Raw genomic sequence first — 144,179 nt, 5'->3', positions numbered from 1 at the left:
GAAAATTTCAAAAGTTTCATGAATACAAATAAGTAAGTCATTAAATCAAGAGAATGTATTAATTATTCACTGTAGCACAATTTTTTGTAGAGTTGTATTGTAATTTTGCTAACTAGTAGTGTAAAATGATTTTTTACATGCTCTAATCTTCATTTTTGAGTATTAGTGATAAAAAAAAGAAGAATTTCTAATACAAAATTACAAAATAATACAATGAGTACCAACTAATAAGTTTCCAAAATGAGAAAGAAATAAGGTTTTGTTCATTTGAATACTTTTCTCACATAAATGCTGCAAAATTTTCTAATTTGATATTGCAAAATTATTTCTTGATAGTATATTTATATTTAGTGTGATGCCCCCATTTCTCCCTAGGGCGAACGAAAGGGTATCGGCGGAACGCCTGCCTAACTCTCGTCAGGACTTGATACGAATCTAATTCAAACTTAAGGATAATTAACCAAAATAAAAGAAGATACAAAGGAAGTTTGCTTCCAAAAAAACATTCAAATCTTACATCACAAGTTACCAAATGTACATCAACTTTTCCCAAAATACAATCACCATAAGTCAACTAGTCGATTACATCCAAATTTCTACTTAAAAGGTAATCAAGTCGGCTTCTCCAAAAATCTTTTCATTCCGGGCTCCTATTAAGGAAAACAAACTAATAGGGTGAGTTAACACTCAGTGAGGCCAAGAAAAGGATGCAAACACATAATAGAGTAAGTATAAGAGAGCATGAAAGAGAAATTGAGACAATAGTAAAGCTAGAAGTTTCAAGTAATTAACATTTCAAGTAAAAAAAGTAAATAGAAACAATTAGGGATACTGGAGCTCTCAGGAGCTAAATCCACTCAGTTGGGTCAAGGTCTTGATCCAAATCCATGTTGACTCTTCGTCAACTGAGTAAGTACCAAATCCATAGACTCCATTTTCACCAAATTTCGTCCACCGTTACACCCCCTAATCGGGCCTGAACGTCAAAAATTTTGATATTACTCAAGTATATCGTGGCCATACTACGCGAGTATGCCAAGCAAGATCTCTCCAATAAATCAAACTTTATGATTTCTCACGGTTCACTAAACTTCTCGACCTAACCCATGCCGGCTCGAGTCGCAAGGTTAGCCGATGAGTTTTGGGCGTTCCCCACGATTACACGTATAATAGTCGACGGGATTCACTCCAATTGAAAACCAAGTTCAAATTTAAAACAAACCAAGTTCAAGTAAGTTAAGTAATAAGTCAAATAAATGAGAGCGAGTGCGATGAAGTACACACTTGCCTCATCAAGTTATGTTCATGTATACAAGTAAGATTAATCAATTAAGCACAACAATTCATGCACTTGACACTCACCAAATCAAAAGTAAGTGAGAAAATAAAGGCTTTAGTTGTCCGCTCCGAGATTTCCTTCAAAATCCTCCTGAGCGCCTGAAGAAATAGTGATCAACCATCACTCACATATGCTCACAACCACTTAGCATTCAAGGAAGAAAGTATACTCGCTTAAAATTTAAGACAACGTCTTAAAAGAGCTTTAATCTCTCAAAAATCGAGATTCAAAAGTGAGGATTTAAAGTCACAAGGGAAAACTTGTATCATCCATGAAATCAAGTTTAAAATGGTCTATCAATATCAAAAGAAAGTGAAAAGTTCTTAAAAGCTCATTTCCTACGAAATCGGACATTTTCAGCATTGCGCGACAAAAGTTGAAAAATTGTATCTTGAGTTTGGTACGTCCAAAATGGAAACATTTGTACCGTTGGAAACTAGATTTGGAGTACTAAGTTCCTAGAAGAACTTTTCCAAGATTCCAACCAAAAAATATTCAAATTTCAGTTCAAAGTTGCAATTTCAAGAAGACAGGACAGAACCAGTCTTGGTTTTCAGCCATGTTTGGAAATTCGACAAAATTCACAGGAAGTGAATCAGCCTTTGAAATTTATAACACAACAAGATTCCAAATCTAGTTTCAAACACAACAAGCGGAACTAAATTTGGAGTTTTGAGCAACAATACATAATAGTTTCAAGTCGGCTGATTTTTGCAACCTGATCAGTGGATTTCCAGATTTGAAGAGCAATCTCTGGGGTATTGTTTGGGCCTTGAAATGATATTGAAATTACACCAAATTTTGGTACACTTAAACTTCCATATGTGGACTATCTCTCTATTAAAATTTAGGCTAAAAATTGAATGGAAAAGTAGTTAACGAAACGACCAAAATTTATGAAATTCTTCAAAGCTAATCTGCCAACCCTATCTCTCTTTCTTTTTCAAAAGTTTTGTCCAATGAAATCAGTCCCAATTCTCTCCATTTTTGAAACCAAGGTTCCAGAACATTTAATGAGCAATTGATGGGTAAATGACACTAAAATTTTCGAAATAAAATACCCTAAAATAGAATTGACCATTCGGTCAGCAGGGAAGGGAAAATTTTCCAGTTATCAGCTTTGACATAGTTTGGAAATCAGACCAAATTTGACTCTACAAAAGTCCAAATTGAGAATGGTTTATGGCATTAAAAACTAAGTTCAAAATTCTACAATTCATCATAAGGCATCATTTTAAAAATCTTTTCACAAATGGGACAAAATCGAGCCACAAGGTGCAGCTTCCCAGTTTCTCTCGGACAGACAGGCAAAACAGGATAGTCCATTTTGCCGATCCATTATGGTTTGCTCAAAATAAACTAGCAAGGGATTCTTATACCATTTGAAAGCTCTGAATGTCTAGTTTCGAATGCCGCTAACTGCACTCAATTTCAACTTTTGTACAAAGAGTTATGTTCAGACAAAGAACCGCTGGTTGGCTACCAGGCTAGCGAATTTCCAGATTTTGAATTTTTCCAAAACTCAAGTTTTAGGCAACCATTTGAAATGATTTTCGAAAGACACATTATATGCACATAATACAACATATATCACTCAATTTAGGAGCCATATAATCAACAAAAGTTCGAAGTAAAAGCAGGACAACAAGAACAGAATTTCGGACAGCTCACTCTCACGGCTTCCTTCGAATTTCTGTCCACTATCAAACCATAATCAAACTATAATTCACATAAACAACAACAATCAAGCAATAAGACCTCAAGTCAGCTACCTAAAGGCCTCTTCAAGACATCTAACTTAGAAATTAAAGCAAGATAGATGTTTCCTCAAGTTCGCTAGCCTATAAACTTCATTAGGGTTTCAAACCCATGAAATCTAACCGTCAATCTTAGTAAAATTTGAAAGGTTAAGGAGATGAAGTGATTACCCTTTAAACCCTAGATAAAGACCAGATTTTTCCACCAAGCTTTCACCTTTCTTCTAGTTGGAGCAAAAATTCAAGGGATTGTGAGTTGGATGGAGTGAATCAAGCAAACTTGAAACAAGAAGTTGAAGCCCTTCTCTTTCCTTTTCTTTTCCTTTGGTTGGCCGAGAGTGAGGAGAAAGAGAGCGAGGGTTTTGTGGTTTGATTTCTTGGAGGGAAAGAATGAAAAAGGTAGCCATAAAGTGTGCACAAAAGTCAACAATGAAAAAGGTAGCCATAAAGTGTGCACAAAAGTCAACCCTCAATAGTGCGAAATAGTGTCGTGCACTACCACTTCCTCTTTTGTTTGATATACTTATGCACTAATCCTCCAAGGCAATTCCTCTAACATTTTAATTACTCATACTTACGAGTCTAGTATTACATACTCAAATCTCCAATTAATCGTATCGGTGTGACTTACGAGAAACTTTTGACTCTAGCGCGATAAAAGCTTAAATTTTAACTCACTCACATCTAATCCCTGTGAGGACCCCAAAATTTTTTTATTTATCGAATATTACAAGTTTACTTAAATATTTATTTACTCATTTTCTCTGAATTATTTATTTCGACCATTTAAAATCCATTTATATGGAACAATGCCTCTTTTATATTTTTAAAACATTTTGTTGGAAAATTCACTTTATCGCGCACAAATTGGAAGTACGCGTTTTCACGCACGCGATTAATTGAGGGACTTAAGACCTTTATTTTAGACTATTAAGAGTGAATAATAATAGTATGAATGGAAGTGCATTAGAGATTTAGTGCACAAGTGAAACAAACCCGAGAGGAAACGAGCACAAAACGCGCGCGTTCGCGCACTATCCTTAGTTGACTTTTGGGGATTTTTGGCCACACATTTTTAAGTTTCTCATGGATGCATCACACCAGATCAAAACCTTTCTCTTCATTACCTCAAAGTGGCGCTACAACCCTTTCTTTCTCTCTTCAAAACAGCCTGCAACCAAGGAGGAAACGAACCAAGAAATCTCCTTCATTTCACCACCCAAACCTTCACCAAATCACTCCAAAATTTAACTACAACTTGCTAACCACTTGGTGATCATCTTAAGCTACAAAAGAGGGCTGCTTTCCACGGTTTTCTTGGGCTAAGGAGGACCAAAAATTTCTGCCTTAAACATTTAGCAAAGTAAGTGATGATCAAACCTTGAAAACTTGATTTATGGGAGTAGTATTGCACTTATAAGCTTGTATATTCATGTGGGTAACTTTATTTATGATGGAAAGTGTTGTGCTCTATGAACTCCCACTATGGTTGAATGGACTGATTTGTTGTGTTTTAATGGTATCAATGTTGGTTTAGTGCTTAAACTAGTGGAATAATGTTGTATTGTTGGTAGAAACTCAAAGGGGAGTGAAGGTGAAAATTTTTTAATTGTGCCCCTATGTTGTCTGTGACCCTTAGGGTGATTTTTTGTAGTTCTAATGGCTTATTTATGATGTATATATGTTGTGTGGGTTGTGTAAAAAGTTTCATCAAAAAATAACGTGATTTGGTTGGCCAAACATTATAATTTCGGAAGTTCGGTAAATCTGGAAATTTTCCCATCACTGCCCTGGCAGTGTTTTTCAAACGCCCATAACATTTTACTCTGATGTTGAAATCGAGTTCCATTTATGGTACTGGAAATTAGACATTTCCAGCTTTCCAGCGGTATAAAATGCATGTTCTGATTCCACCTGAGTAGTCCATACCAATCATTTAAACATGACTGTCATGTTTCACATCTACACTGGGAGCTCTGTTTTGAGTAGTGAATTGATGCTCAAATGTCAACTACTTGTGGACAGATTTTGAAATGACTTCTTCTAAGAAATTGTAGCCTTGTGAATCTAGTTTTCAACGCCACTGACTATGCTCAATTCCGAGTTGAATTGAGTAACTTATGACCAGATTTCTAAACCAACTTTGTAGGCAAAAACCCTCATTTTGGACAGGTTGTAACCAATATTGATTTGAGACTTGTTATTTTGAAAGCCTTGGTGTAAATCACCTACCAAACACATCTTGGATGGTTATTAGACCTTGTCTACACCAATGAACCATGTTTGAGGAAATTTCCTTGGCAAAGTACTTGAAAACGGAAAAACGGAAGTTCAAGGCAGGTTTACCTTGGAACTTCTTGGCCCTTTGGTGGTTTTGTTAACCGACTTTCCATGTGTATTTTTCTATGAAATTTTACAAAGAAATAGTCCTTATATGGCAGTATTATACTACTAATTTTGGTGCCATTCCGAGTCCGTTTCGCTGCTCAACTAAACTTCCCAAGGTTCATGATTTGAGTTTGGAAAACCATTGTTTAACAAAGAAATTTTAGTAACTTTGAATTACCATATCTTAGTGCTCAAAACTCCGATTCTTGATCCGCTTGCTGTGTCTTAAACCTAGCCTGCAACTCAAATTGAGTTACAAATTTCAGAGGCTGGTTTATACTGTGTGAATTTTGCCGAATTACCAAACTTTGCCAAAAACCAACCCCAAAACAGCAACTTTGAGCCAATTTTTGAATACCTTCCGTTTGGAATCATGAAAAATTGTCTACTAAGAAATTTTAGTACTTTCTAATCGGTTTACAATGGTACCAAGTTTTCTAATTTTGAACTTGTAAAGAGTGAGATACGATTTTTCAAAGATTTCGTATCAAAACTGAAATTTCCGAATCTTAAAAAAATGGAGTTTTTCGAATTCTCCTTATTCCTTCGATATTATTTGAACGTTTTATACTTGATTTCAAAGATGAAAACTCGATTGTTCTTGTGTTTTAAAATGCCATCTTTGAGCCTCGATTTACGAATAATTGGGGTTCATTTTCATGAAATTTTCTTCGATAATTGGGATTTATAAGTGATAAATGTGTAATAGATAACTATTGTTTGCTCAGGAGCTCAAGGAGACCTTCACGAGGATCTCAAGGGGACCACCTAAAGGTTTGTTTACGCACTCATTCTCATATTTTGATTGGTGAGTGTCAAGTGCATGAATTTGTTGCTAAAGTGGTTAACTGTTTCTTATCCGTTATATGAATTTCAAATTTTGAGACAAGTGTGTATTTTACCACACTTGTTCTCTTTCAAATGAAATTATATTCGAATTTTGCTATGTGAATTCATATCCAACTTGTATATGGTAATGTGGATGTGATTCGTATTTGTGATTCGTATATGTGATCCGTATTTGTGATTCCTATTTGGAATCATCGATTTGAGCGTTGCTCACCGACTTGTATTCGTATTCGTATTCGTATTTGGGGGACGTCCAAACTCGTTGGCTAACTTTGCGAATCGAGCCAGCATGGGCTTGGTCGATAAGCTTAGCAAACCATGAGATATTCGTAGAGCATGATCTATTGGAGAGATCTTGCTCGGCATTACTCGTGCAATATTGCCATGATATACTCGAGTATTATCAAAAATTTGATAAGCGGGCCCGGTAAGGGGGTATAATGGTGACGGGATTCGAAGAAAAGTGGTGTATCTATGGATTTGATACTTATGTAGTTAATGGAGTGTCAACGTAAGATGTGATCAAGACTTCGACTCGATTACGTGGAATTTAGCTCTTGAGAGTTACAGTATCCTTGAATTGTTTCTGTTTATTTTTCCTATTCGAAATGTGAATTATTCGAATTTTATAGCTTTACTTACTATGTAATTTGTGGCTATTTGGATTATGTGTTTGCATATGTGTTTCTTGGCCTCACTGAGTATTGGCTCATCCCGTTAATTTGTTTTCCTTAACAGGTTGGATTGGAAGATTTTGGAAAATCCGACTAGATTATGCTTTTGATTGGAATTTCGGTTGTAAATGTTTAGTCGACTTTTAATGGTTGTATTTTGGGACTTGATGTATCTTTTGTGAACATGATGTAAGATTTGAATATTTAGTTAAAGAAGCGATTTTTCTTCGTTTTGACTTGTAATATTTGGTATGTATCGTTAAGTTCGATTTGAATTATCTTGAATCCTGGCGAAAGTTAGGCAGGCGTCCCGCGGATACCCTTGGGTTCGCCCTTGGGAGAAGTGGGGGTGTCACAATCCCTCAAATTACTTTTCTTAGTCTATTATTGATCATTCTTAATTCTCCAAGATTATTGCACTCTCGGATCGAATATTACCTCGAAAAACGTGTATTTGCTATTCCTTACTAAACGAGTCGCAGTAATTAATTTTTGCTAACGGGATGTTTTAAAAATATAAGTGAGACATTGTTTCCTGCAAACGGATTCAAAATGGTTGAAATAAATTATTCGGTAAAAATGGATGAATAAATAATTAAATAATCCAGTAAAATAGTATTAAAGTAAGTAAAGTTCGGGTTCTCATATCCTTCCCTTCTTAAAAGGAATTTCGTTTTCGAAATTCACACATAGAATAACATCATACCTCTTAATAGTTATGCTTATCAAATAGATCAACAATTTACACTCTCTAACCCATATCTTATAATATCTATTCACCCAATTAGCAATCAAACTTTGATCTCCAGAGCATCCTAACTTCCAAATCATAGGGTAACTTAATCGACCTCATATCTACCCTACTCATGAATCTAGGGTTTGCAAAAGAGTGTGTCGTACCAGAGTCACTTAGAACCTTAGCTAAGTGGAAAACAAGAACCATAACTCTAACGATTTTAGTGGAATCGGAAACCTGCCGATAGTCTAATGCATAAATCCTAGCCAGCACCTTAGATCGACTCCCTCCATCACTAGACTTGTGACGACCCCATCTTCCCCTAAGGCGAACCAGAGGGGTGACGGACCGCCTGCCCAGCTCTCGCCAGGACTACGGATCACAAAACAATCAAATACATATTTAATTTTTTCAAAAGAAAACTCAACGAAAGAACAATTTATCCCATTAAGGTGTTCTTGGAACAATAGTATCATCACGCAAGAAAGTATAGCGCTCGAGCACTTCAATCGGACCAGAAAACGAAGAACGAAAATTTGCCGCGGATGAACAGTAACCGCCTACGTCACTATCCGGCCAGAATCTGGCCGGATATCCGACCGGATTCTCGGCCGGACAGGAGGCCGAGGCTAAACCCAAATTTTTTTTCAAAATCCCCTGCCAATCCGGCCAGAAATCCGGCCGGAAGTTGGCCGGATTGCTCTGGCCGGATTGTGGCCAGAAGCAAAATCGAAAATTTTTTTCTTCCCCTGCATATCCGGCCTTGTATCCGGCCAGAAACTGGCCGGATTCTTGGCCGGATTCTGGGCAGTGTTTTTGCCAAAAATTCTTTCTTCCTTCGTACAAAACCGACACACGCGTAAACACATCAAACACATAATGCAGTTTATCCAAGCCTTGAAAAGCTGTTTATACATGCCATATATACATGAGAAAGGTTCAATTTACACTTCAAAAGTTCTTGGAATCAAATACATCAAAGTTCAAGTTTCCGAGGAGCTAATCAAAACTAACTACATATCTAGCTCAACTCATTCAAAACTTGAGGTCCAACGGGGCTCCTGTAAGGAAAACAAAATAACGGGGGTGAACTTACGCTCGTGAGGTACCAAATTTACACACAAGTAATACAAGTCAACAACCACATATACACAAGTGCCTCTAGCCAATCAGCCATATATAAAAGGATACAATCGGCCCTCAAGGGCCGTTTTCCACTTGTCGTACTTGATCATACCCGTTGACACTCCGTCAACCATTGGAGACAACCAAGAACCGTAGGCACCTCTTTACACCATTTCCTTCCACCAATCACCCCCTTACCGAGCCCGCACACCTCACAGTTACAAAAGTCAATACTCGAGTATACCATAAGGTCGAGGAGTGAATACTCCACTCGACTATCAGTGACCCAAAGGCACGTTAACGACTCGCCCAAGCCCTAGCCGGCTCGACTCGAGTAACGGCCTAAGGGAAAGAGCTCAGTTTTCACAGTAATAATAGGGCATAGCCCTAGCAAATATCAAACCACATATGTACTTGAAATTTCACAGTCCAACAGTAACAATAATACCAGTAAGTGGTCAAGAGCGATAAAGTACACCCTTGACCTATTCAAGCCATACAAGTCACATATCAAGTGCAATCAACCATTTAATGATACACTCACCAAGTACTCAAGTAAATCACACGTTCGAGTCAGGAGTAGGTTCCGGTCCACCGGTACGACCTAAAACAAGCAAGAAACATATTTGAGACTCATACACGAGTCAACGTATAGGTTTAACCTACTAATACAAATTACTCGAAAATATAAAATGGAGCAACGAAAGTGTGGAATGTGAACAAACTCCCCAAGTCATCCATTCTATTCAAATCCTTCTCAATTCAAGACCTCCCATTTTTACACCCAATTGGGCGGCATTTCCCCTTAATTTCTTCACATTTCCAACCTAATGAACAACACTCAACTTGTACCATTCCACTTATGGTTCTTAAACTAGTCCATTCACCCCATTTGAATCACAATACAACCATATACACATCAATTGATTGCATGAAAACCATACATGGAAAAGCCCCAATTTCATTAAACCCTAAAACCGAAATTTTCTCACAAATGCTGAAATTTTCCACAATTACCCACCATTAACACATATAAGCTCTAAATCAAGCCATATAAAGCCATCACACCCAACTCAACCATGATATATCATATAAAATAGAAAATTCCTAAATAAATAGAAAATTGCCACATCTCAAGTATAAGTCATGAAATACTCCATAAAATAGCCTCTTGAACTACTATCACCCATAACTTTCATCTTACAACCAACAAGGAAACAATTCCATATTTACTCACCTTACAATTCTTGATACAAGGTAGATGAGAGCCTTTCCTTTCAAACAAAAACCACCAAGCACTTCAAACACTCCTAGCAAGAAGGTTTTATGGAGGATTTTGAGAGATTAGTGGTTGGATTCCATGATTTGGCAAAGAAATGGAGCAAGAGTTGAAGAGCTTTCTTCCTTCTTTTCTCTCTAGTTGGCCGGCCAAGAGGTAAGAAATAATGAGGAATTTTGGTCAAAATTTTAATTTAGTAAAGGTGTAGACAAGTCAAAAGTCCAAGGTCCAATAGGATTGCAACATGTGTTTTTTTTCCAAGCTTATCTCATTCTTGTCTTACAACACTTAATTAAACCAACTAACCTCCAATTAACTCATAACACAAGATAATAAAACTTCCGTATATAAAATTTCCCAAAGCTACATTTAACTGTACCGATCGTCTTAGTGGGTCCCGCAACCGCTGTACACCGTTAACAACACAGAATTTGACCTAAACCCAGAAAATGATGCAAAATTCATATTCTCTCATAAAATTCCCCAGAAAACCTACGGATAGAAGAAAATCCTAAAATTAGGCCCAAACGCCCAAAATAAATGCCTGAAAAATATGAAAATTCTCGGGGTCTCACACTCTCTCCCCCTTAAAGAATTTCGTCCTCGAAATTTCTCACCTGAATCACTAAACAGTTCGGGATATTTGGTTTTCATCTCACTCTCCATCTCCCAGGTTGCTTCCTCGACTCCGTGGTTCTTCCATAGCACTTTCACCAGTGGAATCTGCTTATTCCTTAGCTCCTTAACTTTCCTATCAAGCACTCGCATAGGTTTTTCTTCGTAAGTAAGGGCTTCATCAACGTCAATCTCCCCCGGCTGGACAATGTGCGTTGGATCAGGGTAATACTTTTTGAGCATCGACACATGGAATACATCGTGAATTCGTGACAAGCTCGGCGGCAATTCAAGCCGGTACGCTACTTTTCCAACCCGTTGAAGGATCGGAAACGGTCCTATGAATCTAGGTTGGAGTTTCTTTCCTCGGCCAGCAGTGATGCTTCGCAATGGTGTAATCTTGAGGAATACATGGTCCCCCACTTCAAATTCCAAATCTTTCCTTCGGTTGTCGGCATAGCTCTTCTGGCGACTTTGGGCTGTCTGGAGTCTCTGACGGATTAACTTGATCTTTTCTTGAACATCCTCCATCCAAGGAATGATAGTAGGATCTAGAACCTTCTTCTCTCCCACTTCATCCCAGTATATCGGTGAACGGCACTTTCGTCCATAAAGAGCTTCGTATGGTGCCATTTGGATTGAAGAATGATAGCTGTTATTATAGGCGAACTCTACTAATGTCATGTGTTGTCCCCAATTACCCCCGAAATCTAGAATACTCGTTCGTAACATATCTTCGAGGGTCTGAATCGTTCGCTCCGACTGTCCATCCGTCTGAGGATGATAAGTAGTACTCAGGTTCAGTTTCGTCCCCAAGGTCTCCTGAAACTTTTGCCAAAATCTAGACACAAAACGAGGGTCTCGGTCGGAAACGATGCTCACAGGCACTCCATGCAATCTTACAATCTCTTCTAAATATACTCGAGCTAACTTATCCATGGAGTACTTCATATTCACAGGTAGGAAATGAGCCGACTTGGTCAATCGATCAACGATCACCCAAACGGCATCACATCCTTTTTGAGTTCTAGGTAATCCGGAAACGAAATCCATGGTGATGTGTTCCCACTTCCATTCGGGAATCTCCAAAGGCTGCAGTAGTCCCGAAGGCTTCTGGTGTTCGGCCTTAACTTGCTGGCACACTAAACAGGTCTGGACGTACTGAGCTATCTCTCTCTTCATCCTGTCCCACCAGTACAATCGTCGTAAATCATGATACATCTTGTTACTTCCTGGATGGATTGTATACTTAGATCGATGAGCTTCCTCCAAGATTTCCCTTCTCAAAGTTTCATCATCAGGTACCACTATTCGATTTCGAAATCTTAAAATCCCTTCAGGGCTCAAATTAAAATTGGGTATCTCTCTTTTCTTCACCTTTTCTACCCACCTTTGAACTGTCGGATCCTTAGTTTGAGCTTCCTTGATCTTTTCTAAAAACACGGACGTCACTCGGATATTCCCAAAGGTTATCCTATTATGTTCCAGCTTTGGATTCCATTCTCCAATAGTTCCCAGTAATTCCCACTCTTTCACCATCAATCCAGACATCTGAGCCTTTCGGCTTAGGGCATCGGCTACCACGTTAGCCTTACCAGGATGGTAGTTAATGGTATAATCGTAATCCTCCAAGAATTCCATCCAACGGCGTTGTCTCATGTTCAACTCCTTCTGGGAAAAGAGGTATCTGAGGCTCTTATGGTCAGAATAAACTTCAAAAGTCACTCCGTACAGATAGTGTCTCCACTTTTTCAGAGCGAAGACAACTGCGGCCAGTTCCAAATCATGAATGGGATAGTTTTGCTCATGAATTTTCAATTTTCTAGAAGCATAGGCTATCACGTTTTGATGTTGCATCAATACGCATCCTAACCCTTCTTTGGAGGCGTCAGTGTAAACAGTGAAACCGTCTGGACCGTTAGGTAAAGCCAGAATAGGGGCCATGGTTAATCTCCGTTTCAACTCGTGAAAGCTATTTTCACACTTATCACTCCATAGAAAATTTCCACCCTTCTTGGTTAGATCGGTTAAGGGACTGGCAAGTTTCGAAAAATCTTTAATAAATCGCCGATAATAACCTGCCAACCCTAGAAAACTTCGGATCTCAGTAGGGTCATCGGGTCTCTTCCACTCAGTCACCGCTTCTACCTTGGCCGGATCTACAGCAATTCCTTCCTTTGAAATCACGTGCCCCAGAAAAGAAACCCTTTCTAGCCAAAACTCACATTTACTAAACTTAGCATACAACTGGTGCTCCCTCAAGGTTTGTACGACCTCTTTCAAATGTTGTTCGTGCTCCTCACGGGTTTTTGAATAAACCAATATGTCATCAATAAAAACAACGACAAATCGGTCGAGATAAGGTTTGAAAATTCGATGCATGAGGTCCATGAAAGCAGCAGGGGCATTGGTCAGTCCAAAAGGCATCACAGCAAATTCGTAGTGCCCATACCGAGAATTGAAGGCGGTTTTAGGCACATCTTCCTTTTTAATTAATAGTTGGTAATACCCCTGTCGAAGATCTAACTTTGAAAAGACCACCGCACCCTGTAATTGATCAAATAGCTCATCGATGTGAGGTAGGGGGTACTTGTTCTTAATGGTCACGTTGTTCAACCCTCGGTAATCGATACATAATCTCAAGGTTCCATCCTTCTTCTTAACAAAGAGAATAGGTGCCCCCCAAGGTGATCCACTCTCGTGAATAAATCCTCGCTCTAGAAGGTCTTGCAACTGTAACTTCAGCTCTTTGAGTTCCGCAGGTGCCATTCGGTAAGGAGTTTTGGAAATAGGGGAAGCCCCTGGACAAAGGTTAACTTCAAACTCAATTTCTCTTTCTGGAGGCAGATTTACTAACTCGTCAGGAAAAACATCAGGGTATTCACTCACTACCGGAACATCTTCTATTTTCAGTTTGTCGGTAGGAGTGTTAATAAGAAAAGCTAGGAACCCTTGCGCCCCTCTATTCAATAATTTCCTAGCTCGAATACCTGATATCATAGCAGATGAGGCTAGACTACCCCTCACATCTAACCTCAAAGTTGCCTCTCCAGGAATACGGAATTCTACTATCTTCCTTTTACAATCCAGTTGGGCATCGTATCGGGCCAACCAATCCATGCCTAATATCACATCGTATCCCTTAATGGCTAAACTTATTAAATTCCCCAATAACTTCCGCTCACCTACCCAGATCTCACAATCCGAATACATCTTGCTAGAAATCAAACATTGATCCCCTGTAGGAGTACTAACTTCCAGCTCATAGGGAAGAATAACAGGGTTTATATCAATTCCGCACATAAACTCGGGGTTAACGAAAGAATGGGTGGCTCCAGGGTCTATCAAAATTCTAGCTAGGCGGTGGAAGACAGGAATCGTACCTTCCACTACCTCGGCTGAGTCAGGAACTGGACGTTGTTCGATGGAGTATACACGTGCGGCCACCTTCGGCTTGACACTTTCTACCCGTGATTGACTTGAGGTAGCCTTGAATGTCGGTGTAGTTCCTTTCACGTCTCGGGCTTGGACTGGACAACTGGCTAGCCGGTGCTCTGCACTCCCGCAGCGTAAACACTTGTTCTGTTTCCTCCAGCAGTCGTCCTCCGTGTGGTTTGGTTTCCCACAAAAGCCACACGGCCCGCGCGCAACAGTAGCGGAACTCCCCTGTGAGGCACTCCTTTGCTGGCCTCGTCCGGGCTGGCTTCCTCGAGAGGGAGCCCCTCTGGCCGGACTCGTAAACCGTCCCCCTCCAGATCCCCTCCCAAATTTAGGAGGGGTACTTTTATCCCCTTGAGTTGAGCTACTTCCAGCAGCTCCACGCTTTCTATTCTGGAAGTTCCTCACCTGAAGCCTTGCGTTCTCGAATCGTAATGCTTTCTCAACAGCATCACTAAAAGTGGTGATTTGGGCTACGGCCAAATCCTTTTGGATTTCCACATTAAGCCCCTGAAGGAAACGTCTTGCCCTCCTTTGCTCGGTCAAAATGAGCTCAGGGGCAAACTTGGACAAGCGTGCGAATTGGCTCTCATATTCGGCCACCGATTGCGTGCCTTGGCGTAGACGAATAAATTCGTCTTCCTTTTTCTCCTGAACCAACGGTGGAAAATACTTAGCGTTAAACTCCCGTACAAAATTCGTCCATGTCCTTGGTGTCTGCTCTCGCTCCCATTTTGTCCGAATAATGTTCCACCAAGAGCGAGCGGCCCCTTCGAGTTGGAAGACCGCAAAAGTCACTTGCCTCTCCTCCGAGTAACGTAGGGCGGCAAAAATGTCTATCATCTTCTCCAACCATTGCTCCGCCACGTCCGGATCGGGCCCTCCGAGAAATTTAGGTGGAGAAAATTTTTGGAATCGTTCGAGAGCTCGGTCTTCGCTCTCGACATGATTTCCAGGATTTTCAGGGTTTCCAGGGTTGCCGACAGGTGGATTAGGGTTTCGGCCCTGTTGCTGCACCACCTGGGCCAGGAGATCAGTCATCCGCTGGATAGCAGCGGCTACTTGCACATTAGGATCGATTTGGGGTTCAGGAGTTGGTTCGGGCACTTCAGTTCCCGTACCCCGTTCAGTCGTGGGCTGTCTACCCCCACGTCCTCTACCTCGGCCACTACGCGTGCCCTCCATCGTTCTAGGTCAATCTAGAGTCAAAATATACACATAACATAGCATTAAGATAAAAGTGTACACATCCCTGGGTATAACAATAAACATGAACACCCAGCCAAACAATGACTTCATAAAACACTTAGGCATATAACACATATTCATAGCATTCGCAACAAGATCAAACTTTTGTACAAAACAGTCAGTCAAGTTCAAACAGGGAAAGCCTCTTACGGAATGGCAATACAAAAGTAATATATACAAAACTAGTCCAATATACAACGCGACTAGCTAAGGGTCCTTCCCGGCCTACCACTCCGTATCCCTTATATATACAAGAGTCAAAATTCCCAAAATAGCCTAAAAGCCAAGCCCTAGCCTACCGTGGGACTAGAGGACCTACTCACTTGGGCGGGTTCACTTCCAACCCCGCCTCCTACACTAGAGCCCTCGTCACTCTCGTCCCCTAATAAGTCATCACATAGGTTCAGAATCGATCCGGCTCTCTCCTCCAATTGCCTCGCCCTCTTGACCATTCGTTCCCGTGTCTCTCCCAATTGTGTACACAGGTCGTCCACCCTATCTTGACCTTCACCCAGGTCATATTCCAAGTCCTTAATTCGCTCGGCTTGCCTCTTGTTGGCCTCTCTCAGTTGCTTCACCTCGGCCTCTAGCCTTGCACAATCTTTGGCCAACTCCTTCCTTTCTTTGTCCACGGCCCATACTAGTGTATTGGGGTAGGCAAACCTGTGACGGCACTCACAACGTCGAAGGCGACTAGCCGGACTCCAGCGTACCGCTGTCCCTCTCGGCCGGACCTGGTACTTGATCATAGGAAGTACTCTCCGGCCCTGTTCCACAGTCGGTCTCTCACTAGGCCCACTACGCGCGTCCATCCTACATATAAACATAATTAAGCTCAACCACGCTTAAGAAAACAATCAAATACAAGTCCCTAGTCAAGAAATTTCTAGCATGCCCAGGTTAATCTAAACCTAGGCTCTGATACCACTTGTGACGACCCCATCTTCCCCTAAGGCGAACCAGAGGGGTGACGGACCGCCTGCCCAACTCTCGCCAGGACTACGGATCACAAAACAATCAAATACATATTTAATTTTTTCAAAAGAAAACTCAACGAAAGAACAATGTATCCCATTAAGGTGTTCTTGGAACAATAGTATCATCACGCAAGAAAGTATAGCGCTCGAGCACTTCAATCGGACCAGAAAACGAAGAACGAAAATTTGCCGCGGATGAACAGTAACCGCCTGCGTCACTCTCCGGCCGGATTCTCGGCCGGACAGGAGGCCGAGGCTAAACCCAAATTTTTTATCAAAATCCCCTGCCAATCCGGCCAGAAATCCGGCCGGAAGTTGGCCGGATTGCTCTGGCCGGATTGTGGCCAGAAGCAAAATCGAAAATTTTTTTCTTCCCCTGCATATCCGGCCTTGTATCCGGCCAGAAACTGGCCGGATTCTTGGCCGGATTCTTGGCAATGTTTTTACCAAAAATTCTTTCTTTCTTCGTACAAAACCGACACACGCGTAAACACATCAAACACATAATGCAGTTTATCCAAGCCTTGAAAAGCTGTTTATACATGCCATATATACATGAGAAAGGTTCAATTTACACTTCAAAAGTTCTTGGAATCAAATACATCAAAGTTCAAGTTTCCGAGGAGCTAATCAAAACTAACTACATATCTAGCTCAACTCATTCAAAACTTGAGGTCCAACGGGGCTCCTGTAAGGAAAACAAAATAACGGGGGTGAGCTTACGCTCGTGAGGTACCAAATTTACACACAAGTAATACAAGTCAACAACCACATATACACAAGTGCCTCTAGCCAATCAGCCATATATAAAAGGATACAATCGGCCCTCAAGGGCCGTTTTCCACTTGCCGTACTTGATCATACCCGTTGACACTCCGTCAACCATTGGAGACAACCAAGAACCGTAGGCACCTCTTTACACCATTTCCTTCCACCAATCACCCCCTTACCGAGCCCGCACACCTCACAGTTACAAAAGTCAATACTCGAGTATACCATAAGGTCGAGGAGTGAATACTCCACTCGACTATCAGTGACCCAAAGGCACGTTAACGACTCGCCCAAGCCCTAGCCGGCTCGACTCGAGTAACGGCCTAAGGGAAAGAGCTCAGTTTTCACAGTAATAATAGGGCATAGCCCTAGCAAATATCAAACCACATATGTACTTGAAATTTCACAGTCCAACAGTAACAATAATACCAGTAAGTGGTCAAGAGCGATAAAGTACACCCTTGACCTATTCAAGCCATACAAGTCACATATCAAGTGCAATCAACCATTTAATGATACACTCACCAAGTACTCAAGTAAATCACACGTTCGAGTCAGGAGTAGGTCCCGGTCCACCGGTACGACCTAAAACAAGCAAGAAACATATTTGAGACTCATACACGAGTCAACGTATAGGTTTAACCTACTAATACAAATTACTCGAAAATACAAAATGGAGCAACGAAAGTGTGGAATGTGAACAAACTCCCCAAGTCATCCATTCTATTCAAATCCTTCTCAATTCAAGACCTCCCATTTTTACACCCAATTGGGCGGCATTTCCCCTTAATTTCTTCACATTTCCAACCTAATGAACAACACTCAACTTGTACCATTCCACTTATGGTTCTTAAACTAGTCCATTCACCCCATTTGAATCACAATACAACCATATACACATCAATTGATTGCATGAAAACCATACATGGAAAAGCCCCAATTTCATTAAACCCTAAAACCGAAATTTTCTCACAAATGCTGAAATTTTCCACAATTACCCACCATTAACACATATAAGCTCTAAATCAAGCCATATAAAGCAATCACACCCAACTCAACCATGATATATCATATAAAACAGAAAATTCCTAAATAAATAGAAAATTGCCACATCTCAAGTATAAGTCATGAAATACTCCATAAAATAGCCTCTTGAACTACTATCACCCATAACTTTCATCTTACAACCAACAAGGAAACAATTCCATATTTACTCACCTTACAATTCTTGATACAAGGTAGATGAGAGCCTTTCCTTTCAAACAAAAACCACCAAGCACTTCAAACACTCCTAGCAAGAAGGTTTTATGGAGGATTTTGAGAGATTAGTGGTTGGATTCCATGATTTGGCAAAGAAATGGAGCAAGAGTTGAAGAGCTTTCTTCCTTCTTTTCTCTCTAGTTGGCCGGCCAAGAGGTAAGAAATAATGAGGAATTTTGGTCAAAATTTTAATTTAGTAAAGGTGTAGACAAGTCAAAAGTCCAAGGTCCAATAGGATTGCAACATGTGTTTTTTTTCCAAGCTTATCTCATTCTTGTCTTACAACACTTAATTAAACCAACTAACCTCCAATTAACTCATAACACAAGATAATAAAACTTCCGTATATAAAATTTCCCAAAGCTACATTTAACTGTACCGATCGTCTTAGTGGGTCCCGCAACCGCTGTACACCGTTAACAACACAGAATTTGACCTAAACCCAGAAAATGATGCAAAATTCATATTCTCTCATAAAATTCCCCAGAAAACCCACGGATAGAAGAAAACCCTAAAATTAGGCCCAAACGCCCAAAATAAATGCCTGAAAAATATGAAAATTCTCGGGGTCTCACAAGACTGCTTAGATGCCGACTTCTCTCACTTTTGAGTACTACCTCCTCCTTTTGGCACACTTAAGCATCTTGAGAGCTGATACTCGGTACTGCCACAGTACAAACACTTTCCCAATTTTCTCCAGCACTCATTCTCTATATGGTTGGGCTTACTACAATAATCACAAGCAACTTGAGGAGCTATAGCCTGACCACTTGGAGGTGTCCCTCTCGATTGACCTCGTCCATTGTGGCCTCCTCTTGATCGAGTCCCTTTTGATGTACTAGATATTTCCACTCCTCCTCTTCCTTTTTCCCGTTTAGAAGGTGGGGCACCCTTATCCGCTTGTCCAAGAGAGTGACTAGGAGTGCCCCTTTTCTTGGCATGAAAATCTTTAACTTGCAACCTTGCACTTTCGACTCTCTGTGCTTTCTCTAGGGTTTCAGTGAACGTAGAGATTTGGGCTACTGCTAACCCCTCTTGAATCTCTACATTAAATCCTTGTACAAAGCGCCTTATCCATCTCCGTTCATTAGTCACCAATTCCGGAGCATACTTAGAAAGTTTAGTAAATTTCCCCTCATAGTCGGCCACGTTAGAAGTTCCCTATTTCAATTTTATGAATTCGTCCTCCCGTTTCTCTTGAATCAGGGGCGGGAGAAATTTCTTATTAAATTCTCTTACAAAGTTTTCCTAGGTCCAAGGGATTTGTGCCCTTTTCCATTTTTCCCTTATCACGTCCCACCAAACACGTGCTACACCTCAAATTGGAAGGCAGTGAAGTTCACTCGTCTCTCATCAGTATAGTCTAGGGCAGCAAAAATATTGGTCATTCTCTCTAGCGAGTTTTTCGTTAACTTGGGATTAGGTCCTCCAATAAATTTAGACGGGGCAAATATAAAAAATCTCTCCAAGGCTCTATCCTCTCCTCTCTCCTGGGCCCTGGGTTGGTTAACAGGTTCTGGACCCTGTCGCTCGGCTAACCGCTCTAAAATATCTGTCATTCGCTTAATGGTAGTAGCCACTTATTATCCCCTCGTTCACTTGCCCTTGGCTCGGTCCAGTTGCCGACTCTTGATCATTCCCTTGAGTTTGAGGTTGCTAGCCCCACGCCCTAGGCCCCTATCACTTCTTCGGCCTTCCATGATCCTAATTATGCTTAGATGTAAGGATAAAAATAATTATGCCAGAGAATACTCAAAATAAAAGCCGACATGAAAAACATTGAAAATAACAATAACTACCATATATTAACACTTCAAAAGTCGTACAATTAGCAAGTCATGGGGTATTTAAAAAAATATAGCACACATGTACCACAAAAATGCAATTAGTCATGCAGTAAGAGTCATGAGCTTTACAAGCATCACCCCAACTCATCCTAGTCACAAAAGTCAAAAGATTCATCAATCCTATCCTAATTCGCATCCGAACCACTAGCCTGAACCTTTTCCTCTGGATCCTCCTCAAAAGGCTCCTCCTCAAGGGTGCCCTTGCAAACCGGACTCTCGACGGTGACCATCACCTCCTCTATCAATATGGTGGTGTCAGTTAAAATCCCAGCGGCCCGACCCCGGACCTCCTCGACTACCCTAACGAGTTGAGCCATAGTCCTCTGAAACTCGTCACGAGCGGCATCGGCTCTAGTCCGCTCAACTACCACTGTTCCTTTGAGCTCGATGATCCTAACACCCTGGGCATTCACCATAGCATTCAATTCCTCAATCTCCTGAAGTAATGTCCCATTAGTAGCCACCAACTGCCGGCGCTCGTCATCAATGGACAGTACAAGGTCATTAGGATAAGCATGCGTCTCCCTACAGGGATAACGGAGAAACCTAGAGGAAGGCGAGAATCGAATGCGAGCTCTTCCACCAAGTGCTCGATAATAGATAGGCCTAAGAGACTCCACGTGGCTGTTAGCTTCTCCGTTACTGTTAACTGCATGACCTCCATTACTGTTCTCCATTCCTACAAAATAACCACAAAACTCATGGTAAGAAACTTAAAGTCACTAATTCACTCAAACATCAACTTAAAGTATAACTAAGTCATCTAATCCCTATTCTCAAGAGTAAAGTCACCACAATATCTCCCAAATAGATCTCTAAACCCAGACTACTTTTCCACCAATGCCTTGTAAGGAATTCTCAAGTAACAATTCTCTTTACCCACTAGGGTACAATAGGTTCCCCAGTTTATGTAATATTGAAGTTAATCCCACAATCCGGTATCCTAAATTTCTAGCCTAAGATATACTACAAAGATCTGAAACCTAAACTCTGATACCAACTGTGACACCCCTACTTCTCCTTAGGGCGAACTCAAGGGTATCTGTGGAACGCCTGCCTAGCTTTCGCCAGGACTCGATACGAATCCAATTCAAACTTAAGGATAATTAACCAAAATAAAAGAAGATACAAAGGAAGTTCGCTTCCAAAAAAAAAATTTAAATCTTACGTCACAAGTTACTAAATGTACATCAACTTTTCCCAAAATACTACCACCATAAGTCGACTAATCAATTACATCCAAATTTCTGCTTAAAAGGTAATCAAGCTGGCTTCTCCAAAAATCTTTCCATTCCGGGCTCCTGTTAAGGAAAACAAATCAATGGGGTGAGCTAACGTCCAATGAGGCCAAGAAAAGCATACAAACACATAATAGAGTAAGTATAAGAGAGCATGAAAGAGAAATTGAGACAATAGTAAAGCTAGAAGTTTTAAGTAATTAACATTTCAAGTAGGAAAAGTTAACAAAAACAATTAAGGATACTGGAGCTCTCAGGAGCTAAATCCACGTAGCTGGGTCAAGGTCTTGATCCAAATCCATGTTGACTCTCCGTCAACTGAGTAAATACCAAATCCGTAGACTCCACTTTTAACAAATTCTGTCCACCGTTACACCCCTAATCGGGCCCGAACGTCAAAAGTTTTGATATTACTCGAGTATATCGTCGCAACACTATGCGAGTATACCAAGCAAAATCTCTCCAATAGATCAAGTTTTATGATTTCTCACGGTTCACTAAACTTCTCGACCAAGCCCATGCCGGCTCGAGTCGCAAGGTTAGCAGATGAGTTTTGGGCGTTCCCCACGATTACACGTATAATAGTCGATGAGATTCACTCCAATTGAAAACCAAGTTCAAATTTAAAACAAACCAAGTTCAAGTAAGTTAAGTAATAAGTCAAATAAATGAGAGCGAGTGCGATGAAGTACACACTTGCCTCATCAAGTTATGTTCATGTCATACAAGTAAGATTAATCAAGTAAACACAACAATTCATGCACTTGACATTTGCCAAATCAAAACTAAGTGAGCAAATAAAGGCTTTAGTTGTCTGCTCTGAGATTTCCTTCAAAATCCTCCTGAGCGCCTGAAAAAATAGTGATCAACCATCACTCACATATACTCACAACCACTTAGCATTCAAGGAAGAAAGTACACTTGCTTAAAATTTAATACAATGTCTTAAAAGAGCTTTAATCCCTCGAAAATCGAGATTAAAAAATGAGGATTAAAGTCACAAGGGAAAACTTGTGTATCCATGAAATCAAGTTTAAAATGGCCTATCAATATCGAAATAAAGTGAAAAGTTCTTAAAAGCTCATTTCCTACGAAATCAGAAATTTTCAGCATTGCATGACAAAAGTTGGAAAATTGGATCTTGAGTTTGGTACGACAAAAAAATGGAAAAATTTATACCGTTGGAAACTGGATTCGGAGTATTAAAAGTTCTCAGAAGACACTTTTCCAAGATTCCAACCAAAAAGTATTCAAATTTCAGTTCAAAGTTGCAATTTCAAGAAGACAGGACAGAACCAGTCTTGGTTTTCAGCAATGTTTGGAAATTCGGCAAAATTCATAGGAAGTGAATCAGCCTTTGAATTTATAACACAGCAAGAGTTCCGAATCAAGTTTCAAACACAAGAAGCAGAACTAAATTTGGAGTTTTGAGCAATAAGGATTTCTCAGTAGTTTGGATTGACTGGTTGATTTGTTGATTACCTGTGCGTGCTCCAGTGGTACTGGTTGTGATAGTTTGCATATAATTTGTTACTCCTATGTGATTGGCTACCTAATTGACCGCTGGGCATCTGTGACTGAGTTGTTCTTGTCCAATTGGAGAATTTGTTGAGATTTTGGGTGGACAAAGTTTTGCATTTGCTGGTTGAATTGAGTTGAGATGTCTCAGAACTTGGCCGCGTACTTCCATCACATCGGTTTCACTCCACTGTTCCTTCCTATCCCTTAGCCATTCAACAGGGAAGTTTTCATTGTTCTCTTCGCTTTAATTACTTTATTATTCCATTGAGGACAATGTAGGATTTAGGTGTGGGGGGAGAGCAGTTATGGTGCTAGTGTCTTTAGTTTTGAGTTTTTAGATGTTTTTTTCTTTATTTTTAGTTTGTTATTTGTCCATCTCTCATTCATTTTCTTTCTTTTCTTTTAGTGATTAGCTCGTAAGTACACGCCAAGACTTGATGTTGGTTTATTGATTCTAATTCTGCTATTGCCAAGTTTTAATAATAAAAGTACATCAAGTTAATGTGGTTGAGTCTAAGAACATCTCTTTGGTGAATATCAGTGATTTTTTTATTCTTATAATTTTTGGTTAACTTTCCTAGGCATAAGGAATGATTGTTGGCATTTTCATGTGAATTGGTCTGGTTATTAACCTTAGTTCTCCATGTTTGAAAATGAGGTTAGTTGATGCAAATTTTCTTTTGGTTTTTGTGTTATATTGAGTTTTTGTGTTATTTAGCCGTGAATAAGAGTTGACTGTACTCTGCTAGTCTTTACTACCGAGTAACCGGGGATCTTCATCAAAAGTGTCGATTCTTACATCAAAAAGTAGTAATTGCTATGAGTACGTGATTGCGTGGCGATAGAATCTGAGTAACCGGGCTCTTTCATCTGACAAATGTTGAAACTCGCGTCAAAAGACTCCAATGGCTAGAGACTAAGTCTTGTGTTACTATTGAAGAAAAAAAACAAAGAGAAAACTAGAAAAACGTGAAAAAAGTGAAGGTTGTGTTAGTGTGTGAAAAAGTCAGCTTGCCAATTTGTGAATTTAATGTTGAGATTTTGATTAATAGTTGGACCATTGGCTGGTAATGTTGAGCGACCATTCCTTTTTATTAGATTAGTTAACCTTAAATTAGAGGAATTTATGGTTTAGAAGCTAACCGGAATGATGTTTCTTGGATTTTGATCACTGATGCTTGATATATATTTTTTTCTTAGTATCTTGGCAATTTGGTAGATGGAGCAATGACCATTATCAAATATTGGTGTTTTTTGGTTGTTCTTATGCTTGAGAACAAGCATGATTTAGGTGTGAGGGGAATTGATAGGATGTTAATTGTTAGTACTTTTATTATTAATTTTCCCCTTTGTTCTTACCAAATATTGTTTTAATTGTTAATATATACTTATATTTGGTATTTGGCCTTAATTACAGGAGGTGGAGCAAAAAAACTCTAAAAAGGGAGACCTTCTTGAGAAATATTCCAAACATGGGGGAGCTTCCAAAAAGATCTACAACCATGGCCCCACAATTGTGCTACAACAGAGCTCTTTTCGTGGCTGACTAGGAGTCTTCCTTTTCCAATTGGGAGAGCCGCGTAGCAGTAGGCCATTAGAGTAGGAGCTAGATACTAGATAGGAGACAATTAGCACTACTTGGAATTGCTTTTCACTTTGACTTCCGTCTTTTTCGTCTTTGGGGGCCGCAAGATAGAAACAAATAAAGCAACAGACTTAGTTTGGGGCGGCCAGGCCTTCACTTTGTGTTATTACCACAAGCCTCTGGCTAGAGGCTACGGAGAAAACATTAGCATTCCCTTTGACTTTGTACTTTTCCTCTCATTCTTAATTATTCGGATTTCTTCATCATATAGAGAAGAATGTCCTCGACAATTACTGTTAAATTTTCGCATAGGATTTTCTCCATAGAGATGAATTAAATCTTTTTTCTAGTCAAGGAACAACAAAGGCTTTGATTCGCCTAAAGATTGTGAGATCGATATAATTTTATATTTTTCTTTTATTTATTGGTATTCGCATATTCCCTGATTGTAGTGCTTATGGTTATTTAATTAATTAGTTGTCTTAGATCTGGATAATGAATTGATTTAATAATTTATTGCCAATTGGGGTATTAAATCCGTAATTGTTTAATTGCCTCAAAATAGTGTCAACTAGCATAATTAGATTTGTGTCAGGGGAATACGCGGGCTAATAAAAAATAACCCTGGTAGTGCATTGGTTAGAATAGAGCTCCTCTAATACGTAAGGCAATTAGGGAATTAAATTTTACGGGCGTACCTAAGATTATTTCTCAATTAGGGCAGTGATTAACAGGCGTACCTTAATCACCGGCACAGTAAGGAGGGGTTGACTGTCATCGCTTGTTTGAAAGTTATAACCTATTTATTAGTAAATAATTGAAATTGCCTTTGTTTCAATGATCAATTAGGTGAACCATTGCTGAAGTTATTTCTTGGTTAGATCATTAGTTATCATTCATTTGACTTTAGTAAATTGTTATTTAATTTTTAGTAGTTTCTTGGATTTTATTTGCATTTATTTGATTGTCACCTTCTACACAAAAATACCCCCTAGTTACTGTGAATTTGAAAAGAAACAGTTATATCCAGTCCTTGTGGATTCGACCCTGCTTACCACTATCTACAAAAATTAACTTTAATTGAGTTGGTTTTTATTATTGCACAGGCCCGACACCTGTCACCGGACCTGCACTCCTGCAAGGAAATCAAACTAAAGAAATGAGTTGAAAGCCTAGTGAGGTTCCCAAACAAGCATTCCAACAATAAATCACAGATATATTATATTTAACACTTCACACACTTTGCACAGTAATAAGCAGTCATTCAAGAAGCAAACATTCAATCACTGAAAAGATATATGCTCATTAGGAGCCATTCATTTAGTCATTCAATCATTTAGTCGCCTTCCATTTCTCCTTCTACCTCCCACATTTGAAAACATTTGAAAGTGAAAACTCCTTCAGTGATCATTTCATTCAGTCATCCATTTCAGTCATTGCATTTCATTCACTGACCAGTGCTTCACCTAACTTTGTGGTCATATTCGAGTATACTAAACACTGTCCTAGGATTACTAGCCTCCTGACCGAGTCCGCTTCTGACTCAAGTCGACTGACAACAAAGGGTAAGGGCCCAATTCAACCAATGCAGTATAGTACAACACTGCATGGCTTATATTCATGCACAAGTAATGTTCAAACAGTTGATCATCGAAAATTCACTTTCACTTAGGTCAAGTGCGATAAAGTATACACTCATCCATTGACAATCCATTTAACAATCATTGGAAAACATTTAACACTCAAACAAATATACACAACATTCCACTTAGTCATTAAAGCCCAAGGAACACTCACCACTTGATCACAATCATTTCCTTTCAACTTTGGTTTGTGCTCTTGGACACTTTCAAGTCCTGTCATCATGTAATCCATCAAGAGTCTAGTCACTTAAAGTCAAGATAATGAGAAAATATGAGGTTCGAAGCTTCACTTAGCAACCACAAAAGCTACAGGTTTAATCCTAATATTAGAAGACCCAAAGGGCCACGGTTTCTTGTTTAAATCAAGTTCTTATGGAGTTCAAATCAAGTGAAATATTCATGCATGCTAAGGTTAACACACCACTAAGTATTTCAAATCAAAATATGTAGAATTTAACCAAAGAAAGTTAGGTTTAAAACCCAAAAAAGTTTTCTAAAGTTTTCCAAGTCCCACTCAATCTATTTGATAAAATTCCCAACTTTGGTGACATTTTGAAAAGGTATAACTTGAGTTTCGTAGGTCAAAAAATCACAGAACTTACACCATTAGAAAATTGACTCGAAGCACTAAGAGGCTTTAGAAGACATCTTCATGAAATTCAACTCATATATTAGTCAAATTTCATTTCAAAACTCACTGCTATCACAAGTGAAGAAACAGAACAGTCATAATTTTCAAGAAATTTTGTACATTTTCTGGTACTTATAGAAATTGAACCAAACCCTGAATTTTATACCATTGGAATCTCTATGAGTCTAGTTTCAAACGCAATAAACATAATTCAATTTTGATTTTTCTATACAAAGTTATAGCAAATTTCCCAAAACTGCGCAGAGCCTCCTGCGAAAATTTTCAGCAAGCAAATATTTTGGAAAACTAGGTTTTTTCCCTCTTAAACCTCTTTGTTTTGACTCAAAATCGACATACATATGAAGAGTAAGGGTTTAACAAATGTCTTGAACAAGATTATGTCAAAATCACCACAAATTTTCTGAAAAGAAAGCTGAAATTCCTTCTCTCCCTCTCAGCTAGCCATAATAGAAATTTTCCAGCAAAATCTCCATAAAAAATTCCAACTTTCTTACTTATTTCCATGGCAAATGCACTACATCTTGTAACTAACATATCATAAGGCTTATGACTTATGTTTTTGGCAAGCAAATCCATTACAACTCCACATACATATAAAGCTTCAGGTAACTACATCAAGGCTGGAATTTTGCCTCTCAAAGTTGAAAATTTGCATACCAAGACTAAAATCACATATCAAAGTTTAAATTTCATATCAAAGCTAGAACATCTCTTATGAAAGCTGAAAATTCATCTCAAAGTTAGAAAATTGAACATTAAAGCTGGAAATTGACCAAACCCTAGCAAAACCATGTAATTACTATAAACATGCTTCCTTTAACTCCAATCATAACATATCTTGCATAAATCTCAAGAGACAAGTAAAAAGAGATGTTTTCTAGAAATTTTACCTCAAAACCCCAAGATGACAAACAACTCAAGAGTTTTCTTCCTCAAATAACTCCACCAAAGGCTCACCTCCAAGTTTAACTCAAGGGTTATCGGAGTGGATTAGGTTGATTTTTGAATTTTTTTTTTTTGACAAATCAAGCAAGGAAATCAAGATGAACGTTGGAAGTTTTTTCTCTCTTCTTTGCTCTCTCAATTTCAGCCTTCTCAAGAGAAAATGAAAGACTTGTTCTGAAATTGCATGATAAAGACTAAAAGAAAGTCTTGGTCAAGGCATGCTTGGATCGGCGACACTTGGCATCACTAAGGTAATACTTATCTCTGTGTCTCTCTTATGTTTCGAATCATATATTATACTTCTCCAATTAATTCTTAACACTTCTAATCACAGAATTCCTCTTGCACTACACTCGTTCTCATCCACCAAATAAAATGTGCACATCTCACTAGTCGGTCAAACTTCCATAATACTCTATAAAACTTAAGATGCATCAAAATTATAAAAGGGAAAAGAGAAAAATCTTGACTTAACCTTTAAAATCACCATGAAATTTAAGGCTAATAAAGCAAACTAAAAGAAAATATAAATAAATTTTTCCAAAAATAAGAGAAAATATAAAATAATTTTCGAGTTCTCACATTTACTATACTGTTGTTCGTTGGCTACATGGAGTTCATATAGGTGTACAATTGGCATTTGATTAGCCATGTCCTATATGTAATTAATAACCCTGTAAAACCTTTTTGCACAACCTATATACTAAACGGGTCATATTGTGGTAACTAACGTATATATAATGATTTTCAGAAATTGGATTTGTGGAAAGAAGCAAGTGGACAAAAGATGGAACTCCACAATTAGGAATGGAGTTTGACACAGAAGATAATGCCTATAAATTTTACAACAAATATAGTTTTGTCACAAGTGCAATATAGCTTTCTTTACAATCATCGAAGGTACTTGTTAAGTCTGATAAGTAGTTGTAAATGAACCATTTTCACTCACAATATTTTTGCTGCATTTTGTGAAAAGCTCAGACCTCTTTGGCAATTCCACCAAACGTACATGAAAAAGCAAGCTATGCAGTCGCCCTATTAGTCCAAATAACCTATAATTGTAACTTGTTGAAAAAGATTTGAGTACCATTCCTATGCTTGTATAGCGCCCTCCTTTGTTGTGTTTAATTGACAGTGATTCGTTTATTGTGTAGGCTAATTTATTACTGCCACTACTACCAGAAGACATAGGAATCACATCCAACTAGCCACAAGAACAATGTTAGCATTGTAACATCGGCCAATAAATTTTCATGCATACATTGTAGTTTACTTCAATAAGTAGCATGTATATAAATACTTAGTGAATGTCTAATCTGGTTGAAATATTATACACCATGTAGCCGACCAAGTACGATGCATAGAATTTGTTGAACATGCAGTTATTTATCCACATGCATATTGCAATTAGTTATCGCAACCACATGCATAGTGCAATGGTATGCATACATTTGGAATGGTTATTGGTAGTTTGACCCACTTGTGCATCTCCTTGTAGGTTGCAATAGGTGTGTAATTTTATTTGTATAGTTAATACTAATTTGCCTATAAGCACCTTACACGGGGTGATCTATGAGGTACAATCAATTTACAAAAATGTACAACATCTTAGATGTTAGTTACTTGATTGTGTATATCTATAAAAGTAATGCAATGTTGCGCATAAACTTTGAAATGGTTATTGACCCTTTAATCAACTTATGCATCTCTCTATAATAGATATGTAATTTTATTTGTATGAATAGTACTAGTTTGTTTGTGAGCACCTTACACAGGATAATCTATAAGGTACAATCAGTTTACAAAAATATACATCATGTTAGGCATTAGTTACTTGACTATGTATATTTGTAAACAGGAGATTAGATATAGCATAGCAAAATGTAGTTACATGAGTTTGAATGTATTCTAGAAACTTTGGTATAGTTGATGTGAGAACTCGTAACTTTTCAAATTTTTAGGTTTTATTATCTTTAATGGCATATTTTCTGCATTTTCTTGCTTAGGAAAAATTTCTAGATAATTTTTATGAGTAAATAGAGTTTTTAGGTGATTTTTCTAGTATCGGTTAGTTTTTGAGAAATTAAGAGTATATATCAGACGTGGGACCCGCTAGTGCGGAAAATTCGGAAAAATTCGGCCAATTAGGTTAAGTTTTGGATACTGGAATTAATTTACCGGGTGTTAAGAGATAATTAGAGGTTGATATGTGGATTGATGTGAGAGGGAACAAAAGGATATGTATGCATTTAATGAGGTGACAAGTGTCACCATTTGGTTGGTGGAACTTTATGAACACTAGTCATGGTCTTACCAATTGACCAAATAAATCAAAAAATTACCCAAATTCACTTCATTTTCCAAGCTATTGAAGCCGGCACTCTCAAGCAAGAAAGAAAGAAAATCTCTCCAAATTCCTAGCTCTAACCTTGCTCAAATTCAACAATCCAACCGTTTAATCTTGCAATTACTCCATAAAACCTCTTCACTTAGTGTTTGTGAGTGGTTTGGTGAAGTTGTTTGGAAAGCTAAGGTGACTAGTAGCTCTCTCTCTTGGGTTGCTAAGGTGAGTTGTTAAGGACATCTCTCCTCCCTCTAATGATGTTAAATTCATGATTGGTGGTAGTATAAGATGCAAATTTATGGATTATATCTTGATTTGTGGTTGAATTGATGAAGTTTTGTAATTATTCGGGATTTTTCTGTTTTCATATGAATATGATTATGTGGTCATGTATGATGATTGGAAATGATATTTGAGGAATCTAGAAGGTGGAAAAAGTGGTTAATTGCAAAAAATTTCTGTTTTGGAAGAAAATTGAAAAACTAGGGTTTCATTGTTCTTCATTCTGCCTGGTACTGTAGCTCATAGTTAGAGGTCGAAATGGCCTTAGGTTAAAACATAAAAGTTGTAGGGAATGATATTTTAGTGATGCCTGCAAAATTTCAAGTCAATCGGAGTAGCGTAGCTTGAGAAAAGATGGAATTACCCTTGCTGCCCTGGTTTTACCCGAATTTGGGAATTGCTTCTGTAATGGGTTATTTTGGTTGGGAATGTTTTGGAATTGGTTGTTGAGGTCTTCTAAGGTATTGTAACCCTGTTTCTTAGCTTTCGTATGGCTTTGGAATTACTAGATTTGGACTTAGGTAGGCTGACTTATGATGTTTGAACCAGAATGCGTTATGTGAATCTGTTTTTCCGGTTCTGGTGTAGTATCTTGCATTTTTGACCTAGTTACACTCAAAACTGGGTTGAGTGACCTTCTGGAATATTGTAACCCTATCTCTTAGCTTCGAAATGGTGGGTCTTTCACCTTCATCCAATAATCGTAGTGCCATTGGTACCAAAACCACATAATGACGTCAAAAACTGTTTTTTCGGGTTAACGCTTAACTACATTTCCGGATTTTTCTGGTTTCCTCTAATGCTTATGTATGCTTATGGAGCCCTATTTTGGTGGTATCTGGAATTGGTTTATGACTTGTAAGCGAGTCTTATTGTGTTTATTTGAATAGTTTTAGGGCTTGACTTTCGTTTCCGGTCATTTTCCTAGCTAAATTTTGTACTTGAATGACTTTAAACTTAGTGAACGGCTTTTGGAAATGAGATTATTTTTGGTATGAGATATTGGGACTGATTTGAGGAAATAATGAAGCCATTAATGGCTGAAAAATAGGTATACACAAGGGACTTGCTGCCGAAATTTTTACTTGAAGGCTAGTTGGATTTACTTGTGACTTGAGCGAAGGGTTTTAGGGTTGTTCATGTTTTTTATACCAACCGCTACCTTTTTCTCCAATTTCATTGTTATTTCTTTGCACTGGTAGCTAAAGTGATCAGGCACACGACTTATAGTTAAGTCTTAGTTATGCATTTCGTTTACTGGATTCGTGAAAGTGGGAACCATAATTGTTTCACCTTGGTTATTTTAGGGTTTCTTGGTGACTAAAGCCCAAACTTTTGAGGTATCTGTACTGACACCGGTGAGTGTACCACTCCCCTCCATTGCTGTTTAACTTGATTACTGCCCTGCAATCTGTGATTTAAATGACTGCACTATCTGTTTAATTTGTTTGAGACGAGGGTGTAGTTTATCACACTCGTTCTCTTGTCTGTTCATATGCCAATTTTGGTGTGAATCTGAATCTGTATCTGTATCTGTATCTGTTCGGACGTCGTTTGGAAACTTGTATCCAACGACTTTTCTGTGACCTCTAAGCTCAACCCCTGTGGCAAGTTACTTGAGTCGGGCCGGCAAGGGCCTGGTCGATTAGATAACGAACCACGGTAGTCTGTTTTGAGATCTTTGAGTATTGAGACCCTTGATTCCGGGTATACTCTAGCATTACCATTTCTGATCTGATTGGATTGCGCGCCCGGTAGGGGTATGTGAGGTGGAAGGAATCGGAGAAAGTGGGGTCTACGGTATTGGTTACTCCTTTAGCGTTGACGGAGTGTCAACTATTATTTTGATCAAGCTTCGGTGACGCGAATGGGAATTTGGCTCTTGAGAGCCACCTGTATCCTTCCTATTTGAATCATTGGTTCTTTTACTTACATCTGGCATGTGTACCTGATTTGTTAAATGTGAAATGCCATGATTTTACAGCTATGTGTCTGGTACCTCATTGAGCGCAAACTCACCCCTTTCTGTTCCTTTTGTTTTCCTTACAGGAAAATAAATTCTTTTGGACTGGATTTGATAGTTGGTTGCCGAATTGAGCTAGATGGACATATCTTTTGTATTGCTCATTGATTGAAACCCTCAATGTACTTTTGGGTCCGTTTCTCTTTTGATTTGGCAAACCGTACCTGTATTCACTTTTGACTAACTTTTGTATGCCCCTTTGGGTTGTATATGCTTAATTTCGAGATGTGAATATTTGCTTGACGTTTGGTTGGGTTTTGACGTGTCGGTTACTATTCATGACCGATTCCGATTTCATTTTTTTTTATTCGACATTTTGACTTGTTTACGCGCGGTTGTAAGCTCCGGAACGTTAGACCGCTTTAAACTGAACCGTTAGTCCTGGCGAGAGTTGGGCAGGCAATCCGCTAACCCCTTTGGTTCGCCTTAGGGGAAGGTGGGGTTGTCACAGTTGATATTAGCATTTTTCTGTGGAGTGTACACGTTGTTTGTGGGCATGGAGTAGTGCTATATGTTATGTATGCTTACATGGTCATAAATTTACAAAAGTTAGTCTATTGTTTGAATTTGTAATTGGTTGTTAGCTATTACACACTGTCACGTGCATACACATAATGTAAGAATGAATTTATTATATACTTGTTCATTGGTTACATAGAGTTCATATAAAAGTACAAAATGGGGGTTTGATTAACTATGCCCTATCTTTAATTGTTAACACATTATATCTTCTTCACCTTATTTTGCAGCATGTCAAGAGCAAAGATAGCTTCCTTTAACGAATCAATGGATATCAATCAATGCTGGTAGAGCAAAGAAATTAGATTAGATAATTAGATAGTTTCATTGTGCTAGACTCGTAACACTCATTAGAATGTACTTAGTTCTTAATGCATTACCATATGTTCAATCTATTTTAAAATGTACTAGAGGGAAAAAAAGTTAAATTGCTAATTTTAGATTATGTTTATCAGTATTGTAAATCTAGTTAGTATTTAAGTACTATTTGTTGTTAATTTTTTTATTGTTAGTTTGATCTGTTTTACAATATATCCAAAATAATAACTTCTATTCTATCAATTGGTAAAAAAAATATTTAATTTCTATTGCTAATTAGTAACATTCCGATATTGTACCCCATGTTGATATTTATTGACTTTTTGTTACTAACTATTTTATGATATGTTTAAAAAAATAAGGATTTTTGTTTCACAAATTGGTAGAAACTAGTTACATTTGATTATTTATAAGTTACATACATGCTGATTGAACAAAAATTTAACTAGTCATCTATCACTATTATGGAAATAATGGCTTTAGGTAAAATTTTAGTTGTCAATATATTATAATCTCAAAAAGTAGTAATTGCCCATTAGCAAATTTGTAACACCGAACTAAAGTGTCACTTGTTTCCATTTTTATCAAACCCCAAACTAAAAACCTTAGAAACATGGTTGGGATGTCAATTTTGGCATACTTCTATCATTTAATTGCTTTTTGAACAAATATCATCGGGTTTAATAGGTGTGATGCATATAAAAATAACATATACATAAAAAGAGATGGTGCATTATTTAAAATGAAGAATGGATTCCTCAAAAAGAATGAAGAATGGAGGATAAACAAACATAACAAAGTGCCTCTTTATTAGATAATTTTATTATTTACAAATATTTCTAAAAATTGAACAAAAAAATTAATCAAATGTATACTCTAGTTATAACAATATATACAACAATTATAATAGATATATATAATGTTTCAAACAAATCAACAAATTGAACAAAAATTCACAATGATTACAATAATATCTACAAGGATTTTTACCTATCACTACATAATTGTTTTATAAATCGAAATTGAAAATTTACAAATGTTGTGATAAAAAAATATATAAAAGGAAGGTAAAAGAATTATACAATGCTGTTATTTGAGTTTTGCTTGCTCCATTTCTTCTTCTCAAGTTGGTTTCTTCTTTTCCTTTCTAGTTATAAATGAAGGGATTGGTTCTGCAAGCTCAGCAGTTTCTCCTATTTATATTTCTTCCTTTTCACATTCTTCTTTGTCCTTTTCTGTGCCATCTTGCCACTGCTCATGCAAATTGTAAAGGCTATTTACTTTGTTTAACGCAACTGTTCTGAACGAAGTAATATTTTTTAAACAAAGCATAACTCTACGTGAATTATTTGTAAAACTTAACAACAGAGACATAATTTTTACATACGGGACCCATATGAATAGTAATAAAATATCACATTTTTGTTGTAAGGATGTAGTAGAAGTTTACATAGAGTTACAAAATATTCAAAAATTATTACATTGTTCAGGGACGATTGATTCCTTTTTTTCCCTGGCATTCATATGACGTTGTAAAATCACAACTAAATATGATATACTAGATTCAAATCTGAGTAAGGCATACTAAACATTGAGTACATTTAGCCTAATACATACATATTATGTGAGAACCCAAAAATTTACTTATTTTTATCTTATTTTATTGGTTTATTTAATATTCATTCACCCGTTTTCTCCAAATAATTTATTTCAACCCTTTTAGAACCATTTACATGGAACTATGACTTGCATATATTTTTAAAATGTCGCGTTAATAAATTTAATTTTTGGAAGCTCGTTTAGTGAGATTTAGTGAATACGTGTTTGGAGGCAATATTCAATTTGAGAGTACAGCGATCTTGGAGATTTGAGGACTCATGCGTTAGTCTTAAAATAGGTACTTTTATGATTAATTACCCTAATATTAGTTAGTTATACTATCGTTACAAGAATTTCTTAGAAATTACGCTTTATCGCGCGCGAGTCGGAAGTTCGCATTTTCACACGCGTGACTAATTGAAGGACTTTAGAAATTTATTTTTAGACTACTAAGAGTGAATAATAATAGTGTTAAAGGAGTTACATTAAAAGTTTAGTACACAAGTGAAACAAACCCGAGAGAAAACGGACACGAAACGCGCGCGTGTGCGTACACTATTCAAAGTTGACTTTGCTTAATTTGAACCACCAACCACCAAGCTTCTCCAAGAAGCCTCTTTGATCAGCCTTTTCTCTCTCCTTTCATCCTCAAGGGCCAGCCATCCAAGCAAAGGAGAAGAAGAGAACTCTTCATCATTCCACTTCATTTCACTTCCAATCTTCCAACCATTTCACTCCAAATTCACCACACAACTTCCACTTCACTTGGAGATTCACTTTGACTAGGAAGGAAGCATCTTTCTCATGGTTTCTTGGAACTTTTAGAAGTGTAAAATTTCTGATTTTTCATCAAAGCAAAGAGGTAATCATCCCAACCATCTAAACTTTCATCTCTAGCTTTAGTGGGTTTGATATTGGCCATGAAGCTTGTAGCTTCATTGTGGGTGTTGTTATTCGGTTGTAAATGATTAGAGTGGCCTCTATGAAATCCCACAATGGATGTATTGGACTGAAATGGTGATTATAATTTTGGTTTGTGTTAATTAAGTGGTAAACAAGGTGAGATTAGTTGGAAAATTGAAAGGAAAGTTGAGGAAAATTTCGGTTGGTAGCTGACCAATTCTGCCCTGTTTCTCTTGAAGCCATAACTCGAATTTTTAGTGATCAAATGACCTTGAATATGATGTAAATATGTTATATAGGATGTGTGAAAAGTTTCCACCAAAAATCACTTGATTTGGTTGAGGAAAAACCGAGTTTTGGTAGGAACAAAACTGGAAAATCGTGTAACAGGAGCTCTCCGGCAGTAAACTTTGAACGATCATAACTTTTTGCTCAAATGTCAAAATCAAGTGTTGTTAGTGGCATTTGAAACTCGATATCCATAGTTTTCTAATGGTATAAAATGCATCCCCTGATTCGAAGTGAGTGAGCCATAGTAGCTCACCAAAGTTACCTATTATATTTTATTGCTTTGCTCGAGGGTCAGTGATGAGCTGAGGCTTGTTGCTTGAATTTGAGCTAGTTATGAAATGAATTTCAAAATGATTTCTTCTGATGAATTGTAGTCTGTTGAATGTAGTTTCCAAGTCCACTAACCATGCTCAATTTCAAGTTGAATTGAGTAAGATGTGGTCAAATTACCGAACTGCACCAGTGATAGAAAACCCTAGTTTTGGCTAACCAAATGGCCTAACTTGACTTGGGACTTGTTGTTTTGCAAATTTTGATGTCAATCACCTATCAAATGTATATTGGATGTTTCTTAGAACTTTGTTTCATAAATGAGCCAGATTCGAGTCATTTTCATTGGGCCAAATGTTTGAAAAGGAAGAAAAAAGCAAAAGACAGATTGGTCTTGGAATTTTCTTGAACTTTGGTAGTTTGGTTCACTACCTTTGTGACAGCCCCACTTTCCCCTAAGGCGAACCAAAGGGGTTAGCGGACTGCCTGCCCAGCTCTCGCCAGGACTACGGATCAGAGTAGAGCTATTAATAGCGATCCGGAACTTACAAACGAGCGTAAACAAGTCAAGATGGTAAAATAACCCAAAACAAAAAAAATGAAATCCGGAGTCGGCCATGAATAGTAACCAACCCGTCAGAACGCAACCGAAAGAGCACGCAAACATTCACATCTGAACTTTAGCGATTACAATCCAAAAGGACATACAAAAGTTTTCAAAAGTTGATACATATACACGGTTTGCCAAATCAGAAGAAAAAACGCCCCAAAAGTACACTTAGGGTTTTAATACATGAGCTATACAAAAGATATGTTCAATTAGCTCAATTTGGCAGCCATTTGTCAAGTCCAGAACAAAAGTGTTTATTTTCCTGTAAGGAAAACAAAAGGGAACAGAAAGGGGTGAGCTTGCGCTCAATGAGGTACCAAACATATAGCAGCAAAATCATGGCATTTCACATTTAACAAATCAGATACACATGCCAGATGTAAAGCAAAGGAACCAATGATTCAAATCAGAAGGATACGGGTGGCTCTCAGGAGCCAAATTTCCAGCGCAGTACTTGATCCAAACCGGTTGACTCTCCGTCAACGTATATAGAACCAAACGTCCGTAGACCCCTCTTTACACCGAATTCCGTCCACCAAACACCCCTTTACCGGGCCCGCTCACCGTAACCGAACAGAAATGGTAATACTCGAGTATACCGGAATCAAGGGTCTCAATACCCAAAATCCCCGAACAGACTACCGTGGTTCGTTATCTAATCGTCCAGGCCCTTGCCGGCCCGACTCGAATAACTTAGCCACAGGATTGAGCTCATAGGTCATTGAAATCCGAACAGATGCAGACACAGATAACAGATTCAGATACAGATACAGGATAGCAGATTCAGATAGCAGATTCAGACGGCAGATTTAGATAGGCACTCAAAATTGGCATATGAGTAGATAGAAGAACGAGTGTGATAAAGTACACCCTCGCCTCCATTTTATCAAAACAGTATTGGCTTCAATAGTCATAAATCAAGTATTCAGATATTCAGATATTTCACATAATGGGTAGCAGGTAGTGGAACACTCACCGATTCAACTTCAAAAAGTTTCACTTCAGATTGGCCTTAATCGCCAAGAAACCCTAAAATAATCAAAATAAACCAATTGAAGGTTTTACTTCTAGAATCGAGTAAACAGAATGCACATGTGAGGCTCGACTACACGTCGTACGCCTTGCCAAATAAATACTAATGCAAGAATGCAAAAACATGATTCCCTTGGAAACGAAAAGGTAGCATGAAGACCTAGGCGCAAACAACCCAAAAGCCTTTCATTCTACCAAAAGGCAAATCCAACTTAAAGGAACCAAACGGCCTAGAAAATCGGGCAGCACTTCCCCTAAATTTCTTACTTTTCCGGCCATTAAGGCTTCATTATATCCTCAAATCAGTCCCAACATTTCACACAAAAGTCATCTCATTTCCCAAAAGCCGTTCGCTAGGCTCAAAGTGGTACAAGTACAAAAGTTAGCTAGGAAACAACCGAAATGAAAGCAAGCCCTAAAAGAGACTCGATAACGAGTCATATAGCCATACCAATTATAACCCTACTAGGGTTTCATATGCATAAATAAGTATCATAGGTAACCAGAAATTAAGAAATGGCTTTAACTTAGGCCTTAACAAAAAAAAAACGTATTTGACCTCATAATGCGGTAATGACACCACTTTCACTACGGTTATCGGATGGGGGTGCAAGACCCACTGTTTCGAAGCTATGAAACAGAGCTACAACAATGTAGAATGCCACTCAATCCAGTTCCTAACACAACTAGGTCAAATATGCCAAATACTAACCCAGAATTCCCAAAACAGGTTTGCAAAACACAGAAAACTGTAATCGGTATATCTCAGTCCATATAAGTCCAAATGCCGAAATTCCAAATGCATATGTTAGCTAAGACATTCAGGTACATTTCATCAGAAGACACCAACTTCAAAATCCAAACCAATTCCAGTCAAAAGGGCCAATTACTATCGCAGTTTTCGCATTCTGATCAAAGCAGAACAGCTACAGTAAAAACGGCATAACCCACTCTACACTCATCCAAATGATCTGAAATTTTACAGACACCTCAAACACATCAATACCTACAACTTTCATGTTTTGAGTAAAGTCTAATTCGGCCTCTAACCACATGATATAAAACCGGACAGAAATTGGGGATGATAGAACCCTAACTTTCACTTTTCCTTCCAAATCCAAAATTGGTTGCAATTATCTATCATTCACACCTACCATAGTCATTACCCCTCATTATCAACCATCATAAACAACCACAACACCATGATCATATTAAACCAGAAAATTCCTCAAAAAAATAAAAACTTCACCAATTCATCACAAACCAAGAAATAAATCACATAATCCATCACTTTAGCTCCCATTAGGCACAAATTAAACATCATTAAGTGTAGGAGGAAGTTCAAGTACCACTTACCTAGTAAACAAGAGAGAGATAGTGGTGGAACACCTTAGCTTCTCCAAAAACTTCACCAAGTCACTTACTGGCACCTAATGGAGTGATTTTATGGAGCAAATCTAAGTTTAATTGGTTGGAATGGAAGATTGAGATAGTTTGAAGCTTGTAAATTGAAGAAGTTTTTCTTCCTTGCCCAAGAGAGAGAATCGGCCAACAAGAGGTAAGAAAGAATGAATTTTTAGTCAATTTTTGAGATATTTAATCCATGATAAGAAAAGTCAAAAATGTCCAACAAGTGGACCAATCACATAGTGCCACTTGGCACTTCATTTAATGCCTTCCTATCACTTGGTTCCTCTCACATCAATGCCATGTCACCCTCTACTTATCTCTTAACACCCGATAAATTTCCACCAGTATCCGAAACTTAACTTTATTGGCCGAATTTTTCCGTACTTTTCGCACTAGTGGGTCCCACGTCCAAAATATATTCTTAATTTTCTAAAAACTCACCAATACTAGAAAAATCATCTAAAAACTATAATTACTCATAAAATCTACCAAAAAAATATTCCTAGGCCCGAAAATGCAGAAAACATGCAATTAAGGGGGAAATAAACCCTAGGAAAAAAATTAGGGCAAAACGGGTTCTCACAACCTTCCCGTGTGAAATTTTAAATGAAATTTGGCATAGGAGTAGTCCTCATATGGAAGTTGAGTTGTACCAATTTTGGTGTCAATCCAAGACCATTTTGATACCTAAATGATGGGCCAAAGTCGTTTTTCAAATCTGGAAAATGTTCAATCTGTCCTTAGTTTTAACCAACTTTGAGCTGCCCTATCTTGACGCTCAAAACTCTGATTCTAGATGTGTTTAAAACTTCATTGGAACACTAATTGTTTGTGAATTTCAGAGGCTAGTTCACTTTCTGTGAATTTTTCCGAATTTCCAAAGTTTGCAAAAAACCAAGATTTGAAACTGTCTTGGGAGTGTAAGTCAGCCCCTTTAAGCTGAAATTTGAGTATCTTTCATTTGGAATCTTAGAAAAGTGTCTTCTAAGAACTTTTAGTACTTTGGAACTAATTTCCAATAGTATCAAGTTTTCCAATTTTGGACCTACGGAGTGTAAGATATGATTTTCCAAAAATTGCTCCTTGAAACTAAAATTTTTGAACTTGAAGGGGATTGAGTTTTTAGAAACTCTCCAATACCCGTCGATATTAAATGACCGTTTTAGACTTGATTTCTTGAGGGAAAAATAGTTTTACCTTGCATGATTAAATCCTACTTTTGAGTTTCGATTTACGAGTAATTTAGGCTCTTTTCACGATATTTTCTTAAGTATTGTACAAGGGTACAATCTTCTTCGATAGTTAGGGGTTTTTAAGTGGTAGCGTGTAATCACCGATTATTTTTGTTCAGGCACTCAAAGGGACCTTCAAGAGGACCTCACAACGGATGCTTAAATACTTGATTGTGCACCACTCTCTTATTTTGACTAGGTGAGTGTCAAGTGCATGTTAAATGCTTATGTGATTGAAATATTAATTGTACAAGTGTTATACATGATACGTAAACTTGTCGAGACGAGGGTGTAATTTATCGCCCCCGTTCTCTCTCTCTTTTAACTACATGGTACTTATTACATAAATACATATGATTGGTAATTATACATGGATATGTTTAACTTGTGACTTCGGAGCGGAAGCATGTACCACACCGATTCGGGTGGGAGGTGCCTCTCATACCGTCTCGGTGCTACAATTGGTTCACTGAACGATAGTAAGTACCACACCAATTTGAGTGGGAGGTACCTCTTATGTCGACTCAGAACCACAAACCATTCTAAGTCGATTGGAGCGATGTCTCATCGACCACTGAGCGATAGTAAGTACCACACCAATTCAGGTGGGAGGTACCCCTCATGTCGACTCAGAACCATAAATAAAGTACAAGTCGATTGGATCGATGTCTCATCGACTACTGAGCGATAGTAAGTACCACACCAATTTGGGTGGGAGGTACCTCTCATGTCGACTCAGAACTATAAACATTTAATCGATTCCCTGGGCTATAGCATGTATCACACCGATTCGGGTGGAAGGTACCTCTTATATCGACTCAGAATCATAAATGGAATAAGTAAAGTTCTACGGATTTAATTACCCACTTGGGTGATGGAGTGTCATCACGAGAAGATACTAGATTAAATTTTGGCAAAGCAAGTAGAAATGATCTGTTTTGTGAATATTCACGAATTACTTAAATGTTATAGTTTTATTTCTCATACAAGTTTTATTGCTACTTGAATTACGTGCTTGCATGATTTTCTAGGCCTCACTGGGTATCAACTCATCCCATTACTTTTGTTTTCCTTAACAGGAGCTGAAATGGAAGGAATTATGGAGAGGTTGACTTGATGGCCCTTTTGATTAGAATTTTAATGTAATTGATTAGATGACTTTTGGGAGACTATATTTCGGGGAAAGTGATGTACTTTTGAGAACTTGAGTTGTAACACTTGAAAGTTTGTTTAAAGAACTAACTTTTCTTACTTTGACTATCATTCCTTAGTTGTTTATCTTAAGTTTGAATTGAAATTGTATCGAGTCTTGGCGAGAGCTAGGTAGGCGTTCCGCGGATACTCTTGGGTTCGCCCTTGGAAGAAGTGGGGGCGTCACATATTACAACCTATGCTTATCCAATCAATTTTAATCCCATAGACTAGGAATATACAAATAGGTACCAAGTTACAAACATGCGATAATAAATTGTCAAATTAATAGCGTGTGCACTTCACCTTGCTTCTCTTCCTTTTATTTCTTTTCCTTTCATTATAAATCCCTTAGATCTTACTTTAACATCATCCTGTTACTTCATTGCTGAATTATAGCCATATAAAAGTATTTGTCGATTGTCACTAATTGTTCACCAATAATAACACTTATCCAGCATGATGTACAGGCATATTAACTAAGACATCTTGTAACCATTTTCTACCGGTAAGGCATATTGAACAATATGTACATTCAACTTAACACATAAAAATTAGAATTTATATTAATACCAATCAACTTTGAAGCAATCCACTTCAATTGCTATACTACTATTGTACAAACAGGGACCACCATTAATATTTGATGCGTGCATTTTCTTTTATTTTTTCCTTTATTGTCAAACCTTCACACTTTTCTTTAACAGGAGCATTATGTTAATTGATTACTAATTTACAATTATATGAAAGTATTTCTCCATAGTCAATGTTTATTCAAAAAAAAATAATAGTTATCTAATATGATGTACAGGCATACTACTAAGACATCTTATAGTTATATTTTTGTACTACGTAAGGCATGCTAAATAGTATGTATATTCAACCTAATATATATAAATTATTTCAAATACTCATACCAAATAAGTTTGAAGTAATTCACTTCAATTACTAGACAGTTGCTATATGAATAAGTACTAATATTCAAACATGAGATACCACTCAATAATGGTTAATAATGTGTGCACTTCCCTATTTTTGTTGGCCTCTATTCCTTCTTTTTTCCTCCATTGTGGCTTATATAAGCAGATTTAACATTTTAGTGCAAGTGGTTATTAATTTACAACTACATGAAAGTGTTTCTCCATTACAAATATTATTTTGCTATTCAACATTGATGTAAAGGCACACTCACTAGAACATCTTATAATTCATCCTAATCATTCACTTTGCTTACTATTATTCTTAATGTACTTCCTATTTTATTTCATTGTAATCACCCATAAACACCCAGTAATTCTATCTACACCATTAAACATCCTTACTAACCAACACAAATGAAAAATATAACTTGAAAATTTTCATTTCTTTTATCTGCTTGAAACCTTGACAATGTTGTTGATATGTTGTTGTTATTGTAGACAAATATCCCTGCATATCCACTAGTAATAGCTCTTTCTACTAATTGGTTTAAAAATTCTTTTTTCTATTTTGCAAACATTTGGCGTGCAAAATTTTTCTTTACCCTTCTCCCTTGTGTAGTCCATCAACTAATTTAACTTCTACTAGTCAAAGGGTTTCCATGGAGACTGCAAAGTAAAATAGATGGATACCATTCACCAAAAAATGGAAATTAAGTCATTGGTTTGCAGCATTGTTACCTGAAGGGTTTATGTGGATGCAATTGGGTGTTTCTCTACCTCAGATCCCACCACCTTCTACTATCAGATCTCCAACACCTTTTCTTTCAGCAAGTAGTTCTTCCTTCTCCTCAATGTAATGATTGATGGGTGATAGTACATTTTCATGGCTCTTCTTTGGCACTCCTCGTCTGCAACTTTCTTGTTCTAGAATGATATTTGCCCGGTTATGGAGTTATATTGACAATTTTTGGATGGAAAGGAAGAGATTGTTTTTTGAAGGGAGAGTATTAGGTTTTGAGTTTTAATGGACAGTCATGCCCAATCAATTTGGGCGGGATTTTTTTTGGAACGGAGTTTTGACGGTAGCGGAATCTATTAGGCTAAGGCAAGTTTTTTTTAAAAAATTTTTGTTTCATGCTCACTAAGTAAAACGGGAGCATTTTATCTCTATCAACGTGGATGCATGAGGGCCTCTTATTAGAGTTTGTGAGGGAACCATTCAGGAATGATCCTTTTGATGACCGTCCCTGCCCCATATCCTCTACAGCGTGTATCAACTTATCTCGCTAGAGCTCTACAAAAGAAGTCCATTCATTGATGAAAAAAAAAAAGATGTCCTTAATTCCATAACCTTTAACGACCAGAACACTGGGCAAAGAGTATTCCTCCTCCGGCTACTATGGAATTAAGAACCCCCAAAACAAAGGACTAAAGCACTGCAAAACTTCTTACTTTTTTTTTTTGTTACCCTGTAAAGATGAATGGTACATTACTTTAGTGCTAAACAAGATTTAATGTTCCTTTGCTTTTTGTTGGTATAAAGTAAATCCGAGCAAACTTTAGTTTGGAGGCTGTGATACAAATAACCATGAAGCACGCAATGTATCTATCATTTGCTAAAGAGCTCACCCAAAAAAAAAAAAAAATCAGCTAGCAATTGACGGCAAAATAGGAAGTGAAATGTTATGAAATAATGAAAATGGAAATGCTTTTTTTTTTTTTTTTTTGGTTCTTGGAGGGTCAAAGGCCCATTACACTAGAAATCAACGGAACAAAGAACATCAATGACAATTTTTTTTAGTAGTAGACAGTAAAATTTTATTCCTGGTGGCAGAAACTCGTTCAAATGCTAGACGATTATTGAGCGAACGCTAACGTTGTAGAGTGAAAAACTATGACAAATATTTACTTTAAACCACCTCTATAACCAATAGGTACCTGGACAAGAAACCATGGACAGAACTGGAGGGGAGGACGGACCACCGCCCCCCAAGTTTTACAAAAATTATGTTTTCCTCTCTTAGAAAAGTGAAAATTTTTAAAAATGTTCTTTACAAGTTGAGTTAATTTCATTTTGTATCATTCAATTATAGCCAATTTCTCACTTTGATTCCTAAACTTCAAATTAGACATTTTAGTCCCTAAATTTATAATATTTGTCCGGCTTAAACAAAATATGTCAAACTTTAGTCCTCAAAGTATAATATCAATTATAATGTGACCGATTTAAACTTTAAAGACTAAAGTGGAACATAAGTTATGTTTTATGGGCTAAAGTGGGTCATAATTTACTTAAATAGAACAAACTTTATATTTTAAGAACTAAAATGTCCTATTTGAAGTTTAAAGATCAAAATCCGAATTTGAATAAAGTTAGAGTGCAAAGTGGAATCTACCCTTATAAGTTTAGACTTTTGTCTCCGCAAAATACAAAAATATTTTGTGTTATACATTTAAGTTTAAATATATTAAAATTCGATCACTCAAAGTGAATTTTCTGGTTCTTTCTTTGCGATAACTTGTTTACGCTCTATAAAATTAAGCATAGGGGTGGCCAGCCTCAGCCTCCTTCCCTTTCCTTAGAACTCTTTTTAACTTAAACATCAGGTGGCCTTGGGCTGCTTCCCATTCCCTCCTTTTTTGGTCTTATGTGCAGGTTTCCAAGGTTTCCGCGATTGATGGACCTTTCAGTATCGACAAGTCATCAATTAACACTTTTTTTTTTTTTTTTGGGTAGTAACATTTAACATTTGACATCAGTATGCATGTGCATAGCTTCTTCCAATTTCTAATAGGAAAGGGACCTTGGATTTGTTTTCTAATTGGTTTGGTAATAGACTATTAATTTTGTACAACTTAAAAAAATAAAAAAATAAAGAAATATTAATTGAACCAAAAGATCCTTAGTCTAGTGTTTGAGGTAGAGAATTTCATAAAGTAAAGATTTTGAGGTCTAATTCACCTTCCCCTACATATTTCTTAAACCCCATTCATTCCTGTTAGAAAAACAAAAATTTTTAAAAAAAGGCCCAACAACCCGTGCTATCTATTTTTACCATTTCATTGATTTGTTCGCTTGTGATTTTCATTTTTCAGCTAGTGAGTTCAAGGATCCAAGTACGAGTTACTGGTTGGACAAATTACCTGGCTGGTCCTGTTTGAGTTCGGTGACTTATATTTATATATTACTTGGTACAAATTGCATTGCAATCGCTATCCATAATTTAAGGATATTTACTACAATCTCTAACGAGAGCCTCCGTATACTTGCCGAGGTGGATCAAGGCCATGGGTAAAGCTTACTACGCTACAACACATATCAGTGGTTCATCATGACAAATGAATAAGTTACTCTAGGCCCCCTAACAAAATTAAAAGAAGTAAAATAAAATAAAATAAATGAAAAACAAAATAAGTTACCTGCCGGCTTAACATTTGGAGGTCAAGGCAATAATTAAAAGTACTCTATGACTTCTGCCTTCAAGAACGCGTGAACAAATACAGGCTCTACGCGGTTGAATTAGCAAGCCGAGCATGAGATTAACGATGCAGATTGGCCAAATAATTTCGATTCAATTTGAACCGTTCATTTAATTTTTAATCGACAATCTATATGGAATCAAGATCATTTGGCCAATGTGGGCCATAGACAGTTGCTCTTGCAATAGTAACACTTAATCCGCAACGGATCTTCTGTCCCACATCCTGTGCCACTCTCTGTCCCACTTTTTATTATATTGCTATTTCTCCTTCACAAATATCAAGTTTTAATTCCTTTTTATTTTCTTATGATCCAATAACTATTAATTGAGTAATACACAAAATTTAACAAACTCAAAAAATCAAAATGCATAAAAAATGAGATTTTTTATGAATTTTCTGCTGTATTTTTTAATTTTCTATTATATATTAGTTTTTTGAAACTGTTGTATTTATTTTTTATTCAATTAATAGTTATTGGATCATAAGGAAATAAAAAGGAATTAAAATATGATGTTTGTGAAGGAGAAATAGCAATATAATAAAAAGTGAGACAGAGAGTGGCACAGGATGTGGGACAGAAGATCCGTTGCGCACTTAATCCCTTGTGAACATAGCATAAAGGAAAGGAAAAAGGAATTAGCTTAAAACTAAAGTAGAATTCCTCGTAAAATTACAGTGTTCTCACAACTAGTAAAAACCGTACATATATAGATATATCTTGAACCTTCAAAACTAGCTCTCAAGACTATCCAGTTAAATTTCCAGATGACTTACTACTTGGGCCAGAAAAAGAGAAGTATAAACGACATACTACTTTCTGTTATGGGTCTGTCATGATTACGAGTACCTCGATCTCTTGTAATCCATGAAATTAATCTAATTATTAATATGTTTCTTTCTAATTATATGTGCATCCCTTAAATTATAACAACATTGACAAGTATTTGTTTATACAATATGCTCCCCTCAAGTTTCTACACGAACGTTCTTTCTATTCTAAAAATGTATAAAAAGCTATTTTTAATTAGAATCATGAAAAGCAAGAGAAGGTGTCCCAAATGTTTCGAAAGCAATGGGCAGCTCAGGGAGATTATTATTATTTTCCATGGATTACTTTTCTTGTACTTAATCTGTACTGCGAAAGTAAGTTCTGCCTGTTTAATCTGGATATATGCATAAAACTTTTGAGTTGTAATCCACACCAGTAGGCGTAAGCGGATCCACATTTAGTCAGCAGGGAGAAGATTATCTTTGTTTTAAAAAACTAAAGCAAGATTTTTGTTGAATTGATGCTAATAGATAGAATATTTTACAACCCTCTTTATACTTTGTGTTCTTTTATAATTGGCAAATGATTGGAAGGTTAACTAATTATTGTAAACTAAACTTTATCAAAATAGTGAGCACCGACAACATTAGAATTGCAATAAAGGTTTCCTTGTACATGAAGCAAAGGCAAAGGCAAAGGCAAATAAAAGTTGCCAAGACATATGCTTTAAGACACTGAAAACGTGTTTCAACATTTTTAATTAGCTGTTCTGTATTTTTTTTAAGATGAGTTGGTGTTAACATTTTTAATTAGGTGCTTTGTATTTTATCTAACTTTAGTGACCATAAGAGAGTTCTTAGAGTTCTTTTTACTATCAGGTTCAGGATTTAAATACTGAATCTAACAGTTGAAAATAAGAAGGGTGGAGAAAGGGATATATATGAGGGTTAAAAAAAACAGCTATTCTACATTTCGTTGCTTGCTAACGGACTTATATGACTTTTATAGCACAATTTCAATAGCAACAAATTTTAAATTAAAAGAGAAACTAATAAAATTACACATTCTGTTGTACTAAAATTCACGCCTTGCGTGATCTACTTAATATCGATTGTGCGTAAATGTATGGATTGTGTAAATTTTAAATACAAGGGTACGAAATCAATCCCTTGCAATGGCGGAACCACATGTAGCTGAGGGGCCGCAATTAATTTTGAGAAAATTATGTTTTAAGTTTACAAAGTTTAGAAGATTTCAAAATTGTTTCTTATTTGTCCCCTCTAAAGTTTTTAGAGTTTTTTTTTCCCTATCTTACATTGTCCCTCTAAATAATTGGAAGTTAATAATCATTGCTCTTTTCAAAGAGTGTTAGACCTACCAAAGGTAAACATAGATTTTAAAATCTAAATCGTGCTTAACATAGATATTAAATCACCTTTGAATTTTAAGAGTTTTAGACCTATTCAAAATTAAATTTTAAGCACGATTTAGATTTAAAAATCTATGTTTACCTTTGAATTTTAACATAGATATTAAATCACCTTTGAATTTTAAGAGTTTTAGACCTATTCAAAATTAAATTTTAAGCATGATTTAGATTTTAAAGCATATTTAGCAGAGAAAAATGAATTTTTAAGATAGACATGTTTATTGATTTTAAATTCTGCTATTACTACAACTCTTGTGACATCGGAGTTCGATTCCCTTAGGTTTAGGATCCCATCTCCGCCATGATCCCTTATACCAAGTTTCGAAAATGTACTCTCTGAACTTACAAGCTGAATTTGCAAAAGGACTTGCCAGCTAATTACCCATTTCAATCATTAACTAATTACCCATATAAAGGTGACTGAGTTGTTAGTATTCTCATTCATTTGAGACTTTGCCTATACTGCTCAGTAGTCAATTTGCACGACTATTGCACAAAAGGCACCATGGCTTCTCTCTTGCAATTCGTCCATATTTTGTCTACAGCTCTTGTCATCTTCACCTTCTCTGCAGCATCAAATCCCAGACCCCAGGTCAGTGTGCATTAACGTATTCTTGACATTTGATGGCTATGTTCCACAACACAAATTCCATTTGCATGGCTTTGATTTAATCATGAATACCAATTTTGTTTGGAAGCTTACTAACTCGTTTCAATTGTAAAATAAATCCGAATTGTTCAAATTCAATGCACATTTTTGTTGGACCTAAGGGCCTCAAACCTCAGCTTTTGAGACTCGTTTCATAAAACTTATTCTTTTGGCAGCCGTACGTGGTCTATATGGGGAGTTCTTCAAATTACAATAAATTGGATTCGGATGCAGCAAAGTTGTCCCATTTGCAATTGTTGTCCTCCATTATTCCAAGGTAATCTTCCAATATTCATCCTTCTTGTTGCTTACTATTCTTGATCTCATACAATGGCGAAAATTAAATCCAATTATGCTTTTATCTCACTCGAAAGTTGTTATCAACTGTACATAATTTTACATACATACTTTTCTATAGAGAAGAGAGGGACAGACTTTCTATACAACACTCATATCAACACTCTTTTAGTGGATTTTCAGCAATGCTTACCGAGGATGAAGCTTCTATATTGTCGGGTATTTTTTGCCCTCTCTCCTTTCCTGCCCCATCCCCGGAAAAGAGGCGTATAAATAATGATATCGCTGAAATAATAGAAGACAAGAAATTACACGATTTTGAGCTTTACAACTTGTCCACCGGCTTTTCCTTTCTTGGTAACCTTTTCTTCAAGCGCCTCAGGAAAGTCGAAAATTTGAACTATTTGTTGGAAATTTTAGATAAAGTATGAGATCAGATTACCCGACTGAGTATAATAATTAACCACAAAAAAGCTTAGTTTGGTAAACCACTAACTGAATTATCTTTAACGGATCAAAGAGTTAAAACTTTCACCATCATTCACCACTTGTCACTCGTAAGTAGTAACTACTAGTACTCTGACAAAGGGTGAGTGGTTATTTCGGGTAATAATTTTCTAATTAAGTAGTTACCGATATTTTTATTCACACCCATAAGTTTCCCACTATCATATTATATCCAAATTTTGTTCTTGAGAGTGCGTGCATAAATATGCCTTACAGTGCTCGTGATAATGAATCCCATGGTGTTTATGGAGTTGCCCGGTAAATGTTATACTAGCATTAAAGGCCAAGAAGATGCTTAGTGCAGTTTATCATGACGTGATGAAGGATATTTAGTCAATTACGAGGAAGGGAATTTAATAAACCAGGAGTTAATTACAGTTTTTCTATTGAAAAGGGATGATTATCAGTTTTGTCATGTTTGTGATATTATTTTGGCAGTTAATCCTTTTTCTATTTTAGGCAATATTTTGCAAAACTAACCTTCTTTTTTTCTAGCAAATCCTGTAGATGAGGAGGACATGCCAGCCTCAATTTTATTAATAAGATATTTTTCATTTACTTATTTATTATTTTATTTATACTTTCTTCTTGTGAAATTTGGTTATAATCTACCATAGTATTATACTTGCATGGTTATTATCTAATGACTAATTGAAAAACAGCTCACTCAAAGGTGGTAAGCGTATTTCCTGATCCCGTTCTAAAACTCCATACGACACGTTCTTGGGATTTCTTGGAACAACAGTCCAAAATCAGATTGAACTATCATCTTGATCAGATATCAAGTGATATTATTGTTGGAGTCATAGACACAGGTATATATATCCATTTCTTCATTCTAAAATCATGCATCTTCATGCCTGATGACAACTTTTTGCCTTGTATTTAGCTCGTCTGAAATCAGAAAGAGAAAATGAAGCTTTTAAAATGGTAAAAACTTGAAAAAAAGGAAGAAAAGAAAAACCTTGATCGAAATTAACCTCTAACTCGTTACTATGAAGCTTTTAATTTTCAAAATTAAAGGAAATGAAGTACAGGATTTGTATGACGATGGCCCCTTGAAAAATTGTACACTAAGACAATTGTGAGGTGTTTACAAAACTGCGAAACAGTTAGAAGGAAAGTTGGTTTAGTTTAGACTCTTTATTAATTAGAAGAGGAAAAGTAGACCACAAGTCTTGGGCTTTGGGTTTATTTTTTAATTTATATGATGCTTTTATGTAGCTCAAATACAGTCCAAATTACAGGGATAGGCTACAAAACATTGCACGATTGCAATCATATTCCCTAGGATGTGAGTCATGTGACATCCTAAATTCTAACTTCCCTACCCCTCACCGCTTCCGAATTCCAACTCCTCCCCTACTAAAAAAAATTTAAAGAAAACGAAAAGATGCAATCAATGGTTAACATAATTTTGTTATAAGTTGAATGACATTCATGTTGATTATCATTTCGGTATTTTTAAGAGTTGCACCACTGGTCCTTTATATTTTTAATTTATGCTTTTACTCGGTCACATTCAAAATGATAAAATCGGCAAATTTTATGTTAAATTTGGATTTTGGCATGAAAGGCATGCACTTAATGAACTGAGGTGTAAGATAGAAATGCACTATTTTTCTTCCAGAAAATGACATATTCCCATCCAAATGCAAGTTTCCAAAATTTGAACAGACAAATAGTAGTATGTGGTACGTATACTCCTTTCTTTTTGTGGAATTTTTTTTTTTTTTTTTGTCTATTTACATGTTTCCCCCAATTTATGGTAACCTTTTGAGGTAGAGAGTGCTCCAACATTATGTTTCGGACCAAAAAAATTTATTTTTGACATGTAACTTATTTTTACTGTTTGTTAGATAAAATTTTGTTTGAAATTGGTAACTCTGTAAAATACACAATCTAGATGTACTTTTGTTTACTTTGTTAAGAAGTAAAAGGAGAAAAATTAGGTCATATATATCCTCAAAACGAAACTACAAAATTTATATCAATTTGTATATTGTCGACATAATTTGTGTAAAATCTTTATCCTGGAAATGAATCTTTCTGTCTGATTGTGTAATTTCAGGTATATGGCCAGAGTTGCCCAGTTTCAGTGACAGGGGTGTTGGCAAGATCCCGTCAAGGTGGAAAGGAGAATGCATGGAAGGACCTAATTTTAAGAAGTCCAACTGTAATAGGTAGTGATCTTCTTTCCCAAAAGTAAGGCTGGTTTTGCATTCAAAATTTTGGTTCATTATTTTATTTTCCCTTTTTGGTCCATGGGTAAATAATTGCAATAGCCCCTAAACTATCAGCAGTGTTGCCAATTAGATCCCCAATTTTAAAATTGTCCACTACATTTTGAACTTTTCACTTTGGTTTTAGGTGGTCAAAAGCACAAAACCTAAGTAGGATAATTTTCATTTTCCCCCAATATGGTTAAGTTTATGCTAGTTAGCCCTCTCCCCAGTTGAAAAATAAGGCAAACTTTTGCACTCAAGTGATTTTGGATGGCTTTTTTCAGGGAAAAGCATGAAGTGTAGCTTTTGCCAATCTTTATTCAAGGTTATATTGTGTTCCAGTATGTTGCAAAGAATATAAATCCCGATATTATGTGTTGATCAAATTAATTAAATTCTACTGACACGTTTTCTGTCAATAAGGAGTAAAGCTATAATCTTTATCTACCTAATAAAATAAACAAATAAAGAAGGAAAGACATAACCGCACACTGGAATGTGTGGCTGAGAATTGAATGCATCTTCTTGTTATTACTTTCCATCAAAAGTATATACCATGATCAACAATCTTGTTGTACACATGTATTAAATTGATAAAAAGAAAAATATTTTTTATTTATTTTTCATAAAAATTCACCTTATTCATTTTTAGTTTAATGTGCACTTTTATCTTCTTTTTCCTTTCTATTAAACTTTAATGAGATTATACAAATAATGACATTGATAGAAAATAAGAAAATATTTTCTTTAACAGAATCCTTAGAAAATTTTCTTGTCCATGTTGGACTTAATTTTTCTCTACTCTTTTTCGTTTCTTCTTCTCATCAGACTTTGATGCGAGTAACAACAATACATAAAGTCAGTAAACTTTTGTAAACACAAAGTGTTATTAAATTTTATTTTATTTTACCCATCCTCCCCTCCCCACACCCTTTCCATCCCCAGTTGCCAAGCTTAGAAAGTATTACTAAACTCTGTATTCGGCAAAGTAATTTCATCATCCTTTTAGTTTATATAACTTGACAAAAGGATTGCATTCTTATTTTCTTCATTCAAATATGTACATACATACATATGTATATATATAGCCAAAACAATTAAAATTAGATAATATGCCTTATATTTAAACGTACAGTATGAGTATAGACTTTAGTCAAATCTTAAGGGGGGAGTGAAAGTTACTGTTCCTGGCTGTAGCATGAGAATTTAGAACCAAATTTACAAGACTAAAGACAAAATAGCACTGTAAATGACTCATTACTCCCTTATTTTTGTATAATACCACATGGCTCTTTGATGTTTTAAAATATTCACATAATCTCGCTATGATTTTATGTAAAATAGAAAATAGATGGAAAGCATCTCTGGTTATGGTGATTGATCGAGACATGCTCCAAAAGTGCGTGTGATGACATTAAAATATCCACTAAATTCATCTTTCATTTTAAATAAATATTCACTTAACACATTTGTAATTTTATATTTATCCACATATTCTCCGATTGAATCCCCCTATGCTTTGAAACAAAGAGGTAATTAAACTTCCATTTAATTAAGTGTATTTTTCTCTTTTTTTTTTTTTAAGTGGGAGGTCTTAAATTAGCGCTTACATCAGGGTAATACGAGCATTTTAATTAATGCTGTTTTGGAGACTATTTCCATCAAATTTTCACTTTATATAGAACTACAAAGGGTTATGTGAATATTTAAAAACTTTGCAAGAATATTGGATAGAGGCTTATAGCAAGTGATAAAACCAATTCTACCTGGCTTTTTTACCCCTGAATTTGGGATCTAATTGGTGTTGAAGGTGCAATTCACTATAGGGTCATATCCTTCTTGTAATCTAACTTCTGGTCATCACACATGTTTTAGGAAAATAATAGGCGCCAGATTCTATGACGATTTTGATCTTTCTACCAAACCTCTTGGTAATAAACCAAATAAGCGTCAAGGCTCACCAAGAGATGCAGTAGGCCACGGGACTCACACTGCATCAATAGTAGCTGGAGCAGCAGTTGCTAATGCCAGTTATTATGGCCTTGCAAGGGGCAAAGCAAAGGGTGGAGTACCCTCGGCTAGAATAGCTGCATACAAGGCCTGCTCAACAGATGGTTGTAGCGGTTCCACCATCCTCAAAGCAATCGAAGATGCCCTCAGTGATGGGGTGGACATCATATCAATTTCGATCGGTCAGAGTTCAGTTTTTCAGCCTGATTTTCTGAGTGATCCAATAGCCATTGGAGCTTTCCATGCTGCAGAGAAAGGAGCAATGGTCATATGCTCAGCTGGAAATGAAGGGCCTGAACCTTATACCGTTGTTAATTCAGCTCCATGGCTGTTCACTGTGGCAGCATCTACTGTCGACCGTGATTTGCAGTCCATTGTGATTCTTGGAAACAAAAGATCCTATCAGGTATATATAAATTAAGAAATTTGTGCTGTCTTTTCTTTTTTCCTAATAGGGAAGGGATGGAATTTAAACTGCGAGAAGGGGGAAGAGGGATTAGGATGTAGGATCTCTAAATCCTGAGACCTCATTCTTAGCTACTCGATTAAGGTTCAAATAAAGACTACCACATCAATTAGGAGTATGATTCACTTCGTGTTTAATGTTATGTTTGTCATACTTACCAGTCTGGAATGGTTTCTTCGTTATTTCATATCCCAAGTCTACAATGTCCAGGAAAATCTGAAATTTTGGTTTATTTACTAGAGCCATAAATCAAGCATCTAATGTCTGGGACATTGTGGCCTATTCAGCAACTTTTGAATATAAATTACAAGTCCAAAATGCTTAAATGAAGTTATTAATTACTTGTTTACTGTGTTTCTTTTTGTTTACATGTTTACTTTGAATATTAACAACTAAGCAATATGGGATGCAATATGCTACAAATTATATTTGAAGGATTTTTCTAGCCAGTGTTGAGGACACTTGTTAGTACACTTAGATTTTGCTAACTTATCAATTTAATGCATCACATATGACATTTATTACAATCCAGCATTTAAACACTTCTCTAAATTAGTTTCAACACTTGAGACCTCTCTTAATGGGTGTCCATCCATATTCGAATATAATGCTGGACTTCCACCGAGTTTAGCGATTTACTCATTTTAAAGGTTTATGTTTTATACTGTTTAATTTCCTGTCTGGAAATACTAAGATGAGATTTGGTTATTTGTCATCGTGTTTAGACTAAAGTATCACATTGGAATTTGACATAATTAAATTATATTGGTTGTGCCTGTGAATGTATTTGGCTGCTGCAACACATGTTGTGTATATATATGACTATATGCTTATAGATTTACAATTGAGCCTGCTTTCACAAAATCTAGAATTTTATCTTTGTTGTTCCAAACAATGTAAAATAGGGGACTGCAATTAATTTCTCGCCTCTGAACTCATCAAAAGCTTATCCTCTTGCATTTGGAGAAAATGTTGCAGCTCGCTTTGTCTCTCCATCAGATGCAAGGTAATCCTTGGTTTTCTAATACAACTTTTCTATTTGTCCATCGCATGACATGTTGACTTTTTTTAAAAAAAAAAAAAAATTTTCCAGTGAGGATGGGTGGAACTTTAGAAGCAGAGACGGGGATCTGAACCTGTATGAATCTTGACTTCTTAAAATGCTTAAACATAAATAAGCCCAAAATTGCGAAGGAACAACTAAAGTTCGAATTAGACCATTGTTGAATTTTTTCTTTTTCCTTTTTTGGAAGAGCAGCGGTTGAAAACTGTGTGAAAAACAAGTACAATTAGTGTGAGTGGGGACTGTTTGATGAGCCTGTACGCTGCGTTAGGAATTGTACAACTAGAATAGAACTTATCCTGACACTCTTTTGCTTTCATTTTTGTTTTAATTAAGCAATTTTTGGTGCATTTAAGCCCTTAACTTTTATGGACAAATTATCCCTACCAATTAAGGTTCCCTCCGTTTGAACTTGTTTATCTTGTCATTTTGTCTTAATGAACTAAAATGGAATTGTTAGTATAATGAATAGAAGAAACATTATACAGTTATTTAACTACTTGTAAAGCCATTCAACTTTTCTTTTAGGGAGAATGTTGTTTTTCTCCCCAATATTTGGCCTGCATGCGAAACTGGTCCCTATTGTTGAATGATCAACTTAATTTGCATATAGTATTATAATTTCATTCTAAAATCCTCAACATCAATATTTGGAATTTAAGGGATTATAATGATTAAAAACTACTAGGGACTAAAAGTGTAAAGTTAAAACTGCTAACTAATGGAAATTCGACTATGAAAGTTATGAATTGTTGAATTTTCATCAATTGTCATAAATCTATCCAAACTTAGAAACTTAGAAACCACATTTGACTTGATTGAAACATTAGGGACTAATATAATACACAGGCAGACCAAATATTAGAATTAAATCTGCATTTCTCCGTTTCTTTTAGCAAAGAAAGAGTTTACGGGTCCGATAATCCATCTCTACATAGCCAAACTTGTGTGAATTCATGCAAAAGTTTGTTTCTCTTCTTCCAACTCATGTAATTGTTTAATATACGAATAATAGTAAAAGTGTATCTCCTGAATTTTTCTGGATTGCAACTATGTCTGCACTTCTCGTACAACACTTTTGTTTCATGTACAGGAATTGTGCTCCAGGGTCGTTAGATAGAATAAAAGTTGCTGGAAAAATAGTGATTTGTTTGAATGATAACCCAACAATATCAAGGATGATCAAGAAGCTGGTAGTAGAAGATGCAAAAGCTAAGGGTTTGATATTAATTGATGAGGAAAAAAGAAGTTCACTACTTGATTCCGGCATATTTCCATTTACAGAAGTTGGGAAGCTGTCAGGATCTCCAATTCTCAACTATCTAAATTCAACCAAGTAAGAGTAACACTTTCCTCTCTAAATCCATGTGAAGTCATTTATTTTAATTCAAGAGTAGCTTTCAATTTTGCCGAGAAGGCTTTGTTTAGTGGCTATTCCTTTCTTACTTCTTAAATTTCACCTCCACCTCTCCCCTGTTAGAAAAAATTATCTAGTATACATTTTTAAATTTAAATCGAATAGAATGACCGGCTGTGGGTTAAATCATCCATCAGTTTGCTTTCTTGTCCTCAAACTTGCTAAAGCTTAGGAAATCGTTCTATTTTGGGGAGATTCAAAAAAGGCTGGGCAATTTATTTATTAAACCGTAGAACCAAATAGATTAAGGTGAACTGGCTGATTCAATTTAAGAGCTCTATTTCAGAAATGCTCCTTTTGTTTAGATAGGAGATTAGACTCCAGATGTGATTTGATTAGTGGTTATGCCTTAGGCATATTTCAAAATGAGGAATGGATCAATTCTCAGTGTGTCTAACACTCTTGTATAGTACTACTTGAGCTTTTGCTCATATAAGTGTATATCCTTTTGTCTATCAATACAAAAACTACCATTGCTGAAAAAAAAAAAAAAAAAAAAAAAACTGGCTGATTCATTACCAGTAATGTAATTGATAAAAAATTTTGAAATTCAGTCAATTTATCTCTTTAAGACCAATATTTGTATTACAGCCGATTGCTAATGCAAGTTGCCAGCAATTAACTAGTCGTTCCCGGTCCTTCTTCTTTACTTCATCATAAGTTGCAATTTCATTTTTTCTCAATAATCTTAACTCTACATAGCTAAGTATATAGGTATACATCAAAACTTACACCTTGTAAACATTTTGACTATTTAACATAATTTATGTAATTTCGTCATGTTTTAGTATCTTCAACTTGTTTATCATTTTTAATTTGATGTGTGGATTCGTTGTTTAATTGAATCTATATTTTTTTAAAATAAAATATGCATTTAACTAAATGCTTTTGGAATAACTTGTCCATCTTTTATGAATAAAATGTTTTTTGGTTAAATTCCAAAAGACTCCATTTATTTTGTGGAATGAAAATTGACACACAAGTTTAATAAGATTAAAATTTATACAAGTATTCCACAATTTATATAAACAATATACTTGTACAATAATTTTAGTTTAACTGTTACATAGTGGGTCAAATCCAAACTAGACCCATCATTATTTCCATGAGTCTTAATCTAATTTTTTTCAAACTAATCACACCTAACCAGACAGAGACCCTTTAAGAGTTCTTTATGGATCAGAGTAGAGTTTTGTTTTCAATAATTCAGACTTAAAATCCAAACCTACATAGACCCATGCACACATATTTTAACTATTAATTAAAAAAGTAGTGCAACTACGTATTGTAATCTCTTATTAATTAGAAAATACTTCTTTCTAAAATAGTATACTACTAACATTTATTTAAGTTCTGTTTGAATGGCATTCTATGAATAGTTTCCATGAGCAAAATTCAAATTATATGATGACGTCAATTGACTTTTATTAGAAGGTGGGAAAAAGTGGAAGAGTATTAAACGAAAGCAAGTTTATTCTTTCAATGTAAATATAATTTTTGAAAGAAAAAATTACTTGATATAGCATTTATGCTTTTAGTTTTCATTGTTACGTGCAACATTTTTTAAGCATTGATTTTATTATTTAAATTGGTAATTACATTAGATTTAACTAATCTTTAAATTTAGTATTTTTTTCTTGTTTTTATCCTATTGTCTCATTATTTTTAATTGCAACTTATGCCCATGGTTACCCAAAGGCATGTAATTAAAACTTTTAGATACTTACTCATAGTAAGTGGCTTGCTTCACAAATCATCATAGCTTATTCACAAGGTAGATAAAGTATATGTATTGCTTATTATCAATGATTATTTTATTGAAGAGGGATGGATTGGATGGTACGTAAGAAGGGAATGAAACCGAGAAGTCCTGGGTTAAGATCTCACATTTACACTAACCTTCTTTTAATATTTGTAAGATGGACCTATATATGATCAACTTTTTAAAATTCCTCTATATATTGTAAAACTCGGAAGTAAACACTGGAAAGGAAAAATACATATATTACAGGAGTTACACGAGCCATTTAACTTCTTTATGTAAAGTATGCATTGTAGTACCTCAAGAATGAATAACATCTCAACGGGCCAATACACCACACATCGCATTGCATTTTATATCAAAGATGTCAATTTGATGAAAAGTTTCGCAATTTAGTACTTACAATAAAAATTAAGAGTGTGGAAAAATATAGAAGAAAAAAGGATTAAAAAGAAGAAGAAGATGTCAAGGTAGAAACAAAATGGAGGAAAAGATCAAGTCTCATTAGCGCTATTCCACTCATAGATCTTGATCAATCTAGGACCTACCCAATCTACATTTGAGAAACATTCAATAGAAGAATGACCATGCTTACCACATAATTAGAACCTAGTCATTCTGCAAGTAATTTGGATGGTCACAAGTAATTTTCTCTAAAACAGGAATCCAACAGCAACGATACTTCCAACATTTGAAGTTCCAAATTTTAAGCCAGCTCCAATTATTGCAGATTTCTCTTCAAGAGGTCCTGGATCACTGACAGAAGACATTCTTAAGGTTATATAACACATAAAAGTACAAATTTAAGTTTGATTCAGGCATTTAATTTCAACATCACTATTGGTTCATTTTTAAACTAACATTAAAATTTGAAAACATATATTTGTAGCCTGATATTGTAGCTCCAGGGGTGGCAATTTTAGCAGCAATGATTCCAAAAAGTAATATCGGTGACCTTCTTCCTGGAATGAAGCCATCGTCGTTTGGCATAAGATCTGGAACATCAATGGCTTGTCCACATGTTACTGGGGCTATGGCATTTGTTAAATCTATTCACCCAAATTGGAGCTATTCAATGATCAAATCTGCTCTGATGACTACAGGTATAATGACTCAAAAAAAAAAAAGTCGTCCATTAATATTATCATGCATTGTTTTGAATACTTGTACCATATTTGGGAGGAACATTGGTCCAGAAGAAAGATAAATAAAATAAGTTGCAAGAGGACAAACATAACACTGACATAGAAAAAAATGATACTTATTAATATTTTTTGTTTCTTATATTCTTCTCATTTTGCGTTGTTGTACATAAAAATTTATATGATGCATTATGCACTCCAAAAAGAGTTTCAAATACAAATAAAATAATACATGGTCTTTATGTATTGTGTCTAAGTTTAGCAAAATAAATTGATCAAAATTTGTCCACACAAAATACACTAGTTTTAATTAGTTTATGCATTCCATCGGTTTGGAATATCGTCTATCACAATATTGGAGTACTTTAAATTGTTTCATGCACTTCTATGAAAAGACATATAAAATACTAATAAACAATTTTGAGGTTCCAACGAAAATTTTAATCGTCCGTCATCTTGTTCATGCGTTTGCATTGTGTCTTGAATATTGACTTAATTATTCAAATAATATCGTCTTAGTTTGGTTAAGTTAATTTATAATGTTAATAAAGCACTAGAATATAAAAGCATTTGAGCATTATGCCTAAAAATAGTGACAAAGGAAAAATGTTATCATGTCATGGTTTTAGGGTGAAAACGGAAGAAACCTTCGAATTTTTTGCTGTCACTTTGGTCTACATGCCGTGAATTGTAACTTTTTCTTTATCAGCTCAACAAAAGTTTTAACTTATTTTTCTTATTGCAGCTACTACATCTAACAACTTGGGAAAACCAATCACAAATACTTCAAATTACAATGGAAATCCTCATGAAATGGGGGTTGGGGAAATCAGCCCTCTTGGAGCTCTTCATCCTGGTTTAGTATTTGAGACCACTACCAAAGATTATTTGCGGTTCCTTTGTTACTATGGCTATAAAGAAAAAGCTATAAGATCAATGTCAAATAGAAATTTTTGCTGCCCAAGAAACTCTGCCAAAGAACTTATCTCCAACGTCAATTATCCTTCCATATCAATTGGCGAACTTGACAGATCCCAAGGTGCAAAAAGAGTCAAAAGAATTGTGACTAATGTTGGTCCACCAAATGCTACATTTTTCTCTTCGTTACGAGCTCCACCTGGTCTGACGGTCAAGGTGATTCCAAAGAAACTTAGTTTTACAACAAGTGTGAAGAAATTACTTCTCAAAGTCTCATTTGACAGCAAATATGCCTCAAAGGGTTACAATTATGGGGCTATACTATTATTTGATGGCTCGCATACAGTTCACATTACATTTGTGGTAAATGTAGTATAAAGCAACATGCAAATTTTGCATGATAATAATTGAAGAACTTTTTTTCATCAAGGCTAACTTCTATATGTCTTCACCCAACCAGATATGTGGAAAAAATAATGCGCCCTATTAGAGCAACTTGTTTGTCTATACCTAATTATCCGTCTTTTCAAACATATGAACTAAAAAATCTTAGTGTTTGCTTCTTGTTTTTCATGTATATATAGAATCATTGAAGAAGAAAATACTCTAATAAGAATAATTTGTTCCCTCAAATTGAAAGCAAAAATATTACCACTTCAAATACTGTAAAACCCATGATTTTTGGGCTCATTTTATTTTGCCCAATTTAATTAAATGGTAATTTATTATGGGTAAAAGCAAAAATAATTGCAAGTTAGCTTAAATGGTTAATTAAGGGGTAAGATGAGATAAAATAGGGTGAAAGTTCACCATAGTTAAAACTCCTATCTAAACTACCTACTAGTGGGTGGTTATTAGGGTTTAGCATACTTATCAAAACAACAAAGAAAATAATAATAATAATAACCTATTTCCTACCTTTCATTGTCTGCCTCCCTAGAGCAAGAGCCGTCAGAGAGGAGAGAAGGAGAAGCAGGCGACACCGTCAATCGATCCGACGACTAGGCACCTAAACCCGTAAGTCTCGAGTTCACGCAAGAAAACTGCTCTTTTAAGTTTAGTAATTGTATTAATTGTTCTAGGAATTTTGTGGACATGTTTTGATAAGATTCGTATCTGGGTTAATAGCAATAGGGGGATTGATTTTAATCTGGAGATTATAGGGTGATTGAATCTGTTAAAAAAAAAAAGAAGGGGAAGGGAGGAGCCGCTGCTCTCTTTTGTTAAGTAGGGCCGCCGCCGCTGATAGCAAAGGAAGGAATTTCAAGGTTGGCCTTTCGGCCAAAAAAAAAAAAAAATCAAGGAGGGACGTCGCCAGCAAGTGCTGGCGACAATGGAACAAAGAGCACGGTTGCCCTCTTGCTGGCGACAATGGAACAAAGAACACGGTTGCCCTCTTGGCCAACCAATTGAGGAATTGGGTCGCCAGAGAGTCTGGCGACCATGGTCATACATGGTTGGCCAAGTCCCACCCGAAAAAAAAATGGTAATAAATAAAAATAAATAAATAACAAGGGAAGCAATTGAAGTTTGGGCCAAACTATAGTATAAAATTTAGTAAGTGTTTAATAAATAAAATTTAAATATTACTAGCCCATTTTTATAGTGTATCGTGAATATTAAAAGTTAGGAGCCAATTTAATATAATTGTTAGAATTGAGGGTTAGTCATGTAAAATTATACTTAGTTAATTACGTGTAAGATACTCAAATGGAAATCCAAAACACCGTAATTTAGCCGTATTAAGCCAAATTAGACAAGGTAAGATAAGTTCTAAATTGTTAAATGAAATGCTTAAAATATTAATAATAATAATAATAATGCTAATAATAGTACGAATAATAACACTAATGATAATAATCATAGCGGTAAATAATAATGTGGATGATAATGCCAATAATAACGATAATAATAATAAGAAATAATTATAAATTATAAATTGATATAGTAAGATAGTAGTCAAGATAATAAGCATGCTTATGAATAATTATTTTCTGTTAAATTAGGAAACTTTCCAAAAATAGAAATCATCCAATTTGAGGGAAATGCTATTAGGGTCCATATAATGGTCTAGATATGAATCTTGTACTTACTCAGAGTTTGTATATTTATGCACCTATAGGAAGTAATAACTAATTAGGGAACTCATGCATTTGATAGGTACGGTACAAGGACCTAAGGTAGTTCCACTCGAACAGCTAAACAAAGGTAGGTGGTAATTACACTTCTGAGATTTCAAATGTGCAAAAAATGAAATTCTTGTTTTCAATCCTATATTGTGGTGTTGACTCGAAAAGTGTTTGATTAAATGCTTTACTTGTGTATTTATGAAAGTTATAATTTACTATACAAAATGGACCATGTGACTTATTTGAAATGTTTTGATATGTTCTTATATACAAATGAGCTGAATCTTTTATGAAAACAAAGATTTATGTATATGATACATGAAATAAATTTTAACAAGTAAAGCTCAGAGCAGTCATGGAATAGACGGTAGGGGCTATAGTCCTGTCTAATCGCTATGGTAGCCTGGTATAAAGTCCGGTCGATTGGTAAGGTCATGGTAGCCTGGTATAAAGTCCGGCCGATAGACCCAAGAATGAAATGAAATCAATCGATAGTTATGAAATCTATTGGTCGCCCACCTAGAAGGGGTCTAATCAGGCTGAGTACTCAGTAGTCGGTCATTGCATGTACTTGTTATGAGCTGATTTGACGGAATGATTTATGAACTGATTTGAAATGAGACTTATGAACTGATATGAGTTGATTTACGAATGGATATGAAGAGATTTGTGACTTGAGACGAAATGATTTATGACTTTACGATTTCTCATGTACAACTATCAATAAGATGCTTTTAAATTACTTGCCACTTGTTACTACTGATCATTTTATAAACGATGTTACTTTCAAAATTATGGATGTGATCGACATGCAAAGGATTTAATTTCTATCTATATATATGTATTTGTAAAAATTAAGAGTGCATGGTCCAACAGAGGGGTAAATATTACCTACTGAGCGATGTGTCGCTCAACCCACTTCTTACCATTTTTGCAGATTCTGAAGAGTATGAATTGATTTACGTAGAAGACCCTGAGGATGACTTTTATTAGTCTTAGATGAATAGAAGTTGGCAGGCTGGCTACGTCCAGTTGTTGGTCTTATTTACCTTTGTTTCCGTTGTTTCTATTGGAGAATAAATGTACGAACGTCTTGATTATTCGTAGACTTCCTTTTATATGTAATTCGTACCGCACTTTATTTAGTTAAATTATTTAGTACTATCAAAGTTAATTAGTTAATGTAGCCTTGTATTCCTGAGTGGGGACTTAGGAGTACGGCGGATGTCATGTGACGGGCACGTGCGGGCTCAGGGCGTGACATTTTTAGTGGTATCAGAGCTTAGATTATATGCTTTGGAGGTATGTGAAATGTTGCTTGTGATATTAGGGATTTTGAGGATTGAAATGAGAAAAAAAAAAGATTAAGGCAATAGAGATTCTTGTGATTTTTAATGTTATCGAAATTTAGGTTATGTGATCTAGAAGTATGTTAAATAATGTTTGTAATATTAGTGTTTTTAGGAATTGGAATGAAGTTGGATAGAAGGCTATGAAATAAGGGATTTCCACAATATTTAGTGATAATAGAGTCTGGGTTACGATTTACTCTTTAGAGGAAATACACACTAGGAAATGATCAATTGTGACTGAATAAATAGGCTTGAAAATTTGCATATGTGATTTAAGTTGAAATGGTACTATAGTTGTTTATGATGTTCTTTTATTGGATATGATTTTGATTGTACATTTTAAGTTTAAGATGTCGGATGTGTAGGAAATATTATATATATTTGAAGTATTGTTTGCAGGAAATTGAAAGTACCAAGGAATTAAAGTACATATGCAATACATGTTGGATCTTGAAATTTTGTTGACTTATTTGAGGTTTATGATAATTAGATCTAATGCTTAAGACATTTATTAAACTAGTTGATATTATTAGTTCAAGTATTATTACATCATGATCAGGCAAACAAATTCATAAATTCCTTACAATATATAATTTTACATACTTTTTACCTAAAAATGAGTAAATGGTGAAACCAAAATTTTATTTGCACAAATAGTTTTTAATCAGAATTTTTAAATATGTACCTTTACCTTGCAGTTGCTTGGTAAGTATAGTTTCTAAATATATATGTATATATCTATAAGAAAAAAAAGAATAAATACATTAAATAATTATATTCTATAATCCTGTGCAAAATATTTTTTTATATACTCATCCAATCTCAAAAAGAGCTTTAGAAAAATTCTTATCGTATAAAAAAATTTAACAATAATTCTTGACAAATTCTCTTTGTACTCTAAATTCTAATGCTGAAAGAAGTATAGTTAGTTGACTTATGTATTTCAAAACACTTTCAGTTTTCTAAACTTGTGTGAGTTTGAAATTCTATGCACAGATAATACTTTACCAAGGTTATGATAAAGTTATTAATTTCCTATATGAGAATTTGGTATTTTTTGTATAAAATTTTCTATATTTTTGTATCATCAAAAAGTTTGTGAAATGATATTTGAGATATTAATATTTTTGAAAATTGAATTGAGCTAGGAAAAAAAAATGACCAAAGGAAATAAGATTCCCATGGCATTTAGTGGTATAATAACTTAGGTTATAAGATCTGAAAATAGGAGTGATGCTATTTGAGGTATTATTGATCTCTTTGGAATTTGAAATGAGATAGATATGAAATTTGAGGGAAATAAGGGATTTCCATCACCAATTACAAATACAGTGGACAGGAACCCATATATCGAGATAAGGATTATTTTGTGATAGTGGATAAGTAAGTTGTGATAAAATGTGTGACAAAAGAAGAAATGGTACTGTTAGTGTCTCTGGTATCTTTTTTATAGGTTGATATTTATAGAGCATTATAAGCTGATATTTAGAACGCCGGATTTGTGAGAGATATTATGTTCATTTAAGCTATATAAATATGAAGATGGAATGTATTGAGAAAAATAAGAGTGCGCAGCAGAAGGTTGATGGAATTAAATAAGGAAATCCAATTTAGACATTATAAGAATAATCCCAAGATGTTTTGCAAGAACATTGAAAATTTTGTTAACTTATTTTAATGTTTATGTCTTTTAGGTTTCGAGGACGAAACCTTTAAAGGGGGAGAGAATGTGATATCTAGTCTAAAAATGAATTGCGAAAGTAGTGTCGAATTGGGATCGTAAATTTACGTCTAGATTTTGATCGACCTACGTACCAAGATATTATGGGGACTGATCTGAAATTAAGTATCGCCTTCCACCCCCAAAAGGATAGATAGTTGGAAAGGACCCTACAGACACTGGAGGACATGCTAAGAGCTTGTGTTCTAGACTTCTCGGATAATTGGGATAGGTTAGTAAAACTAATGGAATTCTCATATAACAATAGCTATCATAGCGAGATCGGCATGGGACCATTCGAGGCATTATATGGACGAAAGTGTGAATTTCCCTTATATTGCGATGAAATAGGTGAGAAGCTGATCACTGGCCTCGATTTGGTGGAACGAACTTTGGAGAAAATTAAGGTTATTCGAGAAAGACTAAAAGTAGCTCAGGTCCAAAATAAGAGTTGGGCGGATTTAAAGAGAAGACCTTTAGAATTTCAAACGGGAGAAAAAGTATATTTGAAAGTATCCCCCCACCAAGGGAGTGATGAGATTTGGAAGAAGTAGCAAGTTAAATCCAAGGTATGTACGACCTTACGAAATACTGGAGAGAGTGGGACCTTTAGCATATCAACTGATCCTTTCATCTGCTCTATCGAGGATGCATAATGTTTTTCATGTCTCCCGATAGAGGAAGTATGTATCTGACCCTGAACCATATTTTGGAGGACAACCCATCGAGGTGAGAGAGAACTTGTCAGTGGAGGAAGTTCCTTTGAGAATCATGGATCATAAGAATTAAGTTCCAAGGAAAAGGACCATACCCTACGTGAAGGTGCAATGGACGAACTGTACACCATGAGAGGCAATGTAGGAGTTAGAAGAAGACATGCGAAATAGACATCCCTATCTTTTTTATCAAGGTACATAAGTTTTGAGCACGAAACTTTTTGTAAGGGGGCTAGAATGTAAAACCCACGATTTTTGGGCTCATCTTATCTTGCCCAATTTAATTAAATGGTAATTTATTATGGGTAAAAGCAAAAATAATTGCAAGTTAGCTTAAATGGTTAATTAAGGGGTAAGATGAGATAAAATAGGGTGAAAGTTCACCATAGTTAAAACTCCTATCTAAACTACCTACTAGTGGGTGGTTATTAGGGTTTAGCATACTTATCAAAACAACAAAGAAAAAAATAATAATAATAACCTATTCCCTACCTTTCATTGTCTGCCTCCCTAGAGCAAGAGCCGTCAGAGAGGAGAGAAGGAGAAACAAGCGACACCGTCAATCGATCCGACGACTAGGCACCTAAACCTGTAAGTCTCGAGTTCACGCAAGAAAACTGCTCTTTTAATTTTAGTAGTTGTATTAATTGTTCTAGGAATTTTGTGGACATGTTTTGATAAGGTTCGTATCTGGGTTAATAGCAATAGGGGTATTGATTTTAATCTGGAGATTATAGGTGATTGAATCTGTTAAAAAAAAAAGAAGGGGAAGGGAGGAGCAGCGGCACTCTTCTGTTGCCGCTGCTCTCTTCTGTTAAGTAGGGCCGCCGCCGCTGACGACAAAGGAAGGAATTTCAAGGTTGGCCTTTCGGCACCAAAAAAAAGAAATCAAGGAGGGACGTCACCAGCAAGTGCTGGTGACAATGGAACAAAGAGCACGGTTGGCCTCTTGGCCAACCAATTGAGGAATTGGGTCACCAGAGAGTCTGGCAACCATGGTCAGACATGGTTGGCCAAGTCCCACCGAAAAAAATGGTAATAAATAAAAATAAATAAATAACAAGGGAAGCAATTGAAGTTTGGGCCAAACTATAGTATAAAATTTAGTAAGTGTTTAATAAATAAATTTAAAATATAACTAGCCCATTTTTATAGTGTATCGTGAATATTAAAATTCAGGAGCCAATTTAATATAATTATTAGAATTGAGGGTTAGTCATATAAAATTATACTTAGTTAATTACGTAAATGGAAATCCAAAACACCGTAATTTAGCCGTATTAAGCCAAATTAGACAAGGTAAGATAAGTTCTAAATTGTTAAACGAAATGCTTAAAATAATAATAATAATAATAACAATAATAATAATAATAATAATAATAATAATAATAATAATAATAATGATAATGATAATAATGCTAATAATAGTACGAATAATAACACTAATGATAATAATCATTGCGGTAAATAATAATGTGGATGATAACGCTGATAATAATAAGGAATAATTATAAATTATAAATTGATATAGTAAGATAGTAGTCAAGATAATAAGCATGCTTATGAATAATTATTTTCTGTTAAATTAGGAAACTTTACAAAATAAACACTTTCCAAATTAGGAAACTTTCCAAAAATAGAAATCGTCCAATATGAGGGAAATGCTATTAGGGTCCATATAATGGTTTAGATATGAATCTTGTACCTACTCAGAGTTTGTATATTTATGCATCTATAGGAAGTAACAACTAATTAGGGAACTCATGCATTTGATAGGTACGGTATAAGGACCTAAGGTAGTTCCACTCGAGCAGCTAAACAAAGGTAGGTAGTAATTACACTTCTGAGATTTCAAATGTGCAAAAAATGAAATTCTTGTTTTCAATCCTATTTTGTGGTGTTGACTCGAAAGGTGTGTGATTAAATGCTTTACTTGTGTATTTATGAAAGTTATAATTTACTATACAAAATGGACCATATGACTTATTTAAAATGTTTTGATATGTTCTTATATACAGATGAGCTGAATCTTTTATGAAAGCAAAGATTTATGTATATGATATATGAAATGAATTTGACAAGTAAATCTCAGAGCAGTCATGGAATAGACGGTAGGGGCTATAGTCCTATCTAATCGCCATGGTAGCCTGGTATAAAGTCCAGCCGATTGGTAAGATCATGGTAGCCTGGTATAGAGTCTGGCCGATTGACAAAGCCATGGTAGCCTGGTATAAAGTCCGGCCGATTCGCAAGGTTATGGTAGCCTGGTATAAAGTCCTGCCGATAGACCCAAGAATGAAATGAGATCAATCGATAGTCATGAAATCTATTGGTCACCCACCTAGAAGGTGTCTAATCTCTAGGCTGAGTACTCAATAGTCGGTCATTGCATGTACTTGTTATGAACTGATATGAGTTGATTTGCGAATGGATATGAAGAGATTTACGACTTGAGACGAAATGATTTATGACTTTATGATTTCTCATGTATAACTATCAATAAGATGCTTTTAAATTGCTTGCCACTTGTTACTACTGATCATTTTATAAACAATGTTACTTTCAAAATTATGGATGTGATCGACACGATACGCAAAGGATTTGATTTCTATCTATATATATGTATCTATAAAAATTAAGAGTGCATGGTCCAACAGAGGGGTAAATATTACCTATTGAGCGATGTGTCGTTCAACCCACTTCTTACCATTTTTTGCAAATCCTGAAGAGTATGAATTGGTTTACGTAGAAGACCTTGAGGATGACTTTTATTAGTCTTAGATGAATAGAAGTTGGCAGGCTGGCTACGTCCAGTTGTTGGTTTTATTTACCTTTGTTTCCGCTATTTCTATTGGAGAATAAATGAACGAACGTCTTGATTATTCGTAGACTTCCTTTTATATGTAATTCGTACCGCACTTTGTTTAATTAAATTATTTAGTACTGTCAAAGTTAATTAGTTAATGTAGCCTTGTATTCCTGAGTGGGACTTGGAAGTACGGCGGATGTCATGTGACGGGCATATGCGGGCTCGGGGCGTGACAAATACTCAAAACAAACTTATTCAACTAATAGGTAACAAAATTTTGTTATTATTTAATAGGTCAATATCAACTCGATTAAATTAATATTAATTAAACTAAATTAAATGTAAATCCATGACAAGTCTATTAACAATCGAGCTTATAAATTGGCCACCGCTATGTTGAATAATTCATAATGACCCACTTGGGCGACTTATATATTAGAGCGTGGCAACCTAACCAATCCCTAGTTGAAAATAGATAAGTCGTTTGCCTATCACTCGTTGGGGCTTTAAGCTTGACAAATTGAATGTATATCCATGACAAGTCCATTAACATTTGAACTTACAAATTGGACGCTACTACATAAGTATGAAGACAATTAAAGATGGAAGCTCCACTAAAATTTAATTAGATTAGTTGACCAATTTACATGTACTTGAGCAACTAACGTATTAAGGCGAGATGACCCAACCCATCCCAAGTTTTTTTTCCTTAATTTCTACCTATCCCAAGTTGAAAATAGATAAGCCTTTAGCCCCTATCACTCATCAGGGCTCTAAACTTGACAAATTTAACTAGATCTAAAAGATATCTGCACAAGAGAATTATTTTATAGGAAAACGTAATCATATTATTATTCTCAAATGTTCAATGACTAATTTAAAGTCCAATAAACTATTACAATTACATCAACCATAAAAGTAATCTGATGTGGCCAATTGAGTACGTTATCAATCGGCTTTGCAGTTTGTTCATTTATTGGCAGACTCCGAGTTCGTCTTTTTTGATTTTATATTTTTTTGATTGAAGAAACACACAGATGATGAAAATGAAAAATACAAGAAAATTAACAAATGACATGGCCATACAAGATTTTGAATTTTTTTATGGAACCGTTTTTTTTTTACTTGTTTTAAGGTTTAAGACAATTAGATCTTATCCTGGAAACATTTATTGAACTAGCTAATATTATTACTCTTGGTATTATTACAGCAAGACTAGTGAGTAATTATTTTAGAAATTTCTTACAGTACACAATTTTACATAATTTTTGGAAAAAAAAGAATAGAATGTGCAACTAAAATTTAATAATTTTATTTCCCAGACAACTTATGACCAGAACTTTTGACTAAGTACATATATCAAATAGTCATTCACTAAGTATAATTTCTAAAAATATATAAGTACCAATACATATAAAATAACAATAAAAATGCAAAAATAAATTAAATAAGTATATTTTCATTTTATATAATGCTTTACAAAATATATTTATGATACAAATCTAATCTAGCAAATGGTTTTGTATTCAATTTGTCCTACATTTTAAGGAACAAAAATTTTTTTGCGTATCATGTAGAAAAGAATCTTACCATAATTACTGATTAGATTCTCTTCATATTTTAAATTCTGATAGTGTAAGAGGCATAGTTACTTGACTTTTAAATTTTCAAACACGTTTAGTTTTCTAAACTTGTGCAGTTTCAAAATTTTAGACATGGCTAAATATTTTGCCAATGTTCCGACAAAATCATTAGATTTTAATAAGAGAATCTGCCAGTAATTTGTGCATAAAAATTTTTTAGTATCTCGGTGTGTTTTATAATAAAATGAATATTAATATAATTTTTACTACCACTACCAAAATATCAAATTGACTTTGCAAATTTTATAAACTTTTTTCATAATTGTGACTCAACTTAGATCGCATTTATACATTTGATCTTTCCTTATTGACATGAAGTTTCGAGGACGAAACTATATTTAAGGAGGGCAGAATGTGAAACCCCGAATTTTCTGTCTCTCTTGTTTAAAACTAGTTAATTAACTAATATTATTGATTATTTTACTAGTAATTTATTTAGTAAATTATTTCTTTTAGAGGGTCATGATAATGCCCTATCTCATCTCAATCACTAGGAGATAGTGAGAGTTGGATAACTAACTCCCATTCTATAACCTAAGTAACGGATGCAATGTGTTTTTGCTCTTTCCATCAAACCGACACCAAATATGCAAATTTAATAGATAGATCATGGGAGAATAAATAGGGAAAGACATGAACTAGTAGATATTGTAGGAGATAAAGTGGGAGAAGAAGTTAGTTTGAGTGGCAAAGTTACGTCAAGAAGAATGGCTATACGTGGACTAACTCCAACTATAATTTGTCTAGTGGCAGTTAAATTTCTACAACATTAAGAAGAAAACCATAAAAGTGGAGAGTAAGAATTTCAGTAGAAGAAAAGTTGACCTCAAGAGACCTAGCAAAAGAAGAGAATACAAGAATTCGACTCCTCTGATAAGGCTTTGAACTCAACTTCCAATTTTCCTTAGTTTTCTCTTTTAATAATCAAAGATTTTCATCCCCAGGAGCCCCAAAACTTGTCTGAAATATGAGGTACAAGTGCTATGAGTTTTGATCAATTTTATTGTTTAAATCACGGAACTCACAAGTCAAAGGATCCTTGATTATTAATACTACTAAATTGAATTTAGAAAACTTGAAGACTACCAAAACCAATGAACTAGTAAGAGTGCCCGGATCATGCATTATGGAAGGTTTGAGAAGAATTTATGATTTTATTTATTGACTTAGCTCTATAGTTCCACCTGTTAGTGGGCTTTAGAAAAGGAAATTAGTTAGAGAATAAAAGGAAATAGAGGGAAGGAAACTGAAAGATAAAAGGGGCAAAAGGAACACAAACATTCGACTGGTTCTAACAGTGGACATGTAAGGCTATGTTCATTTCTTCTAAATTTCTTTGTTTTCTATTTACTATACAAAGATTTTCATGCTTAGGCAAAAACATTTGCGAAATTAGAGTAAAAGTTTAGTCAATTTTGATAGATTTAGCTGTTGAATCTTGGAATTCGCAAATCACTGGTTCTCCTTGTTGAATATTACTGCTAGTACGGATGAATGCATTGAGATTTAACATTACCACAACTACTATCAATACATAAATGGAACATGGATGTCATCGGAAACTATGAAATTATGAAGATGAGTTTCGTGCCTCTTCCCATGTTGCCACTTATGCAACTATTATTTACTCTTCGGAAAGGGGTACTGGTGTTGGCATACAATATCAAAATTAATCTAAGACAAATTACTCTTTTTCCAAGTATCAGTTAAAATAGGAATAAATCAAATCACTAAGCAACAATACCAGTAGTAATAATAAAATGTAGAAAAGTAAAAGGCACAGGACACCAAAGTTTTTTAATATGAAAAATCCAAATTGGGAAAAATCACGGGACCTAGTCCAATAAAAAATCTCTAATATTATAGTAATGAAAATACACAGTTCTACCCAAAATATTCGGATGACAATAATATCACCAATATCAACCAAGTAAAATAGCTACAAATTCATCTTCCAAACTATAACTGTCAAAGAAATGAGTTTGGAAAGATGTTATCAAATGAACAGGAAATTCAAAATCCAAACCAGTAGATGGGTAGAGTTCGACGAGAGGATGGTGTGGTTAAAATTTCGTCTTAATCGGGCTTCAAATCACCCTTCAATCAAGACCTTGAAGTTTTTCTGTTTCTAACTTCTTTCTCCCAATTCACTCTTTTCTCTCTTCGTTTTTCTCTCTTTCAAAGGAAAAGTGGCGATTGAAGCTTTTTATTCCTCAGTTGTTGATTTCTCAAGTCACAAGACTTGGTTTCCCTACTTTATTTGGTCCAAATTGACCAAACTCATCAATATATGGACATGTTATGAATGGTCCACCAAATGGGCTGGATCCGAAAGCCCAACAATCTCCCCCTCCAACTTATTTGAGGGCCTCCACCAAACCTGCTTCTTGTCTGCAAGGCAAGAGTTTTTCCTAAGCAAACGCCTTGGTCAGCATGTCAGCACCATTATCATCAGTGTGAACTTTCTCAAGTGTCAACAACTTAGAATCCAATACATCTCGAATCCAATGATATCTCATATCAATGTGCTTGAATCGAGAGTGAAATGTAGAATTCTTACACAAATGAATGGTACTCTAGCTATCATAGCGAAGACTATACTTCTCTTGCTTCATACCCAACTCCTAAAAGAATTTTTGCAACCAAAGAGTCTCTTTGCCTGCTTCGGTGGCTGCAATATACTCTGCCTCCGTATTGGAAAGGGCGATATACTTCTATAACTTACTTTGTCATGATACTGCTCCCCCTGCAAAATCATTAAGTACCTAGATGTGGACTTCTTGTTATCGAGATCACCTGTCATATCTGCATCGGTGTACCCATCCAGCGTAGTCTTACCACTGCCAAAACACAAACACAATTTGAATGTTCCCTTGAGATACCTGAAGATCCATTTAACAGCATTCCAATATTCCTTACCAAGATTGGAAAGATACCGGCTGACTACCCTAACTGTATGGGCTATATCTGGTCTGGTGCAAATCATAGCATACATCAAACTACCAATAGCAGACGCATAAGGAATCTTTCTCATATTTTCTTTATTTTTCTCACTTGTAAGACATTGCTTAATGCTTAGTTTGAAGTGACCCACAAGTGAAGTAGAGACTTCTTTAGTTTTAAATCTGTCAAGTACCTTTTCAATGTACTTTTCTTAAGACAACAAAAGTTTTTCATTTTGCCTATCCCGAGAGATTTTCATCCCAAGAATCTATCTAGCCGAATCCAAATCCTTTATTGCAAAGGATTTACTTAGTTCCATTTTCAACTTATCTATTTTCAAAACATTACGGCCAACAATCAATATGTCATCAATATACATCAAGAGAATAATAAAATCACCACTAGAAAAATTCTTCACATAGATACAATGATCAGATGTAGTCCTATGGTACTCGTGGTCCATCATGAAGGAGTCAAACTTCTTATACCACTGCCTTGGAGTCTATTTCAATCCATACAAGCTTTTTCTTAGATGGCATATAAGGTTCTCTTTACCACTTTCTTTGAACCCCTCCGGTTGCTCCATACAAATTTCTTCTTTCAAATCACCATGTAGGAAGGCTGTTTTCACATGAGGTTGCTTGCTCAATCCCCAAATTTAAACTAGCTGCAATTTAAAGAACAACCCGAATTGGCTATGAACTGTGTTCTTGAGTTTTCAATGTATAGACCGATTTATTTTTGAATGCTCTCTTGCCCTTAGATAGTTTTATCAAGTCATAAGTGTGATTCTCATGTAAAGACATCATCTCCTCTTACATAGCTTGCAACTAATTTTCTTTCCTCTCATGCTCTAGAGCGTCATTGTAGAACTTCGGTTCCCCTCCATCTGTCAACAACACATACTTATTAGGATTATATCTGCTAGAAGGTCTCATCTCTTTGATAGATCTCCTAGACTTATCTTGTGGTGGAGGTGGTAGAGTTGGTGGTGTCTCTTGCTTAAGTTCATCAGTAGCAGTATCATTAGCATTGATATCCTCTCTTTGCTCTATTTCAGCTCCCCATGATCAAAATCAACTAGTACTGGATCTGAACTAGCAGGAATATCATCTGAGAATCTTGGTCTGTCATCTTTGTAACGACCCCACCTCCCCCTAAGGCGTACCATAGGGTTCGGCGGGCCGCCTGCCCAGTTCTCGCCGGGACTCAGTCGTTCGCTACAGTCCTCAATTAAAAATTGAAATAAATCACAAGAATAAATAGGGCATTGATAGAAACTTAAAGCGGAACTTATATACATTGCCAACCCAAAAGAGAATATAAACATCAAATATACAAGGGTTCTCAATCCTTCATACGTCCAGCCCGTGCCAAGCACTAGGCGAGAACCGCTACAAAAGAAACAAAACTAGATTGGCTAGTCTAACTCAAGCTCACGTCCTCGCTCGCCTTCCCCTGTAAGGAAAACAAAACTAAAGGAATGAGCTAAAAGCCCAGTGAGGTTCCGAACACATAATCAGATAATCAATCCAATACATTAAACATGGAGTATCAATAATTCAAGAAACATTTACAATGGAAAGCGATAGTAACACATTCATTAAAAGGATACGGCTCACAAGGAGCAATTCGTTATTTCGTTCATTCGTTCTCCTGACATTTCCCCTTATTCCTCCAATCATTAGAAAATGCATTTTTCGTTTATGAATAAACCCTCGTTCGTTCGTTCATTCGTTCATTCATTCATTCACCCCCGTCCTGGCCGTTGGCCAGTCTCCACCAACCTACACGGTAATACTCGAGTATACCAAACGTTCACCCAAGTCCCTAATCGCCCGACCGAGTCCGCTTCTGGCTCGAGACGACCGGTAACAAGGGGCAATGGCCAGTTCAGCCCAAAAGGCTTACATTCATGCGCAAGTAACATTTCAATCATTAAATCCTTGAAAATTACACAGTTATTTAGGTCGAGTGCGATAAAGTACACACTCGCCTAGAAAGCTCATTTTGGAAATTATTAAAAGCAATTAACACATTAGCAAATGATAACAACAAGCCATAAAGTCAAATAAGGAACACTCACCTAGATATGCAAAATAACATGCAAAATTCTTCCGGATATTACCCTTAGTCACCAATGCAACCTAAGGTTGAATAAGAGAACATATTACAGTTTATCGAGCAAAACATTTAAGGGAAACGAAGATACCCGACTAATTAAGAGTAAAACGTGTAAAGATGACTTTCAAGTAAGAAGAGGGTTGTTTGAACCCAAGGATGAAAAATCATGTTTTAAAATGGAAAACCGGTCATGGTATTGGCCTAACAAAAGTATACAAGTTCAAATAGAAACCTAGACCTCGGGCGAAAATTTGGGCAGCACGCCCTTTGTGTTTACCTAATTTTTCAGCCATTTTGGCTTCATTATTTTTCCTCAACCACAACCCAACATCACACATAAGCAATTCAAGTCAAGAGCCGTTCCATAGGCTCACAATATCATAAGAATAAGAAATACAGTAATAACAAGTGCAGAAATTCAATTTAGCAAAAGACAGATTTGACGTATGAAAGCGGAAATAACGTATCCGAGGCTGCGCTTATCGGATTAAGACGTAACCTATGCCGTTTCGAAGCTAAGACTCAGGGTTACAATGTTCATGAAGGTCACTTAGTCCAGTTTCTAATGTAACTTGGTCAAATTCTCGAATTACTAAACCAGAAACCAATTCGTCGGCTGTTTAAACGCAGAACACTGTAATGGACATAACTCAGAGTACACAAGTCCGAATCAGGTGTTCTTAGAGGTATTTGAAAGCTAATTCAGAATAATACAACTTTCATGTTTTGACAAAAAGCTAAATCAGAATGGATCCTAGTCGAAAAACGTGATAAACTGGACTTAACTGATCACACGGACTGCTTGGGAAATACTTAAAACAGTAAGGGTATTTCGGACTTTTCATGACCTACGTTGCTCCGATTGAGCTGAAATTTTACAGGCACCTACAAAATACCATTCTCTACAACTTTCCTTCTTTGACCCAAGGCTAATTCGGCCTCTAACATGCAGTTACCAAACCGGACAGAATGGAAGCTAGAATTTCCAGAAATCTGAAATTTGTAGTTTCTAGTGCAACTTTCCCCAATTTCTCACTTCTCACACTACCAAAACATCTTTACAATATTAATTGTAACATACAAGCATCATACAATAAGTTGGGCAGAATTTCTCAAACCCTAGTTCATCATATAAAGAGGGGAAAAACTTCCAAACATGCTAGCATCCATGATTCCACTACTACTCAAGTTACTAGACTTAATTTAACCAAGATTGAAAGAAAAATTTAGAGAGATATCATCTTCCTTACCTTAATATGAGTTCTCCAAGTGCAGCCCAAGCCTTCTCTTTCCAAAATTTCACCACCAAACACTAGCTAATCACTCAAGGAGAAGTTTAATCGGTTTAGTTCTTTTGATTTCTCACTTTGTAGCTTGAATCAAGAAGAAATGAAGAAAGTTCACTCTTGTTCTTCTCCTCTCTCTCTCTCAGCTCCCTTGGCAGAAATATGAAGAGGTATGAAGCTAAGTTGTCTTATATTAAAGCCAAAAGGATTAGAACTAATGGTATCCACAAATTGCCCAACACTTGGCCTAATCTTGGCCACTAATTTTTCTCTTTCTTTCCCTTGCTTATGAGCCACAAATTTCGGTCAAGCTTGCTGCCAAGAGAGAAGATATTTTGCTCAAGTTCAATAAATTTGTTTGGTAAGCAAAAATGGTGGTCAAGTGGTGCGTTCAAACGGTAGTGCGCGGGACCCGCCGGTTCGCGCCGTTTTTCTTAAAAACTCACGTACTAGGGTTTTTACTTCCCATTCACTAACCTTATATCATTGCTACCAATCACATATTATTTCTCACTTAAAAGTCACTTTTAATCCTCAAATTTAATCCTTACTCTGTACCGAAAATTCATCCGGCGAAAAATCGCGAAAACCCTAATTTTGCTCTAAACTTGAAACCGAAGCGTAAAACCCTATTTTCTACGTTTATCTACACTTAATGTGAAATATTTGGGTAGTGACCTTTGGTAAATACTAATTTTCAAATAAAAGGGTATTTTTGAGGAAAAATACAAGGAATTTGCGAGTCCTCACAATCTTTATCAATGTCCTCAATAGTTTGATCTTCAAGAAAGACAACATCTTTGCTTCTAATAACCCTTTTTCAATAGGATCATACAGTCTATAACCAAAATTTCAATCCCATAATCCAAGAAAATACACTGCTTTGATATCACATCAAGTTTTGACCTCTCATGTTTGAGAATATGAACAAATGTCCGGTAACCAAAAACTTTCAAGTGTTTAAAAAACACATCTTTCCTTGTACATACTCTCTCTGCGATATCACCATCCAAAGGTATTGACCGAGAAAGATTACTCAAATCAACTGTAGTACTCATTGCCTCACCCCAAAAGGATTTTGGTAGTTTAGTATTGGAAAGCATGCATCTGACCTGCTCAGTGATGGATCTATTCATCCTTTCTGCTATTCCATTTTCTTCAGAAGTTTTTGGTACTATCTTTTCTAATCTGATATGGGACTTGCAGTAGCTTTTAGATGGTCCCTATACTCACCACCATAGTTAGCATGAACACACTTTAACTGCTTTCCAGTCTCCTTCTCAACTTTGTTATGAAAATCTTTAAACACATCCAAAACCTAATCTTTCGATTTCAAAACAAAACACCAAATTTTTCTAGCAAAATCATCAATAAAAGTTACAAATTAAATAGCACCACCAAGAGCCCTATTTTTCATATAGCAAACATCAGTGTGCACCAATTTTAATGAATTCAATTTTCTAGATTGAAAAAAATTTTGAAATGCAACTCTATGTTATTTCCTATAAATGCAGTCAACACAAATTTTAAGTGCATTACCTCTAACTTTAGGTAGGAACTGCTTGCGAACAAGTATCTGAATCCCCTTTTCACTCATGCGTCCAAGTCGCCTATGCGAAAGGTCAATAAAGGAATCATGAATTGCATTCATTTCTCCCTTCCCTAACTTGGCTTGCATCAAGTAGATGGTACCCTGCTTCTTTTCTCTAGCAACAACGAGATTTTCTTTGTTGAGTTTTCATTTGCCTCTATCTTGCGAACTGTGGTAGCCCTCATCATCAAACTTTACTGTAAAAACAAGATTAAAGCAAGTATTAGGAACATGTCGAGCATTTCTCAAGACCAACCAGCACCCGATATCTATGTTTAAATATATGTTTCCCATGCCAACAACTTTGTACAAGACTTCATGTGACGACCCCACTTCCCCTTAGGATGTATCCCAGGGTTTAGCGGATTGCCTATCCAATTCTTGACATGACTCGCTCACTCACTTGAATAAAATGGGTTACAACTTCAAAAGTAAATGAAACAACAGTTCCCAAATTTAGAATATATATTTATATTCAGTTATATCTCAAACATTCATATATTTTCCAATATAACAAAAGATTCAAATTCTAGATAACTTCAACTCTAATTGAGCACTAGCGCAAGTACAATCACAAAAGTCAAAACTAGATGACACCAGCTTGTACCAGCCTCATGCCAATACTCGTCTCACCTATAAGGAAAGCAAAACTAATAGGATAAGCCAAAGCTCAACGAGGTTCTAAAACATCATGCAAACCCAAGTAGTCAGTTGACCATTGTATAAAACTTGAAATATCAAAGTAGTGAGCATAAGAGTTTATAAAAATGAGCAATAACACTTCAAATAGCAAGTTATTAGATATCCAACATTTTCAGGTAAAAAGATACAGTCTACTCTCAGGAGTAGGTTCTATGGCCAGTTGTTCAAAATCAGTTGACACTCCGTCAACCATGGAATTATAACAATTCCAGTATAGTATCACTTAACTCCAATTTCCATCCACCAGTCAAACTCCTTATTGGCCCGAACTCCAAGATAAACACTGGTGGTGATACTCGAGTATACCAATTAGTCGAGAAGGAAACACGCCACTCGACAAAGCAGGAGACCTCTGGTTCGTTGTGTAATCGACCAGGCCCCTACCGGCTCGACTTAGTTAACTAGCCAGTGGGGTTTGGGTTCCCAAGCAGTCATTATAGTCGATGAGATAACATCTCCAATCGACTTAATCAAAATAAAAGTACGGAGACAAAATGAGAGGCACCTCCCACTCGAATTGAGTATGGTACATGTTGCCGCTCAACACTTATAAGTCAAGCACAAGTATAAACACAAATACATGTCAATCAAGTTCAAGTAAATACAAGATCATTCAAGAAGGGGAGGACGAGTGCGAATAAGGGCACACTCTCCTAGCCCTGACCAAGTCACAAATAATGCCTAGCATGTCACATTCCCACGCATTTCAAGTATTTCAAATCAATATACAAGTAACATGAAAATCAAGTTACTTGTACATGCATGAATAAAATATCAAGTGTTTAGTTGAGTTAGGTCATATGCGATAAAGTATACACTCGCCTATGAATGTCAAATTAGGTGTTTAGTAAATTTCTAGCAACAATAAGCAGCGAACATGCAGTTGGAACACACACCAATGATTTACTGCTTTTCAAAACCAAGTTCAGGTTCAACTCCCTGGTTAGAGTCAAAATCTGCGATAAAATATCGTATAGCAACTTGAAATTAATTAGGGTTTCAAAATATAAGAGTTTCGCTTAAAGAAAACCAAGTAAATAGAACTCATTTAAGTAGTACTCATTTTACTTATCAAACCCTAGAAAATTCATGTTCGCTCTTTTAGTTTCGATAAAGAAGCGTTTAAAACTTTTAAGTTCGCAACTTGGTATAAAAAATGAGAAAATCTTGTTTAAAGCGGTCGCTACATTCTCTTTATAAAATATATAAGTTTTGGCAAAAATTTCTGCTTATACGTCCCAACTAAGGAGAACTCAAATACCCTAAACAATCCAGGTTCAATTCAGCCAAGAATTACCACTCAAGTTTCAATTTCACTTGCTTGAACTTCACGAAATAAAACGGAAGGCATTTCCTTTGTATTTTCCTAATTTTTCAGCCATTACAAGGCATTATTTTCTTCTCAAATCTGCCACAAATCAACTCACAAGTAACAAGATAAAATAGCTCTTAATCTAAGCCATAAAACCATCTAATTGTAGCTCATTTCTAGCATATATTATCACAATATCAAAGCTGAAAATCTCTCTATTAAAGCTGAAATTGTGGAACTAAAGCTGGAAATTCCTAGTTGAAAGCTAAAAATGATAATAAAGCTATAAATCTTCACACAAGTCCATAACAAAGCTGAATACCATCGTCTCATAGCTGAAAAACACAAATCAAGGCTGGAAAATGAAACCTTAAGCTGGAAAATTCCACCAATTTCACAAATCCATGATATCTTCCATATTCAAGTCATCCATCCAATAAAATGCAAGATAAGAGAGATAAGTAGAGTTTCTTAGCTTAATACCTTCAAACCTCAAGGAAAAACACAAAACCAAGGCTGCCTCTCCAAGATCACTCCACCCCAAGCTTCCTTGTCACCTTGTTGCAAGTTTGTTCAGTTTATTTTTGTGATTTCAACTCAAACAAGGCAAGAATCAAGGTGGAAATTGACAATCTCTCCTCCCTATTTTCTCTCCAAACTCACAGCAAAACCAAGCAAGAAATGAAGAAAAACTTGTCCAAGAGAAAGATAAGAAGAAAGGAAATGGTCTTGGTCAAACATCTCTTGGATTGCCAACACTTCTCACTACCAATTTTCCTCTTGTTTTTTTTTCTTTTCCTCTTGTTTCTAGGTCAAGAATTTCGGTTGGTCTAAGGGTCAAATTAGGGAGAATTAAATGAAATAAAATCAAGGAGATTAAGGTAAGAAAATATTGTTCAAGTGGTGTACTCGACCGGTAACAAACGGCGCACGTCGGCTCAAGCCTATTTTCCTTAACTCTCTCGTACTGTTGTTTTAACTTATGATTCACTAACTTATTATTAGCACTTCTAATCACATATTTTCTCTTAATTAATACCCGCTCTTATCTACCAAATTTAGTACACACACCTCACGAAGTGATCACACTACCAAAATGCACCAAAAACACACCAAAAACCCTAGTATGCACCATTCCTTTAGAAAATTCATAACTTAAGTTATAATTATAAAAAATTCATACAACTTGTCCTATTAAACGTAGAATTCAAATACTAATAATCTTTAGAAGACACCTAAAAGAGATTCTGTTCATAAGTTTGTCCAAATTGGGCTGTAAGCTACTATAACATTCCTATTTTTACTTGTGCAGTGCAGAATTTTCAGTCAACTTGGCCAATTTTCTTGAATCATAGAGATTGAATCAAACTTTGAATTTACACCGTAGGAAACCCTTTGACTCTAGTTTCAAACGTAACAAACAAAACTCAATTCCGACTTTCCTATACGAAGTTATAACCAATTTCCCAAAATTGCGCAGAGGCTCTGTGAGAGCCCGTAAAACCCTAAAATTTTTTCTAGGGTTATTTCCCCTTTAATCGCATAATTTTGCATTTTCTGGTTTAGAAATATTTTCTGAGAGGATTTTGTGAGCAATTATAGTTTTAAGATGATTTTTCTAGCATTGGAGAATTTTTAGAAAATTAAGAGTAAATAGTGGACGTGGGACCCACTAGTGCGAAAAGTTCAGAAAAATTCGGCCAATAAGGTTAAGTTTCGGATACTGTGTATAATTTATCGGGTGTTAAGAGATAAGTGGAGTGTGTGAATGATTGATGTGAGAGAGAAAAGAAAGATAAGAATGCATTTATGGAGGTGACAAGTGTCACCTCCTCATTGGATGGACCTTAAGAGACACTATTCACAATTTTGACTTTTTTGACCAAAGATTAAATATCCAAAAATTCACCAAAATCACCATTTTTCTCCTTGTGTTGGCCGGCCCTCTCTCTCTCAAAGAAGAAGAAAATTCCTCAACTCTCAAGCTTCCATAAGCTTCAATCTTCCATAAACAAAGGCTTAGACTAGATTCTACTCCATAAAAACTTTGCTTCTAGTGATAGTAAGTGTGTTGGTGAACTTTGTTTGAAGAGCAAAGGTGTTCAACCTCCCTCTCTCTCTTGATTTCTTGGTAAGTGTTGCTTGAACCCCTTACTACCTCTAATAATGGTTATATGATGCTTAGAAGTGGCTTGAGTGTTGAATATGTGATTTACCCCTTGATTTGGCTTGTTTTGGTGAAGTTTTTAATTTATTGAGAATTTTTCTGGTTTAATATGAAATGAATGTTGTGGCCTTGTATGATGAATGGTAATGGTTGATAATGACTCTATGAGGTGTATTGGATAGGCAAATGCAATCAATTTTGGATTTGGTTGGAAATTTGAAAAGTTAGGGTTCTTAAATCCCCAATTCTGTCCGGTTCTAGATCACTGGGTTAGAGGCTGAATTTGACTTTGCTCAAAACATGAAAGTTGTAGGTATTGATGAGGTTGATGTGCCTACAAAATTTCAGGTCATTTGGATTAATGTAGAATGAGTTATGACGAAATTACTGTAGCTGTTCTGCTTTGAGCAGAATGCGAAAACTGCGATAGTAATTGGCCATTTTGACTGGAATTGGTTTGGATTTTGGAGTTGGTGTCTTCTGATGAAATGTAGCTGAGTGTCTTAGCTAACATATGCCTTTGGAATTTCGGCATTTGGACTTGTAAGGACTGAGATATACCGATTACAGTTCTTTGTGTTTTGCGAACCTGTTTTAGGAATTCTGGGTTAGTATTTGGCATATTTGACCTAGTTGTGTTACGAACTGGATTGAGTGACCTTCTACATTGTTGTAGCCCTGTTTCATAGCTTCGAAACGGTGGGTCTTACACCCCCAACCGATAATTGTAGTGAGAGTTGTGCCATTACCGCATAATGCGTGTAAAACAGTTTTCTATAGGGGGGCCATGGCTAAGGCCATTTTCTAATTTCTGGTTTGCTATTATGCTCATTTATGTATATGAAACCCTACTGGGGTTGTGTTTAGCATTGCTATATGACTCGTTATCGAGTCTCATTGCATTTGTTGCTTGATTCTAGGGCGTGACGGTAGCTCACGACGCCTTGGTGACCGCGGTGTATGAAACACCATTTTCTTACTTGGTGAGTATACTACTCACTTACTTGTTATAATGTGGCTTTGTGCTATGTGTATTTGATGCCTTGAAGGCTTACTTGGTTATTGGAAATGATTGAGGTGAGGGTGTACTTGATCGCCCTCCCCCCTTGTGATTTTAGTTATGGCTACTGATTGTTTTACTGAAATACTGCACTGGATATATGAGATACTGCATTCCATTCGTGGAAACTGATTTGGTGTCGTTGGACGAGTATCCAACGGCTTTACTGCATTTATGAGCTCAACCCCGTATGGTAGTTAATTGGATCGAGCCGGCGAGGGCTTGGTCGTGAAAATTATCATGCCACGGGGACTGTACTGGGGAACCTTGTGGTAAAGAGACCCTTGGTTCCGGTAAACTCGAGTATTACCAAAATATTACTGAATGGAGTGCGGGCCCGGTTGGGGTATGTTGGGTGGAAGGAATGGAAGTAAAGTGTGGTCTACGGTTTGGTACTTTAACATTGACGGAGGGTCAATGAGGTTGGATCAAGATTGCAAGCGTTGAAATGGGCTCTTGAGAGCCGACCGTATCCTTTTACCGTTCTGCTTCATTGCTTATTTGTGCACTTTAAATGAAAGTTCATTCTTATATGCCTTTGATTGCTTATTGGGTGGTATACCACTGGGCTTTAGCTCATTCCGTGTTATTTGTTTTCCTTACAGGCAAATGAACACTTTTGGAAAGGTTATGATAGTTGAATGCAAGTTGAGCTCTTGTACATGTATTTTGATTAGCTCCTTGAGGGTGAAAACCCTAAGTACTTTGATTCCACCAATGTTTGGTGTGTAGTTGGCTACTTGGATATGTAAGAACTAAATGGATACTTTGGTAGGCCGTTTGGCTTGTAAATGTTGTTTTTCAATGTATATATGTGTTTGGTTGATGTTTGGACGGATTTCGGATCGATACGACTTCAAACGGAAAAGGGAAAAATCTTGCCGGAGATGAACAGTGGCAAATCCGGCCAGGAATCCGGCCAGAAACTGGCCGGATTGAAGGCCGGATTGCCTGAGGAAAATGGAACCCGGCTAGTTGCTCTCGGCCGGGTATCCGGCCAGACAATCCGGCCGGATCTTGGCCGGATTGCCGGCCGGATTGTGATGGAAGGAAAAAAAAAAAAAAGTTTGAGGTTTTGCTCTCGGCCCAGTATCCGGCCGAGAATCCGGCCGGAAATCCGGCCAGGTTCTGGCCGGATTCTGGCGGGCATTTCACTATTCATTTCGGCTTCGAGTTCGTTTTTTTTTATTTTGTGATTTTGGCTCGTTTGCGCGCATTGTTATGTTCCAGAACGTTATAGACCGACGTAAACGGTACCGTTAGTCCTGGCGAGAGCTGGGCAGGCAGTCCGCTGACCCCTTTGGTTCGCCTTAGGGGAAGGTGGGGCTGTCACAGGTGGTATCAGAGCCTAGGTTTGAACTAGCCTGGGTGTAATAGAAGTGCTCGACTTGAGGGTTTTATTGATTATGGTTTTTAAGGTTATTCATGCTATTTATTCCTTTGCTATAGGATGGATGCCAGTGGTGACCCGAGTGACCGTCCGGCGGGAGATCGTCCTCGTAGCACGTTGCCGCCGATTAAGTACCATCTTAGGCAGAAGGGAGCCGTGGTCCGTTGGAGCCCGGCCAGCCGCGTTCGACAGTGTGAGTGTCGTAGCGACTTTGCCTACCCGAATACACTAGTTTTGTCAGTGGCAAAGGAACGCGAGGAGTTTGCTAAGGAAAATACTAAGCTTGAAGCTGCGGTTGCTACCTTGGAGGTTGAGGTGGCTCAGGCGAAGGCGACCAATGACAAGCAAGCCGCCCGTATCATGGAGCTTGAGTATGATGTGAATGAGGCGGAGGACCGAGTTAATGACTTATGTGATCAACTGAGGGATGGTCGCGAGCGTGAGGTCAAGCGAGCTCGCAAAGTGAGGGGTCGTGCTGAAGCGATCCTTAACCTATGCGACGATGGACTCGAGGAGTCTAGCGATGAGGCCTCGTATGCTGGGGCCGAGGCTGGGGAGGAATCTACCCCATCGCCTGGGTCTCAGACCCCGGCAACCGACTAAGCTATGATATCTAGGCACCTTATGGGCTAGTGGTGGTTTTTGGAATGTACATAGGGATAGGGATAGAGCCTTAGCTAACCGTTTTGGATGTAGAGTTAGCTACGTATAAATCTCTTTTGATAGGCCTATCCTCGGGAGGATCTTTTGTGTACGTACGTGCTTTGGCCGTACTTGACTGACTGCTTGTATATATGTTTGGCTTGTATATATGTGTGTTTGTGATCTTGTTTGAAATGCATCGCTATGTGTTAAGTGAAAGTTTAATTGTTACTTACATGCTTTGTTACTGCTTTGGTTTAGTAATTTTGCCTAGACCAAGTATACCGTATGGAAGGAACACGGAGTGGTCGGGGACGTGGGCGCGGTATTAGGCAACCCACACTAGTTAGAGAAACGGGGGAAGCTTCTACTGAACCGAATCCTGAACCCCAAATAGACCCTAATGTGCAAATAGCTGCTGCTATGCAGCAAATGACCAACCTACTCGCACAAGTTGTGCAACAACAGGGCCAGAACCCAAACCCTAACCCTGGAAACCCTGGCCATCATGTCGAGAGTGAAGATAGAGCGCTTGAGCGTTTTCAAAAGTTTTCCCCACCAAAGTTTATTGGGGGACCCGACCCTGACGTCGCCGAGAAATGGCTGGAGAAAATGATTGATATATTCGCGGCCCTACACTACCCGGACGAACGGCAGGTCACTTTTGCCGTGTTTCAACTTGAAGGGGCTGGCCGTTCCTGGTGGAACGTGATTAGACAAAAATGGGAGCGAGAGCAGACTCCGAGAACGTGGGTGAACTTCATCCGGGAATTTAATGCCAAGTTTTTCCCTCCTCTAGTTCAGGAGAGGAAGGAGGACGAGTTTATCCGGCTCCGGCAAGGGGCTCAGACGGTGGCGGAGTATGAGAGCCAGTTTACCCGCCTGTCCAAATTCGCGCCAGAGTTAATCATGACCGAGCAACGACGAGTGAGGCGCTTCATTCAGGGCTTGAACGTTGAGATCCAGAAGGACCTCGCGGCGGCTCAAATTACCACGTTTAGTGAGGCTATGGAAAAAGCCCAACGGGTCGAGAGTGCACGGCTTCAGGTCCGAAACTTCTAGGCTAAAAAGCGTGGTTTTCCTGGGAGTACATCTGGACAGGGTGAGAAGAGCACTCCCTCTAAGTTTGGACGAGGCACGGGAGGTGGTCGCCATTCTGGATCAGGCAGAGGGACTCCGTTTAGGGGTGGTCAAGCTGGGCGAGGACCGAGGGGAAATGTTCAGGGTGGCTCGGCTTCTGCACCTCGCGGTCCCTGTGGGCACTGTGGGAAGACAAACCACACCGAGGACAATTGTTGGAGGAAACTGGGTAAATGCCTGCGGTGTGGAAGTGCGGACCATCAACTGGCTACATGTCCGGTCCTGAAACAAGACGGAAAGGGGAGCCAACTACCGTCGAGGACCAGTACTGGACCGGCTAAGGGAGACGGATCCAAACCAAAAGTTCCGGCTAGGGTATATTCCTTAGAGCCTCACCAGATCCCAGAGTCTTCCGAGGTGGTGGAAGGTACGATCCCTATTTTCCACCGCTTTGCCAAAGTTTTAATTGATCCTGGTGCCACTCATTCGTTTGTTAACCCTGATTTCATGTGTGGCATCGATATAAAACCTGCTAGCTTACCATATGACTTAGAGGTTAGTACACCTACGGGGAATCAACGTTTGGTGACTAGTATGGTTTATAAGGATTGTGAGGTATGGGTAGGTGAGCGGAGGTTTTTAGGAGACCTGATTAGCTTGTCCATTAAGGGGTACGACGTGATTCTGGGTATGGACTGGTTAGCCAGATATAACGCCCAACTGGACTGTAAAACGAAAATAGTTGATTTTCGCATTCCTGGCGAGGCAACCTTAAGGTTAGATATAAGGGGTAGGTTAGCCTCATCTGCTCTCATTTCGGGCATTCGAGCTAGGAAACTGATAAGTAGAGGGGCGCAAGGCTATTTGGCCTTTCTAATTAATACCCCTACGGATAAGTTAAAAGTGGAAGACGTGGCTGTAGTGAGGGAATTTCCGGATGTGTTTCCTGATGAGTTAGTGGCCTTACCTCCGGAAAGGGAGATAGAATTCCGAATAGATCTTTTACCTGGAACCGTACCTATCTCCAAAACCCCTTACCGAATGGCACCCGCAGAACTAAAGGAGCTTAAGTTGCAATTGCAAGACCTTTTGGAGCGGGGGTTCATCCACGAGAGTGAGTCTCCTTGGGGAGCTCCGGTTCTATTCGTGAAGAAAAAGGATGGAACGTTGAGGATGTGTATTGACTATAGGGGGCTGAACAACGTGACGATCAAGAACAAGTATCCACTGCCTCACATTGACGAGTTGTTTGACCAGCTGCAAGGAGCAGTGGTCTTCTCGAAGTTGGACCTCCGACAGGGATACTATCAGTTATTGATAAAGAAGGAGGACATTCCGAAAACTGCTTTCAACTCGAGATACGGGCATTACGAGTTCGCCGTTATGCCCTTTGGATTGACTAATGCTCCCGCCGCCTTCATGGACTTAATGCATAGGGTTTTTAAACCCTACCTGGACCGATTTGTCGTGGTGTTTATTGACGACATTTTGGTCTACTCTAAGTCATGCGAGGAGCACGAGGAGCATTTGAGAGTGGTGTTGCAGACATTGAGGGAACATCAGCTATACGCCAAGTTCAGCAAATGCGAGTTTTGGTTGGAGAAAGTGGCGTTTCTAGGGCACGTGATCTCTCATGAAGGTATTTCGGTTGACCCGGCGAAGGTTGAAGCTGTGACCAATTGGAAGAGGCCGGAAACCCCCACGGAGATTCGTAGCTTTCTAGGGCTAGTTGAGTATTACCGAAAGTTTATTAAAGATTTTTCCAAGTTGGCCGGACCATTAACTGATTTGACGAAGAAGCATGGCCAGTTTATCTGGAGCGGTCGATGCGAAACAAGTTTTCAGGAATTAAAGAAAAGATTGACCATGGCTCCAGTACTGGTCTTGCCAAATGGAGTGGACGGGCTTGCAGTATATGCGGACGCGTCGCGAGAAGGATTGGGATGTGTTTTGATGCAGAACCGGAATGTGATTGCTTTTGCCTCTAGGAAATTGAAGCTTCACGAGCAGAACTATCCAACCCATGACCTGGAATTAGCCGCTGTTGTATTTGCTCTGAAAAAGTGGAGGCACTACCTATATGGGGTGACCTTCGAAGTGTTTTCGGATCACAAGAGTCTTAGATATCTTTTCTCCCAGAAAGAATTAAATATGAGACAACGGCGATGGATGGAATTTCTGGAGGACTACGATTGTACAATCAACTACCATCCGGGAAAGGCAAATGTGGTAGCGGATGCCTTGAGTCGTAAAGTGCAAGTGGCAGGGCTAATGATCAAGGAATGGGATTTGCTAGAATCCGTGTGCGAGTGGAAACCCTGTCTTGGGAGCCATAAGGTAATATTTAGCAATGTAAGGGTGACATCCACTCTACTGGAACGTATAAAAGAGGCGCAAGGCGAGGATGTGATGGTTCGGAAGTGGAGAGAGAAATTGGAGAATGGAGAAACTACGGACTTTAATTTGAGTCCCGAGGGTATTTTGAAGTATCGGAACCGAATCGTAGTACCAAAGGATGAATCGTTGAAAGCAGAAATTCTGGAGGAAGCTCATAGGTCTAAGTATACAATCCATCCGGGTAGCAGCAAGATGTATCAAGACCTGAAGGGAACTTACTGGTGGGATAATATGAAGAGGGAAATAGCTCAATACGTGCAGAAATGTCTTATTTGCCAGCAAGTGAAGGCAGAGCATCAAAAACCATCGGGTCTATTACAACCCTTGGAGATACCCGAGTGGAAGTGGGAAAACATCACCATGGACTTTGTTTCCGGTTTACCGAGGACGCAAAGGGGACACGATGCCGTTTGGGTGATCGTTGATCGATTAACCAAGTCGGCCCATTTCTTGCCGGTGAACATGAAGTACTCAATGGATCAGTTGGCCCGACTGTACATGGACGAAGTAGTAAGACTACACGGTGTTCCTGTGAGCATCGTTTCCGATCGGGATCCACGGTTTGTGTCGCGATTTTGGCAGAAGTTCCAAGAAACCCTGGGGACGAAACTCAACTTGAGCACTACTTATCATCCTCAGACGGATGGCCAGTCAGAACGGACAATTCAAACTCTCGAGGACATGCTGCGAACGTGCATCTTGGATTTTGGAGGCAGTTGGGGTCAGCACATGACCTTGGTGGAGTTCGCGTACAACAATAGCTTTCATTCGTCGATTCAAATGGCTCCGTACGAAGCTCTTTACGGACGCAAGTGTCGCTCACCGATTTACTGGGACGAAGTTGGTGAAAAGAAGGCACTGGACCCGACAACTATTCCATGGATGGAAGAGGCTCACGAGAAGGTCAAGTTGATAAGGCAACGGCTTCAAACCGCCCAGAGTCGCCAGAAGAGCTACGCGGATAACCGAAGGAAGGATTTAGAATTTGAAGTTGGAGATCAAGTATTTCTTAAGATCACACCCTTACGAAGTCTTACAATGGGGAAAGGAAAGAAACTCCAACCACGGTACGTCGGACCCTACAAGATCCTTCGGAGGGTTGGAGCGGTCGCGTATCGATTGGAACTGCCATCCAGTCTATCTCGAATCCACGATGTATTTCACGTCTCGATGCTAAAGAAGTACCATCCTGACCCATCTCATGTTTTACAACCGGAGGATATCGAAGTAGATGAATCACTGGCCTACGAAGAGAAACCGGTTCAAGTACTCGATCGAAAAGTCAAAGAGCTCAGAAACAAGAAGATTCCGCTAGTGAAAGTGCTATGGAGAAACCACGGAGTGGAGGAAGCTACTTGGGAGATGGAAGAGGAAATGCGAAAGAAATACCCAAACCTTTTCGGGAATTAAGGTGAGAAATTTCGAGGACGAAATTCTTTTAAGGAGGGGAGAGTGTGAGAGCCCGTAAAACCCTAAAATTTTTCCTAGGGTTATTTCCCCTTTAATCGCATAATTTTGCATTTTCTGGCTTAGAAATATTTTCTGAGAGGATTTTGTGAGCAATTATAGTTTTAAGATGATTTTTCTAGCATTGGAGAATTTTTAGAAAATTAAGAGTAAATAGTGGACGTGGGACCCACTAGTGCGAAAAGTTCGGAAAAATTCGGCCAATAAGGTTAAGTTTCGGATACTGTGTATAATTTATCGGGTGTTAAGAGATAAGTGGAGTGTGTGAATGATTGATGTGAGAGAGAAAAGAAAGATAAGAATGCATTTATGGAGGTGACAAGTGTCACCTCCTCATTGGATGGACCTTAAGAGACACTATTCACAATTTTGACTTTTTTGACCAAAGATTAAATATCCAAAAATTCACCAAAAATCACCATTTTTCTCCTTGTGTTGGCCGGCCCTCTCTCTCTCAAAGAAGAAGAAAATTCCTCAACTCTCAAGCTTCCATAAGCTTCAATCTTCCATAAACAAAGGCTTAGACTAGATTCTACTCCATAAAAACTTTGCTTCTAGTGATAGTAAGTGTGTTGGTGAACTTTGTTTGAAGAGCAAAGGTGTTCAACCTCCCTCTCTCTCTTGATTTCTTGGTAAGTGTTGCTTGAACCCCTTACTACCTCTAATAATGGTTATATGATGCTTAGAAGTGGCTTGAGTGTTGAATATGTGATTTACCCCTTGATTTGGCTTGTTTTGGTGAAGTTTTTAATTTATTGAGAATTTTTCTGGTTTAATATGATCTTGATGTTGGGGGCTTGTATGATGAATTGTAATGGTTGATAATGACTCTATGAGGTGTATTGGATAGGAAAATGCAACTAATTTTAGATTTTGATGGAAAATTGGAAAGTTAGGGTTCTTGAAGCCCCAATTCTGTCCGGTTTTAGATCACTGTGTTAGAGGCCGAATTTGGCTTTGTTCAAAACATGAAAGTTGTAGGTATTGATGAGGTTGATGTGCCTACAAAATTTCAGGTCATTTGGATTAATGTAGAATGAGTTATGACGAAATTACTGTAGCTGTTCTGCTTTGAGCAGAATGCGAAAACTGCGATAGTAATTGGCCATTTTGACTGGAATTGGTTTGGATTTTGGAGTTGGTGTCTTCTGATGAAATGTAGCTGAGTGTCTTAGCTAACATATGCCTTTGGAATTTCGGCATTTGGACTTGTAAGGACTGAGATATACCGATTACAGTTCTTTGTGTTTTGCGAACCTGTTTTAGGAATTCTGGGTTAGTATTTGGCATATTTTACCTAGTTGTGTTACGAACTGGATTGAGTGACCTTCTACATTGTTGTAGCCCTGTTTCATAGCTTCGAAACGGTGGGTCTTACACCCCCAACCGATAATTGTAGTGAGAGTTGTGCCATTACCGCATAATGCGTGTAAAACAGTTTTCTATAGGGGGGCCATGGCTAAGGCCATTTTCTAATTTCTGGTTTGCTATTATGCTCATTTATGTATATGAAACCCTACTGGGGTTGTGTTTAGCATTGCTATATGACTCGTTATCGAGTCTCATTGCATTTGTTGCTTGATTCTAGGGCGTGACGGTAGCTCACGACGCCTTGGTGACCGCGGTGTATGAAACACCATTTTCTTACTTGGTGAGTATACTACTCACTTACTTGTTATAATGTGGCTTTGTGCTATGTGTATTTGATGCCTTGAAGGCTTACTTGGTTATTGGAAATGATTGAGGTGAGGGTGTACTTGATCGCCCTCCCCCCTTGTGATTTTAGTTATGGCTACTGATTGTTTTACTGAAATACTGCACTGGATATATGAGATACTGCATTCCATTCGTGGAAACTGATTTGGTGTCGTTGGACGAGTATCCAACGGCTTTACTGCATTTATGAGCTCAACCTCGTATGGTAGTTAATTGGATCGAGCCGGCGAGGGCTTGGTCGTGAAAATTATCATGCCACGGGGACTGTACTGGGGAACCTTGTGGTAAAGAGACCCTTGGTTCCGGTAAACTCGAGTATTACCAAAATATTACTGAATGGAGTGCGGGCCCGGTTGGGGTATGTTGGGTGGAAGGAATGGAAGTAAAGTGTGGTCTACGGTTTGGTACTTTAACATTGACGGAGGGTCAATGAGGTTGGATCAAGATTGCAAGCGTTGAAATGGGCTCTTGAGAGCCGACCGTATCCTTTTACCGTTCTGCTTCATTGCTTATTTGTGCACTTTAAATGAAAGTTCATTCTTATATGCCTTTGATTGCTTATTGGGTGGTATACCACTGGGCTTTAGCTCATTCCGTGTTATTTGTTTTCCTTACAGGCAAATGAACACTTTTGGAAAGGTTATGATAGTTGAATGCAAGTTGAGCTCTTGTACATGTATTTTGATTAGCTCCTTGAGGGTGAAAACCCTAAGTACTTTGATTCCACCAATGTTTGGTGTGTAGTTGGCTACTTGGATATGTAAGAACTAAATGGATACTTTGGTAGGCCGTTTGGCTTGTAAATGTTGTTTTTCAATGTATATATGTGTTTGGTTGATGTTTGGACGGATTTCGGATCGATACGACTTCAAACGGAAAAGGGAAAAATCTTGCCGGAGATGAACAATGGCAAATCCGGCCAGGAATCCGGCCAGAAACTGGCCGGATTGAAGGCCGGATTGCCTGAGGAAAATGGAACCCGGCCAGTTGCTCTCGGCCGGGTATCCGGCCAGACAATCCGGCCGGATCTTGGCCGGATTGCCGGCCGGATTGTGATGGAAGGAAAAAAAAAAAAAGTTTGAGGTTTTGCTCTCGGCCCAGTATCCGGCCGAGAATCCGGCCGGATTCTGGCGGGCATTTCACTATTCATTTCGGCTTCGAGTTCGTTTTTTTTATTTTGTGATTTTGGCTCGTTTGCGCGCATTGTTATGTTCCAGAACGTTATAGACCGACGTAAACGGTACCGTTAGTCCTGGCGAGAGCTGGGCAGGCAGTCCGCTGACCCCTTTGGTTCGCCTTAGGGGAAGGTGGGGCTGTCACAGGCTCCTACGAAAATTTCAAATTTTCTAACTTGAGATTATGAAACCTTTCTTAACAAAATTCAATCCCTTGGCTCAAATTCAACCATTAAAACAACCAAGAATCTAAGGCAAGTAAGTTCAAATAAGAGCTATAAAGACAAGTAAAATTTCAGAGCCTCACACTCTCTCCCCTTTAAAAGAATTTCGTCCTTGAAATTCTAACCTTTGCTCGCACAAAACTTGATGTTACAGGATTTTCCTCTAATTCCTAATTGGCTTTCTCTTACTCATAGTACTACTACAAACTTACTCATAGTACTGCTACAAACTTACTTGAAGAGAAAATCTTATCACGTAAGGGCTAATATGCTAAAGAAGTTTAACAAAGTTATTAAAATGTGTAGGGTAATATAGGCTTAAGAACCCGATGAAAAGAGAAAGCGATAACTATGAAACTTGGTTACTACTTCTGCTAGATTTTGAAATCAAACACTGTACACTAGCAATATGCTATCTTCTGTAATCGAACTGCCTTCCTTCATTATTAACTAAAAAAAAAAATTCTTGTTCAAATCCAAGAACAAGGTACAGAAATTGAATCACGGATAGGAATTTAACTCTAAACAAATACAGATGTTTAATATCACTAATCAAAACATTAGGCACTATGTCCACTGTTTCTAACGGAGATACAACTTATATATAAATTTTTTACTGTATATAGTCTAATAAATACAGATATTTCAAGTAAAACATCGCTAATTGCTAATATTGACTATTACAATAGCTTCACCCTTATGAAATTCATTTATCTTGGACAGTTGCCACTTGATGTCCAAGTTGGTCGCATTTGAAATACGCACCAGTTTTAAAATAACATAATCCAGTATGAATTTTGTTATAGATTTCACACTTAGCATCCATGCATCTCTTCTTGAAGTGTCCATTTTTTATTTTCTCCTTCTCTTTAAACTTCATAGCGACTTCATCTTCACTAGTCGCTTTACGTTTCTCTCTAGTATTGTGGGAACTTCCTTCACCCCTTTCAACTTGATTATTAGGAAGGTCTTGATATACTGCTTGACTAGGTGAATGTATCAATTCAAATTTATTCCACACCTCTTCTGGGATCCCTTTATATTTCTTTCCAATTCCACGTCCTTATGTAGCAACCCAATTTTCTCCGCATACTCTTGTTTCCAGCACCCTTCCCAGTAGTCAACCAATTTCTTTTGAAATTTCACCTCCATTCAAAGGATGTCTATTTCCTTATGCATACCTTCCAAATTTGTCATATCACCGATTCCCTTAAGGTCAAATGATAGCCTGCCAGGAAAATCAAAAGATTGGAATAAATAACTAATCACAATAGAAAACTCTGGCCATATTACTCTTTCATTCTTTTGCTTGCAAGTCACCTAGTAAATATGAATCTTAACTATACTCTACTGAGGTAGATACGAAATCTAAATATAAGTACTTACTCCTATTCTTGGGTCTTTTCACGAGAATTACTATAATCGCTTATCCATAAATCAAAATGTAGAATTATATTCCTTAAATTAGAAGTTCCGTACCCTAACTCACTCTCTATTATACACTCACTTATAAATTTGCTCAAGAAGAAACTATAACCTCTTACCCCTCAATAGTGCCTTTTCCATCCTTCAAAAGGGTGGTTATCCTAATTTTGCCAAAATTCGTATACAAGAATAGAACTCACATTTTTGTCCCCAAAATCCCATACGTAATCCAAAACTTAAATAGGAATCATCTAGTTCCTATGCGGTACTGTAGAAGGGTAGAAAATGAAAAAAAAATAGTCAAGCAAGAGTTAACACAAGTTCAAAAGAAATACATATATAATAGTAATCAAATCATAACAAAATCATGAAAACACGAAACAAGAATACACAGGTACGGGAGAAATGAAACAAGCTGCAATACTAGCGCCTTAACGTTCATGACAACTACAAAAATAGACATCATCCATGGAAACCCTAGCCAGACATGCACGAAACTAATCCATGACGATACTCATTGATCCACTCTCCTTGATCAGTTCAATCTCAAGTCCAATACTAGAATCTTTTATGCCTTGACTTAAACTATCCAAATTTATCTCAAATTCAATCGAGATATCGATCCTTATTCTAGCGCTCTCCACTTTTGGTACCTGGGTACAAGATTCCGAAACTAGGAGAATTCACATCTCAGGCCGTACGCTCCCAAGTGCAAATCATCCAAGTTTAAGATTCCTACTTGACATACATATCTAGCTTTCTCAAGTATCATGATAAAGGTTTTACGCCTATAACTTTCATGATTCACAACTTACGCTCATGAAGAGTACTTAGTCCTTTATACATATTCATATATTTGGGACCATATCACCACTTGGTCCAAACTCACCCTACGCAGAGACCACACGAAATAGCTCTGATACCACTTGTGATGACCCCACTTCCCTCTAGGGCGTACCCCAGGGTTTAGCGGACCTCCTGCTCAGCTCTCGCCAGGACTCGCTCACTCACTTCAATATAACGGGTTACAACTTTAAAAGTAAATGAAACAGCAGTTCCCAAATTTAAGATGTACATTTATACTCAGTTCTATCTCAAATATTCATATATTTTCTAATATAACAAAAGATTCAAATTCTAGATAACTTCAACCCTAATCGAGCACTAGCGCAAGTATAATCACAAAAGTCAAAACTAGATGACACCAGCTTGTACTAGCCTCATGCCAATGCTCGTCTCGCCTGTAAGGAAAACAAAACTAATAGGATGAGCCAAAGTTCAGCGAGGTTCCAAAACACCATGCAAACCCAAGGCGAGTTGACTATTGTATAAAACTTGAAATATCAAAGTAGCGAGCATAAGAGTTCATAAAATGAGCAATAACACTTCAAATAGAAATTATTAGATATCCAACATTTTTAGGTAAAAAGATATAGTCTGCACTCGGAAGCAGGTTCTGTGGCCACTTGTTCAAAATCTGTTGACACTCCGTCAACCATGGAATTATAACAAGTTCAGTAGAGCACCACTTAACTCCAATTTCCGTCCACCAGTCAAACCCCCTATCAGGCTCGAACTCCAAGATAAACATTGGTGGTAATACTCGAGCAAACAATTAATCGAGAAGATAACACTCTACTCGACAGAACAGGAGACCTATGATTCGTTATCTAATCAACCAGGCTCCTGCCGGCTCGACTTAATTAACTAGCCAGTGGGGTTTGGGTTCCCAAGCAGTCAGTATAGTCGATGAGATAACATCTCCAATCCAATTAATCAAGATAAAAGTACGGAGACGGAATGAGAGGCACCTCTCACTCGGATTGAGTGTGGTACATGCTGCCGCCCAACACTTACAAGTTAAGCACAAGTATAAACACAAATACAGGTCAATCAAGTTCAAGTAAGTTCAAGATCATTCAAGAAGGGGAGGACGAGTACGAATAAGGGCACACTCGCCTAACCCTGACCAAGTCACAAATAATGCCTAACATGCTACATTTTCACGCATTTCAAGTATTTCAAGTCTGTGAGGCCCCAGTCCGTTCGTAAGCTGATATGAGGGTTATTCGTTGATCGGTGGGGTGGAATTAGGGTTTTAAGGCTAAGGAGAAAACCCTAACCTCGATTAGGATTGCAAACCCTAGTTCATTTTAGTAGAAATCTTAAGTGGAGTTTGATTGTTCACCCGTCTTTTTGATATTTTCTTTATTAGAAAATTCCCCAGATTAGTTTATTGAGTAAATATAGGTTTTAGATGATTTTTTTAGTATCGGTTAGTTTTTGAGAAATTAAGAATGTATATCGGACGTGGGACCCACTAGTGCGAAAAGTTCGAAAAAATTCGGCCAACTAGGTTAAGTTTTGGATATTGGGTTTAAATTATCGGGTGTGAAGAGATATTTATAGGTGTGAAGAGATATTTATAGGTATTAAGTGGATAGGTGGAGGAGAGAGAAAAAAAAAGGTAGGCAAGTCATAATGAGGAACAAGTGTCACCAAATGGTTGGAAGAACTCTAAGACCACTATTCCTTGTCTTACCATTGACTAAATAAATCATAAAAATCACCAAAAATTCTCCATTTTTCCTCTAAGCTTGGCCGAACTACTTCCTCCAAGAAAAGAAAGAAAAGCTTCCAAGTTTCTTGCTCCAATCTTGTCTAATCTCACAAACTAAACATTTAATCTTGAATTCCTTCCATAAAACCTCTTAGTTTAGTGCTTGTGAGGTGTTGTGTGGAATTATTTGGGAAGCCAAGAAGACTTATAGCTCTCTCTCTCTTGTGTTGAAGGTAAGTTGTGAAGAACCACCCTCCTCCTCTATTTAGTGCTTAAATCATGCTTAGTGGTAGTATGAGATGCAAGTTTATGGATTATTTCTTGATTTATGGTTGAAGTGATGAACTTTTATTATTTTTGGGGATTTTTCTGTTTTAATATGGACATGATTGTGTGGTTATCTATGATGATTGGAAATGATGTTTAATGACTCTAGGAGGTGGAAAAGATGATTAATTGCAACCAATTTCTAGTTTGGAAGGAATTTTAGAAAATTAGGGTTTTGTGAAGAACATTCTGTCCGAAATTTTAGGGCCTAGTTAGAGGCCGAATTGGATTTTTATTAAAACATGAAAGTTGTAGGTATTGATGTGTTTGAGGTGACTGAAAAATTTCAGGTCATTTGGATTAGTGTAGAGTGAGATATGTCGATTTTACTATGGCTGTTCTGGGTTGATCAGGATGGCAGAACTGCGTTTGTATTTGGCTATTTTGACTAGAATTACTTTGGATTTGGATGTTGGTGTCTTCTGATGAAATATAGAGAAATGTTTTAGATACCATATGCCTTTGGAATCAATGCATTTGGACTTGTATAGACTGAGTTGGACTCATTACAGCATTATGTGATTTGCAAACCTGTTTTGGTAATTCTGGTTTCGTATTTTGCATATTTGACCTAGTTGTGCTAGGTTTTGGACTGAGTGGCCTTCTACATTGTTGTAGCCCTATTTCTTAGCTTCGAAACTGTGGGTCTTACACCCCCATCCGATAACCGTAGTGAATTTGGTACCATTACCGCATATTGAGGTCAAATACGGTTTGTGATCCTGTTTTGCGATTCTGGTATAGTGTCTTGCATTTTTTACCTTGTTACATTCAAAATTGGACACAGTTTCCTTCTTCAACATTGTAGCCCCTTAAGTCCTGGATATTCCTGTAAAATTTCAGGTTAAACGGATTAGTATATCCTGAGTTATAAATGAAATACTCAGACCTGTTTTGACCGTCAAATTCTGTTACGTTTATGGAAAGTTTACGACTGGAACTTTGGCTTCACATTTGACTGGGTTACAAGCTGTTTGGGCTTGCGACCAAAACACCAAACTTATAGCCCTATATCAGAGCTTTCTAACGCCCTTGGAATTTCATGAATCGGATTTATAAAACCTGAGATATAGCCAAGCAAACAAGGCCTGCCCGTGAAAATGACCATTTTCTGGTCAGATCTGTTTTGGTCCTGATGACCAATTTCCGTTCCAAATTTGGATTTCCGACCTTCATGAAAGTTGTTCCATTTGGAATGAACCATCTAACTGCCAATTTTCAGCTCTTTTGACCATGTGTAGCATAGAAAACAGTTTACACCCAAAACTGACCATTTGTGCATTGGCCAGATTTCGTACGTGATTGTGTTTGATTCATTTGGGACTGAAGCCTCCAATTTCAGTTCTGGATGTCTTCATAACAATTGTTGTTCATCCTTTAAGCTTCGATATGGCATCTCATACGCCTTAATCCGATATTCGTAGCTCAACTTATGAGTAAACTAGAAATGAGTGTCAAATATGCCGTTTCCGCTAACGGCCATTTCCGTTTCCGTCCGTCATATTTACGTGCGCGCGTGTCGTTTTGCCGTTTTGCTTGTTTTAGGCACGATAGTAGCCGTTTGCGATATTATGTGACACAATCTTCTATTTCAGACGGTGGTGAGCTGGGCGAAACTGGTGGGGCCCACTACTAGCTGTTCATTTCGATCCGACTTCGTACTTTTGCTATTTCAGTTTCTGGGTAAGTATTCAGGCCAGTTTGGTGTGTTTTCTTTGCTATGTGTTTGAGATATGTGAAAAGGGTACTTAGGCGAGGGTGTACTTTATCGCACTCGACCTAAACTCTAATTTGAATGTATGATTGTACTTGGCATATGTATATGAACCTTTTGGAACCAAAACCCTTGAGCTTGTGGCTCAGGGCGACTTTCGAGTAAAGTTTGTGAAGTTTGCAAAGTTTGTGAGTTCGTGGGCCCGATCTAAGACCTGTATGGACTATTCGAGCCAGTTAGGGCTTGGTCGAAGTCAGTCCAACTTAGTCTGAGGTCACCAAGTTTGTAGGTTCATGTTATGAACCAATTTTGTGAATCCGGTTCACCGAGAAGGTGACCAAGTTTGTGACCCGAGCTTGTGACTCAAGCTCAAGTTTGTGATTTCGTTCGCCCGGGCAAGTTTGTGAGGTGACTGGCCAGTGAGGGTGATAAGGTGTCAGTGGGTGTACAAGTGAAGTTCTACGGACCATTGAGTGTGGTCGACGGAGTGTCGGCAGGAGATCACGCATGGCATATGAATTGGCTTTGGAGCCACCTGTATCCTTATTATGTGATGTTACTTTTCTGCTTTTGCTTTACTCTTACTGTGTAACTGTTGTTACGTGAAATTTATGCTTTCGCCCCTGTTTACTTACTAAGCATATAGCTTACCCCTTTCCTTTTGTTTTCCTTAGCAGGGGCTGGCGCGGGGACTTTTGGCTCGTATGCTAGTATAGTTAGATTGGCTTGTAATAGTTGAACAGTTAGGATGTTTGTTTTTGTTTTGCTGGTTTGTATAAGGACCCTTCTTAGGGTCTATCTTCTGTTGGTTGTGGTTATAGTGTATTAGAGTGGTTTGACTCGAGACTTTTGAAGATGTAAATATAACTTTTGGGATTGTATATTGTATATAGTGTTCTTTCGATCTATCTCGTTTTGTTGCTTTAAGTTTTGAGTCCTGGCGCGAGCTAGGCAGGCGGCCCGCCGATACCCTTGGGTTCGCCCTTGGGAGAAGTGGGGTCGTCACAGTTGGTATCAGAGCCAAGTTAGAGGACTTGGGAGAAGTGGGGTCGTCACAAAGTCAATATACAGGTAACATGCAAATCAAGTTGCTTGTACATGCATGAATGAAATATCAAGTGTTTAGTTGAGTTAGGTAAAGTGCGATAAAGTACACACTCGTTTATGAATGTCAAATCAGGCATTTAGTAAATTTCTAGCAATAATGAGCAGGGAACATGCAGTTGAAACACTCACCAATGATTTACTGCTTTCCAAAACAAAGTTCAGGTTCAACTCCCTGGTTAGAGTCAAAATCTGTGATAATCGTATAGCAACTTGAAATCAATTAGGGTTTCAAAATATAAGAGTTTCGCTTAAAGAAAACTAAATAAATAGAACTCATTTAAGTAGTATCTATTTTACTCATCAAACCCTAGAAAATTCATGTTCGCTCTTTTATTTTCGATAAAGAAGCATTTAAAGCTTTTAAATTCGTAATTTGGTATAAGAAACGAGAAAATCTTGTTTAAAGCGGTCGCTACTTTCTCTTTATAAAATATATAAGTTTTGGCAAAATTTTTTGCTCATACATCCCTACTAAGGGGAACTCAAATACCCTAAATAATCAAGGTTCAATTCAACCAAGAATCACCACTCAAGTTCCAATTTCACTTGCTTGAACTTCACGAAATAAAACGGACAGCATTTCCTTTGTATTTTCCTAATTTTCCAGCCATTACAAGGCTTTATTTTCTTCTCAAATCAGCCCCAAATCAACACACAAGTAACAAGATAAAACAGCTCTTATTCTAGGCCATAAAACCATCTAATTGCAGCTCATTTCTAGCATATATCATCACAATATCAAAGCTGAAAATCTCTCTATTAAAGCTGAAATTGTGGAACTAAAGCTGGAAATTTCTAGTTGAAAGATAAAAAGTCATAATAAAGCTATAAATCTTCACACAAGTTCATAACAAAGCTAAATACCATCATATCATAGCTGAAAAACACAAATTAAGGCTGAAAAATGAAACCCTAAGCTGGAAAATTCCACCAACTTCACAAATCCATGATATCTTCCATACAACTTCTATATTCAAGTCATCTATCCAATAAAATGCAAGATAAGAGAGATAAGAAGAGTTTCTTAACTTAATACCTTCAAACCTCAAGGAAAAACACAAAACCAAGGCTGCCTCTGCAGGATCACTCCACCCCAATCTTCCTTGTCACCTTGTTGCAAGTTTGTTCGGTTTATTTTTGTGATTTCAACTCAAACAAGGCAAGAATCAAGATGGAAATTGAAGCTCTCTCCTCCCTATTTTCTCTCCAAACTCATGGCCAAACCAAGAAAGAAATGAAGAAAAATTAGTCCAAGAGAAAAATAAGAAGAAGGGAAATGGTCTTGGTCTCAAACATCTCTTGGATTGCTAGCACTTCTCACCACCAATTTTCCTCTTATTTTTTTTCTTTTCCTGTTGTTTTTAGGTCAAGAATTTTAGCTGGTCTAAGGGTCAAATTAGGGAGAATTAAATGAAATAAAATCAAGGAGATTAATGTAAGAAAATATTGTTCAAACGGTGTACTCAACCGGTATCAAACGACACACGTCAGTTCAAGCCTCTTTTTCTTAACTTTCTCATATTTTTTGTTTTAACTTCTGATTCACTAACTTATTATTAACACTTCTAATCATTTATTTCCTCTTAATTAATACCCGCTCTTATGCACCAAATTTAGTACACACACCCCACCAAGTGATTACACTACCAAAATGCACCAAAAACACACCAAAAACCCTAGTATGCACCATTCCTTTAGAAAATTCATAATTTAAGTTATAATTATCAAAAATTCATACAACTTGGCCTATTAAACGTAGAATTTAAATACTAATAATCTTTAGAAGACACCTCAAAGAGATTCTGTTCATAAGTTCGTCCAAATTTAGCCGTAAGCTACTATAACATTCCTATTTTTACTTGTGCAAGGCAGAATTTTCAGTCAATTTTGCCAATTTTCTGGAATTATAGGGATTGAATCAAACTTTGAATTTTATACTGTAGGAAGTCCTATGAATCTACTTTCAAACGCAACTAACAGAACTCAATTCCGACTTTCCTATACGAAATTATAGCCAATTTCCTAAAACTGCGCAGAGTCTCCTGCGAAAATTTTCAGATTTTCTAACAACTTGAGATTATGAAACTTTTCTTAACAAAATTCACTCCCTTGGCTCAAATTCAACTATTAAAACAACCAAGAATCTAAGGCAAGTAAGTTCAAAAAATAACTATAAAAACAAGTAAAATTTTGGAGCCTCACACTCTCTCTCCTTTAAAAAAATTTCGTTCTCGAAATTCTAACCTTTGCTTGCACAAAACTTGATGTTACAGGATTTTCCTCCAATTCCTAAGTGGCTTTCTCTTACTCATAGTACTACTACAAACTTACCTAAAGAGAAAATCTTATCACGTAAGGACTAAGCTAATATGCTAAAGAAGTTTAACAAAGATATTAAAATGTGTAGGGTAATATAGGCTTAAGAACCCGATGAAAAGATAAAGCGATAACTACGAAACTTGGTTACTACTTCTGCTATATTTTGAAATCAAACACAATACACTAACAATATGCTATCTTCTTTAATCGAACTGCCTTCCTTCATTATTAATTAAAAAAAGAAATTCTTGGTCAAATCCAAGAACAAGGTGCAAAAATTGAATCACGGATAGGAATTTAACTTCAAACAAACACAGATGTTTAATATCACTAATCAAAACATCAGGCACTATGTTCACTGTTTCTAACGGAGATACAACTTATATATAAAATTTTCACTATACATAGTCTAATAAATATAGCTATTTCAAGTAAAACATCACCAATTGCTAATCTTAACTATTATAACAGCTTCACCCTCATGAAATTCATTTATCTTGGGCAGTTCCTTACTTGATGTCCAAGTTGGCCGCATTTGAAATATTAACCAGTTTTTAAATAACATAATCCAGTATGAATTTTGTTACAGATTTCACACTTAGCATCCATGCATCTCCTCTTGAAGTGTCCATTCTTAGTTTTCTCCTTCTCTTTATACTTCATAGCGAGTTCATCTTCACTAGTCTGTGACGCCCCCACTTCTCCCAAGGGCGAACCCAAGGGTATCGGCGGGACGCCTGCCCAACTCTTGTCAGGACTCGATACAATCCATAATTCAAAAGTTTGGAATACTTCAAATAATTTAAATACATAATTAAAGTACTCCAAAATATCTCACACTTACAATTAGTTAGATTTCAAGTTTAAATACAACCGAACGGAATATGTACTATAACCTTCCGTTATAATACAACTTAAAGTTTTCAAAAGAAAATAATCTAGTACTATTCACGAGCACTCTTGGTCTCGAACCCTGTTAAGGAAAACAAAAACGTGGAATGAACTACACAGCCCAGTGAGGTCTAAGACCCTCTAGTAGTTCTAATAAATCAAGTAATTTGAGCATACTACATGTGGCGACCCCACTTCCCCCTGAGGCGAACCAAAGGGTTGGCGGGCCGTCTGCCCAACTCTCGCCAGGACTCACGCAAGCATTCTAGCCCAAATCCTTTCAAAGGATAACTTAATTTATTACAAAAACAAGTTTTCTCGAATGGAATCATCCTTAAAGCCACATTATCTTCAAAGATAGCGATGATAAAATCGCCAGTCGAGGCCCTTAAACGTCCTACGTGCTACTTACCAAAGTACAAAGTCATCGCAAACCGTATAGATAAAATGCATAAATCCATAATACAGCTTACAAGCTAAGTAATCGAATTAAGGTTACACATTTTCCAGCTTCAAGTGGCAATCCAAAGGAAAAGTGCATTATCTCAAATAACACATTACAGTCCACATAATAAGTTATAATATTCAAATACAATCCAAAAGGAAAACATGAGTAAGCATCCAGCTTTCAGTTTCCAGAACCTGTTAAGGAAAACAATAAACGTGGGGTGAGCTAAAGCTCAGTGGTGCCCCAAAACATGCAATCACATAAATCAAACAGCGGTTAATAATTTAAATCAAATTGAAACAGTTAGGAAAGCGTGTAACAGCACAAGGTAGGATACAAGGGCTCTCAGGAGCCATTTTCCACGCTTGATCAGATACCATCGTAGTTGACCCTCCGTCAACTTTCCCTACTTAATTTTCATGTAGATACACTTATTTTAATCCTAACCCGTCACCATTCATACCTCTGCTTTGGGCCCAAACTTCATCTACCGACGCAGTATACTCGAGATATACCCGTAATAAATTTGTCGAGAGATTCACCCAACGACGTTATGGTAGTTGGATTCAGATGTCGAGAGATTCACCCAACGACGCAACTACAGATTCAGATGTTATGGTAGTTGGATTCAGATGTCGAGGGATTCACCCAACGACGCAACTACAGATTCAGATGTTATGGTAGTTGGATTCAGATGTCGAGGGATTCACCCAACGACGCAACTACATTTAGATTCACAGATTCATTAGAAAATGTTTCACACATGTCACCACTCGAACGGCTAGTGCGATAAAGTACACACTGCTCACTTCGATGGATCAAAATCATTTATTGCATTTTGACAAATATCACATAGCGAATTGATAAAGCGCTTAACCACATAACATAGAACAAGCAGGGACACTCACCAAGAGTGAAGTTCAGATATTGGATTGAGGATCGAGTTCCGCGTCCTCGTAAAATCCTAGAATATCAGAATTTAAGCCATAAGTTTTCTATTGGAACTTTTGGTTTGCACATGTAGAGTTTTCTAGCATGTTACTAGTTTACTTTTTCTCAAAATATTTTACTTGGAATCGAGCTTGGGAGAACCGTACAATAGTTTCTTATAATATTCCTGGAATACTTTTCCTCGAAGAAAATACTATTATTATTTTCTTAAAATAAGTCGGCAAGATAATTAATATCAAGGCTAAAAGTATACCTTGGAAAAAAAAGTTCATTGGAGTGGTTGTGCCTACAAAAATCTTTGCTAAGGCTTTAGGGTAAGGTCTATTGAAAAATGTTGCTAAAATAAGGTTTTTTTTTTCTTCTTGCCAAGCAGGTTTCTACGTTTAAAACTAAAGTGATCGAGTTTCACCTTTTAAATTTTCCTTAGTTCCGACTAGCCTTAAACGATTTATAAAGAAGGAAGGAATTTGGAACAAAACTAAGGTTTTGAGTCTGGGAGAATCATTTTCCCAAATTGATAAGGCTAGTCTAACTTAAGGGATAAAAGTCATGTTGCCCAAGTTTCTAAGGCAAAAATAGTAGACACTATGTTTAGCAATACGATGCTAAATCTGTACCGTTCGAGACTTAAAGCAAAATATTTTTCATTTACTTAGTCAAGCGTTTACTTGGAGTCACAAGGTCGGTACAACTTCTCACATTTTCGATTCCAATCCAAAATCACATTTCCTCAATATTGCACAATTAGAATTTAAACAGTAATAACACTAGGGCTCGTCAATTCTTAGCCCTGTGTTCCAACAAATTCATATCTAAGCATAAGCAGGAAAATTTACCAAGGCTTCGTCAATACTTAGCACTTGGTAATCAGTACTTATATCAACTCACAGTTTCACAAAATAGTAGCACAGATTTCTAAACAATTTCAGCAATTCAGTTATCCATGCAGGGTGGGAATTCATAGAGCCCACCATCAACCAATTTCGACACATTATGCTTCGATGAAAAATAATGCCGACCATTAGCTTTGCGGACATTGGAATACGAGTAGAAATTGTTTCACTAGCCAGGCTTAAGCATACGTTTAGCAAGTACCTTCTTACCCTCTAATTCTTTGAAAATTTCAGGAACACCCTAGGGTCAAACCACAATCTTTAACATCAACATTTTCCATGTGTTTCCAATATTAAGGTTCAAGGAATAACTTCACAATCGAGCTGGAAATTCTTACTCAAACTTTGGCAACCACAAGGAAAATTTCCAGCATTGGTACACCCACATTTTTTTGGTTGAATCTTTCTAGATATCAAAACGTTTCATTGCTAAACAGCTTTCACAGATTAACGTGTACATTTTGTCATGCGTCTCGAGTTCATAATACCCCAAGGAAAAAATTCCAGGAACCACTTAAAAAAATTTCAGTTCAACCTTTCGGTCATTAAAATTTCCAGCACTTTGTTGTTTATAAATTCACAATTTTCGTGGCTAAGACATGCTATTAAGCTCTCAGCTTCATCATACACTTTCTTAGCTAAACAATGAACATTTCCAGTTCAAGAGTTGAATTTAAACAACTGTTATAATCTTCAAAATTTCCAGGTTCAAATTCACGGCAGTTTACAAAGAAATTTCCAGCAATTGTATGTTCTTAACTCCAACTTTTCTTTGGCCAAAACAGGGTATTAGGCCCTCAAATTCAACATGCCACCACTTAGCTAGGTAATTAACATCTCTCGTTCAAAATCAAATCCAGTTAACAACTACAAACATCCCAAAAATCCAGGAATTCATTCGGCTCTTCTTGGATAATCTTGCATGCAGCAGATTTTCTTGTTTATTTTTGTTTCTAGATTAGCCGGACCAAAACACTTCATGCAAGGCTTAATCATTTAGTTTTAATTAGTCAAACACCTAACCATGTGGAAATCAAACACGTTCCAGCAAATTCATGCTAAAATACCCAAGCAATTTCCCAAAACAATTTCAACGGCTAATCTGGAAAATCAGTTCAGCAGTCCAGAAATTTTCTAATAAGTTTTCCAGCCATGCAACCGAAATTCTGAGCCTTAAAGTTCACATGCATCACTAAATAAGGAGGTTATCTATCAGGTTGATCCAAGATTAAGCTCAAATCATCACACCCAGCAATTTTAAAACCAAAATTTCCAGCTCAAGTTCTCGGCAGAAACAGATTCTTACGCAAATCAGATTTTCTTTTTTTCCAATGACTCATCCGATGGTTTAATATTCAACATGCAAAGCTTAATCCTCTAGTCCTGAGATAAGTAATCATATTTCTGGGCTCACATTACCACAAATGGCCGAGATTAAGGCTGCATTTTCCAGTTCAGTTTCTTGGCAGAGTCATTTAATCAAAACAGATTTTTCTGAAACTTTGATTTCCTCATCCGACTACACAACCAAAGCATGCATGCCCCTACGTGACTCTATCTACCTCTGATCAACCCAAAATAGTCCAGAAAATTACCTCAGAATAGCTCAGCTCACGAATAAGAAAGCTACGAAATTTTCTCTCGGCTCACGCACAGGTTTGATGGTTCTGGTTTTCTGGTTGCGACTGGTGGAGGGTGAAGCTGGGTTGCAGTTGGTTGTTGATGCGGAAAGGGATGGGCTTGCTCACGGCTTCTTCCTAGTTCCACTCTGGCTTGCAGACAGAACCTTGGAAGAGTTGCAGCTCGTGCGGCTTCCTTTCTTTTCTCCTCTCTCGAATGGCAGAGTGAAGCTCGGTCTCTCCCTCTCTAACTCAGTCAAGAATAGCGAAGTGAAGGTGGAGTGTAGTCTGATATGTGGAGTGGAGATGAAATGAAGGAGTGCCGTGGTTTTGGAGCTGATTGAGTGTAACAGTTGGTTTACTTGTGGAGTTGGTGATGGATTTGGATTGGTGGTATGGGGCGGCTTGTGTATTGCAGTGGAGAAGTTGCCGATTGGTTAGCTGGAGTGGCGGACAATCATGGTGTCCAAGGAGTCGTTTGGCCGTGAGTGGTGATGGTTGTGGTGCAGTGGGGATTTGGTGAGTTGCGAAGGCCATTTTGGTCCTTTCACTTTGCCTCTAACCTCTCCTTGAATTTAGATTCGAACTTAGTATCAACGATTTTCCTCAAGTATGATTTAGTGGCCTATTATACGTTAGTATACTTAAACCGTTTTATTGAATCTTTATCATTTACTATTTAGTATTAAGGTTCCTACATTCTTACTTTATTAATTCCTTATTAAAATCAAGTTTGACCTTGTAATAAAAATCTAACATTTATCGTTGGCACTGAACAGAATTTATCATTGGAATCTAAATTTATTTTAAGGTAATAAGGTTATCGATTCAAGTGTCCTAAATTTTTGAATCAAGGTTTTTAATTTACTCTAATTCTAAAGATGCAAATTTAATCTAGCAAGACTAAGAAATTTCATGACTTAGGGAAAATTATATTATGCTTCACATGATCCTATTTTTACGTACTTAATTGCAAACAAGTGAAAGTAATGCTCGGAATTATTAAGGAATAAAAGGAATGCCAACAAAATATGCATTGGTTTATATATCTATTTTCAGGGTTCTCACATCCTCCCCTCCTTACAAGAATTTTGCCCTCAAAATTCACACTTTCTGAGAAAATAAATCAGGATACTTTTTCAGCATATCATCTTCTAATTCCCAAGTTGCTTCCTCAAGTCCATGATTTTTCCATAGAACCTTCACCAGAGGAATTCTCTTATTTCTCAACTCCTTTACTTCCCTTTCCAAAATCTTGACTGGTTCTTCTTCATAGGTTAGTGTCTCATCCACTTCAATTCCTTCCAATTGTAACACATGGCTCGGGTCAGGATAATATTTCCTAAGCATGGAAACGTGAAATACATCGTGAATCTTAGCCATGCTTGCAGGCAATTTCAGCTGATATGCTACATTCCCAACTTTCCTCAAAATTTCAAAAGGTCCGATATACCTTGGCTTCAGTTTCTTACCTTTCTTAGATACTACTCCGCTCTTCAAGGGTTTAACTCTTAGGAAAACCTTGTCCCCTATTTCAAACTCCAAATCTTTCCTCCTTGTGTCGGCGTAGCTCTTTTGTCTACTTTGGGCAATTTGAAGCCTTTCTCTAATTAGTTTCACCTTCTCCTGGGCTTCTTCTATCCAAGGTATGGCTGTAGGATCTATAATCTTCTTTTCTCCAACTTCATCCCAATGAATCGGAGATCGACACCTTCTCCCGTACAAAGCTTCATAAGGTGCCATTTGAATCGAAGCCTGATAGCTATTATTATATGCAAATTCTACCAAGGTCAGATATTTATTCCATTTACCTCCAAAATCCAATATACACGATCTCAGCAGGTCCTCCAAAGTTTGGATTGTCCTTTCCGATTGCTCGTCGGTTTGGGGATGGTACGCAGTACTAAATTTCAACTTGGTCCCCAAAGACTCTTGAAATTTCTGCCAAAAACGCGAGACAAACCTTGGATCTCGGTCGGACACGATACTCACTGGAATACCATGTAGCCTTGGGATCTCTTCTGTGTACAACTTGACCAATTTCTCCAATGAAAAACTCATGCTCACAGGTAGGAAATGTGCAGACTTAGTGAGTCGATCGACTATTACCCAAATTGCATCAAATCCTTTTTGACTTTTAGGCAGTCCCGTTACAAAATCCATGGTGATGTGTTCCCATTTCCATTCAGGGATTTCTAACGGTTGCAACAAACCAGAGGGCTTCTGATACTCTGCTTTTACTTGTTGGCAAGTTAAACATTTCTGTACATACTCTGCCACGTCCTTTTTCAAACCTTCCCACCAATATAAACTCTTCACATCATGATACATCTTGGTCACTCCTGGATGTATAGTATACTTTGATCGATGTGATTCTTCCAAAATTTCTTTTCTGATCTCTTCATCTGCCGGAATCACAATACGATCTCGGAACCTCAATACACCTTCAGACCCCAATTTAAAATCTAGGATTTCCCCTTTTTGCACTTTCTCCAAATTCTTCTGAATCACAGGGTCCGATTCCTGAGCCTCCTTAATATGCTCTAGTAATGGTGATTTCAGAGATAGATTCCCAAATAATATCTTCAATTTCTCCAAGCGAGGGTTCCAATTACTTATTTCTTCTAGCATGTCCCATTCTTTAACCATCAACCCCGCTATTTGGGCCTTTCTACTTAAAGCGTCAGCTACCACATTTGCTTTTCCTGGATGGTAGTTGATCGAACAATCATAATCTTCCAAAAATTCTACCCATCGCCTTTGTCTCAAATTCAGTTCCTTTTGGGAGAACAAATACTTGAGGCTCTTATGATCTGTAAAAACCTCAAAAGTCACGCCATACAAGTAGTGTCTCCATTTCTTTAAGGCAAAAATCACTGCTGCTAACTCTAGGTCATGAGTTGGGTAGTTCTGTTCATGAGGCTTCAATCTCCTGGAAGCATAAGCAATTACTTTACCCTTTTGCATTAAAACACATCCGAGACCTTCTCCAGAGGCATCGGAGTACACGGCATAACCTTCGTCTCCGTCAGGTAACACCAAAACAGGAGCGGATGTTAAACGCCTCTTTAACTCCTGAAAACTTGACTCGCATTTTGGAGTCCAGATAAACTTATTTCCTTTCTTGGTTAGCTCGGTCATAGGTCCTGCAATCTTCGAAAAATCCTGGATAAATCGCCTATAATAACCTGCTAAACCCAAGAAACTTCTGATTTCAGTTGGAGTTTCTGGCCGCTTTCAATTCATAACGGCTTCAACTTTTGCCGGATCCACGGCAATTCCATCTTTGGAAACCTTATGCCCTAAAAAGGAAATCTCCTCTAACCAAAACTCGCACTTGTTGAATTTTGCATACAACTTATGCTCTCTTAGTATCTGCAATACTATCTCCAAGTGCTTAACGTGTTCCTCCTGAGTCTTGGAGTATATCAAAATATCATCTATAAAAACTACTACAAATTGGTCCAGGTATTTCTTAAAAATTCTCTGCATTAAATCCATAAATGCAGCTGGTGCATTAGTTAAACCAAAAGGCATGACTGCGAACTCAAAATGTCCATATCTTGTACTAAAAGCAGTCTTGGGTATGTCTTCCTTCTTAATCTTCAGCTGGTAATACCCTTGCCTTAAATCCAACTTAGAGAAGACCACTGATCCTTGCAGTTGGTCGAACAAACTATCAATCAACGGTAGAGGGTATTTATTCTTAATAGTAACCTCATTTAACCCTCGATAATCGATACATAGCCTCAAACTCCCGTCCTTTTTCTTAACAAATAGAACGGGCGCTCCCCATGGTGAGTCACTTTCCTTCACGAAACCTTTCTCCAACAGGTCTTGTAATTGGATTTTCAACTCTTTAAGCTCGGCAGGAGCCATTCGGTACGGAGTCTTAGAAATTGGAGCCGTCCCAGGCACCAAATCGATTTTAAACTCCACTTCTTTCTCCGGCGGTAAAGTCGTTAATTCTTCAGGGAAAACATCCGAAAATTCCCGTACCACTAGCACATCTTCTAATCTTACTTGATCACTGGGAGTATTGATCAAGAAGGCTATGAAACCTTGAGCTCCTTTAGATAACATTTTCCTTGCCCGTATTCCCGAGACCATAGCAGAAGATGCTAACCTACCTTTGACATCTAACCTCAGGGTTGCTTCTCCAGGTATACAAAACTCCACCACTTTCGCTCGGCAATCAAGCTTAGCATGATGGTGACCTAGGAAATCCATTCCTATGATAACATCATAACCTTTTATATCCAAACTGATCAGATCCACTAACATTTTTCGCTCTCCAACCCAGAATTCGCAATTCCTATAAGTCAAGTTAGTGGTCACCTTCTTATTACCCATTGGTGTCCTAACTTCAAGATCATAGGGTAATCTAACGGGTTGCACATCTATTCCAGACATAAAAGATGGATTTACAAATGAATGCGTTGCACCAGGGTCAATTAACACTTTAGCTAATCTATGAAAAATTGGAAGTGTACCTTCCACAACTTCCGAGGAATCAGGTACGGGTTGATCATCTATAGCATACACTCTGGCAGGAACTGTTGGCCGGCTCCCTCCAGAAGTGTTTGGTCTAGCTTTCTGAGGAGTCCCTTCCTGCACCTTTGGACATCCTGAGATTTGGTGCTCACTACTTCCACATCTCAAGCACCTTCCTTGCTTCTTCCAGCAACTATCCATAGAATGACCAGGTTTCTTGCAATAAGCACATGTCACTTGAGGAACTATTGCTCGACCCCCTTGCGGCCGATTCCTAGGTTGTCCTCTTCCAATTGGTCCCCCTCTAGCTCCAATATTTCGTCCTCCTGCATTCCTGGCCCCGTTTCCTCTTGCTTGGGCGCCTCGTGGTGCTCCAGAACTATTCACTCCACTAGTTCCTCGGTCCACTTTGGCCGGTGGAGCATTCCCAAAAGTCGGCTCCCGACTACTGCTAGGAGCAAATCTTTTCTTGGACTGAAAAGACTTCACTTGAGCTCTGGCTACTTCAACTCGCTGCGCTCTTTCAACAACCTCAGCGAAGGTATCTATCCTTACAGCAGCTAAACTTTCCTGTAGTTCCACATTCAAACCCTGCACAAACCTCCGAACACGCCTTTGCTCGGTGGCTATCAACTCAGGTGCAAAGCGTGACAGCTTTGTGAACTGGACTTCATACTCGGCGACACTCATCGCCCCTTGTTTGCATCTAATGAAATCATCCTCTCTCTTCTCCTGAATGAGAGGTGGAAGGAATTTGGCATTGAACTCCCTTGTGAAGTTCGCCCAAGTCCTTGGCGTATGGTTAGTCTCCCATGTAACCCTTACCAGGTTCCACCAGGAGCGGGCAGCTCCCTCAAACTGGAAGGTAGCAAAAGTCACTTTTCGCTCCTCGGTATAGTTCAAGGCGGCGAAAATCTCAGTGATTCTCTCCCACCAGCCTTCGGCCACTTCCGGCTCGGGTCCTCCATAAAATTTGGGAGGTCCAAATTTCAAAAACCTTTCCAGTGCCCGATCATCGGAGTCAACTGGGCCTCCTGGTTGATGCACTGGTTCAGTGGTTTGGCGCTCAGTCAATCGCTTGAGAACTTCAGTAATACGGTCAATTGCGGTGGCCACCCGATCTCCGGCCACACCTTCCTGCCCTTGGTCTTGATCGACCTCGGGTTCCCTATCACCACCCGCTTCCGGGTGTTGTCTAGTGGGTCTTCCCCGGCTCCTTCCTATCACTTGGCGATCCATATTCTAAATATGCCTATTACGGAAGGATAGGTCAATTAGGCAAAAGTATTATTTATTTATGATTATTACCATTCTTTTTGGTAAATAAAATCAATATGGAAATAAAGAAAAGATAAATAAAACACTTAACATATAATTCCACAGAAAAGTCATACAAATAACAAGTTGGGACATTTCCAGAAATAAGGCACCTAAGCTAACATAAATATATACAGCTAATCCCTTATACCAAAAATTAGGGGTATAGTGCCTCGGAGGTAAGTCATCCACCTAGACAAAACATGATGACGTAACTAATGTCCCTTGCCTAGCCTTCTATGTCTAGTGTAACCAGGTGAGTCCTAATCTAACCCTGAGCAGGGCTATCAGGAGCAATGTCCTTCTCCGGATCCTCCTCCGGGTCCTCCTCCGGGTCCTCTTCCGGATCCTCCTCTACACCTGCCTGCTCACCTCCCTGGATAAAGCTAGTGGCCTCATCCATCATCATCGCAGCATCAGCCCTGATGCCTGCGCTCCTATCACGCATCCTCTCTGCTAATCGAGTCGCCCTAGACTTTTGCCGCTCTATCTCCAAGCGGGCAGCCTCCAGTAGATGGTGCTCAGCAGTGAGCCTAACCTCCAGATCAGCTATGCGGTCAAACTGAGTATCCACCATTATACCCAGATCCTCTACGTCCTGGGTCAGGGTGAAGTTAGCGTCCCTCAACTGGCGGCGCTCGTTGTCTAAGGATAACACTAGCTCATTGGGATACGCGTACATGGCTCGGCACTGGCACCTAGGGTTCCTGTCAGCAGGTGAGTAACGTATATGAGCTCCTCCACCTCGAGGCCGGTAGGAGATAGACCTAAGGGGCTCTACGTGACCATTAGCCACGCTACCACCATTAGCATGTCCGTTTCCATTCTCCATATTTGCAAAATAATTAAACTTAGAGGTTAGAACTTAATTAGCTAATTGGATCGGATATCACTTAATGTATAACTAAGGTCTCCATTCTTATTCCTAGAGAGGATTAGGGTTTCTAACACATCTATTAAGTCTCTTGAATAGCTTTTCTAACCTAGGCTCTGATACCACCTGTGGCGACCCCACTTCCCCCTGAGGCGAACCAAAGGGTTGGCGGGCCGTCTGCCCAGATCTCGCCAGGACTCACGCAAGCATTCTAGCCCAAATCCTTTCAAAGGATAACTTAATTTATTACAAAAACAAGTTTTCTCGAATGGAATCATCCTTAAAGCCACATTATCTTCAAAGATAGCGATGATAAAATCGCCAGTCGAGGCCCTTAAACGTCCTACGTGCTACTTACCAAAGTACAAAGTCATCGCAAACCGTATAGATAAAATGCATAAATCCATAATACAGCTTACAAGCTAAGTAATCGAATTAAGGTTACACATTTTCCAGCTTCAAGTGGCAATCCAAAGGAAAAGTGCATTATCTCAAATAACACATTACAGTCCACATAATAAGTTATAATATTCAAATACAATCCAAAAGGAAAACATGAGTAAGCATCCAGCTTTCAGTTTCCAGAACCTGTTAAGGAAAACAATAAACGTGGGGTGAGCTAAAGCTCAGTGGTGCCCCAAAACATGCAATCACATAAATCAAACAGCGGTTAATAATTTAAATCAAATTGAAACAGTTAGGAAAGCGTGTAACAGCACAAGGTAGGATACAAGGGCTCTCAGGAGCCATTTTCCACGCTTGATCAGATACCATCGTAGTTGACCCTCCGTCAACTTTCCCTACTTAATTTCCATGTATATACACTTATTTTAATCCTAACCCGTCACCATTGTAACAGCCCCACTTTCCCCTAAGGCGAACCAAAGGGGTTAGCGGACTGCCTGCCCAGCTCTCGCCAGGACTACGGATCAGTTTACGTCGATCTATTACGTTCCGGAACATCCCATTGCGCGTAAACAAGTCAAAATCACGAAAATAAAAAATGAAAATCGAAGCCGAAGATGAATAGTGCATGACCCGTCGGAATCCGGCCGGATGTCCGGTCGGATTCCTGGCCGGATACCAGGCAGAGAGTTGCCAAATTTTTTTCAAATTCTCCAAGCAATCCGGCCGGCAATCCGGCCAGTTTCTGGCCGGATTCCTGGCCGGATTCTGTCCAGTGCCTTTTGTTCAAAATTTTTCCTTTGGCCGTTTGAAACATGAATCAGTCCGAAGTTCAACCAAACATCAATTTAACATACACACATTGAAATTCAACATTTACAACCACATTGGCATGCCAAAAACCATTCATCATGAATATACATACTCGGTTTGCCAATCAAAGAGAATGAACCCAATACACAATAGGGTTTCATTCAACAAGCTAAACAAAAGCCATTTACACTAGCTCAACTTGGCAATCGACTATCCAAATCAGTCCCAAAAGTAATTATATCCCTGTAAGGAAAACAAATGGAACGGGATGAGCTAATGCCCAGTGAGTTACTACCACATAAGCAGTAAAGATCACATAAGCATAGTCTTTCATTTCAAGTACACACTTAAGAAGTAAACAAGTCGGTAAAAGGATACGGATGGCTCTCAAGAGCCCGTTTCCACGCTTACATTCTTGATCCAATCTCATTGACCCTCCGTCAATGTTTAAGAATACCCGACCGTAGATCTCACTTCACTCCATTCCTTCCACCAAACATACCCCAACCGGGCCCGCACTCCAATTCAGTAGCTTTTGGTAATACTCGAGTATACCGGAACCAAGAGTCTCATTACTACAAGGTTCCTCAGTACAGTCCCCGTGGTATGTCACTTATCACGACCAAACCCTTGCCGGCTCGATCCAAATGACCACCAAACGGGGTTGAGCTCAGTAATACAGTGAGGTCGTTGGACATCGTCCAAACAACACCAAATCAGTTTTCCAAGATTGCAATTCAATAACTCGTATAGCCAGTGCAGTATTTCAGTATAACAGTAAGCAGTCATGAATGAAATCACAAGGGGTGAGGGCGGTCAAGTACACCCTCACCTCAATCACTTCCAATAACCAATTAAGCCTTCAAGGCATCAAATACACATGGAGCAAAGCCATATTATAACAAGTAAGTGAGTAGTATACTCACTAAGCAATTAAGTGCTATGTCATGCACTTCCGTCAGGGGAATGTGGTGAACCACCGTCACGCCCTAGAACACGTAAGCAAGTACTATGAAACTCAATACCGAGCCATAAAACAATGCCAATCACAACCCCAGTAGGGTTTTATAAACATATATAAGCATCATAGGCAACCAGAAATTAGGAAAGGGCTTTAACTTAGGCCTTGATAATAAAACCGGTTTTGACGTCATAATGCGGTAATGGCACAACTCTCACTACAATTATCGGATTGGGGTGTAAGACCCACCGTTTCGAAGCTATGGAACAGGGCTACAACAATGTAGAAGACCACTCAATCCAGTTCCTAACACAACTAGGTCAAATATGCGAAATACTATACCAGAATTCCCAAAACAGGTTTGCAAAACGCAGAAAACTGTAATCGGTATATCTCAGTCCATACAAGTCCAAATGCCGAAATTCCAAAGGCATAAGTTAGCTAAGTCATCCAGCTACATTTCATCAGAAGACACCAACTCCAAAATCCAAACCAAAACCAGTCAAAATGGCCAAATACAAACTCAGTTTTCGCATTCTGATCAAAGCAGAACAGCTACAGTAATTTCGTCATAACTCACTCTACACTAATCCAAATGCCCTGAAATTTTACTCACACATCAATACCTACAACTTTCATGTTTTGAGCAAAGTCCAATTCGGCCTCTAACCCAGTGATCTAAAACCGGACAGAATTGGGGTTCAAGAACCCTAACTTTTCAAATTTCACACCAAATCCAAAATTGATTGCATTTAACCACAATTCACACTCACTAGAGTCATTTCCAACCATTACAATTCATCATACAAGCCCCCAACATCAAGATCATATTAAACCAGAAAAAATCCCAATAAAATAAAAATTTCACCAAAACTCTTCAAATCAAGAAATAAATCACATTTTCACACACTCATGCCACTTCTAAGCATCATATAACCATCATTAAAGGTAGTAGGGTGTTTCAAGCTTCACTTACCAAGAAACAAGAGAGAGGAAGATGTGGAGCACCTTAGTCCTTCAAACAAAGTTCACCAAACAACTTGCTAGCACTAGAAGGAAAGTTTTTATGGAGTGAAATCTTGTTTATGGCCTTGATTGAGATGATTTGCTAGTAGAAACTTGAAGATTGGAGAAGTTTTCCTTCTTGCAAGAGTGAGAGAGAGAGCCGGCCAAACAAGAGAGAAAAATGGTGATTTTTTGGTGAATTTTGGATATTTAATCCCTTGGTCAAATAAGTCAAGACAATGAATAGTAATTCTTAAAAGTTCAACCAATAAGAAAATGACACGTGGCACCTTATTAAATGCATTCCTATCCTTCTTTTCTCTCTCACATCAATCACTTCACACACTCTACTTATCCCTTAACACCCGATAAATTTTACACAGTATCCGAAACTTAACCTTATTGGCCGAATTTTTCCGAACTTTTCGCACTAGTGGGTCCCACGTCCACTATTTATTCTTAATTTTTCAAAAACTCTCCAATACTAGAAAAATCATCTTAAAACTATAATTGCTCATAAAATCCACTAAGAAAATATTTTTAAGCCAGAAAATGCAAAATTACGCAATTAAAGGGGAAATAAACCCTAGGAAAATATTAGGGTTTTTACGGGTTCTCACAACCATTCATACCTCTGCTTTGGGCCCAAACTTCATCTACCGACGCAGTATACTCGAGATATACCCGTAATAAATTTGTCGAGGGATTCACCCAACGACGTTATGGTAGTTGGATTCAGATGTCGAGGGATTCACCCAACGACGCAACTACAGATTCAGATGTTATGGTAGTTGGATTCAGATGTCGAGGGATTCGCTCAACGACGCAACTACAGATTCAGATGTTATGGTAGTTGGATTCAGATGTCGAGGGATTCACCCAACGACGCAACTACATTTAGATTCACAGATTCATTAGAAAATGTTTCACACATGTCACCACTCGAACGGCTAGTGCGATAAAGTACACACTGCTCACTTCGATGGATCAAAATCATTTATTGCATTTTGACAATTATCACATAGCGAATTGATAAAGCGCTTAACCACATTACATAGAACAAGCAGGGACACTCACCAAGAGTGAAGTTCAGATATTGGATTGAGGATCGAGTTCCGCGTCCTCGTAAAATCCTAGAATATCAGAATTTAAGCCATAAGTTTTCTATTGGAACTTTTGGCTTGCACATGTAGAGTTTTCTAGCATGTTGCTAGTTTACTTTTTCTCAAAATATTTTACTTGGAATCGAGCTTGGGAGAACCGTACAATAGTTTCTTATAATATTCCTGGAATACTTTTCCTCGAAGAAAATACTATTATTATTTTCTTAAAATAAGTCGGCAAGATAATTAATATCAAGGCTAAAAGTATACCTTGGAAAAAAAAGTTCATTGGAGTGGTTGTGCCTACAAAAATCTTTGCTAAGGCTTTAGGGTAAGGTCTATTGAAAAATGTTGCTAAAATAAGGTTTTTTTTTCTTCTTGCCAAGCAGGTTTCTACGTTTAAAACTAAAGTGATCGAGTTTCACCTTTTAAATTTTCCTTAGTTCCGACTAGCCTTAAACGATTTATAAAGAAGGAAGGAATTTGGAACAAAACTAAGGTTTTGAGTCTGGGAGAATCATTTTCCCAAATTGATAAGGCTAGTCTAACTTAAGGGATAAAAGTCATGTTGCCCAAGTTTCTAAGGCAAAAATAGTAGACACTATGTTTAGCAATACGATGCTAAATCTGTACCGTTCGAGACTTAAAGCAAAATATTTTTCATTTACTTAGTCAAGCGTTTACTTGGAGTCACAAGGTCGGTACAACTTCTCACATTTTCGATTCCAATCCAAAATCACATTTCCTCAATATTGCACAATTAGAATTTAAACAGTAATAACACTAGGGCTCGTCAATTCTTAGCCCTGTGTTCCAACAAATTTATATCTAAGCATAAGCAAGAAAATTTACCAAGGCTTCGTCAATACTTAGCACTTGGTAATCAGTACTTATATCAACTCACAGTTTCACAAAATAGTAGCACAGATTTCTAAACAATTTCAGCAATTCAGTTATCCATGCAGGGTGGGAATTCATAGAGCCCACCATCAACCAATTTCGACACATTATGCTTCGATGAAAAATAATGCCGACCATTAGCTTTGCGGACATTGGAATACGAGTAGAAATTGTTTCACTAGCCAGGCTTAAGCATACGTTTAGCAAGTACCTTCTTACCCTCTAATTCTTTGAAAATTTCAGGAACACCCTAGGGTCAAACCACAATCTTTAACATCAACATTTTCCATGTGTTTCCAATATTAAGGTTCAAGGAATAACTTCACAATCGAGCTGGAAATTCTTACTCAAACTTTGGCAACCACAAGGAAAATTTCCAGCATTGGTACACCCACATTTTTTTGGTTGAATCTTTCTAGATATCAAAACGTTTCATTGCTAAACAGCTTTCACAGATTAACGTGTACATTTTGTCATGCGTCTCGAGTTCATAATACCCCAAGGAAAAAATTCCAGGAACCACTTAAAAAAATTTCAGTTCAACCTTTCGGTCATTAAAATTTCCAGCACTTTGTTGTTTATAAATTCACAATTTTCGTGGCTAAGACATGCTATTAAGCTCTCAGCTTCATCATACACTTTCTTAGCTAAACAATGAACATTTCCAGTTCAAGAGTTGAATTTAAACAACTGTTATAATCTTCAAAATTTCCAGGTTCAAATTCACGGCAGTTTACAAAGAAATTTCCAGCAATTGTATGTTCTTAACTCCAACTTTTCTTTGGCCAAAACAGGGTATTAGGCCCTCAAATTCAACATGCCACCACTTAGCTAGGTAATTAACATCTCTCGTTCAAAATCAAATCCAGTTAACAACTACAAACATCCCAAAAATCCAGGAATTCATTCGGCTCTTCTTGGATAATCTTGCATGCAGCAGATTTTCTTGTTTATTTTTGTTTCTAGATTAGCCGGACCAAAACACTTCATGCAAGGCTTAATCATTTAGTTTTAATTAGTCAAACACCTAACCATGTGGAAATCAAACACGTTCCAGCAAATTCATGCTAAAATACCCAAGCAATTTCCCAAAACAATTTCAACGGCTAATCTGGAAAATCAGTTCAGCAGTCCAGAAATTTTCTAATAAGTTTTCCAGCCATGCAACCGAAATTCTGAGCCTTAAAGTTCACATGCATCACTAAATAAGGAGGTTATCTATCAGGTTGATCCAAGATTAAGCTCAAATCATCACACCCAGCAATTTTAAAACCAAAATTTCCAGCTCAAGTTCTCGGCAGAAACAGATTCTTACGCAAATCAGATTTTCTTTTTTTCCAATGACTCATCCGATGGTTTAATATTCAACATGCAAAGCTTAATCCTCGAGTCCTGAGATAAGTAATCATATTTCTGGGCTCACATTACCACAAATGGCCGAGATTAAGGCTGCATTTTCCAGTTCAGTTTCTTGGCAGAGTCATTTAATCAAAACAGATTTTTCTGAAACTTTGATTTCCTCATCCGACTACACAACCAAAGCATGCATGCCCCTACGTGACTCTATCTACCTCTGATCAACCCAAAATAGTCCAGAAAATTACCTCAGAATAGCTCAGCTCACGAATAAGAAAGCTACGAAATTTTCTCTTGGCTCACGCACAGGTTTGATGGTTCTGGTTTTCTAGTTGCGACTGGTGGAGGGTGAAGCTGGGTTGCAGCTGGTTGTTGATGCGGAAAGGGATGGGCTTGCTCACGGCTTCTTCCTAGTTCCACTCTGGCTTGCAGACAGAACCTTGGAAGAGTTGCAGCTCGTGCGGCTTCCTTTCTTTTCTCCTCTCTCGAATGGCAGAGTGAAGCTCGGTCTCTCCCTCTCTAACTCAGTCGAGAATAGCGAAGTGAAGGTGGAGTGTAGTCTGATATGTGGAGTGGAGATGAAATGAAGGAGTGCCGTGGTTTTGGAGCTGATTGAGTGTAACAGTTGGTTTACTTGTGGAGTTGGTGATGGATTTGGATTGGTGGTATGGGGCGGCTTGTGTATTGCAGTGGAGAAGTTGCCGATTGGTTAGCTGGAGTGGCGGACAATCATGGTGTCCAAGGAGTCGTTTGGCCGTGAGTGGTGATGGTTGTGGTGCAGTGGGGATTTGGCGAGTTGCGAAGGCCATTTTGGTCCTTTCACTTTGCCTCTAACCTCTCCTTGAATTTAGATTCGAACTTAGTATCAACGATTTTCCTCAAGTATGATTTAGTGGCCTATTATACGTTAGTATACTTAAACCGTTTTATTGAATCTTTATCGTTTACTATTTAGTATTAAGGTTCCTACATTCTTACTTTATTAATTCCTTATTAAAATCAAGTTTGACCTTGTAATAAAAATCTAACATTTATCGTTGGCACTGAACAGAATTTATCATTGGAATCTAAATTTATTTTAAGGTAATAAGGTTATCGATTCAAGTGTCCTAAATTTTTGAATCAAGGTTTTTAATTTACTCTAATTCTAAAGATGCAAATTTAATCTAGCAAGACTAAGAAATTTCATGACTTAGGGAAAATTATATTATGCTTCACATGATCCTATTTTTACGTACTTAATTGCAAACAAGTGAAAGTAATGCTCGGAATTATTAAGGAATAAAAGGAATGCCAACAAAATATGCATTGGTTTATATATCTATTTTCAGGGTTCTCACACTACATGTATGATTCAAGGTTGCACATTGGCACATTAACATGAGACAATTATCATTGTACGAGTAATTTGAGCATATCACAGGTATGGCTTAGGGTTGCACGTTGGCACATTAGCATGAAACAGTTATCATTATACAAAATAAACACACATTGAAGGATACGGTGTTCCAGTGGAACCATTTCGGTCAATTGCACCTTATACATTCAAAACTCCTCGGTTTGTTTGGCCATCACCTTATTCCTCCAGTGGTAATACTCGAGTATACCGAAACGGTGGCCCAGGGTTCCAACCTACCCGACCGAGCCCAATCCTGGCTTGAGTAGGTTAGTAACCAAGGGCAGGGTCTAGTTCAGCTTAGAGCTTACAACATGCACAAGTAATCAAGTAAATCGGTAAACGGTAAAAATTTATCAATTTTGTAGGTCGAGTGAGATAAAGTACACACTCACCGTAAAACTGTAAAAATGTTCATGTGAACACGTAATTTACGATAATCACATAATCAAGTAGTCAAATAATCAGGTAAGCAGGTAATCAAGTAAATAATCAGGTAAACAGTGAATAATCTCGGTTAACGGTAAGATTTATTATTTTAGTAGGTCGCCCATTGGCCGTTTCCCACTTTTACCACTTAAGAGTCGAGGAGATTCACTCCAATTGACTTATGCAGCCATAGCATAATCAATCATTGGAACACTTCACGTGTGAGGCTCCAGTTCGTTCTACGTTGATATATTCATTAATTGGGCGGTAACGTTTGGTTTTGGGAGTATTTCGAAAACCCTAAGTAGGGATTAAGATTTAAACCCTAAGTTCCGGTTAAGATTGAAAACTCGTTTTTTCTACATTTTCTTTATTAGAAAATTTCCCAGGCTTAGATTTAAAACCCTAAGCCCTATATCAGAGCTTTCTAACGCCCTTGAAATTTCATGAATCGGATTTATAAAACCTGAGATATAGCCGAGCAAACAAGGCCTGCCCGTGAAAATGACCAGAAATCTGTTTTGGTCCTGATGACCAATTTCCATTCCGAATTTGGATTGCCGACCTTCATGAAAGTTGTTCCATTTGGAATGAACTATCTAACTGCCAATTTTCAGCTCTTTTGACCATGTGTAGCATAGAAAACAGTTAGCACTCAAAACTGACCATTTGTGCATTGGCCAGATTTCGTAAGTGATTGTGTTTGGTTCATTTGGGACTGAAGCCTCCAGTTTCAGTTCTGGATGTCTTCATAATAGTTGTTGTTCATCCTTTAAGCTTCGATTTGGCATCTCATCCGCCTTAATCCGATATTCGTAGCTCAACTTATGGGTGAACTAGAAATGAGTATCAAATCTACCGTTTCCGTTTCCGTCTGTCATATTTACGTGCGCGCGTGTTGTTTTGCCGTTTTGCTTGTTTTGGGCATGTTAGTGGCCATTTGTGATAAAATCTTCTATTTCAGACAGCGGTGAGCTAGGCGGAGCCGGTGGGGCCCACTACTAGCGAACGCGCGAAGCGATTTTGCTTTCGTACTACTTTTGGTATTTTGAGTAAGTATTCAGGCCGGTTTGGTGTGTTTTCTTTGCTATGTGTTTGAGATATGTGAAAAGGGCACTTAGGCGAGGGTGTACTTTATCGCACTCGACCTAAACCCTAATTTGAATGTATAATTGTACTTGGCATATGTATATGAACCTTTTGGAACCAAAACCCTTGAGCTTGTGGCTCGGGGCGACTTTCGAATAAAGTTTGTGAAGTTTGCAAAGTTTGTGATTTTGAATAATTTTGTGAAGTTTGTGAGTTTGGGGCGAACTCTTGACCTGGTTGGACTATTCGAGCCGGTTAGGGCTTGGTCGAAGGCAGTCTAACTTAGTCTGAGGTCACCAAGTTTGTAGGTTCATGTTATGAACCAATTTTGTGAATCCGGTTCACCGAGAAGGTGACCAAGTTTGTGACCCGAGCTTGTGACTCAAGCTCAAGTTTGTGATTTCGTTCGCCCCGGCAAGTTTGTGAGGTGACTGGCCAGTGAGGGTGATAAGGTGTCGGTGGGTGTACAAGTGAAGTTCTACGGACTATTATTTGCAGTCGACGGAGTGTCGGCAGGAGATCACGCATGGCACATGAGTTGGCTTTGGAGCCACCTGTATCCTTATTATGTGATGTTACTTTTCTGCTTTTGCTTTACTCTTATTGTGTAACTGTTACGTGAAATTTATGCTTTCGCCCCTGTTTACTTACTAAGCATATAGCTTACCCCATTCCTTTTGTTTTCCTTAGCAGGGGCCGACGCGGGGACTTTTGGATCGTATACTAGTATAGTTAGATTGGCTTGTAATAGTTGAACAGTTAGGATGTTTGTTTTTGCTTTGGTGGTTTGACTCGATACTTTTGGAGAATGTAATTATAACTCTTTGGGGGTTGTATATATTGTATTTAGTGCTCTTTCGAACTTTAAGTTTTGAGTCCTGGCGCGAGCTAGGCAGGCGGCCCGCCGATACCCTTGGGTTCGCCCTTGGGAGAAGTGGGGTCGTCACATCACGTAAATATGCATTTCAAGTATTTCATGTCAAATAATTCAAGTACATTTTACTTAAGTGAGAACTAGTGCGGTAAGGTACACACTCGACTCAAAATGGTAGAAAAGTCGATAGAAATAATTATCGATAGCATTTAACAATTAAACACATAATGACCATGGAGTAAACATGTCATAAAACTATTCGAATCACGTATTCCTATATGGAACACTCACCAACCAAAATAAGTGAGTAAAGAAAGTCGTCAATGATCCACTTCGGGATTCTCTTCGAGACCTTCTTGATCGCCTGAAGAAAAGTGACCAATAATCACCCTCACAATTTCACAAATTCCTTATCAAACAAGAAAGAATGTATACTTGCTTTAGAATTCAAGTCAATGTCTTCATAAAGTTTTTATTTTATCGAAAGTTAAGATTCAAAAGTGTGGATTTTAAAGTTACTAAGGAAACTCATATCCTCTATGAAATCGGGTTCAAAACGATAGAGTAATAACAAGATAAGAAGTCAAGTTTCCAAAATTTCATTTTCTAAGAAATCGGCAAATTTCGCCTTTGTACGTCAAACTTAGAAAAATCATATCTTGCACTCAATAGGTCAAAAAATGGAAAATCTTTGTTTCAAAGTACTAAAAGTTTCTAGAAGACACTTTTCTAAGATTCAAATCGGACAACAATCATTTTTTAACTCAAAGAGGCTAATCTGAACAGGCAAGACAGTTTTAGTCATGTTTTTTTGGCAAACTTTGAAAATTCGGCAAAATTCGGCAAAATTCACAAAAAGTGAACTGGCCTCCGAAATTTATACCTCAATTAGAATTCCAATCAAACGGAACTGAAATCAGAGTTTTGAGTGTCAAAATATAGCAGCTCAAAGTTGGTCGCAATTTATAAACTGTTCTGTCATTTTCCAGGTTTGAAAGGCTATCTTTGAAGTATCATTTGGCCATCGATTGGCATTCGAAATACACCAAACTTGATACACTAAGTCTTCCATGTGTGAACAACATTTCTACCAAGTTTCATACAAAAACTCATATGGAAAGGCAGTTAACAACATGACTGAAGTTTGTGAAATTTTCAAAGCAAATCTGCCAACTCAAGCTTCTCTTTCCTTTTCAAACACTTTGTATCATGAAATCAGTCCAATTTGGTTCATTTGTGAAATCAGTGTTCTAGAAACATTTGATAAGTACTTGACAAACAATGGACATCAAGAATTTCGAAAAAAAACCTCCCACATCAAGCTAAACCTATTGGCCAGCATGAAGGAAGGGATTTTTCCAGATTTCCAACTTTATCATATTTTAAAAATCAGGCCATAACTCACTCAATTCAAATTGGAATTGAGCATAGTTGGTGGCGTTAGAAAATAAATTCATAAGGCTAATCTTTTTTAAAAACTATCCAGAACTAGCTCATATTTGAGCATCAAGTTGCAGCTCATGACATGGACTCCAGCAAACCAGTGAAGCAGGACAGGCATATTTAAATGATTGGTGTGGTTCACTCAGGTGGAATCAGGACATGCATTTTATAACATTGGAAAACTGGGAATGTCTAGTTTCTAGTGCCACAAATGGCACTCAATTTCGACATCGGAGCAAAAAGTTATAGCTGTTTGAAAAACACTGCCAGAGCAATATAGGAAAAATTCTAGTTTTGATGAACTTTCGAAATCACAACATTTGGCCAACCAAATCACGTATTTTTTTGTGGAAACCTTCCACACAGCCCACACAACATATATACATTGTAAATAAGTCAATTGGACCTCAAAAAAATGCTCTAAGGGTCACGGCATTGATAGGGGTAGAAATGGAAAAATTCCCCTCTTCACTTCCTTTGAGTTTCCATCCACAATATCGCTTATTTCTACTAAATTAAGCACTAATCCAACATTAATAACATCAAAACTCATAAAATTAGTCCATCAAGCCATAGTGGGAGTTCATAGAATCTACTCACCAATTTATAACCAAACAAAGTTACCCATAAGAAGCTACAAGTTTTTAAGCTCAATCTAACTCATAAATAACAAGTTTCAAGGGTTAGATCATGTGATACCTTCTTAGATGCTAAAGGTCAGATTTTTGGCCACAAGAAAGCTCCAAGAAACCGTGGAATGAAGCTCTTCTCCTTGCCTAAGTTGATCTCCAAGTTATTTGCAAGGTGTAGTGAGAAGATTTGGTCAAGAGATGAAGTAAGAAATTGAAGAGCTTTTGGTTCTTTTTCCTCCTTGTGAAGTTCGGCCAGCAAGAACAAGAGAGAGAGTGTGTTGTGTGCTGATGAGAAAGCTTCTCGAGGAAGCTTAAGTGTGTGGCCAAAAATGTTCCAAAAGTCAACCCTTCAATAGTGCGTGTTCGCATGCGTTTCGTGCCCGATTTCTCTCTCGAACTCGTTTCACTAGTGCACTAAACCTCTAATGGACTTCCTTCCATACTATTATTATTCACTCTTAATAGTCTAAAAATAAAGGTCTAAAGTCTCTCAATTAATCACGCGCGTGAAAATGCGTACTTCCAATTTGTGCGCGATAAAGTGCAATTTCTAAGAAATTCTTATAACTATAGTATTACTTACTAATACTTAAGCACTTAAACATAAAAATACCTATTTCAAGACAAATGTACAAGTTTCCAATTTTCCAAGTTCATTGTATCCTCGATTCGATTATTGTCTCCAAACACGTATCCACTATTCACTCTAAACGAGCTTTCAAAAATAAATTTTCAAATCAAGGCATTTTTAAAATACTCGTAAGTCATAGTCCCATATAATTGAGTATATAGAGGTTGAAATAAAATATTCGAAATAAACGGCCAAATAAATATTTAAATGATCTCGTAATAGGAATTTAAAATAAGAAAATTTGCGAGTCCTCACATAGTCACTTTACGTTTCTCTCTAGTATCGTGGGAACTTCTTTCACCCCTTTCAACTTGATTACAAGGAAGGTCTTGAGATTCTATTTGACTAAGCGAATGTACCAATTCAAACTTATTCCACACCTCTTTTGGGATCCCTTTATATTTCTTTTCCAATTCCACGCCCTTATGTAGCAACCCAATTTTCTCTGTATACTCTTGTTTCCAGCGCCCTTCCCAGTAGTCAGCCAATTTCTTTTGAAATTCCACCTCCACTCAAAGGATGTCTATTTCCTTATGCATACTTTCTAAATTTGTCATATCACCAATTCTCTTAAGGTCAAATGATAGCCTGCTAGGAAAATCAAAAGTTCGGAATAAATAACTAATCACAATTGAAAACTCTGGCCATATTACTCTTTCATTTTTTTGCTTGCAAGTCACCCAGTAAATATGAATCTTAACTATACTCTACTGAGGTAAATACGAAATCTAAATATAAGTACTTACTCCGATTCTTGGGTCTTTTCACGAGAATTACTATCATCGCTTATCCATAAATCAAAATGTGGAATTATGTTCCTTAAAGTAGAAGTTCCGCACCCTAACTCACTCTCTATTATACACTCACTTATAAACTTGCTCAAGAAAAAACTATAACCTTTTACCTCTCAATAGTGCCTTTTTCATCCTCCATCAGGGTGGTTATCCTAATTCTGCCAAAATTCGTATACAAGTATAGAACTCACATTTTTGTCCCCAAAATCCCATACATAATCCAAAACTTAAATAGGAATCAAAGTCAAGTTCCTATGCGGTACCGTAGAAGGGTAGAAAATGAAAAAAAAATAGTCAAGCAAGAGTTAACACAAGTTCAAAAAAAATACGTATATTGTAGACACCAAATTTTTGTTTTAGCTTTGTTTGTTTAATTAATTTGATTTTAACTTTATTTGTTTCGATTTTAGGGTTTTCATTTCATTTTATTTTATTATTATTTATTTTATTTATTGTTCTAGTTTATTTTTGTCTTTATAATTAAAATCAAAAAAAAAAAAAAAAACACAAAGGAAAGAAAAGGTAAAAATGCCAAGTGGAATCTTGCATGTGGGACAAATGTCCTCATTCTAGTTGGACAACAAAGGGGGTTAGGTGTTACACATTCGGGGACCCAAGGGAAAATCAAAGAAAAAAAAAGGAAAGAAAAAAAGACAATGAGGAAAGAGGCCGACAGGGTTTTTTGGGGGGCAGGTTACAGAAGCAAAGTGGGGGGGGGCATTTTTTTGACGGCAGCGGCGGAAGACTAAAAAAAAAAAACAGGGCAAGAAAGGCTGAAGAGAAGGAGAAGATAGGAGGACAGCTTCGGCAGGCAGCAAGGAAAAAATTTTAAAAAAAAAGAGAAAAACGAGAGGGAGAGAGAGATCGAGCGACGGCTGCGCAGGAGAAAGACTGAAAGAGAGGGAGCTAACGGGAAGAAAAATTAAAAGCAAGAGAAAGCAAGGTTGGGCAGTGGACGGCTGGAGAAGAAAACAGAGAAAGGGAGGCAGCAAGGAAAAAAGGAAAGAGCCCGGCTTTGGAAATGCAGAAAAACTGGAAGACTTCATCTGGGAGTGAGGGATAGAGAAATTGAGAGAAGGAGAAACCAAAAATGGGGGAAGACAAGGCTGAAAATAGAGAGAGCTACGGGGGCAGGGTTTGAACAGAAAACTAAAAAAAACAGGGAGAGCTACGGAGGCTGGGAACTGAAAAGAAATCAGAAAAGAAGGAAAAACTGAGGAAATCAGAAGAAAAGTGGAAAAGGTTTCGGCTGAATGCAAAAACGGAGGAGGAAAGGAGCAGGGAAAACTGGGGAAAGCGTAAGAGAGCTACGGCCAAGTAAAATGGAAACGGAGAGGAACCAGGCGGCAGGCTAGGCGACGAGCAAAACGAAAGCTAGAGGGAGAAGAGCAAAGGAGCGGCTGGAAAAGGTTGGAGCTTGCCGGAATCTACTGCCATCACCGACGAACTGTCACCGAGAGGATAAGGTAAGCTATCCCTTTCCTTCAAATTTCATGCTCAGACTCTTAAAACTCAAAGCAGATTTGTTTACCACAATTTTCCAGCGATTATCCGCAATTTTTGGACATGCCTGTCTTATATATTGATTGAATTGAATTTCCTTGGTTTGCTGACAATTTTGGGGCTGATTACAACCCCAATTGAGCGAAAATTTGTTGAACTTTTTAATGCCCTTAATCTGCTCGATGAAATGTCTAGCCGAAAATTCTTGTTAAAAATGGTTTTGTGGCATTTTTTTTTACGTATGAAGAAATCAGATAAGTCAGTGAGTTGGGCTTGTTGCGACAATTCTTTTGTTTTCCCTTTGGGCTTGCTGAAGTATTGTTTTCTGATGTCAATAAGATTGCCTCATGTCGCCTCTGTCATATATGATCTCTTTTAGAGGCTTGGTTCATCGATTTGGTACTTTAGTCAATGTTTGCTTCTGATTTTAGACGAGTAAATTGTTTCGGCTGTGGATTTGAAAGGCAGCTACTGGAACTCTGGTTTTGGTATTATGATTTTGTGTGTTTGGTCCTAAGTAATTCGGTTTGAGCCGTGGGGCATTAGTTGATGTATTTACATGCTCTATTGAGGTTTATAAATTCTATCACATGCATGCTGAAATGGTAGAAAGGAAACTGCCGCATGATTTGTTAGTCATCTTGGGTTAAAATTCATAATTGCTCCAAATACTTGATTTTCTTGCCGTGTGATCAGGATAGCTGGTATAAAATTACTATAGGCTATGAAGAGTTGGTTTGCAAAGTGGCCTAAGGCAGATTTCACAAATCTTTTACCATGTTGCAAAAAATGAGTTTTCTGTGATTTCGTAATTTCCATTTTTCGTGTTGATCGTTCATTGATTTTAGAATTAGTGTGCCTTGCGTGTTTGATTGGACTGAATTTCCTTGGTTTTTGACAAATTTCTGGGTTAGTTATGCTTCAATTTGAGCAGAAATCTGGTAAGATTTTGATGCCTACAACCTGTTAGATGAAATGCCCAACTGAGTGTTCTAATTAAAAGATAACTGGTCTGCATTTTCGCGTGTGAAGGAACTGGATAAGTGAGCAAGTTCAATTTTTGCGTTTGAGAAAATTCTGATGAATCGGTGTTTTGCATCTTCTGTTCTTCTTGTTTTCTTATCGGGATACTCTCTGTTGGGATTAATAATGATAGACAGCCATGCTTGAATTATGATAAAGTTGAGGATTTGGAATTCACATGAGTTTGGGTGGACAGATCACTACATACTCATTTTCATTACTTTGCATGATCACCATTTTCGGCTTGTAGCTGGAAAATTGCAGAATGTTGTTTTGATGTTCACATGCCCTTTTGTCTGATTTTTTTTGGGTTTAAATTTAGAGGTTGCATGTTGCAAAGTAAAGGTTTAGGAAGTAGCTTTGTTTGCTCAATTTCAAACTAGATTTGATTGTGTTTGTGAGTTGGGTTTGTGAATTGCGAGTTGCAGAAGTTTTTGTCTAAATGAGGAAGAAACCTGCTCTTCGAAAGCTTGCTTGGGCTCTCCAAAAGATTTGCAATTTAACCCCTCAATTTCTATCTAATTGCATTGTGGCCCAAAAACTAAAAAATATCAAGTTGTTTTGGCCCTTCTAAGTTTCAGTTTGCCTTTTGTATTTTCAGTGAGTTGTTGGGTAGATTAATTCTGAGATTATGATATGATTAGGTATGTTTTTTAGTTATCTTATTATTCTGATGGGTTTAACAAAAATTAGTTGGGAATTGGATTAGGTTTATTTTGATTGGGTCTTGATGGTGATTTGTTTGTTTGGATTGGGTTTTGTTTTGTTTATCTCCTGGGTTAGTAATTTGGGCTAGAGATTTGAAGCCCATGCATTTTGTTGGCTTTTACTTGATAAAAAACAGGCCAGCCCATCTGTTTTTCTTGGATTTTCTTTGAAGGGCTGAAGATAGTTTTGGCCCAAACGAATAAGCAAATGGCCCAATGGTTTGATCCATTAAGAAACCAGAAAACTATTTTGCAGATCAGTCCCTGTATTTTCCTTTAATTCTACTGTGGCCCTCAAAACTTTCAGTTTCTTTCGATTAGGTCCTTAATTTAATTGTCATTGGGTCCCTAAACTTTATTTCTCTTTAATTGTGACCCCAAAAATTTTGTCAATTTGTGCAATCAAGTCCTTTCTTCTTTTGACTTCTTGAATGTGAGTTGCTTACATGATTCAATTGATTCAATTTCAAGTTTACCATTTTATTTTTTATGATTATTTGTTAAATAAAGTGATGCCTTGACTCGTTTATTATTTTGGAGGGTAAATAAGTGGTTTTACTCCATTGGAGCCCCAATTCAAGGGAGGTATAATTTCTTTTATCCCTCTTTGTGTCTTTCCTATGTGACCCAACGTGCTAAGTGCATTGCATGTCTACTTTGCTTTCTTAGCTTTTCTTTAATTCCTTTTACTTATATCATTTACTTTTTGTTTTCATTAAATTATTCTTTTAATGGGGTATGCGTACACCTCTTGGCTTGTAATAGATAGGGCTGTGGCGAGTAATTTGGTCCATTTTCCCCTTTCCCTTTTGTTTTAGTTAGTGAGTGTAATAAGTTCATTAGCTTGGTTGCATGCCTATGTGTTACTTGTTACTTGCTTTATTAGGGCCTTGCATCTAGTCGGGCATGCTAAATGTTACGTGCTACGTGTTTATGAGTATCTGGTATGTCTACTTGCTTTCCATAGTGTGGATGCATGGAATGGATGAATGTACGTCACCACACTAGTCCAACGCTAGTTGTGGCTTCTTTTATCGTTTCCACTAGTCCAACGCTAGTCGGAATTCATAGAATGGGCTAGTCCAACGCTAGACCCAATAGGCTTTTTCCTTTCTTTTCATTCGTGCATAATTTGCATGTTCACTACATATCATGCAATTTTCCTTAGTTTTATCATTTGGCATGCTCCTCTAAACCTTTCCCCTTCACTTTAGGTCTTGCATTTCATGCTAGTTAGGGTACATTTGCTTGAAGTGTCCCCTCCGATAAGGGAAACGAGCGAGTGTGGCTACTCGATAGCCTTAGCACGCTAGTTTTGCCTTCTAATCAAAGGGAAAATCGAAGTCGGAAAAGTTAGGAGTCATTCCCATACCCGACCTGATGCATTCCTTTAGGTTCATTCATTCTCAATTTTTCACTTACTCACTTTTTCAATTCACCTTTCCTCATTACTTTTCCTTTCCTTATTGTTCAATTTTGGTTTCTACTTCACAAAATTGCACTTAATTACGATCTATATACACTTATCACTATATTTCATACACTTGCACACAAACACTTGGATTTTTCATACAATTTCACACATGCACCTTTTCATACACTGGCACACAAACACTTGGATTTTTTATACAATTTCACACGTGCATCTTTTTATACACTTGCACACTTACACTTTAGCTATCATTTGCATTAATTGACCTCTATAAGGTTTTCCTTTATTGGCCGCCACAATTCATGTGGTTGGGACCAAAAACCTTACAAGAGACATTTTAGAATTTAGGTTTGCATTTTTTCTTTCTTTTGCATTCATGTAGTGCATCCAAATGTAATAAATTCTTTGATTAAAACAAGAAAATCTTTGATTAAATCATGCAACTAGCCTTGGCTAGGTCGAAGGGGTGCCTTGGATTTTTATCCTTGCCTTCCCCTTCGTCAAATGTGACTCCCGAACCTTTTTCATTGGTTTACGTGGACTAGGAGTCGTTTAAAAGGGGTTTCTTACAACTTTTTCCTAAAAAATTCATTTTTAGGTGACTTGGTACACCTTAACTCATTACCAAGTGGCGACTCCCATTTTTTCAAAAACCCTTTTTAAACTATAATTTTGGGTCAAATCGTCGCATTTTCAAACCCCCATTTAGACCCATTTTTCTTTTAAATCACAATTCATTTTCCAATCACAAATTGAATCAAAAAATACATTTTTTAAACCATTTTATTTATTTATCAAAAAATGGGGCGCGACATATATAACAGTAATCAAATCGTTACAAAATCATGGAAACACGAAACAACAATACACAGGTACGGGAGAAATGAAACAAGCTGCAATACTAGCGTCTTAACGTTCACGATGACCACAAAACTAGACATCATCCATAGAAACCCTAGCCAGACATGCGTGAAACTAATCCATGATGACACTCATTGATCCACTCTCCTTGATCAGTTCAATCTCAAGTCCAATGCTAGAATCTTTCACGCCTTGACTTATACCATCCAAATTTATCTCAAGTTCAATCGAGATATCGATCCTTATTCTAGTGCTCTCCACCTTTGGTATCCAGGTACAAGAATCCGAAACTAGAAGAATTCATATCTCAGGCCATACGCTCCCAAGTACAAATCATCCAAGTTTAAGATTCCCACCTGACATACATATCTAGCTTTCTCAAGTATCTTGATAAAGGTTTTATGTCTATAACTTTCATGATTCGTAACTTACGCTCATGAAGAGCACTTAGTCCTTTATACTTATTCATATAATTAGGACCATATCACCACTTGGCCCAAACTCACCCCGCACAGAGACCACACGAAACAGCTCTGATACCACCTGTGACAACCCCATTTCCCCCTAGGGCGTACCCTAGGGTTTAACGGACAGCCTGCCCAACTTTCGCCAAGGCTCGCTTACTCACTTCAATAAAATGGGTTACAACTTCAAAAGTAAATGAAACAGCAATTTCCAAATTTAGGATGTACATTTATACTCAGTTCTATCTCAAACATTCATATATTTCCTAATATAACAAAAGATTCAAATTCTAGATAACTTCAACCCTAATCGAGCACTGGTGCAAGTACAATCACAAAAGTCAAAACTAGATGACACCAGCTTGTACCAGCCTCACGCCAATGCTCGTCTCACCTGTAAGGAAAACAAAACTAATAGGATGAGCCAAAACTCAACGAGGTTCCAAAACATCATGCAAACCCAAGTAGCAAGTTGACCATTGTATAAAACTTGAAATATCAAAGTAGCGAGCATAAGAGTTCATAAAAATGAGCAATAACACTTCAAATAGAAAATTATTAGATATCCAGCATTTTCAGGTAAAATGATACAGTCTGCTCTCGGGAGCAGGTTCTGTGGCCACTTGTTCAAAATCTGTTGACACTCCGTCAACCATGGAATTATAACAAGTCCAGTAGAGCACCATTTAACTCCAATCTCCATCCACCAGTCAAACCCCCTATCGGGCTCGAACTCCAAGGTAAACACTAGTAGTAATACTTGAGCATACCAATTAGTTGAGGAGATAACACTCCACTCGACAGAACAGGAGACCTATGGTTCGTTATCTAATCAACCAGACCCCTGCCGGCTCGACACAATTAACTAGCCAGTGGGGTTTGGGTTCCCAAGCAGTCAGTATAGTCGATGAGATAACATCTCCAATCGACTTAATCAAGATAAAAGTACGGAGACGGAATGAGAGACACCTCCTACTCGGATTGAGTGTGGTACAAGTAGTCAGTTATCTCATCGACTTAATCAAGATAAAAGTACGGAGACGGAATAAGAGGCACCTCCCACTCGGATTGAGTATGGTACATGCTGCTCAGCACTTACAAGTTAAGCACAGGTATAAGCACAAATACAGGTCAATCAAGTTCAAGTAAGTACAAGATCATTCAAGAAGAGGAGGACGAGTGCGAATAAGGGCATACTCGCCTAACCCTGACCAAGTCACAAATAATGCCTAGCATGCCACATTTCCACGCATTTCATGTATTTCAAATCAATATACAGGTAACATGCAAATCAAGTTACTTGTACATGCATGAATGAAATATCAAGTGTTTAGTTGAGTTAGGTCAAGTGCGATAAAGTATACACTCGTTTATGAATGTGAAATCAGGTGTTTAATAAATTTCTAGCAACAATGAGCAGGGAACATGCAGTTGGAACACTCACCAATGATTTACTGCTTTTCAAAACCAAGTTCAGGTTCAACTCCCTGGTTAGAATCAAAATCTACGATAAAATATCATATAGCAACTTGAAATCAGTTAGGGTTTCAAAATATAAGAGTTTCGCTTAAAGAAAACCAAGTAAATAGAACTCATTTAAGTAGTACTCATTTTACTTATCAAACCCTAGGAAATTCGTGTTCGCTCTTTTAGTTTCGATAAAGAAGCATTTAAAACTTTTAAGTTAGCAACTTGGTATAAGAAACGAGAAAATCTTGTTTAAAGCGGTCGCTACTTTCTCTTTATAAAATATATAAGTTTTGGCAAAAATTTCTGCTTATACATTGTGAGGACTCGAAAATTTTCTTATTTTTATCTTATTTTACTGGTTTATTTAATTATTTATTCACTCGTTTTCTCTGAATAATTTATTTTAACCATTTTGAATCCATTTTCATGAAACAATGTCTCACTTGTGACGCCCCGAAAAAAAATGAGTTTGAGAACCCGGAAATTTTCTAATTTTCTAGGGTTTATTTTTTTAACGCCCGCCTTTTCTACATTTTCTTGATTAGAAAAATTCCCCAGATAAAGTTTATGAGCAAAAATAGTTTTAAAATGATTTTTCTAGTATCGATTAGTTTTTGAGAAATTAAGAGCGTATTTTGAACGTGGGACCCGCTAGTGCGGTAAATGCATTATATTTTTGACAACTTGTTAGAATTTTGTATTAAGTGATATTATTTTACAAAGTGTTAAGATATTTGTATTGGAGAGACAAAAAGATAAGATTAAAGCTTAAAGGGTGACAAGTGTCACCTTGTTATTGAAGGTTGGACTTTGACATTTGACCATCTTACTACCTTTACCAAATAAGTACCAAATTGATCCAAAATTACCTTCATTCTTCATCATCTTGGCTGAGCTTCACAAGGAGAAAAGAAAGGAAAGCTTTCATCTTACTTCTTCATTTCTTGCTCCAATCAAACAATTTAACCGATTAAACTTGGATTTCCTCCATAAAACCTCTTAGTTCAGTGGTATTAAGGTTGGTTGTGAAGTGGTTTGGAAGACCAAGGAGCTAAGTTGCTTCTTTTCTTGGGTTTGTAAGGTAAGTGACTAAGGAACCTTTCCTTTGATCTTGATAATGTTCAATTAGTGATTGGTGGTGGTTGAATAAGTGATTTTATGGTTGATTTCCTGATTTTGGTTGAAAATGATGAAGTTTTATTAATTATTGGGGATTTTTCTGTTTTCATATGGATATGATTATGGGGTCATGTATGATGATTGTAAATGATGTTTAATGACTTTAGGAGGTGGAAAAAGTGATTAATTGCAACCAATTTCTGTTTTGGCCCAAAAATTGAAAAGTGAGGGTTTTGTGATGAATATTCTGTCCGAATTTTTAGGTCCTAGATAGAGGCCGAATTGGCCTTTGCTTAAAACATGAAATTTGTAGGGAATGACATTTTAGAGGTGCCTACAACATTTCAGGTCAATCGGAGTAGCATAGAGTGAGAAACATCAAAATTACTATTGCTGTTCTGGTTTACCCGAAATTGGGATTTGCGACTGTAATTGGTTGTTTTGGCCGGAATTGCTTCCGAATTGGATGTTGAGGCCTTCTGATGAAATTTAGCCCTGTTTCTTAGCTTTCATATGGTTTTGGAATTTCTGGATTTGGACTTGGAGAGCCTGAGTTATGGTGTTTCCACTAGAATGCGTTTTGGTGAATCTGTTTTTGTGATTCCGATGTAGTATCTTGCATTTTTGACCTGGTTACACTCGAAACTGGGTTGAGTGACCTTCTGTAATATTGTACCCCTATCTCTTAGCTTCGAAACGGTGGGTCTTGCACCTTCATCCGACAATCGTAGCGCCTTTGGTACCATTACCGCAAAATGACGTCAAAACTGTTTTTCTGGTTTTGAGCTTAACTTTCATTTCCAAACTTTTCCCTAGTTTGACTTGTACTAGTACTACTTGGAGTTTGCTGAATGGCTATTGGATGAACTTGTTGTTGTGTGTGTACCTTTGGGTTGGAATGAGGAAATCATGAAGCCATGATGGCTGGAAAAGTAAGCAAATTTAGGGGAAGTGCTGTCCGAACTTTTAAAGGACTTGTTTGCATTGAGTTTGTGATCTAAGACTTGGATTTGAGCAAGGCAATGATATATGATGGATGGTTTCTGAGCCATGGAGGTGAGTGACCCTAAACTATTTCTGAAGTTATTTATGAACCGTTTCCTGCATTATTTACTTTTGAACTGTTTCCAAAGTTACTTTTGGACCGCTCTCCTGCATTATTTACCTTTAAACTATTTCCAAAGTTACTTTTGAACTATTTTCTTGCATATCATGCGTGCTTGCATATGAGTGTTCCTTGTTTGCTGTATTTCTTGACTTATTGGCTTGTTATTATTGATTTATAATGTGTTAAGTGCTTTTGATGATTGTTAAAACGAGTTTTCTAGGCGAGTGTGTACTTTATCGTACTCGACCTAAATAAATATGAATTTTCAATGATTAATGATTAAATGCTAGTTGCGCATGAATGTAAGCCGTTTGGCTGAATTGGGCCCTGCCCTTCGTTACCGATCGACTCGAGCCAGAAGCGGACTTGGTCGGGCGATATGGTGATCCTGGGTGAATTTGGTATACTCGAGTATTACCTTGTAGTCCGGCTACGTCCGGATGGGTGGAGTCCGGCTACGTCCGGATGGGTGGAGACCGGCCAACGTCCGGAAAAAAAAAAAGATGAACGAATAAAAAGATGAACGAGGGATTATTTATAAAAAAATGAACGTATCCTTTTCATGAATGTTACACTCGCTTTCTATTGTACATGTTTCTTGAATTATTGATACTCCATATTTAATGTTTTGTAAATGCTGTAATCGTTTCTGGACTTATCATTTGATCTATGACATCATTGATTTATGACATCATTGAAAAGAAATATTGTTAAACCGATTTGATTACTGATTTTCTGGTTACTCGCTGAGCTTCTAGCTCACCCCAAAAAATATTTTATTCCCCTCCACAGGGCTCAAGGCGAAGGCAGGACTTGTTGTGCTTATTCACGTGAATGGATGACCTATATCTTGTACAGTTTTGGATTTGGAATCATTTGATGTATAGTTGGGAATTAGTTTCCGCTGCATTTGTGACATGTAATTATTGGAGACTTGGATGTATATTTGTGGACCATGTGATGTATATTTGAGGTTTATTCTTGTAATTCATTTGAGGACTTTAGTGAACGACTGAGTTCCGGCGAGAGTCGGGCAGGCGGCCCGCCGAACCTTCTGGTTCGCCTTAGGGGGAGGTGGGGCCGTCACATCACTTGTATTTTTTAAATGTCCCATTAGCAAATTTAATTTTTCGGAGGCTCGTTTAGTGAGAATAGCGATTACACGTTTTCGAGGCAATATTCGATCCTAGAGTGCAATAATTTTGGAGAATTAAGAATGATTAATGGTAGACTAAGAAAAGTTAATTGAGGGATTAGAGGTGAGTGAGTTCAAAATTTTCGCTTTATCTCGCGCGAATCGAAAGTTCGCTTATTTCGCATCAAAACGGCTAAGTGGAGATTTAAAAAACCTATACTAGACTACTAAGAGTGAATAATTATAGTGTTAAAGGAATTATATTTGAGAATTAGTGCACAAGTGCAACAAACAAGAGAGAAAAGTGGTAGTTCGGGACACTATTTGCGCACTATTCCTAGTTGACTTTTGTACAACTTTTGGCCACAAATCCAACAAGCTTCCAAGGGAAGCGTCATGCTCAACAAACGCTCTCTCTCTCTCTCTTGCTCTCTGGGCCGGCTGAACCCTCAAGAAAAAGAAAGGAAAGAAAGCTCCACTCCATCTTGCTCCAATTCACTTCTAACTTTGCATCCAACCTCAAACCACTTGGAGATTAGCTTTAGCTTGGTGAAAGACTTCATCTTGTGGTGATTCTTGGAGCTTTATTGGTGAAAATTTCTGGTTTCTTCAAAGATTCAAGAGGTACACTTCAACTTTTGTAATCTCTTCATTTTTCTTTAAGAATCAAGCTTGGGTTGCATGGATTTAAAACCCTAAGCAAGGATTAGGCTAGCGGACTTGAGGTGCTCTACTTCTTGCTTTAAACTCTAAGATAGTGGACTTGGTGTGACCTTTAGGTAGCTTCCTTGAGGATTAAATGCTTGATTAATGTTGTTTATATATTAAGTGAGTTGATTATGGTTAGAAAAGTGAAAGGAAAATCAAAGGAAGTGGAGACTTGAGCTGGCAAAAAATTTCTGGTCATGTTGCTCTATGATATTTCAAAATTTTTGATGATTTTTGACTGTGAAATTGATGCTTATATGTTGTATATGGTGTGTACAAAGTGTTGTCCAAAAATCATTTTATTTGGTTGAACAAAACTTGGAATTTCGAAATTGAAAGAAACCTGGAAATGGTGTTTAGGGAGTCCGAACAGTAACTCTTTGAACGAACGTATCTCTTTGTACAAAAGTCAAAATCAAGTGCCGTTTGCAGCATTAGAACTAGACAATTGTAGATTTTCAACGGTATAAAATTCACCTTCTAGTTCGAACTGAGTGAGCCGTAGTGATTCAGTAAAATTTTCTGTCCTGTTCTGATGGTCTGTACCAGAGGAATGGAGGAGCTGCATCTTGTGGCTCCATTTTCTCTCACATGTGAACTGATTTTGAAAATATTTTCTCCAGATGAAATCTAGAATTTTGAATCTAGTTTCCAACGCCACCAACCATTCCCAATTTGAACTTGTATTGAGTGAGATGTAGTTTGATTTTGAAAGCGCAACAAAACTGGAAACTGGGAAGTTTTTCCCTTCTTGCTGGCGAATGGTCAGGTTTGTTGTGGGATGTTTTGTTTCGAAAATTTTGATGTCAATTGCTTATCAAATGGCTCATTAAATGTTTTTAGACCCTTGGTTTAAAAAATGGATCAATTTGAGGCTGATTTCATTGTACCAAACTTTTGGAAAGAAAAGAAGACTGAGTTGGCAGTTTAGCTTTGGAAGATTTCACGAACTTTAGTTGCTTGGTTAACTGCCTTCCCACATACATTTTTACGTGAAATTTTATAGAGAGGTAGTCCACATATGTACATTTAAATTTACCAAATTTAGTGGAATTTCAATACCATTTCGATACCCAAATAACGCCCCAAAGATGGCTCTTCAAATCTGGAAATTCACTGTTCACGTAGTGAAAATCAACCGACTTTGAACTGTTATATCTTGTTCCTCAAAACTCTGAATTTAGTTCCATTTATTGTGTTTGAAACCTTATTTGGAACTCTTATTGTGTTATGAATTTCAAAGGTTGATTCGTTTTCTATGAATTTTGCCAAATTTTCAAATATCACCGAAAAACAAGACTAGTTTTGTCTTGCTTGTTTAAATCAGTAACTTTGAGATGAAAAATGAATGCTTTCTGTTTGGAACCATGTAAAAATGTCTTCTAGAAACTTTATTACTTTGGATCTAGTTTCCAAGGGTATAAAGTTTTCCATTTTTGGACATACGAAACTCAAGATTTGATTTTACCAAATTTGTCACGCAAAGCTGAAATTCTTGATTTCTTAGAAAATGAACTTTTAAGAACTTTCCATCTTCTTTTGCAATTGTTGGATGGTTTTAGGTGTAATTTCATGGTGGAATACACGGTTCCATTAGAACTTTAAACCTTCATTTCAAATCTTGATTTCCGAAGGTTAAACCTTTCCTAATGCGTTTTCTAGGTTGTTCCACTTTTTTGGTTAATGACACCTTATTTTATACTTGAACCTTGGAACCTTAACTTTGATATTTTTTCTATGAAATGAGTGGAGTTTTGGATATGTTTGACTTCATTAGCTTGGAAGAAAATGTGAATACTCTTTACCTTCCAAAATTTGGACATGAGATTTAAAGTTTTGGGAAACGAGAACCGTTTACTTCTTTTCCTCGATTTTCATGTCGAAAGTGAAAACGTGCTATCTTTTCGATTTGAGATTTCTTATCACAACTTGAATTAAAAAACCACCTTCAAGCTCTCTTGAGCATTATTTTAACGATTTAGCTAGAAAAGCTTCTTTAATTTAGCTCGAACTTGTGACTTGGAGAATGAGTAGCGAGAAAATGTCTTTCTTCATAACCTTGGTCGAGCACCTAGGTAAATATGATTGTACATGTCTTAGGTGGTCACGAAGACGCCGAAGAGCTCATCTGACAACTCGCTTCACTCTTAACTTACCCTTGACTTGTGGTGAGTGTCAAGTGCATGTTAAATGCTTACGTGATTGAAATGTTAATTGTACAAGTGTTATACATGATACGTAAATTCGTCGAGACGAGAGTGTACTTTATCGCTCTCGTTCTCTCTCTCTTTTAATTACGTGATACTTATTACATGAATACATATGTTTAGAAATTGTACATGAATATGTTTAACTTGTGAGCTCTGAGTGGACGCGTGTACCACACCCTGTTTGGGTGGGAGGTGCCTCTCATACCATCTCAGTGCTATAAGAGGTTCTTTGAGCAATAGCATGTACCATACCAATTCGGGTGAGAGGTATCTCTCATGTCGACTTAGAACCATAACAATCCTAAACGGATGTATGTACCACACCAATTCGGGTGGTAGGTACCTCTCATACCATCTCAGCGCTATAATCAGTTCTCTGAGCAGTAGCATGTACCACACCAATTCGAGTAGAAGGTACCTCTCATGCCGACTCAGAACCATAAACAATGATTGGTAATTGTACATATGATTGGTAATTGTACATGAATATGTTTAACGTGTGAACTCTGAGCGGATGTATGTACCACACCCTGTTCGGGTGGGAGATGCCTCTCATACCATCTCAGTGCTATAATTAGTTATCGGAGCGATAGCATGTACCACACTGATTCGGGTGAGAGGTACCTCTTATGTCGACTCAGAATGTAACGACCCCACCTCCCCCTAAGGCGTACCAGAGGGTTCGGCGGGCCGCCTGCCCAACTCTCGCCGGGACTCAGTCGTTCTTTAATCAAATCCAGAACAAATCACAAGAATAAATAGGGCAGCAATCCAAACTTAAAGTGGAACTTATATACATTGCTATCTCAAAAGGAAGTACAACCATCAAATGTACAAAGGTTCTCACTTCACCATACAACTAGCCCGTGCCAAACACTAGGGCGAGAACCATTACAAAAGAAACAAAAGACCTAGACTAGGCTAGTCTATGCTCTCATCCTGCTCGCCGTCCCCTGTTAAGGAAAACAAAACTAAAGGGGTGAGCTAAAAGCTCAGTGAGGTTCCAAACAGATAATCAAACAATCAAACAATCAATTCAATACATTAAACATGGAG

General features: G+C 37.5%; 2 protein-coding genes across 2 annotated transcripts; one reads left to right on the top strand and one right to left on the bottom strand.

The window, feature by feature from the left end:
• Positions 1-48,953: 48,953 nt before the first annotated feature.
• On the top strand, positions 48,954-61,397 carry LOC113727357 (CO(2)-response secreted protease-like). Its single transcript, XM_027251481.2, has 11 exons — positions 48,954-49,104; positions 49,338-49,438; positions 49,580-49,677; positions 50,628-50,780; positions 52,037-52,148; positions 54,066-54,606; positions 55,572-55,672; positions 56,823-57,065; positions 59,571-59,685; positions 59,798-60,011; positions 60,796-61,397. The coding sequence occupies exons 1-11, from the start codon at positions 49,018-49,020 to the stop codon at positions 61,344-61,346; spliced, it is 2,316 nt and encodes a 771-aa protein (XP_027107282.1). The 5' UTR covers positions 48,954-49,017; the 3' UTR covers positions 61,347-61,397.
• Positions 61,398-75,110: 13,713 nt separating this feature from the next.
• LOC140035685 (uncharacterized) lies at positions 75,111-114,600 on the bottom strand. Its single transcript, XM_072077009.1, has 5 exons — positions 114,187-114,600; positions 112,437-114,093; positions 111,852-112,055; positions 111,081-111,572; positions 75,111-75,331 (listed from the first exon to the last, which is right to left on the bottom strand). The coding sequence occupies exons 1-5, from the start codon at positions 114,598-114,600 to the stop codon at positions 75,111-75,113; spliced, it is 2,988 nt and encodes a 995-aa protein (XP_071933110.1).
• Positions 114,601-144,179: the final 29,579 nt, after the last annotated feature.

This window comes from Coffea arabica, chromosome 2c, assembly GCF_036785885.1.
Source record: "Coffea arabica cultivar ET-39 chromosome 2c, Coffea Arabica ET-39 HiFi, whole genome shotgun sequence".
Taxonomy (NCBI): Eukaryota; Viridiplantae; Streptophyta; class Magnoliopsida; order Gentianales; family Rubiaceae; genus Coffea; species Coffea arabica.
Note: the sequence above shows the minus strand (reverse complement) of the source record. Positions and strands in the feature narration are given on the sequence as shown.

Coding starts and splice junctions, on each gene's coding strand:
- LOC113727357 (XM_027251481.2), top strand. CDS start 49,018: ATGGCTTCTCTCTTGCAATTCGTCCATATTTTGTCTACAGCTCTTGTC. Junction 49,678..50,627: donor TGAAGCTTCTATATTGTCGG/GTATTTTTTGCC, acceptor ATTGAAAAACAG/CTCACTCAAAGGTGGTAAGC. Junction 59,686..59,797: donor TGACAGAAGACATTCTTAAG/GTTATATAACAC, acceptor ATATATTTGTAG/CCTGATATTGTAGCTCCAGG.
- LOC140035685 (XM_072077009.1), bottom strand. CDS start 114,600: ATGGATCGCCAAGTGATAGGAAGGAGCCGGGGAAGACCCACTAGACAA. Junction 114,094..114,186: donor CCCGCTCCTGGTGGAACCTG/GTAAGGGTTACA, acceptor CCTCTCATTCAG/GAGAAGAGAGAGGATGATTT. Junction 112,056..112,436: donor CATACCCAAGACTGCTTTTA/GTACAAGATATG, acceptor TGGGTTTAGCAG/GTTATTATAGGCGATTTATC.